Source organism: Megascapheus bottae, unplaced genomic scaffold, assembly GCF_031878675.1.
Source record: "Megascapheus bottae isolate mThoBot1 unplaced genomic scaffold, mThoBot2.hap1 HAP1_SCAFFOLD_40, whole genome shotgun sequence".
In the NCBI taxonomy this organism is placed as follows: Eukaryota; Metazoa; Chordata; class Mammalia; order Rodentia; family Geomyidae; genus Megascapheus; species Megascapheus bottae.
In genome coordinates this window covers 166,319-310,497 of record NW_028327715.1, presented here as the reverse complement: position 1 = coordinate 310,497, position 144,179 = coordinate 166,319, and the positions used below count along the sequence as shown (strand labels likewise).

Below are 144,179 nucleotides of genomic sequence, written 5' to 3'. Positions count from 1 at the left end.
TTCATGCTCATAAGTAGCTAGGGTTATAGCCATGCGCTGCTGGCCCCCAGCCTATCTTTTTATTTAGTTGTCTGTATCAACTGGTATTAATTATGAGCACTTAAAATACTTCATCTTTTTATTACTTTTATTATATACTGCTTACTCCAAAGAGAATTAAAAATGATTTAAAGCCTTATGACTCTATAGACATAATGTTTTATTACATAGATTAATATGTATCTATGACATAAAAACCCTCAGCCTAACTTTGATTATGTTCTAAAAACTAAGTGCCAGTGATTGTATACAGAGATTCCCTTCTTGAATACTTGTTTGTTAAACACGTCATTTGAAATATGATGTAAAAATCAATGTTAATAAATTCTTTAATAAAATATGATTTAAAGCATTTGTATTTGGTCCATGTCTATCTCCCTTTCTTTATTAGAAGTAATGTTTCTTTACATTCTATCCAGTGAGTTTATAATATTCCTGTACAGACTTTTCATTAACTCCTGAGGAAAACTCAAGTAAGAGGCTTGAAGCAGAATTTAAATAGACTTGGGGCACAAACCTGGAAGGAAGATTATACTGTAAACCTTTGGAATCAAAATACCTAATCATATGTGAAACTTTCCCCCATTTATCCCCCCAACTGTAAAAGAAGAAACTTTCTTTTAGTCAAATTCATCATGTAAATTGTTTCCAGACTTTTTTTTTTCAAGTCCGAGGCTTGAACTCAGGACCTGAGTCCTGTCCCTGAGTCTTTTATGCTCAGGACTCGTCACCATTTGAGCCATAGTGCCCTTTCTGTCTTTTTCTAAGTAGTTTATTGAAGATAAGAGTCTCAAAGCCTTTCCTAGTGAGCTGGCTTCACACCATGATCCTCAGCTCTAAACCTCATGAGTAGCTAGGATTACAGGCAGGACCCATGGGTGCCCAGATAACAAAAGTATTTTTAAAGAATAAAATAGCTGGGTACTAAAGGCTCAAACCTGTAATCCTAGCTATTTAGAAGGCTAAGGTCTGATGATCACTCTTAGAATCCAGCCTGGGCAAGAAAGTCTGTGAGACACTTCACTGCCATTAGCTACCAACAAAATAAAAGTAAGCTACAGAAAAATAACGGGGAAAAAAAGCCAAAAGTAAAGCTGTGCCTCAAATGGTAGAGCATCAACTTTGACAGGGCGAGACAGACAGAGACACACACATACAGAAAGAAGCCTACAGGGACAGCATCCAGGCCCCGAGTCCAAGTCCCAGAAAGTTGTGTGCACGCGCGCGCACACGCACACACACACACACACACACACACACACACAGAGGCATGCACGCACATGCATACACACCAAACTTTTGCAATAAATCATATTGTATTTTCCAATGTATTCTTACCTTTGATGACTTGAATTCTTGGCGTGGTACTACCAAAAAGTAAAAAGAAAACAAAAAAGGATTCTTGCTTGTAAGTATACATAAACATTTTGGTTTTGTTTGTAGCTTTATCTTGTAGGGGTGAAAGAAGATAAAAGGAATGGAATTTATCAGGCTACCCTGACTTAAAGTTCCCATGGAGAGAATCACATTGTAATTTCTGTGAGTTCTGGGACCTCTTTCACTCTTCCAGTAGCCAAGAAACACCTGGTTGGTTACAGAGTGCCTAGTGGAGCTTACTTTAGATGCAGAGTATGACATTGTTCCAATTCCCTAGAACAGTATTTGTAAATTCTAGACTGTTGACCTCTATACTTTCTTCTTTAAATGGGATCAGGTCAGTTTGGACAGAAAATAGTATATAATTTTAGGTCTTTCCTCCTCATCTGTATATAAATTCTTCTCCTACTTTTTTTTTTTGCCAGTCCTGTGCTAGCGCTCAGGGACTGAGCACTGTCCTTGGGCTTTCTCAAGGCTAGAGCTCTACCGCTTGTCCCTCAGCACCACTTCTGGCTTTTTTCTATGTATGTGGTACCAAAGAATTGAACCTGGGTCTTCGTGCATGCTAGGCAAGCACTCTACCACAAGGCCAGACTCCTGGCCCAGATTTTCCTACATTTAAAAACAACCCAGTAAAGACAATGTGAGCCTATGTAATTTTCCATGACACAAATCAGGGGCTTCTTTTTCTGTTCTTTTCTATTGTGTTCTGTTCCTTTGTCATGAACATTTTCATACCTATAATTTGAGGATAGAGGATAACAGACACATGTTTTGTGTACTGTCCACATTCAGAAAATATCAGAAGGGTTCATTTGAGACAGGTATGGGGGCTCATGCTTGTAATCTTAGCTACTTCAGAGGTGGAAAATGGGAGGATAATGATTCCTGGACAGTCTGGGCAAAAAAAAATATGATATCCCATCTCAGCCAGTAAAAAAGAGCTAGGTATGGTAGGAAATATCTGTCATCCCAACAACATGGAAAAACTGGGACCTAGGACAACCTGAGCTAAAAGCGGGACTCTTATAAAACAGCTAAAACAAAAAGGGTGGGAGCCACAGTTCAAGTGGAAGGGCCCATGGATTCAAACCCACACAAAAAAGTTAATGTAGAACTATCATTTTTGATTCATTTTACATTACTCATTTTCTTCAGTTTAAAGAGCGAGTTCACCACTAGATGGTGCTAATATTTAGGGATTGATTTTACTCAAGTCTACCAAACTGTAGAGAATCAGTTAAGTCATTGCTTGTCCTTACAGAGTTTATAAAGATACGCATATAAATATATACTTTAGAAGTATTGGATGAAAAAGAAAAGTCAAAAGGACAAACCAAAAATACACCTAATATAGTCCCACATTCCCACTTATAGATTTGAAAAGTAAGACTAGCTAATTAGACTTTAAGACTTCCTACCTTCTCCCTACCTTTTCTTTCAACATATTTCTCAAATACCACTGTCAATGACTTCCAGTAGTTCAAATTCTGAAATGACAGTGTTCGTTATGCTACTTAGGTGTTAGGGTGTTAAAAGCATTTTGAGACATCTGCATAGGTTATGCCAAGTTCAAACATTTTGCAGCAGTATTGTTTAATGTTGGCATTTAGTTGGGGGAGGCTCCGTGGATTTGTCAGTAGTAAATAGGTAGAAATCTAATGATCTTTCAAAATTGGCCTCTGTATTAGAAACAAATAGAAAATACTCCCATGATAATTACTACTTATAAAAAGTTCCCCCCTTTAAAACAATAAGTGATTTCTAGAATCCTCATGGTTCACTTGAAATAGACAAATCTGTAATCAATAAAGTAAGTAAGAACTTTTAGTTAAATCAGAATAACAACCAGTAAGATCCATGTCTTTTGTCCTACGATTCTTAACGATTCTGTAATGAATATTAGTGGATGCAAAGCGTTCTGTATTTTCAGTGCATTATCACAAGGATGCATCACATTCATTGGAGGTTGTCATTTATACATAAACTGGTTAGTAACTCTGCATCTGTAAAATTATTATATATCAATTTTATGTTAGAGATTTTAAAATAGTAATTTGACTGTAAAAATCTAGTTGTTTTATTGAGTTCACTAAAATGAATCTAAATTTTATTTCTCCACTGGCTAGGTAGCCATCTGCTTTTCATATTGTGTATGATTCCATAATTTTTGTTTTGACCTTGCTATCAGTTTTCTTGTATATTACACTTTAACATTATTTTTTATTTTCATTCTGTATTCATCTACCTAGTAAATGATCTTGAGAACTTTCTACTGATTTTAAATTTGACTCATCCTTTCTGGACTTGGTGCAATAAGAACACAAGATATCTTTCCTTTCTGTGATTGGGAAGTTACAGATTCTGAATGTTAGAGTGTCTCTCTACCTTTATATGAGTTACCATTTCAACTGGTTTTGAAGACGCCCAGGTAGTCCTGGTACCTATCGCTGTGCTTGCTTGGAGTTGTGTTTCTATTTCTCAATCCTTGCCTATTTGGTGCATTTATGTGGTAATGTTTATGGATGATTAACATTTAAATAGAAATATGCTTTTAAAGGAAAGGAGAATGAGATCAAATAGGGGACCCAACATTCTTCATGTAGAATTCCAGACTTTCCAGAAAAGTCCTTGCAGTTTCTCTACCCATTGCATTGAGAAAGAGATGACCGCTGTTATTGATGAAACTTGGAAAACATGAAATTTTAATAAAGTAGCTTTCTGTGGATTATAATTACACTTAATTAACATTATGAATATTTTAATATACGGAAAAATTCAGAGCACAACATAAGAAATTACTATTATCTATCATCACTTTTATTAAATACTGATATTTATCTACCAGTGCCCAGCTGTTTTGGTTGTTTTTTTAATATATAAGTGGATATAGTTGAAGCACTTTGCACTTTGAACCATTCTCCCTGAATCTTTTTTTCTTACTCTTTGATAAGATGTTCTGGTATAAATAATTATGTGTGAATATAGTCAAATATATAAGAGCTTTGTACTCCATGTTTATAGTGATAAATATTTCTATTACATATGAATATATAAAATATACTGTACATGTTATGCAACTGGATTCTCAGCAATTTTGCATTGTGATTTTGAACTATATTCATTTTAGCTCATATAATAAGTGAGATGATGTAGTTTTGTGCTAATTTGTTTTTACAGACAGTGTGGTAGTTGGTATTCTTGCAGGGATCTCCTTTTGTACATACCAGAGAATTGCTTGTAGGCCCTAGAGTCTGGGGTACATATACAGAAGTGCAGGATGAAGGGCACATTGGTCTTCAGCTTTATTAGTTAATATAAAACTGTTCTCTAAAGAAATTCTGTCAATTTATACTCCTAGCAGTGCTTTATGACATTTTCTTCTTTTTGCTCTGATCATTCTTGGTTTTATATGATTTACTTTTTTTCGCATATGATTGACATTATTTTATTTTATTTTATTTATAGTTTTGAATTAAGCAATTTTTTTGTTGGTCCTGGGACTTGAACTCTGGACCTGGGCATTGTCTTTAGCTCAAGGATACCACCTTACCCCTTGAGCCACAGTTCCACTTCTGGTTTTCTGGTGGGTCAATTGTAGATAAGGACTTTTTAGTGCCTGGGCTGGCTTTGAACCATTATCCTCAGATCTCAGCCTCCTGAATAGCTAGGATTACTGGCATGATCCACTGCGCCGAGCTGAAAGATGCATTTTTATATGGTCAGTTGTGGTCTGGAAACATTAATTGGAAAATTCCAGAAATACACTGTTCATATGTTTCAAATTAGTTTTTGTTATGGTATTTTATTTTAAATATTTCATCTTCTAATTACAAAGGTAACAATAGTTGCTCTGTTTAGAAGAGACAGTAAGGGAGAAAGCAGAGAGTCTATTTAGGAGGCATGTAAAATTCAGGCAGGAATAATGATGATGATGACCTTGATTGAGGAGAGTGAAGGGGGCAAGAAGTGGTTCAAAAGCAAAGTCAACATATTATGCTGTTATACTAGCTGTAGAATGTGAGAGAAAAAGTACAATGTTTGTTGTTGCTGTTTTTTTGACAGTCCTGGGGCTTGAACTCAGGGCCTGAGCACTGTCCGTGAACTTTCTCTAGGCTAGCGCTCTACCACTTGAGCCAAGCATCACTTCCATCTCTTCTTTGTATGTGGTATCGAGGAATCGAACCTGGGTCTTTGTGCATGCTAGGCAAGCACTCTACCACTAGGCCAAACTCTAACCCAAGGTTTTGTGGATTTTGTTTGTTGTTTTTGTTTTGTTTTGTTTTTGCCAGTCCTGGGGCTTGAACTCAGGGTCTGAACACTGTCCTTGGGCCTTTTCCTCTAGGCTAACACTCTTAACACTTTAACTGCTGCACCACATCCACCCCCTTCCCTTTTTTAAAAAAAATTTCCCTGTATGTCATGGGGCTTGAACTGAGGGCCTGAGACTTTTTTTTTTTTTTGCTCAACTACCACCTTTTTTTTTTGCACACTACCACTTTGAGCCACAGCTTTATTTTTAGCTTTCTAATGCTCAAATGGAGAGAAGTGTCTCATGGACTTTACTGTGCAGGCTGGCTTTGAACGATGATCCACAGATCTCAGCCTCCTGAGTAGCTTGGAATACAACCTTGAGCCACCGGTGTCCGGCAGGAGCTTTGAACAAGCAAATTCCAGGTTCCTATTCAGCAATAGGTTAGAGATGTTTATTAGATAGGTGCTAATATAACCTGAAAGGTCTAAACTAGATATATGCCAACCTAAGAAGTTTAAAGCCATGAGATGATGAAAAAGAATGAGTACAGAATTCCAAGTGAACCCTGGCCTCTCTTGTGATCAGAGGCCAGAAGGCTTACAAACAAGAGACAGAAAAGGATTGCTTGGTAAAGAAGAGAACTAAGAGGGAGTGGTAACCAGTGAGCCTAGTATAGGAATACTTTTAAAGGAGGATTAGCCACATGTTCTGATGGAGTTAAAAAAGAATACTGATTTGCATTTCTTTTGTGGCCAGAGATGTTGAGCATTTCTTCATGTGTCTATAGGCCATTTTTATTTCTTCTTCAGAAAAGACTCTATGTAAGTCTTTTAATGGGATGGTTGTTTCTTTGGAGATTAGTTTTGGAGTGATTCAATTTTTTGAGCTGTTGATATGTTTTAGATATGAGGCGTTTGTCCGTTGTATGGTTAGTGAAGATCTTCTCCCACTCTGTATGCTTTCTAGTTATTTTGCTAGCTAATTCCTTTGCCATACAGAAGCTCTGCATTTTTATGTAGTCCCACTTATCTGACTTTCTCTGATTTGTTGTGTTTCTTGGTACTTATTAAGAAAGTTTCGACCTGTGCCTAAGAGACCTAGTGTATCTCCTATTCTTTCTTGTAAAGTTTTCAGGGTACCTGCTTATTTTTGCCAGTCCTGGGCTTGAGCTCAGAGCCTGAGCACTGTCCTTGGACTTTCTCAAGGTTAGAGCTCTACCACTTGAGCCTCAGCACCACTTCCGGCTTTTTTCTATGTATGTGGTACCAAGGAATCGAACCGGGCCTTCGTGCATCTAGGCAAGCACTTTAACCACTAGGCCAAACTCCCGGCCCCTAGTGTACCTGTTTTTACCTCAAGGTCTTTGATCCATTTGGAATTAATCCTAAGATGTGGTATTTATACATAATGGAATTCTATGCTGCAGTCAGAAAGAATGACATTGCCCCATTTGTAAGGAAATGGAAAGACAGAAAAAATCATATTAAGTGAAATAAGCCAGACCCAAAGGAACATAGGCTCAATGGTTTCCCTCATTCGTCATAATCAGTAGAAACCTTGGGCTCTACTAGCAGAGATTTGCAATAGAGCAAAATCTTGATACATAAGGACATATAATGTGAAACTAATTAAAAGGACCTCCAGGATAGTGAAACAAAAGCCATATAATGAATGTTTGTTGTCCTTAATGTACTATGTTGTCTCTCATCTCCTTTGCTGTCCCTTGTTATCTCATATTGGTATAGTATCTCACTTTGTTATCTGATATATTGAGTTTATTTGTATTTGGATATTTGAAATTTGATAGGGAAGGGGGGAAAACCAAGACGGGTGGGGGGTGTGGGGGGGAGGGAAACGGGTACCAAGACATGTGAAAGGGTATCAATGTATGTGAATTAATGCACCTTCTATCTGGCAAATATCATGTAACCCTTTTACTAATTACAATAAAAAATAAAAAAAAATAAAACACGGAAATAAAAATAAAAAAAGAAGAACAAAAAGATGACTATGTGTATGTGTGTGTGTATCTGTGTGTGTGTGTGTGTGTATCAAAGTGTGTGTGTGTGTCTATGTGTATACGTACACACACATATACAAATCTCCTAATGGGATTTTGTTCAGTCATACAGAAGAATGAAATATGGTCTTTGAAAGAAAATGAATGAAACTACTGCTCATATTGTTAAGCAAAATAATCCAGACACAGAAAGACAGGTGCCTTATGTTTTCTATCATATGGGGACATGAAAAGAAAATTATCTAAAAGTAGAAAAATGATCATTAAGGAAGAAAGAGAAAAGGGATTGTGATGAGTGAGTCAAGAAAGGGTAGCAAGAACGGCAGTGGACTAAGTCAAAGTATGATGTGTGCGTGAGTAAAAGTATCTTTATGAAAAACCTATTCACTTGTAAAATTATTTTTATTTCTTTTTTGGGGGGTCATAGGACTTGAACTCTGGGCCTAGGTGCTCACTGAGCTCCTCACCTCAAGACTACCTACCTATCCCTGGGCCTGGGCATTGTACCTGAGTTCCTCAGCTGAAGGCTACCACCCTACCCCTTGAGTCATTTTCTAGAGGTTAATTGGAGATAAGATTCTCATGGTCTTTAGTGCTGTGTTGGCTTTGCACCATGATCCTCAGATCTCAGCCTCCTGAGTAGCTAGGATTACAGGCGTGAGCCCCAGAACCTAGCTGTAAAATTAATTTTTATAGTAAAAATTATGGGGAAGTTGACAATTTAGCTCAGTGAAAGAGTGCTTGCCTGGCATGTGGAAGGCCCTAAGTTCAGGCCTCAGCATTGAAAAAAATGTGGAAAACCATCCATGCATTTTAAAATAGCATAGAGGAACAGGAAGGATGTGCCCATGCTTTTGTTTTCAGAAGGTCAATCTGACTGTTGGGTTCAGGAACCCTGAAACAGAAGTCTAGAAATGGACAAAGTTCAACCATATGAAAAGAGGCAAAGATAATTCATTCACAGATTTAGATCGAAAATAATTCATCCAATACCATTTAAATTTTGACAGAGTGAAATGCAGGCAGGGGAATGGGAATGTATTCTGATGGAAAAAAGGTAAAGTGGCAGGTAGGTCTGCTTGGAGACTATTGGGCCAAAGTAGAGGGAGCAAACACACGCTCTGATTTGTTTCAGATGGTGCATTCAACTTTCTGGTGTTGGTTTTAAGTTGTAACTAGGGCCTAAATTGGCAATCTCCTTTAAAATAAGGAGGCTTCATTTTTAATCAAGTGCCAGATATTCCAGAGGTTGTTAATACCTTCCTAAATCTGTTACTACAAGTCTGAAAACTAGCTATCTGGCTTGCTTGATTGGTCACTTTATGGTTTCCTAGGCAGGCTGAATGAGTGAGACTTTTGTTTTTATACAGGATCTCGTCATCTTTTTGGTTTTGTTTGCTTTTTGTTTTTCTTTGATATTTAGTCGCTTAAGGGGGTAATGCATAAAACTTCTGTGTGTTTGGAGTCTATATAGAACCACACAAGAGTGGTAATGATACCAAAGTGAGTAAAACCTAAGTCATGACTAAGCCATGGACGTTAGATGGTATTTAACCTGCCCTGAAGATGAAAGAACAGATGACTTTACCTTTGGGGCTTACTAGCATTTTTTATGTTCTACCTTTTTTGAAAATTTATATCTTTTTTGAGCATCTCCCATTATTCATAGAAGAGCCCCCCTGGCTCCTGTTTATACTACTAGCTGGAATTCAGGCTTCTGAACTCTCCCTACTCTCTCTCTTGTTCTTATCCTGTAGTCCAGGAAAAAATTCATATAAGTGGGTAACTAGTCAAAAAGTTCATACTCACAGATATGGATGCATGAATGTGTCCACTTTTCAGCAATATACTGGACCCTTGTGTGAAAGTAGAACATGGTATGATAGTGGAGGAAGATTTGTGAATGCAGGTGTAGTGCTATGAGCTTCCATTCAGTCTGTATGAGTGGATGCTGTCTATTCTGCCTATGTTTAGGATGGCTTCACTGCTTCATGATTCACATAGGCCTCGTCATACTTCTAAGTTATACTTATGGGACTTCAAATTACACATTGTATTTCCAGGAATATACTGGAATGTTTGAGATTTCTAACTCCTTTATTCTCTGCTAGAGGAATCCATTTTTCTTCTTGCCTCACCTCTGTTATAAAGAATAAGCAAAAATATCAATATACCAAAATAGAAACCCAGAATTATATCTGTTGTAACAAATTAATAGCCCTCATTTTCATGTCTTCCCCTCCACCACACAGCACCCTCTTTGGTCATCATGGCAGGGGGATTTTCATTTGAGATTAATGACATTTATATACTTAATCTGATTTAGGAAAAGATCCAAATGGGTTAAAACAATAAGGTCAGCTGAAGACCTTTTCATTCTGTCTACTTAGCTTTTCTTTTCTTTTTTTCAAACATTTTTATTATAAAGGTGGTGTTCAGAGGAGTCACACTTGCATAAGTCATATAATGAGTATATTACTTTTTGAAGTATTTCCCTTTCCTCATTTCCTCCCTTTTCCTCTAAGTGGTATAGTTCATTTCCAACATTTATGTAGACTATCACTCCACTGCTGAATTGGTTCAGCCTTTCTCCCACTGTTTCTGTGTTTCCCATTCCCCTACCCAAATCAGATAAACACATGGACAAGATAAAGGGCATAGAAATCATAAACAGTGACAAAGGGAATAAACCAAAGAAAAATAAAAATAGAACCTCAAACAGTACAATTAAAACCTCTTGTTTAGAGCCAAGAGTGTGGCCTAGTGGTAGATTGCTTGCCTAGCATGCACGAAGACCTGGGTTTGCTTCCTTGGTACCACATACATAGAAAAAAGCCAGAAGTGGTGCTGAGGCTCAAGTGGTAGAGTTGAGCCTTGAGAAAGTCGATGGACAGTGTTCAAGCCCTGATCTCATGCCCAGGTTTGGCAAAAAAAAAAAACCTCTTGTTTGGGGACTGGCAGTTTGGCCTAGTGGTAGGGTGCTTGCCTAGCATGCACGAAGACCCGGGTTCAATTCCTATGTACCACATACATAGAAAAAAACCGGTAGTGGTGCTCAGGCTCAAGTGGTAGAGCTCTAGCCTTGAGAAAGTCCAAGAACAGTGCTCAGTCCCTGAGCCCAAGCCCAGGACTTGCAAAACAAAACAACAACAACCAAAAAAACCCTCTTGTTAGTGAAGACTCAGTATTTGCATACCCAATGCTATGGACATGGTATTGGAAATGTAAACACAACTACATAGACATAAAAATTTTTGACTCTATAAACATGTTTTATTACATAGATTAATATGTATCTGTGACATACAAACCCTCAGCCTAATTTTAATTATGTTCTAAAGTCTAAGTGCCAGTGATTGTATATAGAGATTCCCTTCTTGAATACTTGTTTGTTAAATACATCATTAGAAATATGATGTAAAAATCAATGTTAATAAATTCTTTAATAAAGTAATGAAATATAAAAAAATAAAATATATTAGTGAATAATTAATGAACCAGGGACTTGTAAATAGCTTCTGTTTTCTTTTCACCTCACAAAGCTTATGTGGTTTTCCAAGATTCAACACAAAACCCATCAGATTCAGGCATAATTTTCTGTGTTTTTTGAGAGCTTTTTGCATATCATCATCATTTTTCTCTTTAATTAGTACAATAATAATTATGCTAGAGAAAACATTTAATGGTTACTATGCATAAGGCACATAGTAACACATTATCACAGTCCATATCTTTTTGTCTGTAATTTTCATAGCAACTTGGGAAGTAGACAGAACATCACATTGTATAGATGAGAAAAATAGGGGCTCACCAGGTATAATTACATTATTAAAGTTACACAAGAGTGAAACTGAGAGTCAATCCCAATAGTCTACATTAAGGCCTATACTTATACTATTTTCTTCTTAGGGACCATTCTCTCATTACTTTGCTTTAGTGCATATTTTGTCTTCTTGATTATATCTTAAGTTTGAGTAACTCAGTCTGAGCAGAATCTTCATAGAGCTAGCCACAGTACAGATTAACATTTACATATCTTCTTAGCTAACATTCCTCCATTTGATTTTTGTTGTTAATAGTTACTATAGTTCAGGTTTATTAAAGAGTAATGTGCTTATCTAACAATGATGATAAAGTAATTCATGGTTCAATTATCCTTTCTGCGTCTCCTGTGGATTGACCTCAAGTTCTCCTGGATGCTCATACACATAAACTCTACCATTGATGGAATTTTGAGATGATGGAAAATATCACCTTATTTACACTGCATAGTAATAGCTTAAGTTAACATAGTTTCATCTTGTTTTAAAGGAATCTTCTAGTTTGTTATCATTTCACTGGCCAAGTGCAAATGCTGAAATCTTTTTTTTCCAAATTATGCTGCTTATTTATGCAGACAAACCACATCTAGTTGCTTTCTTTAAAAAGCACAAATTTACGCTGTTTTCCAAACAGTAGTAGTCTAGCACAACAAATGACATCATACACTTCAAATCTGTCAGTGTTTCTGTAATTGACTGGTAGCCCAAAATACTTGAACATCTTTTAAAATTGAAGAGCAATGCCAATCAGTTTGAAAATTTGTTGAATTCCTCATATTTGTGGTTTATGTGATTGATGATTTATTGCAATTCTTTTTTCTATGAGTATGTTTTATTCTCTTACTGTTAAGAATATCTGCCGCTGAAGCTATTATCTTCCCTTCAAATATACCCGTCTTTGTTTTCATTGAGAAGGCTCCAGAGCCACCCAACCTAAGATCACCTTATTCCCTTTGAAATGGCTATGAGTGCACAATGTGTTCCTATTTCTGCTCCCAAGCCCTCTCAAATGTCCGTCCTCATCTCCATTCCATTATTGCTGTAACAGACCTAGCATTCCTCTTTACCTTGGTCTCCAAGCTTGCCTCCCTGACTTCTATTAACTTCCTTTACATTTTCTACTTATTAAAACTTCATCGGAGCTATGGAACGCTACTTAATTCATGTGTTCCTGTATAAGAGTTCCTGATACTCGTTGGTTTGCCGTCTACCTATCCTCTACAATACTTCCCCTTACCATCCTCCATATCTAATCCCTGCTCCAGGCATGCAAATTGTACTTAGCCGTTCTTCATCGTTGCCATGTTGGTGAAGCCTCATTTTGCTGTTAATTAGGCCGCAATTGTCTAAAAAGAAGAAATCACCCTTACTTTATTCTACCTTTCTCTTTCCTGACACCATCACCAAAGATCACCAAAGGTGCCTTATTCTTGTCTGAATGGTTTTATCCCTCATTTCTGTCACCTATCAGGCTTCTATTCCATTCCACACTGTGCTGTTTTTTTTCTAGTAGAACATTTCTTGAAATGGGAGGAAACGGAACCTATGTCTCATTTGCAATTTTATTCAGTTATCCAAGTTAGATCCAGCTACGTGTAAAGTGTTTAATCAGTGGGTAGATGGGCTGACAGGTTCCTATCTGAAATAGGTGCACCCATTTTTTTCTATAAAATACTTTTTCTGTATCTGAATATTCTACAAAATAAATATCCTTAAATCAGTTTAAGCATTTCATATATGCAATAGTAATTCTCATTCTACTTAATGTTAAATATCTTTTAGGACACTTCTGAAGATGATCTTTTCTTTGTATTCTGCATAAAGAGCTCATAGTATTTTGTATTCATTTCCACATGGACGGATAATTTAAGCATGTCATCATTGTCTAATTGGCTTTATATGAAAGTATAAATTCAGTATCACTGGCTTTATATTATTTTCAATTAATTATAATTCAAAATGTGTTTGGTACAAGGTATAGAGGTGCATGCTTATATTCCCAGCACTTGGGAGGCTAAAGGAGGAAGATCCTGAGTTCAAGACCTTCCTGGGCTACATTAGGAGTCTGTTTCGAAATATCAAAACAAAGAAAATTGGTAATAGGAAATAACACAGATAAATTTAACCTTCTCAGCCACCTTTCCTCATTTATATTCTTCAAACAAAAGAAATCTGTTCTTCAAATTTCTTTCTTTATCTCCAACTATCACGCATTCATTCTTAAAACTTGAATTCTCTTAGTTTATCAAAATCCTGGAAAATATTTATGGATAGTAGATACTTCTATAAGTAAGACCTTATGATTCATGACATTGTATACACACTGCTAAAATAGCAAGGTTCTATTCCAACAATTAATTCTTTATTTTTGTGCTTAAAATGTACCATGTCAGTGCAATACTAAAGCCTTTCCCCAGAGCAGCAAGCTTTCCTATACAACAAATCTCACTCCAAGTTCTTACTATTGATAGCACATATTTAGTTACAAGATGTGCATGTAATAATAAAATATTGATTTGTGACTTGAGGCTTAGTAAATATTTAATAATTTGGTATAGCAAATATTTATCATCAGGAGAAAGAAATGATTAGAAAATAATAAACTTGAAAATATAAAATTAATCATGAGTAATATAAGGTAGCAATATTTGGCTTCACTTTAGGTATCAACCAGGGGAAATGATTTATGATTTTTCCATATAGAAAGCCAAATAGATTAAAAAGTAAAAGAATCTATTAAGTTCCTCCTACATTGTGCAGAATTTAAAGTGTTATTAATCTTCCATATTACTGTGGTTTCTATAGCAACCTGAAAAATCTTGTTAAAATAAATTCCCCAACAGTTGTTTGTATTGTCCCAGAAAAAAATAGATGAAAGAAAGTGCAGTGTATCTGAAGATTGTGGAAATCAGGTTTTTAAAGACATGTTTCATGGGCACATTTTGGTTTGCAGAAAAGTATGTTCAAAACAACCAAGATCTACAGATGAATGCTAAAAGTTGTAGGCAAAAGTTTTAGGAGGAAAAGTATATCTCCATTATCTTAACCCCCACATCTGGGACTTTAGCAACCACAGAGTGAAAACAGTTATTTTTACAGTAGAGAAATATAAGTTACCAAGGCAAAGAACAACACTAAAAAGACATACAAACATCAATGTCTCCAGAGGCATATTGCTCTGGGTAGGGAGGGCCACTTCTGGAATGTTTTTGCAAACATGTAATCTCAATCTCATCATGAGAAAACCTCATGTGAGAAACCCACATTGAAAGATAGCCTACATGGTTCCTCAAAAGACTAAACATAGAGCTCCCCTATGACCCAGCAATTCCACTACTTAGCATTTACCCAATCGTCCAAATACAAGGACATACTAAACTCACCAGCACAATGTTCATTGCAGCACTATTTCCCATAGCAAAGATATGGAACCAACCCAGATGCCCCTCAGTAGATGAATGAATCAAGAAGATGTGCTATTTATACACAATGGAACTCTATGCTACTGTCAGAAAGAATGACATTGCCCCATTTGTAAGGAAATGGAAAGACTTGGAAAAAATCATATTAAGTGAAGTAAGCCAGACCCAAAGGAATATAGGCTCAATGGTTTTCCTTATTTGTAATAATTAGTACATAACTTGGACTCTCCTAGCAGAGGATTATAATAGCTCAAAACCTAGATACATAAAACTATATAGGATGAGGCTAAATGAAAGGACCTCCAGCATATGGAAACAAGAGCTCTATAATGAGTGAATGTTTTTCTTAATGTACATTATTTCTCATCTCTTTTGTTATCCCTTGGTTATTCTCATATTGTAAAAGTATCTTATCTTGTTATCTGGTATATTGTACATATGTTCATTTATTTGAAAGAATAGGAAAGGGATAGGGAAAAACAAGATGAGGGGAGGGAGTGGAGGGAGGAAAATGGGGACAAAAACATGAGAAGGGGTATCAATGTGTGTGAAGTAATGTGCCTTCTATCTGACAAATATAACTGTAACCCTCTATCAATTACAATAATAAAAAAGAAAGCCTACAGAATAACTGATGAATATGGGTCCAAACTGTGTCTAGTACCCAAGTACTAAGAAAGACATCAGAAATAAATGTAATGTGGTATCCTAAAATGATTTAATTTCAGAATAATAGTATTAATGGAAAACTCTGGAGCCTACATCAAGTGTGTAGTTTGGCTCATAGTTTTAAACCATTGTTTCTGGGATAGTGAAAATGGAAGATTTTAACAGGAGAAGTAGAAGCAGAAGACACACCATAGCACACCCCACTATCTCCGTAAATTTTCTGTGAATCTAAAGTTGTTGAAGAAAACTTCTATTTGCACCATGTTTGGATTATATCATAAAGTCCATAACCAAGTATTGCTATAATTAATGAACATATCCATAGCATTAATGGTATGTCCTTTTTAATAATTAAGAAAACAATGATCAGTTTGTCAATATTTAAAGAGCAGTTTTTTTTTGTCTGAACCTACAGGAAGCTTTGGGACATTCTGCCATATTTCTAGGAGTTAGCACAGAGTGGAAAGGTAGAGACAACTCTTAGAAAATTGGTATGGTGAGCAAACACTTGTGTTTATTCTTCAGCTTGACAGCACTCGTTGGGAGATTACTGTTCTAACTTGAGTTCAGGTTGATTCTGTTGTTTTGTTTAGTTTTGGATTTTTTTGAGTAACTCTATACAGCCAATGTATTTTTGTCCAGAACCATTATTTGTATCTCAGCCTTTCCACCTATAGACTACTTTTGCTGTAATAATTTAGACTGACTGTACTTTAACATATGTAGATGGGTATGAAAATAAACTAATAAAAATTATTGGAAAAATGCACTCGATTATATTTTAATCAAGCAGCAGGTAAACAGCACTTAAACTATATCTAATTAAATTTTCTAATGTGGCATTGTTCAGCTTTATAGGCAATTAACATTTACATGATGTATGTGGTAGTTAGGGAAAGTTGGATTGGGTGTCTGTGTGTGATGAAGGTACCAGTATCAGGGCCTGAACTGCTTAAGGGTGATATTTGTATCTGTATACCAGTATTTCTCTCAAGGATAGCCTGCAGTAGTGACTTAATTTGTAAAATATAAATATTCAAACAAAAATTGTATAAATACTCTGTATTCACCTCTGTGAGCCGTTCTCTCAAACAGAATATTCTCAAGCACGGAGTACTTGAGTTAATAATTCTATTTGTATATTTAATTGTCCCAAGTATAAACAGTGATACTCTATGAAACAGAAATAGGATGAGATTTGACAGATCAAACTGTACTATTATCTGGATAACAGTACAGGAAGCCTTTTGTAGCAAGGAAAAGAGAAGGGATGGTAAATGCTCTGTGTACTCCTAGGACTGAATACCATCCAACATGCTACATAATTCCCATTGTTCCAAAGAGGCATTTTAATATTCCAGGGAAACCTAGTAGAAACCATGACTACAGGAGCACTTGGTTGAAGGCATCCTGCTACATTTTTAGCCGTTGTCTGAAACTAGACGACATGTTAGGCAAATGCAAATCATGACAAAGGTGGTATAGACATGGCACATGAGACACAACTAAATTAGATTGGGATTTACTAAATTCTGGGAAGTTTTGATGAAGTTGTAATATGTAAAAGACGTGAAGATGGATGAGTAGATAGCACTGTAAGACCTACTAGTAACATCAGAATATAGATGGTAAGGGAAGAAAGGAATACAAATAATTACCTAAACTGCAAGGCCTTGGGTTCAATCCCCAGAACTGCACACAAAAAGAATACAGAAAATCCTAAATGGAAACAATTGAGAAAGGTTTGCAGAGAAGCTAACAAAAAATAAACAAAGAATTAATTTGGAAGCTACATTGTGTCAGTGAATTTCCTTTGGTATTAAAATTATATGATATGTTATATCTTAATCTTTATAAGTTAGGAAAATAGCCTTTAATCCATTCATGTATTACTGCTTGCAGAATGTTATTTGTTTTACAGCAATTGATATAGTGAAAGAATCTAAGAGCATTTTCTGTATCTATGAACATGTTTAACCTGTGCTATGCCCTTTCAATACTTTGAAGACCTTTATTCATCAAATGCTTTGTAACACTTAAGTAAATGTTAATAGACATTATGTTACTTCTCTGAATATTGCAATCGTCAATTTCTTCCTGATGAATAGCAGACCATGCTGATAATGTAAAAACTCCAGTTTTTTTTGCCACAGGAGTCCCCTTAAGCAGGCACCAGGCACAAGTAGCCACAGCCCCCACCCCGCCCCGCCCCCGCCCCGCCCCCGCGGAGGGCGCAAGGGGCGTGGCCCGGGTAAGGGGCATAGTTTGGGAGTCGCGGGGTGGGGGAGCCCTGGAATTCCCTCCTCCTGAAGTCAGGCATCCCGGGCCGGCTCCGCAGTCCTCACCTCAGCCTGCAGCCCCGCGCCCCACGCCTCGGGCCCCCACGCCTAGAAGGTGGTCCGGGTGGAGGAGGGAGAGCAGGAGGGCCTCAGCGGGCTTCTGCTCCGCCCGCCGCCCCCTCTCCGTCCGGTCCAGAGCCGAGGCCACCAAAGCGACCCGTGGGAGCGCGGCTGGAGGGCAGGTAAGGACCCCAGCGCGGCCCCGCGGGGGGAGACTGCCGACCCCACTCCCGGCGGCGCTGGGCCCGGGCGCCCTGCTCCAGGAAGGCGACTCCGCGATCGCCGCTCTCCACCGGCCCGGAGTCGGGAAGTTGGGGAGAAACTTCTCCCCTCCCCCGGCCCGGCGGGCGTGTGTCTTCTGCCCGCGCTACCTGCTCGCTGTGGCCATGGTCCCCGCCCCACCCGGGCCGCTGGGCTCAGGGGGCCGCTGAGCCGGGCTGGGAGGACCTGGGCGCGGGGACTAGCGGGGGTGGGGGGGGAGCTCCGGGCGGCCCCGGGTTTGATAGAAAACCGCAACCTGTGTGAAGTTTTCCTTTGTTTTGCCTGGGGGTGGGGAGATCCACCCTTCCGCGGCCACTCGTGCGGCACCTGGCCGCTCTGCCGCCTCCCCTTGCGTTGCCTTAGGTTTCGGTCCACATGGGCTCAAGGAAATTTTGTTTTAAAAGTGTGTGTGTGTGTGGGTGTGGGTGTGTGTTTTCTTCTTGGTAATTGCTTCCAGCTTTTGCTTTATTGGGCAGAGTTGTTTTAAGGAGCTCCTGGAAAATCGTGTCTGGTTTGCAGGGATCGCTTTAGTTTTTGTTTTGTGAGTGGAGTGGGATGCGGCGCAGTTCAGCCTGGGTTATTTTCTGCAAAATTCATGGAACCAGTCATGGAATGACGTGCAGGCTGGTCACCTTGTAAGTTGCTCAGTGAAAAGTCTTCTAGTAGCACTGAAGCTAGCACATTCATGCCATTTAGTTTGTCTGCTGATGGGGGGAGGTTGTCATAGGTAATTTCAAGAATGTATGCCGTGGTCGTATAGACGTGCATGGTTGTGCTCAGAGTGTTTATACCATTCACTTCCTAAGAGTTAAATTACACACTTAGGAAAATACTGCTAAATGTGTGCATGTGACTGCATTTGCGAGAAAATATGTATTAAATCTAGGATATCAACCAACACAGTGCCTTGGCACACAGCAGACAGGAATCATTTTGAATGGAATAGGTAATAAAGGAATGTCTTGAATTAGAAGACAGGGTTCTTCTGTTCTTCACATATATTCGTACATTATACTTTGAGACAAAGTTACATTTCACCAAGGCCAATTGTTTTAAAAAAATTATGTGTGAACCCTGCCATATCAACATTTAGTTTTATCAGAATTTTTAGACACTAGCTGAACCTCAGTGAAAAATTGATATGTTTGTTGAGGACACAGAGGGTCCTAAATTTAGAAAAAAAAATAAAACCCTAACCAATTGCTTTTGGTCGCAATCTTAAACACAAGACTGTTCATATACATGTTTCAAGGATAAAAGATGAAAGGGCTCGTAAAATATGTACTTAGTTATAACTACCGTAATGTTATAATAGCTTTAATTTTCCAGTTAGTTTTGCTGCCTTCATAAACCACAAAATGGACTCCTTTCTGTTTGACCGAAAGTGGAATTACAGCTTTTGTCTTTCTTCCTGGGATAGGTGGAATTTGTCTTATGGTTAGAGTATATATAATATTAATACATTGTTGGGGGAAAATGTCTAGTTCAGGAATCCTGAAACTGAAAAAAAAATCATTGTTTATATAAATGAATTTGTATCCTATTATATGTAGTAGTAAAAGAATAAATATACTAAAAGAAAAGCAGTGACTGAATAAGATACTTATTACCAATCCAACTTGTTTATTCATGGTTCATTTTCGTGGATCTTAAGTTATACATACTTTTTATATGAGTAATTTTTTTCCTTAAAAATATAATTAGCTCTTACGTTGGGCACTGGTGGTGTAAGCCTTTGGTCCTAGCTAGTCAGAAGGATGAGACCTGAGGATCAGAGTTCAAAGCCAGCCAAGGCAGGAAATTCTGAGCAGACTCTTATCTCCAGTTAACCAGTAAAAGCAAGAAGTGAAGGCATGGTTCAAAAGGTAGAACACTAATCTTGAGTGAAAAAGCCAAGTGAGACCTTGCCCTGAATTCAAGCCCTAGCAAAAAAAAAAAAACCCACACAAATATATTTAGGTCTTAATCTAGTCAATCAGTTCCGTGGACATCCCTTATTAGTTCAATTAAGAAAGAAGCCTAGTAAAGCATTTTGAAAAGCATTGTTAAGATTTGCTGTCTAGGAATATACATCTGTCTGTTAAGAGATACAATTTCAATGAAATTATGCCTTTATAAGTTAAATATTTGCTGTCTTGGAATGCAAACTTGGGTGGCAAGACTACACTAAGAAAACAAATCTGCAGGAAACTTATTTCATGAAAAGATAGGTTAGGAAGGAGAAGGCTGTGATTGCTATCTTGTTTCTGAAGTGGCAGGGTGTTTTTGTTTTTCCACCGTTTGTTTTTTAACCTAGTTGTGGTGAAGTGAAGTTGGCATTTGTATAATGCATTAAGCCAAATACCTCTTATGTGTGCTTTTCTGTATCTGGGCTTTATTTTAGGTGGAAGTTTTCTTTAAAGAATGTGTGTAATGTATATAAGATACTTGGATTAAGAACTAAGTGTTCGGTGATTGGATTTAGAACTTTGGTGGGGCTTTACTTTGCCTTAGGGGTAGACTTAAAAAAAAATGGTTGGGGTGGGGTAATGTATTGAGGGGTTACAGTTACGCCCGGCAGGTAGTGGGTATATTACTTTTTGAATTTTGATACCTCTTCTCATGCTTTTCTCCCTCTTTTGCTCCCCAACCCCCTCCAAGTCATCTTGTTTTTCCCCCTTTCTTCCCTATTTCAAATAAATGCATACAGTAACAACAGGTAGGGTTAGGTTTATTTAATCTTAATTTTTATATACCATTTAGTGTGTATAATTGCCTTGAATATGCTATGTACTCACTTCCAAATGTATAATAATTAGAGAATTTCAGAAAAGATATTTGCAATAAACTTCTGGGTTCTTTTAGGATGATAATTCTTTGACTATTTTGAGAGTAGACACTAGGTTTACTTACTTTAAATGCAAGTGAAAAATAAAATAAATACTGTTGTGTTGTCAAACACCCTGTTTTTCAGAAAACTGGTCAATATAGCAACACGGCATTTTGGCATCACGGGAGTAATTTTTTTTTACTTTTGTCCATTTTTAGTTTTCTAGAGCAGAATGCTTTTAGACCAATAAATCCAGCCTTACATTTGACATTTGACATTGATTGTTAGGAAATTCTGTGAAAAATAAGTTGTCATTACTTAAATTTTATGAAAGTGTATATCAGCACAAGGAAGATATACATCTTCCTTCAAGGGATATGTTTCAGAAGGAAGGAAATGACTGGTGTTAGAGTTTCAGAAACGCAGATTGAAAGACTTAGAAAAAATCATATTAAGTGAAGTAAGCTAGACTCAAAGGAACTTAGGCTCAATGGTTTCCCTCATTGGTCATAATCAGTAGAAACCTTGGGCTCTCCTAGCAGAGATCTGCAATAGAGCAAAATCTTGATACATAAGGCCATATAGTGTGAAGCTAATTGAAAGGACCTCCAGGATATTGAAACAAAAGCCATATAATGAATGATTGTTGTCTTTTTCTTACTTTTTTCATATTTTTTTTACAATTAATAGAAGGGTTACATTATATTCACCAGATAGAAGGTGCATTACTTCACAGACATGGATACCCTTTCTCATGTCTTGGTCCCCATTTCACTCCACCCACCCCCATTCCTTCTTTTTTTAATGGTTGTTACTTTTGTGTTGCTTAAGAAGTTTGGGCCTACTGTCAGGCCACAAAGATGGTTTGAGTTTATTCAAAGAGCTTGATTATCTCACTACTTCATTCTGGTACTAGGGCTTAAACTCAGGGCTAGAGCTTTCATTTGGCTTTTAAACATTTTTTTTATTGTTATTAAGGTCATGTATAGAGGGATATCTCACGTGTCTGTGTGTGTGTGTGTGTGTGTGTGTGTGTGTGTGTGTGTGTGTGTGTGTGCACATGTATGCATACGCTGGTAGTGGAGCTTGAACTCAGGGTCTTGGCATGTCCACTAGCATTTTTGCCTAAGGCTGTGTAGGGAGCACAATAATGATACAGATAAGCTGAGATGCATAAAGGTGTTTATTTCTCCAGTGTTAGTTCCATAGTACCTTATTCCATTACCATCCAGTAGGCGGCGCACCTCACCCACCCAATGCAAGGCTACCCAGCCACCTCCTACTTGCCTGACCCAGCCAGGGCCACTCACTTGGTCCCACAGGTTGGCCTGCTACCATTTGTTCCACAGCTTCACTTCTGGGTTTTTGCTTGTTAACAGGAGATAAGAGTTTTAGGGACTTTTCTGCGTGGGCTGGCTTTGACCTTGAATCCTCAGATCTCAGGCTCCTGAGTAGTTTAGGATGAGAGGCAGGAGCCATTGGTGCCCAGCTCAGAATTGAATACTTTGGAGTAGTTTTAAGTTCACAGTAAAATTAAAAGAAAATGACAGATACTTCCTATGTCCCTACACAGGCCCAGTCTCCCCCACAACCAACATTCCCTACAGAGGGGTACACTGTGAGAATCAGTGACACACACCTCACACTGGCACCCATGTCTCCAGAGACTGCAGAGTGTGGCTTATTTGCCCTGTTGTGTCATATATGCATTGTGGTCCTGGGCCCAGGCACAATGTCATGTGCCAGTCGCGTTATGTTTCATCAGGAGTAATGCCAATGTTATACAATCCTTTTCTCCAATATAGATTTGGCCTAATGTCTCTAGATTTTGTTCTATTTTAAATCTCTGCTAGGAGAGCCCAAGGTTTCTACTGATTATGACAAATGAGGGAGACTATTGGGCCTATGTTCCTTGGTGTCTGGCTTACTTCACTTAATAGAATTTTTTCTAAGTCTTTCCATTTCCTTACCAATGGGGTGATGTCGTTCTTTCTGACAGCAGCATAGGATTCCATTGTGTATAAATACCACATCTTGTTGAGCCACTCATCAACTGAGGGATATCTGGGTTGGTTCCATAGCTTTGGTATGGTAAATACTGCTGCAATGAACATCATTGTGCTGTTGGATTTAGTATGCCCTTGTTTCTGGATGGTTGGGTAAATGCCAAGTAGTGGGATTGCTGGGTTATAGGGGAGCTCTATGTTTAGTCTTTTGAGGAACTGCCATAGTGCTTTCCACTCCCACCAACAGTGTAGTAGTGATCCCTCCTGGCCATATCCCCTCTAGCATCTGTTGTTATTAGTTTTCTTGATCCTGGCCATTCTAACTGGAGTGAGGTGGAATCTCAGAGATGTTTTGATTTGCATTTCTTTTATGATCAGAGATGTCGAGCATTTCTTCCTGTGTCTCTAGGCCATTTTGGTTTCTTCTTCAGAGAAGACTCTCTTTAAGTCTTTGGCCTATCTAATTGTTACAACTGAGGGAAACCATGGAGCTTATTTCACTTAATATGATTTTTTTCCAAGTCTTTCCATTTCCTTACAACTGGGATGATGTCATTCCTTGCTCACACTCTATGAATGAATGAATGAAGTAAACACTTTCCCCTAATGACCTACAATACATAGTCCCATGAAAGAGAGGTACATCAGAACATCCCTGTCATTCAGCTTACCTTTTTCTTAGAAACATTTCATAAAGATTTCCATGTAGTTGAGGGTTGATCCTTCTGCAATAATATTGCTGGCCTCTGCAGACCAAATCAAGGGTATTCTGGATGCTCTGCCACTGACTTGATACAGGTAGCCATGTTAACAAAAGGGTAGCTACTCCAACATGACTCACATTTCCTGTACCTGCCCATCTTGAATTCCCTTTGATAGTTCAAGCCTATTGACTGAGACGGGAACCTGTGGAGTGTGAGATGGTATGGTATGTGAGTGGTGGTGGGTGGAAGACTAGCGTGGGAGGAGCAGGAAATTGGAGACCCTGGGGATGAGATTGTAGCATTTTCAGTTGCAAAGCTGTGCAGCCAGGATAGCTTTGTGAGCTCTGTGGGTGAGCTCTATTATCTGGTTCTTCCTGGAAAATCCCTGTAGTTAAAGAGCTGGCAGAGCAGCTCTTCCACCATTATTAAAGAGGCCAGAATTAAATCTGTGTGTATGTGTGTGTGCTCCTCACATTAGTCACTGGTGAATGCTAATGGTCTATCCAGTCTCAGGCCTTCAGAGAGGGGGTACAAATGTGTTTCTTGATGACCCTTAGCAGTGTGGTAAACTAAGTGGTGGTGGGTCCTTTCTTGTCTCATGAGAATGTCCATCACTGGATGACTTGCAGTTGTTGGAAGCATCATTTTAATGATGATATATAAGGAATTATTACTATTTTGGGGTGTGTGTATGTGGCAATCTTGGGGCTTACTCAGGGTCAGAACAGTTTTCCTTAGTTTTTTTTTTCACCCAAAGGCTAGTGTCCTAACAACTAAGGCAGTACTCTTCTCCTGTTTTTTTTCCATATATTTTTATTGTAATTAATACAAGGGTTACATTATATTCTCCAGATAGAAGGTACATTACTTCACAAATATTGATACCCTTTCTCATGTCATGGTTCTCCTGGGTTTTTAATTGGAGCTAAGATTCTCATGAACTTTTCTGTCCAGACTGACTTTGAATCCTGCTTCTCAGATCTCAGACTCCTGAGGAGGTAGAATTCCAGGCATGAGCCACCAGTGTGCCTGGATTAAGATTGTTAATAACCACATTAGAAATGAGCTCCTCAGCCCTCTTCTCCAGGTGAGAATGAGTTATGGAACAGGAAGCTTTCAGAGGCTGCAGGGAATTATACCCTGGTTTGAGGTTGAGAGGTCACCAGAAAACAGGGCTATCAGAGGTAAAGGAAGGTGGATAACATTTCTCAGCAGAAATACAAATTTAGTTCCACCACATTCTTGACTTCAGTGTGTTTATATATACTGGACATTTAGAGTTTCAGTTAAAAACATTGATTTGGCATCTCCCATGGAACAGGAGAATGGGGTTGTAAAGGCTAATGAAGCTAGAGGACAACTGAGCAGTAGGCCACCTACCTCATCTAGATGATTCATTGCATTGCAGTAAGGTAAACAAGTACCTGTAAGTAAGTACTGAAGCTCCCGGGATTTCTGCACCTGGCTCTGCCTTCTGCTGGTTTGCAGCACAGTGACCTCTCACTGCCCTCACGTTAAGGGTTAGACTACACTGGGTCCTTGTAATTCAATGCTTGGAGCATCTGAGATCCTGATCAGAGGCCACTGGTGACCAATACCTGTTCTGCAAGGGATGAAGTGATTCCTGGCTTCATTTTACTATTTGTGGTTCTCCAGTAAAGTGGAACGGCTGAGAAGCAGGCCACGGGACAGCTGACCTGAGGTGTTGCCAGCACCAAATGACAGCTTTCTAGAGAGGATAGTGGTAATGCTGCATCTGAAAAGTTCTCAGCTGAATTTCAGCTGAACAGATGCCAAAGGCCAGCCAGTTTCTGGATGCCCTCTGGGGAAAGGGCAGCCAGTCAAATTATAAAGACGAGACAGGGCATGAATGAGCACAAACAAGAGTAAGCCATTTCCACGAAGTCAGAGGGATGCCAAGTGAATAGAAAAAATGGTGTTGGGGGCAGAAGGCATGAAACAGAGTCTCATAGGCTTTCCTTATCCTTGGCTGGCTTCGAACTGCAGTCCTCATATCACAGCTTCCTGCTTAGCAAGGATTACATGTGTGAGCCACTGGTGCCTGCCTTACTTTGTATTGTCTATTAAATGCTCTAAGTGGCTTTTCTCATGTCTTCATTTTTCCCAGTTCATGCATGTTTGGCTCTGTTTATCCTATATCCTCTACTAAGGTGTCATTGATATGTTGGTCAAAGGGAGTAATAAAGACAGATGAGAGGATTGTTTTAAACCAAACTTTCAGGCACCCAAGGGTTCTCATATTTCTTTTGACATTTGATCAATTTATATTCATATTAGTTGGAGCTCAAAATTAGGTCACAGCTACACTTAAGAGTAGGTTTTCTATTTTCTCCATTTCTAAACATCCAGTTTATTACTATCCATAGACTCTGTTTTTCTCTAATGACAGAAGAGCTCCATAGCGGGGGCAGGGACCTTTTAGAATGGACACGTATGTATTTTGACTAAGATACTCTTTCGTGGAGCAAGCATGGATCTTTAAAATTGTTTGCACAGCTATGTTGTAAAATGGTAGTAGACAGAGCTGTTTTCATTGCATATCAGATTTGACCTGATGTGTGTGTGTGTGTGTGTGTGTGTGTGTGTGTGTGTGTGTGTGTGTCCCTTGTGTGGAAATAAAATTTAAACATCCCTAATTCTTTTTTTTAAAGCATCATTAATTCTTCATTCTAGCATTAGAACTAGGTGGGCACATGGCTTCCCAGCCCGTGCCAATATTTCAGCCTCTCCTGAAGCTAGATGTGACCAGGTGACTATGTTTCCTCCAACAGAATGTCATCAAAACGTTCACAACCTCTGTGACAAGTCCTTGGAAGGAAATTGCTTGCCTTCCCTTTCTTTTTTTTGCTTCCTTTAGGCTCCAGTTAGGATATCTGTTGGCCAGCTTGTCTCAGGGTAGATGAGGAGCATATTTCAGGGAATGAAAGGGCCACGAGAGGGGTGGCCTCCCTTTGGGTTCTTTTTTTTTGCCAGTCCTGGGCTTGAGCTCAGGGCCTGAACACTGTCCTTGGACTTTCTCAAGGCTAGAGCTCTACCACTTGAGCCTCAGCACCACTTCTGGCTTCTTTCTATGTATGTGGTACTGAGGAATCGAACCCGGGTCTTCATGCATGCTAGGCAAGCACTTTAACCACTAGGCCAAACTCCCGGCACCTCCTTTGGGTTCTTATTTACCGTTCCTATTGGTGATCACCCTCGTCATCACGACCATCAGATCAGAATTACAGGCAGCCAGATAGGAAGATGGCAAAGGCCTTATCTATCCTGCCTGTTCTCTCTTAAATCTTTTTCCAGAATTTGTCACTAAATATTCCCACTTCATTGATCAGAGTTTAGCTATATCTAGTTATACAGTGACCCAGATAAAAGTAAGAATTGTTTTTAACTAAGGAAAAGAAAGAAGTGTTGAGTGGACTTCTACTTAGAAAACTCCTATCTAGGTCAACAGTAAAAAACAATGGCTTATAGACCAAATCTACCCACAACCTTGTTTTATTATTATTGTTGCAAATACATTGTTATTGGAGTTCAGCCATAAGCACTCATTATACATATCATCTCCAGCTAACTCCAGGCTAGCAGAGTTGAACAAGTATTCCAGAGAACAAAGGGACCATGGGCCTAACCTGCTTACCATGTGCCTAGAGTGTCCTGGAATCACAAACCTCTCCATCTTAGCCTTGTGTGCTAAGATGATAGGCAGAAGTCTCCATAGTAAGCTATGTATTAAAGAAGAGGTCTCATAAACCTACATACTCAGAATAGCTGCAAGCTACCATTCTCCCAAAGTCCACCTCCCAGGTAGCTAGCAATACAGTCATTATAATGCCTCAATTCAGCTGATTTTAACTTAACTGAGTAACTAGTGCCTCACTCCACACATGACCCTTGCATGGAGAGTCACTGCTTTTGCACCCTCTTATAGGAATGCTCTAATTGAGTTATTTGTGAACCAACACGGTTGCCATCCCTCCATATGTCTTCATCATTTGTCATTTCCCTATGCACAGGTGGCTTCTTTCTGCAAATTACTGTCACTCTTTGCCTGTGGACATTTTTTTACCTATATTAGCATGCTCAGCCTACATAAGGGGCAATCTGGAAGTCCCTTAGGCGTTAATGCTCCAGGACAGCCCTTAAACAATAATGAATATGAGCTATTACATAAAATATCCCAGTTTCCTTACTCCTCTAATGTGTCAACTCTGAGATATGTCCCAGAATAATTCTCTGTCTCTCTGTCTCTGTCTGTCTGTCTGTCTCTCTCTCTCTCTATCTCTCTCTCTCTTTCTCTCATTTCCTTCATTTCCTTCCCATTAGTGATTCTTGGAAGGACCTACTTTTAGTCCAGTTCTTACATCTGAATCTATTTCTCCATGGATAAAACTGAAGCAGGGATAGGAGTTTGGTCTAGTGGTAGAGTGCTTGCCTAAGCATGCACGAAGAACAGGGTTCGATTCCTCAGTACCACATACATAGAAAGAAGGTGGAAGTGGTGCTGTGACTCAAGTGGTAGAGCTCTAGCCTTGAGAAAGCCCAAGGACAGTGCCCAGGCCTGCCCCCCCTGACAAGAGAAATGAAGGCAGTAGCTTGTCACATTTTGTATCAAGGAAAACCGATATGACTGATGATTTGCATCTGTTTCAGGGAAATTGGATAAGCCTTTGTTCAGAGTCCATCTGCCTGAGTTAAATACTGAGCAGGATCTGGTGTTTTTCAGAACAAACCCCAAAGTAATAGATGGTAAATTGGTGAAGCAGTCTGATGTGTATTTAAGTTTTGGTATAAATATCTTCCATCCTGTCAAATGGAAGACTGTCTCTGTAACATAGAGATAAAAGAAGAAAAGCACAAGAACCAGAGCAGAGAAGAACAAGAACTTTAATTAAATGTGAACATTCAAATCTAACTTATCTTTCTAAAAAACCCCTCCAGTCCCATTAGTATTTTACTTTCTGGCATGTACACAAATATTCATTGTAAATAAACCATATACAGAGCAAGGGCCCATGCTTCTTGAAATTCCAATCTTCAGTGGTCTCCAATGTCTGTGGTACTGCTCTGTGAAATGGTGTTTGCATGACCTTGACGCGAATAATGGGCCAATGAGTCTGCATGTGTATGTAAGAATGAGTTCTGAGGCATTTTCCTCAACACCACAGCTCTGCAGTGTGTGGTTTCCATCACTTGGTGAGTCTCAATCAAGCCTCATGGCAGAGGCTTGGATTTTGGTGTAGCCTAACAAAGATTAGAAAGGCTGAGGGTGGGGAATTGTCCTTTGGTGAATCTTTGAAGAACAGAACTACGATTTTGGGAGTGGAAGAGCCAAGTGCACAAGTGGTGGTGACCTGTAGTAGATTCCAAAATGTCAGGTGATAGTGTGGTGGGTACAGTTGTCCTGTGATGGCACAGGGTGCCCGAGGCACTCAGGGAGTCCAAGGAGGGGAGGGGAGTTTGGCTAATGCAAGTAGCCTGGGCACAGCAGGGTGGTTCTGTAGGTGGAGTGTGGGTATCCTGGGCTGGAGTAAAAGAAGGTGCAGGGTGGCCAGGGCCACTCAAGACATGATGGTCAGCAGGACCCAGGGAGGCATGCGCACGTGGAGCTCTCCTTAAGCCTTGCTTCCCCTCCTCTTCCTGTGGAAGAGGCTGAAGCTGGATCTCTGCTTGGCAGGTGTCCTCCGGGGGAAGGTGTACTTCCGCAGCACCACATGGTAGACGTCCATAGTCTTCAAGGCATAGAAAACGTTGGCATCATCAGGAATCCTCAGCTCTGGTGGAAGAGGGACACAAAGCTCTTTAGCTGTCCAAACTGGGGCTGAGACCACTACCATTCCCATGCACTTAGAGATCAACTGTGGGTTAGGACCCCGAATGCCTCCAATCTCTGATTCCTGCATTTGAAAGAATTGCTGAAAACTCCTTTCTCAGAGGACAACTTTGGACTTCAGGTCCTGCCAGGTCAGGGTGAAGGAGGCACAAGCTAATCCCGTTCTGACCTCAGTGCTGCCTTATCAGCAGCACAGACACAACAGGCTTTACAATGTGCAAACCAGCTCTCCTAAGATTGTCTACAAACATGGACCCTCAGTACCACATAAATCAAGGCCCAACTTAGGCTTCTTGCAGTGAATTCCAGGGTCCTCTAAGACCATGTGCCCCAAGTAGACTGCAAGTCCTGCCTTTGGCCTTTAATTTCTTCCCAGTCTCCTGTATCCTGCACTCTTTGTGAGAGGAAAACCCTATGCTGTGAGAGGGAAAACCCCATGCTGCCAGCATAGTGGGAATGGTCACAAGGTAGGAAGGAATTCAGAACACATCCTGCATGGAACTTGTAATCTGTCATCAATGCTGGTCAACCTCACAAAGAACTGGACAGATTCTGCACCTCATTGCAAAGACAAGACATCAAAACCACTGTGGCTCATTATCATTTGAGTTCCATGAGTCTTGCATGAGTCTGACTCCTCTTACCATCTGTGAGTCTGTCTGTGTCTCTTTTTTTCTTGCCGGTCCTGGCCCTTGAACTCAGGGCCTGACCACTGTCCTTGGGCTTTCTCAAGGCTAGAGCTCTATCACTTGAGCCTCAGCACCATTTCTGGCTTTTTTCTATGTATATGTGGTACTGAGGAATCAAACCCAGGTCTTAGTGCATGCTAGACAAGGACTCCACCACTAAGCCAAATTCCCAGCCTGTCCCTGTCTCTTTGGCTACTTCAGTCTCTGTCCCTATCCCTGTCTCTCTGTCTGTCTCATCTACCTAAACTTTTGTCTACCTTTTCAACTTATATCTTTTATGAGTAAGTCAACTTTTGGCTCACTTATCTAACTCAGTGACTCGGTTCTCCCCCTGACCTGTTTGTTCAAGATAAGTGTTGTGCCACTGGCGCCATATGATTTTTCCTGCTTTTACTGTGGTTGATAGAAGAAAGAGAATCAGGCTGACCTCCAACCTAGAGCCTCAGGTGAACCTCCTAATGAACTGGGTTTGTAGGCTGAGTCCTAGGCACCTGGCTTCTAACTTATTTGGAAGAAAAACACATAGGTAGAGAATATTGGGAAGTTGCCCATGAGTTCTCAATAGCTCTTTCAGGGCTTGCATTAGTCCATAATATAGGGTGAGTAATGTTTGGAGGCATAGTTTTAATGGTGTGGGAACAATGCAAGGGTCTCAGGAATTCTCGGCACACACGTTACAACTGAGTGACACTCAAGTGTCAGGTGTTTTCTGAAGCCATGTGTTTACATTGGAGAATGACAAAGTCCGTTCTGGTGAGCAAGCCAGCCATTCTGTCCTATGAGCTGTATTGTCTCCAGTCCTCACGGATGGTCTCTGCACTGGCTACTTCCTCCTCAGACAGGGCAAGAACAAGCATGTCCATGAGGGCAATAGCTGTGCAGCAACCAGGGCTGGCTTGGGCCTGGTGTCTAAGGCTGCCCTTATGCTGCCATACCCTGATGGAGGGGTTGGTGGGTGAGGACACTCTCTCCTGCCAAACCTCTTCTTTTTTTGCTAGACCTTGGGGCTGAAGTCAGGGCCTGAGTACTGCCTTGGGGCTTTCTGAAGGCTAGAGTTCTAACAGCACCACTTCTGGCTTTTTTTCTTTTTTTTTTGTTTTGCCTATGCATATATTTCCAAGGAATCGAACTCTGGTGTTCTTGCATTCTAGATGGCTCTCTACCACCGGTCCAAACTCCTGGGCCCCTGCCAACTTACTTATTTGCCTGTCCTAGCTATTGTTTTAGGACTCACTTTGATCCTGTGTGATGATCTGCACCAGCTCTAAGTCTTCTGGCTTGTATCCACGCACCTGGAATTTCTTCATAGCTTTCACGATGACATCTCGGGTCTTCTCCTGGTTGGTCACCTGGGTTGGATCAGGAAACAGGCCCTGAGAACTGGGTCCCAGGGGTCCCTCCCTGAAGTCAGTATCCAGGACTTCGGTGGAACCATCTCAGTGTTAAACATGAGAAATGCCATGGGGTGTCATGGGTGTGTTTTAACCCTTCCTTCCTGAAGAGGAGTCCATGCATTGAAGTTGGTTATTTAGTATTCTTAGTAGAGTTTACCAGCTCTTCCTGGATCTGCTTTCAAATTTTGGGCCCCTGAGATTTAGTGGAATACACAATAAACTCCAGAAACCCCAGGCAAGGGAGGAGCCAGCCAAGTGCCCAGTGCCTGCTCCTAGCCAGGTCTGGGGTGAGTTGGAGGATGCAGTGATGAACGACACCCTGTGGAGCCTTCATAAACTCCACTAACACTGAGAGTCCAGGAGAGAGGAAGTCGTTGCCTCCCCAGATGACTGCTCATGACACCCATTCTCCTTCCTGTTGGTGAGAGGACTGAACCAGATGCAGACACCAGACCCAGCATGAGGAAGGAGGGGCTCTGAATGTCATCTGCCCAGTTGAGTAGCTAGAAGAGCAGACATCTGTCTCTCCTGTGAGGAGTTTACTTGGGAGCAGATCTTTTAGCTCCATCATCTGCAGCACCCTGCCTTAGACATGCCTCATCTTCCCAGAACATAGGATCCCTATGTCTCGCTGTCCTCCAACCCAGATGTGATTGTCAGAAGAGCCTGCTAAGTAATGTGCGAGGATTGTCTCTGAGACAGTAAACAGTCTCAACTGGCAATCGTGTTCATTCACTACTAATCTTGTGATCAAACACCAGCCTTCAGGTTGTTTTCTGGGGAAAGTGAAGTATCTAAACTATGCCCTCCAGAGCCTAGGATTTCCCCAATCTGTGTCCGCATTCTTCCTCTCGGGACTCCTCACTGACCCTGCCTGACAATCTATTCTTGCCTGGAGACTGGGCATAATTTTCCCTCCCTCTTTTTTAGGTCAGAAGAGCAGAAGGAAATGCAGCCGCCCACCTCACCTCAATGCTTCTGCATAGACGTCTGTTTTCCACAGGCAGCACCACCCTGATGACACATGAGTCTCCCAGCCTGAGATGGGGAGGCACGGATGAGCTGTCACTACTCTGCCCTGAGGTGCCGCTGTGAGTGTTGGCTGAATTGGTGTCCATTGTTCTGGTGTCTGTGGGTGAGGATTGGCTTGCAGAGGCCAAGCTGGTCATCCAAGTGGACCGGGAGGAGGATCCCTGGACCTGTGGATGACAGCAACATCAGGAGAAGTCCAGGTTTCCAACCAGGTCTAGGGCTTTCCTCTCAGGCAGTGGAAAGAGGACTATGGGCAAGACAGGAAGTCACCTTTTTTGGGTCTCCTGAGGATGTTTGTGAGATGCTCCTGATGAGCTCTGGGTAGGAGCTGGAGGAGGGAGCTGACTGCACATTGCTGTCTGACTGCACTGCAGTGGTGTTTGTGCTGCTCATCTCAGGGCCACTCTTGTCCTGGTCCATCCACTTCAACTGGGAGCTGCCACTGGTACTAATTGCAGCACTCTGGGTCTGGTGGCTTTAGAGAGGGGTCAGCTTACTTTAGGAACTTCTCTCAGGACACACACAAGACCCTCGACCTCAAACACTGGGGACCTGAATCTCCACTCCATGATCTGGGTCAGTTAACATTTTCCCATTCCCTTATGTGATGGATGAATCACAGAGACAGAACTCAGTGTAAGCAGAGGGGCAGACACCCCAGAGAACTGAGTGCCAGACCTGGCTTCTCAATGGAAATGTCTCATCCACAGCCTGTCTCATTCCCACACCCATCCCATCATCTTCCCTGGTTCTTGCCCATCAGTGGCCAGGTCCTTACTTCTTCCAGGCCTTCCAGATGCTGAAGCGCTTCTTGGTCGGAGGGCTTGCAGTGTCATTCTGTCCCGGAGGCTCCAGTGCACATGACAGGTCATAGCTAGGCAAGGGGTGTGAGGTGAGCTGACCAAATTGAAGCTTGGGACCTCCCAGATTCTGCTTCAGTTCTGAGCCTGCCACCCACCTGGTCACTGCCCCTAGGGAGTGTAAGTCCTCAAGTCCAGACATGTGACAGTCAGGATGGCACCACATCCCAGTGACAGGCGACTCTCCCTGTGCTAGTGCCTCCCAGCTCACCTGGCCTCCTCGCTGATCCTCTCCAGGTCTCTGAACCAGCCTAGAAACTTCTCATCTGGGGTGATGTGTTCATAGCTGCAGCTTGCCTGTAGCTGCTTGAGTTGCTCCATGATTGCATATTCCTGGCCAGGGAGAGCATGAGGTGAGTGGAGGGCTGTGCTGTGATGCCCAGGGGAAGAGCATTCACCAGGCTTTGCTCTGGGAAGCCTCAGTGCATCAGGGTGCTGTGGCTCTCACAACTGTGTCCACACTCATTCACAGGAAGCTCTCCTCTCCCACTTCACATCCCCACCCTGTCGTCAGGAAAGATCTGCACTCTGAACCAAATTTCCCTACCGGTCATGGTGACTGAAGCTGACTCTGCTGCTGGTCCCCAGCCAGCCAGGAGGGCACCTGAAACTCACCTTTATCAGTTTGTCAAAATGGATGACTCCCTCCTAGAAGGCAGAGAACAATGTGAGGAGAACCCCACCCTTCCTCCCTTCAGTCCTCCCTGTCAGGGGCTGGTCCTCTTCCATGGGACAGAGGGCATCTACATGTGCCTGTGAACCAAGTCCTAGATGGGACCTGGACACATCTCCAAAGAGGTTCTGGGATCATCTTGTCCAAACCTTTTGAGGACATGGGGTGACTGAGGGCTCAGCTGAGCTGGACTCACTGGTGCTTGCTTGGCCTGTCCTTTGTTTTCCACTGATCCCAACTGCCCACTGTGCCCAGAGGAACTTGAGTCCCAGTTGTGCTATGTGCCCTAGCTCCCTATCCCAGCAGCTCTGGATGTCCCTTCTTAAGATGGATGCAGTGTTATCTTAAGAAACTCTTCACTGTGCCATAACTCAGCACACAGCAGGAGAATTTCTATCCCAACCCCAGCAGCTCAGTGATGCCCAGACTACTCACATCCAGGAAGTCCCTAAAGGCCGTGTCAATCATTTGGAAGTCTCCCAGGAAAGTTTTCAGGTAGGGCACGGTGCCCTTGATGTGAACCTGTGGAATTGGATGGGTTGATGTGCCATGGCCTAGGACCCCATTGTAGGCCTCCCCAGACAGCCTCCATCCTCACAGGGCCTTTCTTATCAGAGTCACCTGTTCTGGCCAATCTGTTAGAGCCCCTTCTCTGCACTTGGGATAATAAACAGTATAAGGGTGGCATTGACACCTCCCCAAGTTAAGGAGCCTCTGAAGGCCACCTGCCACACAGGCTTTGCCATGCTCTGGCTTCTCCTCCTCCTTTGTCTCTGGCAGCCACTCAGGACAAGGGATTATAAGAATCAAATCCCATGTGTATGGAGTTATTTCAGGCAGGGGAACAAGAGGTAAGATGAGCAAGCAGACCTCTCTTCTCTTCTCTTACAGGCACTCTTGGTGCGTTCAGGACACAGTCACTCACCATGTCCTCAGCCTGCCTCTGGCCTCTCTTGGCCTTCTTCTCCTTGGGGGCAAAGTCACCAGGCTCCTGTCACAATGGAGAGCAGAACTCCTGAGACATGTGTCCACTCAACCTTTGTCCCTGACCTGAGCATGGATGGTGCCAAAGCTAGTGCCACCTGCTGCTTTGTTCTGGTTAATTCTCTGCCTCAGCAGATCTGAGGGATGCCATGCTCTGAACTGGCCTCTCTCTGCCTGCTTCGTCATCTGCAAACTCTGCAAATAAATGACGTTCCTCTGAGCGCTATGGGATCCACTGGTTTCTCCCAATGTTGGTGCTGCCCTGAGTCTCTGTGCCAATGCCTTCTCTGGACTCCTGGAAATTTCTTTCTCCTCATTGTCTCATCAATCATCCAAATTCCTCAGTCTTCATAGGTGACAGGAGGGGACCGAGGAATAGGAAGGGATGGTGGCCTGTCCACTTCACTGTAGGCAATCATAGAAGAGACACTCTAACTCTGTGATCAGGGTGCAGTCAGTGAGTGCTCCCATAATTGTCATGGGCCGGAGGGTAGAATAGTCCAGGAGGGAGAGGATTATGGACTTTCAGCTAACTTCCTAAAAAAAAAATTCTGGATTTCCTCACCTAGGGGAGGGGCTCTGAATCATGAGAAAGTTTCTTTCCCACAAAGCTCTTCCCTATGTGTCTGTGTCCTGGCAGAAATCTTTCTCTATGCATCTGGGTGGGGAGTTCCCCAGATATACTGTAGTGGACAAGCGGGTCAAGGCATTGAGGAGTCCAGTCTGCAGCCCTTCCCACTGAGGCTTCTGGAATCGTGTGTGAAGGAGCTCAGTATGTTGGAATGTAGAGGTAGATACATCTTTTCCTTTCTTGATTTGTGTGGGTGTCTCTATCGGAGCGACTAGTTCACTTGGGGGGTTTCATGGTTGAGTCTCAAGGTTAGGGCTCGCAGTCATGTCCAGGGCTGAGTGAGCAGTGCCTGGCCTCCCTTGTCAAGAAAACCCCCAGCCACCTTCAGTTCCCCTGTCTAGTCCTTCTCTGTGTTTGTATGGCGGTGAGCAGCACCTGCTCTAGGGAGAACAGAGAGACCCAGTTCCTTCAGGTAGACATCCTGGCTCTGAATGTTAAGATCCAAACCAAGTGTGTCCTATGTCTGTTTGGCTCTAAGGACAGCTCTGAAATATCCCATGGCAGAGCAACTCACTCCTGAGCAGTGCAGCTGACTTACATACCAGGTACTCAAGAGCCTGAGATCGGGGGATCCCAGTTCAATCCACAGCCACTGAGTCTGTGAATTACAATCAACTCCAAACGTGGAGTGGGCTTGGGACTGAAAATGAAGACCACTGAGTATTAAAAACTGTGGACAACAGCCATCCCCTGAGTTCAAGATCCAGAATGGAGAGAAAAAAAAAAAACGGGAAAGCATTTCTTTTTGGAACTGGATCCCACTTTTGCCTTCTTAGCCCTGTTCTTTCTGACCCCTTTCTCTCTACCTGAAAGAGTAGCACTTTGGTCCGGAAGTAAGAGCATGAAGGAGAAACGATCTCTGAGAGTTTCTCATAAATCTGCATGCTGTCTCTGTAGGAGGGACAGAGAGAAGTGAGAAATGGGAAAGTGAGAGAGAAGGGAGACAGGCTTGGTTTTCTTTTAGAGCCAGGCCTGCAAGTTGCCTGAACAGGAGGTTTTCAAATGATTGTATGAAGTTCCCAAGGACCCAGGAGCTGGAAGCAATTTCTTCTTCATGTCCCAGTGGAGTCCAGCCCAGTTGTATTAGACAACTGTGCTTGGATTTCCTTTGGACAGAAATGTAGAATTACCACAGAAATCCTGGACAGCTCCTCTGGGTCTCTGTCCAGCTTCAGTGAGACATTGCACTGAACATTTGCCGGTGCCTGAACAGGCATAATGCAGGCACTGTCCCTGTTTTCCTGGCTAGCAGCCCAGGTCATACAGGCTTGGCTCTGGGGCTGGTGGTGAAGCTGGCTAGTCCCTGTGTGTGCACAGCTTCTGTGGAGAGAAGGACCCACCTGGAGACCTCTTGCCATGTGCTGTCCAGGCGCTGGATGGCTCTGCTGTGCAGAGCAGAGAGGATGGCATGGAGGGAGGAGAAGTTCCTGAGGAGTCTGCATTCCTGCATGGGAAGGGTGTGTGAGCCTTGCATGCTACTGCTGCCACCTGATGCCTTGCTGGCTGGGCTAAGCCAGGGTCAGTACAAGGATTCTGGGGAGCTGCTTACAGGGCTTCAGAGGGGAGAGAGGGCTGACCAGGCCTGGGTGAAGTTGCCCCTGAGTCCTGAGTGTGAGGAAGGAGTGAGCACCATTGCATGTGTGGTATGTGGGAGTCCAGACAAGATGGCCTTGGGCAGGAGGCCCTGAAGTCCACACAGGGCTCTGAGCACATTGGAACACCTCAGAATATAAGACCCTGAAGGGAGAGTCTCTAGGCAGCAGTTGTGTCTTACCATGGCCACCGAGATCCAATGCTCTAGCACCCTAGCCCTGGAGCAGGGCTGCATGCTGTGGTCCCCTACGCAGGTGGTGAGCACGCAGGAGAACACCTGGTCAAACTGTGTGAAGGTGGCCCGGATGGTGGGGGCCAAGTTCTCCATGTCGTGTTTGTCCTTCTGGGAAATGGCAGAATGCAGGCAGTGGTGGGGCACCACCTTCAGGAACAGCTCCTGCCAAAGGAAGGAGTGTCTCATTGCCTGGCACACAGCACAGTGCCCAGCCCCAGATTGGGTCCCGTAGTTGGGCTGAGAACTCTGGCTGTGTAGGGGTGTCTGAGGCTTAGGCATGGGTTTGTAGGGATGTCATGCCGTTTCACAACCCTGGAGGGCACCTGAGTGTCCCTACCTCATGTCAGGGTCTGCTGTGCAATGTGACTCTTCCTCCTTGGCCTAGGCCGAATTTCTGCCCTCCCCAAGTCCCCCCAGGCCTGTCCTTTGGTTCATATCCACAGATGCTGCTTCTATAGCACTTTCTGTTTTCTGCACTAGGCTCTGGCACACACACCAGAATCCTCATAATTGCTTGAGCTCATGTGGTCCCTGCCAAGTGCCGAGGAGCTGCGCTTCTGGCTGCACCTCTCCACGCATAGCTCCTGGGACACAGAGGTGTCATATTCACTTTAGTGTCTGCATTTAAAGAGTGTTGCTAGGAAGCTTGAGCCAAGGTGAAGCTCAGGCTGGATGAAAGCTTGGACTCTAGGGGAAGGAGAAGGATGAGAAGGCAGCCATGCAGAGAAGGAAGCCCGGTCCACCCTGTGCTGCCCAGGGCCTCACCGAGTCCATCCTGGTGAGCTGCTCAGCCACCAACAGGGGAGGGAAATCTAAGACCTCATTCTTCTCCTTGTTCAGTCCCTCCCCTGTGCTCCCTGAAGAAGGACAGGAAGATCCTGTGAGGAAAGCATGCCGGGTCCTATTTCGATTCTCCATAAATTAAGGGATCCCACCCAAGCTGTGGACCAGGGGCCAGGTTGGTGGTTCCCAGGATATGGATTCCAGGGTCCTTTGGGAGTCTACCATGAGGCCAAGTTTCAAACTGGCTCCCAGTCAGCAAAGCAAAGGAGGCTGGTACTGCAGGTGACATAGCCTCAGAGTCCCGGGAAGACATGGCTGCCACCCACACCTGATGCTGCTGCTCCCATCTCGTGGTACAGTAGAGTCAAGGCTGACTTTGGGTGTTGGTCTAACCCTGGTAATGTTCCTGCAATTAGGCTGCACACCAGAGCTTGGAGCTCAATGCTGCCCTCTTAGACAAACACTGGGCTAATGATAGACCTGCAGGAGAAGACAAGGCCCTCTCCATGGAGGATTTGTCCTGAGTCTTTGAAAAGAGAATAAAGACCCTCTTCCCTTTGACTTCCCAACCTGGATCCCTCTACCCATCCTCATTTTCAACTTCTCTGCACAGTCTCTATGTTCCAGCGTGTTTATTCTTCCTGACACAATTCCTATATTAGAGCCTTCTCCACCCTCTGATGGCCCACATTCATCCCGCCTCTTTCCTCTGTCTTCCCACCCAGTTTCCACACCATCAGGCTGTGTCTGGCTGGGCTCTTGGGCCTCCATCTGATCCAGGAGCCGTTGTGCACGGCTCTCCACGTGTGTTCCAGTCATGTGCCTCTTCAGGTGAGCCAGCAACTGCTTGAGGCAGGCAAAGTGTGCAGGCTGGCAGAAGTCCTCCCAGTACTCGTCCAGCCACATGTCCAGGATAGAAGAGAGGGCACTAGGGGCAGATTGGGGGCAGCAGAGTCAGAAACCTGGCCAGCGGCTACCCCAGACACTCTCAGCACTCATTTGAAATATGGACATCAGTATCTCCCCAAGCCAAGCTTCTTTGGTGGTGGAGGTAGTGACAGTGCTCAGGAACCAAGGAAGGATTGAAGGGAATTCCAGGGAGCCAGCACCCAATCATGGGATGAGCAACTCTCCCCTCTCCAGGGAGCTCCCCATACTCCTGCAGCTCTCTAGTCCCTCCCCACTGCATGGAGTCTCCATGGGGTCTGTTGTATGCCTGGCATGAACTGGCTGCTGGTGCACATCCACTGGTGACTCTGCTGCCTCCGTTCCAAGAGCCACACGTGGGCTATCTCCCCACCTCACTGTTCTCTTGGTGACCCAGCCAGGCCTTCTACTCCTCCAGCCTTCCTAGGGTCAGCAGAAGTCCTAAAACATGACATCAATGCTCTAATCCTGTTTGCGAGGCCATGGTGAGGACAGGCAAGGCTGGGCATCAGGGGCTGTGGAGAGGATGGGTTGGCACAGGGCTCAGCTCTCCCAACAGCATTCCCGGTCATGGGTCAGCCTCCTCCTGCATACATATGCCACACTTCAACCCTGTGGTGAGGACGTCAAGATCTCTGGGATCCTGAGCTTGCCCACCATGCTACACTCAAACCTGGCTCCACTGTGCACACAGATGCCCTCCTTTGAGAGCAAAGTCCACTCACTTTCTGAGTTTGTCCTGTGGCATGCCATCCTGGCTGGAGAAAGGCAGGATTTCATCCTGTGTAGAGGAGTCCTTGAAGGCCTCACCTCTACTGAACCTGTGGAGGAATTGCACAGTTACTGGCTGTCTCTTCCTGTGTTTTATCCGGCTTGCAACAGTGCGGCTTATTTGTGCTTTCTCCCTACAAACATGTCCAGACCCGGAGGGGCTTCAACCTATGTGCAATGGAAAGGGACAAGCCTTTTCTCCCTTGAGAATCCTGTGGGCCGAGGGTCTCTCACTCTGCCTTCAGCTATCCCTGCTCTATGTGTAGTTGAGGAACCATTCTCCAAACAGGGAAAGTCTGCTTTGTCTGAGGGCTCAGAGCTTGGAGGCAGAAAGCTGTGTCCTGAGGAAGAAGGTCACAGGACTGAGCCTACACTACTGGGGAGCACACAAGGTATTTCCCATGGCCCTGGCATAACCTAAGATGCTTCTCTGCCCACCCCCACTCCACAGGATCAGAGTAGCCCTGAGAGTTGTGCAGGTCATTCCCAGGGTCCCGTGGAGAAAAAGAGTCCACTGCCCTTGCAGTTGGTACTCACGTTTGGAAGAGCAGGTCCAGGACCTGTTCGGTGCTGGTGAATTTTCGGTAAGTGGAGAGGAAGGTGGGGATGAAGAAGTGTTCCCCGGTGAGCTGGGCAGGCACCAAGTGTTCCACCAGCTGCTCCAGGGTGCCTGCCCTGCAGCCCTCGTCCTGGCTTGGCGCTTCATCCTGGAGTGGGACCAGGGGAATAGTTTAAGCTGAAACTAGGGAACCAAAGAGGACTCTGACATACAGTCCAGGGAATTACATTAAAATAAGTTCCTATTCTCTCTATGCATGTCTTGTTGTCTTTGTCTCTATCTCTCTCCCTGACTCTCTCGGTCTCTCTGTCTTACTCTCTTGTAACTCTCTGTCAGTCCTTCTGGCTCCATGTCTTTCTGTCTGTCTGTATGCCTCTCTCTGTGTCTGTGTCTGTCTTTCTGTCTGCCTCGCCCCCCCATCTCTCACATACACACACACACACACACACACAGACACACACACACACACACACACACACATACAAATGAGCTGGTAATGACTGGAGACTTAGATGTGGTGGGCTTTCCAGCCACTTACTGGCCTGGGCCTCCATGTCACCTGTGGGGTCCAATGACCCAGAAGTTTTCACTGCCAGGACTGGCCTTGTTTGCACACACGTGTGCCAGGCACCCTCTGCGCTCTTCCATGGGGCCTGAGACTCTCCCATTTGAGGAAAAACTGGCAAACATCTCCTGAACGTCTGCTAGCCACACAAGTGAGTTGTGGGGGGTTTGTGTTGACTGTGGGTGCTGGGATACCAAGGTTCTAAGTTCCATTGTGAAGGCAATGAGGTCATTTGTGGAGGTCCCTTCAATTGACCCCTTCCTTCTGACACACCCTCTCCAAAGGTCCCCTTCTCTATCCTTGTGCTGGCTCCGAGCAGGACATAGCTGTCCAGTGTTACCCCAGCACCTCAATTCTATGGTCCCAGGGTAGATCTGTGTGGAGTAGACACCACCATGGAGGAGACACAATTGGGTTCTTAGCCTCACGGGACCCAACCTTAAACCCCTTTTCTCTCAAGTCCCACTCTGCTCCTCACTTGTCTTCTAAGACACGAAAGGGAAACCTTAAGATGAAGATTCCTGAGAGATGCTATGGATTCCCCAGTGGTCAGGCTTCAGGGTCAAGTCTCACCAGTTGCCATGCTGCAAGTAGAAAATCACGGAGGCTCAGGCCAAGGTGCTCTGTCCCTGATACACAGTTGTTGTCTAGACAGGGCACAACCCCTTCCTTACTGGGACCGGAGGATTGACACCTGGGTAGAGCTTGGCTGAGTGTGGTCTCAAGGGAAGTGTGACTTCCTCGTTTTGTGGCAGTCAGCAGTGGGTTTGGGGAACACTGTATTTCAGTATGGACCTGTGCGGCCATTTCTTGGTCTGGGAAGTGTGTTGTGTCATGTCTCTCCAGCCACAGGGACCTCTTTTCTAACCTGCTCCTGGACACACGTGTGCTTCTGCTGTCTTCCTGGTGTCTTCATCGCTCCCCCCACATTCTCCCACTTATTCCTAGAGAGTTTGGCAGGGGCCTGAGAGGCTGAATGGACATCTGCCCTCAGGAGTGAGGTGGAGGACTGGACCCCTCCTTCCTCCAGCTTGCAGAGGACCCCATGCAGCCCGCAGGCTCTCCCAGCTGCGGTCACATAGCTTGGATCCCATGAGCACCTGGGTATTGTCAAGGTCTCCAACCTTGCCCTTCCTGTCTTTAGGAATTTGTACTCAGGACCTGGATCTTGTTCTAGAGCTCTTTTTGCCTAAAGCTAGAGTACTACAGCTTTAAGCCCCAGTGGCTATGTGTGAGGAACATTTCATGGGGACTTTTCTGCACAGGCACCGTGATCCTCTGATCTCAGCCTCCCACCAGCACCAACCAGGCTCTCACTGTGATTTTTATCCCTATGTAAAGAAGTTACATTATTTTCACAGATGCGTAGAATGGTTACAGTTACATAGGATATGTATTGAGTTCTTTTCCTTTGGTCCAGTGTCATTCCTTCCGCAAACTATCAGTTTCCTTCTTCTGCTTCTACATGTGACTTGTCTAGATTTCTTTCAGTACAATGTCTATTGAACATCAGTGATGAACATTTTCACACTTTTGTCCTGAGTTCTATGTTCCTACCCAAGATAGACATCAAAACAAGTGTACAGAAAGAAATAAGAAAACAGAATCAGCAAAACCCCACAAGAAAAAAATGTTTTTCTATACAGTGTCGTTCATAGAGATATGTTTCTGAGTACCTATATATACCTGTCTATTTATATTTATATTTATATATATGGCAAACAGATTAGTATATGGGGTAATTGTTTTGTCAGATGTTTCAGCCTGGTCTTCACAGATGATTTAGTTGGGTTAACATTTACTTTGCTGAGAGTAGATTGTTAACATCTGTTGTTGAACGGATCCATCGTCTTTGGGTAGCCTCAGGACACCGTTTTAAAGTATAATAGTTGATTCATTGGTTTGTGCATCAATATTTACCTCTTCTTGAGTGTTTCCCCCTTAGATCATTCCCTTCATTAATATGCAGTGTCCTTCATCATCTCTTTCTACTGATTTGAATCAGAAGTCTTATTTTATGGTGTAACCTCGTAGAAACCCCACATTCAGCCAGATATGAGGAATGATGTGCATGTTTGGTATTCTTTTAGGCTATTTGTGTATCCTAACAGTGGATCATTGTTGGAGAATGTTCTGTGTGCAGCTTCTTGAATGTGAGTTTCATGGTCATCTGGTGACATACTCCTTTGAGGCCTATTAGCCCCATTGGCATTATTTGAATTCAGAAATATGTTTGTCCATTTTCTGCAGTGAAATCACTTTTCTAGCAATTATTGGACTGCATAGAAGTCAGCATTACAGGACATCATCAGACATGGAACATCTGTCCAAGAATGAAGCTTCTTTAACAGTGGAAGACCTACACACTGAGGAGAGTCATTAGATCTAGGGATGCTGGAACTCTTGACTACATAGAGCAGCTGCTTTCTATCTCCACTATGTTACATCATACCCTTGAGTTTCTTGAGAACACACACACTCACACACACACACACACACACTTATATATACTTATATATTTGTGCATCTCTCTCTTCTATGGCTATATGTAAGTAATTGTCAGAAGCCTAGACTGAATTGCCAAATCTAATTTTGCTTTTCTTTTACCAGTCTGGATATCTTTAAATACATGCTTGGGAGCTGTCCTTAAACTTTACTTTTTCCTATGGCTAGAGCTCTAGCATTTGAGCCACAGGGTCACTGCCTGCTTTTTTGGAGTAGTTATTTGGGGTTTAGTGTTTCCTAGAGATTCTGGCCAAGGCTCTACCTCTTGTTTCTCAGCACCTCTTTGCAGGTTTTCCTGTTTCTGTTGTACTGTGGAGTTGAACCTAGGGATTTGTGCATGCCTGGCAAGCAGTCTACCCCTAGGCCACATTCCCCGCCCTGTGCATTTAAATGGAATACCATGTGTTGTAAGTCCAGTGTATGTTCTCTGCAATTCCAGTGACATTTTCTGAGAGGCTGCAGTCCTGTGTGGGTGGGTGACCACGGGTCTCTTGAACCTCATGCCTATGGGATGACCACCATTCATAAGGAGGATTGGAGCAAGGTACTTCTATCCCATTGAGTGTCCTCCATACTCAATCATGTACTAACGAGGAGTCCACTTATTGAAAAAAGAACAGTGATTAAGGTTTACAGGCTCATGGGGTTGTCTATCTTAAGAATAAGGTCTCGAATTCAATGCATAACAAAAACAAGCAAACTAACAATCCAAAAATCATCTGTCCTGCCTTGCTTTGATTCCTTCCTTTTCTAAGATGAAAGAAACACGCTCATATAATGAATGATTGTTGTCCTTAATGTACTCTGTTATCTCTCATCTCCTTTGCTGTCCCTTGGGTATCTCATATTGTTACAGTATCTCACTTTGTTTTCTGATATATTGAATTTATTTGTATTTGGTTATTTGAAATTTGATAGGGAAAGGGAGAAAACCAAGACGGGGGGGGGGGAGGGTAGTGGGTACCTAGACATGTGAAAGGGTATCAATGTATGTGAATTAATGCACCTTCTATCTGGCAAATATCTTGTAACCCTTTTATTAATTACAATAAAAATATAAAAATACGTACTTTGGGTGTCAGGATAAGTAAGTAAATGAATGAATGTATAATAAATAAATTAATTTAAAAAAAAAGAAAGTAACAGGCTCAGTGGTAGCGGCTTATTCCTGCACTCTAGCTACTCTGGAGTCTGAGATGTCAAGGAGATTCAAAGGCAGCCTATGGAGGAAATTCTGTGAGAGGTAAAGGTCCAAGTATCCACGTGGTACCATAGGAACGTGTGTCTCATGCGGTATAGTACTAACCTGAGACAGGAAAGCTGAGGGACTCTAGCAAAAAGAACTTAGCCCCTGGCAATGTTTGTGTTCCCTTAGGATGACTTTCACCTGGCCTTCCCTTTTGAGACCAAGCATACTCCTTATGTTTCATCCTGAGTAGTGTGTCATCACATGTTTACACGAGTGTGGATTAGCCAGAGAGTCAACGAATATGAGTACACATCTCTGATTTTTGTTTGTCATTCATTTAGTACGCATGCACATGACTATTGACAAAGCATACTTAACAGCTCTATGCTAAAAGAAAAAGGCATGTGGAATATGCGAACATAGGGTCAGGTGAATTACTTAAAGAATTATTAACCACACATACACACAAGCACAGACACACACACACACATAGGGAGAGGAGAGCCGTTAATGACCAGGAAATTTACATATGTTCAGCTACCCAGACTCTCACTGCCCTGAACCTCCCCATGTCACCTGTTGGGTCCAGTAACAGCATCTCCAGAAGTGTCCACGGCCAGGCCTGGCCTTGTTTGGACAGACGTGGGCCAGGCACCCTCTGTCCTCTTCCATGAGGCCCGAGCCTCTCCCATTTGAGAAAAATCTGGCAAACATCTCCTGAACGTCTGTTAGCCACACAAGTGAGCAGTTGGGAGCTTGTGTTGACTGTGGCTGCCGGGATACCAAGGTTCTAAGTTCCACTGTGAAGGAAGTGAGGTCATCTGTGCAGGGCCCTTCAGTTGAGCCCTTCCTTCTGACACACCCTCCCCAGATGACCCCTTTTCTCACCACTTGCTAGTCCTGAGCATGACCTCATCCATTCAGAGTTTCAGCCACTGTTCAATACTACTCTCCCCAGGTAGCCCTGGGTGCAGCAGCCACACCACCTTAGAGGAGATACAGATGGGCTCTGTGCCTCCTGGTGCCCAGTCCTGTATCCCTTTAACCACAATTTCCAATGTCCTAAGCTGGTGACTTCAAAGAGATAGAACAGGGCAATGGTAAGGAGAGGAGTCATGTAAGATTCTATGGGATGCCCGGTGGACAGGCCTCAGGGCTAAACTCCACCACGTCCCAAGCTGCAAACAGAAAAGCACTGAGGCTCAGCCCAGTATGTTCTGGCCACTGACAGAGTCTCTCAGTCTACAACCACAAGACCGTCCTCACAGGGCCCTGAGATGGAGGCCTGGCTGAATCCTGTCTGTCTGATGGAGTTAGGAAAATTTGATTTCGTCCAAGTGTGTGGCTATCAGCAGTGGGTTAGGGGACACTGTATTTCAGCTTGGAAAGGTGATGTCATTTCCAGGCCCTATGATATTCCTTGACACCTGTCCCTTCATGTTCCCTCATCCACACTGACCTCTGGACTGGGATGCTCCTATTTATGCCTCCAATGGAGCTTGGAAGACAGATATGAAGTGGTTAATGTTTGTGTTCTTTCCTGGTGCCAGTTGTGAGGCTTACATTCTGGTTTGGGGCAATGTCCTTGAGCTTCTTTGCTCCAGGCTGGTACTCTATCACTTCAGCCACTCTTCTACTTTTGACCTTTGAGTGTCAGGAACTTTTCTTCTGGAGACGGCTTGGAACCTCAGTCTCCACATCTCAGCCCCTGAGAAGCTATTAGTACAGTGGTTCCTCATTGGCGCCTGGTTTCTATCATGAATTTTCACTGTTGTGTATCACATCTCCTTTTCCTTTCAACTGCTGGACCCACTGTTGTTGTCGTGACCTTCCTGACAGGCCAATATCTGAAGGTCCTTTCGTGGACTCTATGTCATAGACCTTCGCGTGGCCTGCCGAGGAAAATGCAAGCAGTGATGATGCCATTCCACTCCCTAGGATTCTCCTCTCTGCTGCTTGTCATGAGCCTGGTCAGGTCTGGAATACTTTTCCTCTCTACGTCCATGACGGACCTGATATAGCCCATGAACACATGGCATCAAGTTTTTCCAGTGCTTTCTTAGATGTTTGAACTCAGGTCTATGTTCTTCCACTGGTCCTCAGTACTGGGGTAATTGAGGAGTGAGGGAAGAAATTAGGTCACTGTGAGTGTGTCCTTAAATGGGATATTGGGATGAGGGGGTCTTGTGTCTCTGTTTCTGTCTTTCTCTGTCTCTGTCTCTGTCTCTGTCTCTGTCTCTCTCTATCTGTCGCTCTCTCTGTCTCTCTCTCTCTCTTTGTCTGTCTGTCGCTCTCTCTCTCTCTCTCTCTCTCTCTCTCTCTCTCTCTCTCTCTCTCTCTCTCTCTCTCTCCTCCCTCCCTCTCTCCGTATCTCTTCCAGACCCTGTGAGGTACTTAGGCCTCCCCTTTTAATTGTATTCTAATGTCAGGGAGATGGATGGGGGATTACAGTTACATTCTTCACACATTGGGTACATAACTTCTTGAACACTGATTCCCCTTCCTATGTTGTTTTCTCATTTTTCTTTTCACAACCTCTACTCAATCATTTGTGTTTCCCCATTCCTTCTCTATTTCAATTAAACAAGTAAAGTATATAAAATATACCATAGGCCTCCTCTTCAACTACATGGTGCTATCTTGATGTACTGTGCACAAAGCAATATAGCCAACAGATACATTGACCCGAACCATGAGGCAATATAAACCGTTTTTCCTTTTCAGTGGGTGTTCTCAATTGTTTGGGGACAGGTATCTGACTCTCCAGGTGAAGTGAGTTTTCCATTGAGATGCCTACAGGAGGCCTTCAGGATCCCAATCAGACAAGATCAGAAAAAACAAAGACTAGATACTCTATATTTCAAGCACTGAACATACACACAAGGAATATGAAAATTACAAGAGACAAACTGAAAGAAACATGGGAACATCATTTCAGATTAATAAAGAAAATGATCTCTTAAGAAGTGTTAACAATTTTTACACATGTAGCTCTCATGTTGGTGCATCTAAACTAATGAAGCAAACAGCACTTCATTTGCTAGTGCAGATGGAGTCCAACCTAGTGTTAGTTGGGTGTGGTGATGCCTCAGTCTCCAACAGGCAGGATACCCAGACCACTCCTGGACTCAAAACATGAACCAAGAAACATCAGAATTGAATGGCACTATGAACCAAATGGACTTAATCGACAGATACAGGCTATTTTTTTATTTTTTATTGTGATTAATAGAAGGGTTACATTATATTCACCAGATAGACGGTACATAACTTCACAAACATGGATACCCTTCCTTATGACATGGTCCCCATTTCCCTCCCACTCTCCCCCCGCTTATCTTGACTTCCCTCCTTCCCTATCCAATTAAGCACATATAAAATATATCAAATAACAAGGTGAAATATTGTAACAATATGAGATAACCAAGGGATGGCAAAAGAGATGAGAGATAACATAGTACATTAAGGATAACAGTCACTCATTATATGGCTTTTGTTTCCTTCTCCTGGAGGTCCTTGCATTTAGTGTCATACTATTTGGTCTAATGTCTCTAGATTTTGTTCTATGGTAAATCTCTGCTAGGAGAGCCCAAGGTTTCTATTGATTATTACAAATGAGGGAGACTTGGTGTTCCATTGATATAGACTGACTTACTTCAGTGTTGTCCCACCATACCTTATATGATGTAGATTTTTATGCTTTGTTCTTTAGGAAAACGTATTTTTTATTTTATATTTATTTTTATTTCATTGTATAGAGGGGTTACAGTGATATTCGCCAGATGGAAGGTGCTTTACTTCTCACACACTGATATCCTTTCTTATGTTTTTGTCCCCATTTCCCTCCCACACCTCCTCACCTCATTTTTCCCCTCCTATTTCAAAGAAACGAGTAAACATCTTTATAATTCACCAGGTACCAAAGTGGGATAATGTAACAATAAGAGATTAACCAAAGGGCAATAGCAAGGCCACGCTGCGCACCTCCAGCTCCTCCTGCAGCCACTTGGTGCTCTTGCAGGGCATGGCTCCAGGGATGCCAGCTGCAGGCCCCGCGCCCGCGCTGGGCTCCGTGCCTGCCTGGCTGTCCCTGACCCCCATGCTCCCCAGAGCCGACATGGGCGCCGCCCTCCACGGGGGACGCGCAGCTGGGTTTTCATGGGAGGCGTGGGGGGGGGAGGCAGGGCCGGGGCCCGGGGCCGGGGAGGGGGTGGGGGGCTGCTGAGGACGGGGGACGACCCCGGTCCCTGGGTGCCCGACCCCGGTCCCCGGGTGCCCGACCCCGGGTGCCCGGGCCTCAGCGGACGCCCCACCCCGCCCCGCCCCACCCCGAGCCCTCCAGGGAAGAAGCCTGGCTCCAAGCCTGCAGAGCCCTCCCTGCCCCGGCCCCCAGGCCATCCCAACCGCCTGGCCCCTCAGGCCCTCCAAGCACGCCCTGTGGCCCTGTAGCCTGACAGCTTCTTTGTCTTCTTGTGTCCAAGTCAATGCTCTCTGAATGTTCTGTGTGGTGGTGCATCATGCATGAACCTTTGCTCAGGGTTGTCATTGGTGAAGTGGTTTCACACAGTAGTCAAAACTTGAGGTGCTGTTGAGTCACTACCATGCCCTGCAAGGGGGCAGAGTTGCAGCCTTTTTTTATATTGCCTGCCTAAATTTGAAGTATTAGAAGAAATTGTGCCATGGGACAAAAACTTATCGAGTTTTGAAAAGTAATACAAACAACAAAACTGCAACACTATTTTTAAAAAGATGACTGAGTTAAAATTATTGAACCATTATCTTACACCTCCTTAAAAAATATTTGAGAACAAGGTACATGCATTATGTGTCACATTACTGGGCAAACTGTTCAAATATTTTTTTAAACTTCCCTGTATAGAAAAAAAAATCATTAAGGATGTAAAAGCCATGCTTGCCTATTTGCTGTATACATGTAATGAAATTGTAGATAAAGTGTAGTGCATTGAAACAAATGAACAAAAGTAGATACTTTTACTATACAAGGGTGCTGGTGGAGAAAAAAAATATACGTATTTTTGGAAATGTAGCATTTTATACTTTCAAGTGTTATTAAAAAAAGAAAAAAGAACAAAGAAACCCTTTATTTCATTAACTAATTTTTTTGTCAAGAAACAAAAGACCAAAAGAGCCTTTTTGTCTTTCTTTTTTATTTTTTAAGTATTGGAATAAGTCTAAAGAAAAGAAAGTGCCTTATTTTCCTTCATGGTCATTTAGTCAAGTGTCTTGTTAGATCAGCTCCTCCCTCAGAGTAAAAGTGAATGCATGCTACTCAGTCGCCCAGTATGTGAACGAAGATAGGAGGGAAGGTGAGAGTTGATGCTTTGAATTCTACGATTTGTGCCACGTTACCTGGATGCAAATTTGCCAAATCTGATACTGTGAAAAAAATTCATACCTTTCCTTAGGTTTGACTAGTAAGTTTTAAAATGTCATTCTTTTAAAAATCGTAATTGAGTACTTTGGGTTATTATAGTCTGTACTATTAGCCCAGAGGATTCTAAGAGAAAAATTATGTGAGATCTGCACATCATTTTACAGGCAAAATTAGAGCTTTATTTTCTTCAGAGAAGAGGGGATATCTGGGATTCTTTTTTTTCCTCTTATTAATTGGAGATAATAGTCTACCTAGCAGACTTCGTCACAGAAATGATCCTTTGCCATTTTCATTCTGAAAATGTTTCTAAGTGATCCACATTTAATCAGTCTTTATCTCCTACCAGATAACTTGTCCATCACTTTGCTGGCTTTAGTAGTCACCGCTACACACACATTTTTGCCCTTCCCTGTTTTTTAAACTTTCAAAGAATGTGAAAAACTAGCATCATTGTGCATAGAAATACGGAACTGAATTTCAGTTTGAGCTTCCAGTTTCTTGTGAAGTTCAAACCATTTTGTAGTTGAAGTGATTTGTGTGCAAAGCCTTCATCTAAACACTTGAGTAAATAACCATGAACCGCTCAGTACCAGATGTGGCAAATCTCAAGTGACGGTGGACCCTTAGCTCATCAGCTCGACCCTCTTCTGTACCTTCTCAGCTCCACAGTCAAGGTCAGCAGGAAGCCTAGTGGGCACCTTCAAGGTGACCTCTATCATCTTGTCTCACTTGGAACCGTTTTCAGTTTATTTACTATGCGATAGACATTGCTTCGAACTCAGCTAGCTTTGGTTTAATGTGCCACGGCTTTGTCTTTCTGTTACACATATAGTTGTTTTGATTTATTTACAACATATGCTGTGCCATTTTGGTTTTTATTTTGTTTGGTTGGTTAAATAAATTTGCGACACTCAAACACTTGAGGTGATAGTAACAAAATAATACCAGTATTTGATTCAGTTTCACCTCAACTGTGTTATACCTGGACATTTTAGATGTTTATCAAAGGTCTTTTATGGGGAAGAAAGTAAATGTATGAAACAATAAATGTGTGACATTTATGAGTGATGTTGGCTCTGAACAAACTTTTGAAAACTTAGTTGACAAAATTTTGGATCAACTGAAAAAAAGCATGACTTTTGAAATCTCTGAATGCCTTGGTTCTCAGTATTATCATTCTTTATTGAATTTATTTCTTATTAAAGTATGTAGTTTTTAAGACTGTTTCTGACAGTATTATGTAATTTTTTTAGTGTGGGTAGATGGGAGTGTCGCTTGTATGTTACCGTATAGCTGACATGTATTTTTTGTCTATTTTTTATTATCTTAGTAATTTCATGCTATGTATGTACCATAACCAACCTATTGCCTAAGAGAAACATGTAAGATAATGTATTTATAGCCATTGTTACAAGTTTATAATGTATTTTTCTGTCTTGTTTTATATGTATGTTATATAACATTCAAAAAGAATTTTTTTCTTGATTGAGAAAAGGATACAAATGCAAAATCCACAATTTTGATAACTGAAAATTGCCAATTGTTTTGCGGTACTTTATTATATCGGGTGTCTTGTCTTTCTTGGGCTTTTAGTTAGCTAATGAATGAATACATGAGACACTTTTGGGTTTTAGTTGGGATTTTACATAGCTTGCATTTTAATTCTTTGGTTCTTTGCTGTTTCTATTAACCCATAGCATTATTTGAATAAATGTTATAATATCAACCTACTAAAAAAAAGAGTAAAAAGGAAAGAAAGAGCAGAAAACCAATAGCAACAACGTCCATCAATCCAGTAGAGAGCTGAAGTGGGACACCTTGATGATTTGAGGAGAGCCAGGAGATGGGGTACTGTACATGAGGCCTGGTTTAATGGCTGCTGGGCTGTCTGATCATGAATCAGGTTCAGGTCAGAGGACAAGGTCACAGGAACCTAGAGAGTCCCAAGTTGAAGACACAAGACTGACAGGTCCAGTAACCTACCATCCAGGTCCCTACCCCTGACTCTCAGACATCAGGGAGGCCCATCACCCGGGGGGTGATGCAGTCGGGATGTTGCTCAAGGCTATTGCTCAGCCACCTGAGCCAAAGCACCACTTCCGGCTTTTTGAAATGTATGTGGTAGTGAGGAATGGAACCCGTGTCTTCCTACATGCCAGACAAGCACTCTACCACTAAGCCAAACTCCCAGCCCTGCAAAGAGAATTTTTAATAGCCTAAGAAACCTATGTGTAGCACTGGCATGGGACTTGATGCTCTTTCTGCGCTCTTATCTGCTCATTGGCATGTTGCCTTGTATTTTCTGCGCAGCTCTCCATGTTTGCTTCAGGCCTTGCAGGGCATTGCTCTGTAGGGCAGATAAGATGGCACATACGGAGCTGATATTTTTGAGATGGTGGCATTTCTAGAGATGAGGAATGTGTGAGTTGAGCTGTGGAGCAGCCCCCGGGGTCCTGCTTTGATCTTACATCTCCACCTTGATTACTGGAATGAATGCTAGGGAGCCTGAGGAGATGACTCCGTACTAGTGGAAGCAGAGCAGGAGGGCACATGGCTGGAACCTGGGCCGAGCCTGAGGAGGGGTTTGTGGACTCAGGAAGCAGCTGTGAGTGAGCAGGCAGCCTGCTGGTCGGGATGGGAAAGGGAAGAAGGGTCCCAGGCCCCTCCTGCAGCATACCAAAGCCACCTCCATCCAGTGCTCCAAGACCTCTGCCCTGTCTGCTGCCTCAGCACTGTGGTCCAACAAGGACATTGTAATGCCACAGCTTGCGATTTGATGACAATGTTGTAAAATGGCCAGCATTGTAGGTGCCAGGAGCTCCTGACACTCCTTATCCAGGTTGGAATTCACGTAGCTCAAACAATGATAAAGTCTGAGCTCTTTCAAGAGCCTCTGGAAAGGGAAAACAAATGGTCAGTGGGACTCTGCCTGAGGCCTCCCGAGGCTCTGCCTGGGATGGGAGGCAGGGCTAGGCACTGGGTCTCAGGAAGCAGAGCTGCATGTCTAGGTGTATCTCCATGCTCCTTCCTGCACCTCTGAGAGCCCCTGGCCTATGTGTGTCCCTAAGAATAGCATGAGGGCCTAGAGAGGAGGGCAGGGCAGGACCAATTTCATTCTGCCAATCATGAGGTGCCTTGGCCTGCATGTCCCAGGTAGGGCACATTTGCCTTTCTCCACCAGCCCTCCTTTCTGTCTGCAGGCCACAGGCATTTGTTTCCACCCTGTGGCAGATGCTGAGTGCCATGGGATCTCAACAGCCACCAGGCCCCCAGTGAGGGTTAAGAATTCAAAGGCGAGTGGAGAGACCAAGGGAACTGGGCTTCTGTGTGCTTGTCCTTGTTACTCCCTGAGCCATCAGGATCCCTGGACACTCTGTGGTTGCAATTGTCCCTGAAGAAATCAAGATGGTTTGACTTGGTGAACCCAGACCTGGTCCTGGGTTTTGCACCCACAAGGCTGGGATGTGCAGTAGAAATGTTCTCTGCACAGGGAAATGGTGGGTGTGGGCAGTAGAGGGGAGAGGGAAAGACTGCATGCCCAGGGCTGCCAAGCTACTCACCACAGCCATGAGTGAGAACTGTTTGGCCTTCTGGTCAGGCAGCCACTCCAGCAAATGTGCTGTGCTCATGTCCTCATTTAACTTCAAGAAGGAAATCCGGGATGACACCCTGGAGGACACCTGAAAATCCCCCACTGCCAGGCACTCCCAGGGAGCTGGGTCTCTTTCAGGTGCCATGTCTGCCTCTCTAGCCCCCAGGGATTCAGCTGGCTCAAGCTCCACAGCACTCCAGTGGAGAACTGGAGTCCTCAGAGATTGACAGGTCATGGTCGTGATTTTTGCCTTCCTGAGACCTTTGCCGTCCATTTCCAGGGGTACAGATGGCCTGGGGGCTTCATCCTCAATGGGTGGCACAAGTTCCTGAACAGATCGCTCAGGCTCTTCCTCTGCAGCAAGGAGGCAAGCTGCCTCTTCCTCCAGCAAAGGACTCACATCTGATGCAAATCTTCCTTCTTCTGCAGCCTTTACCTCTGGCCCACAGGTCTCTGCCACATTGCTCATGGGAGCCTCTGCTTGATCTGCATCAGCTGCTGGTGTTGGGGCTGATGGGGGATTTGCTTCAGCCTTGCCTTGAGTAGCTGGGTTTCTTCAGTGGACACTGGAAATTCCTCATCATTTCTTGGTTCTAGAGTATTTGGTTTCAGTGGATTAGGTCCTCCAGGCTCAGAGATGGCTGCCAGTGCTCCTAAATCAGAGGGAACAGCTCAGTCTGGGACTACTACCTCCACACTAGTACTTGGGGCAGGTGGAAGGCAGGGAGTCATGAGCTTACCTGCACAAGGCTTCATCTCATCTAAGACAGCTGGTACAGCCAAGTACGAATATGCATCTCTCAGAGTCCTACTCTGGAGCTCGCCAGCAGAGCTTGGAGCTGAAGGGGACTCTGAGGCAGCTCTTAGATCCAGCTCTGGCCAAGAGGCTCGGATTCCTTCCTGGGTGGTGGTTGTCTCCAGGGCTTCATGCATGGCATGCAATACTGCAGAATCACCAAGGATTGGAGCTGCAGCCAATATTTTAGGACAAGATCCCCTACAGGATGTCTTCCCCTAAGTCTTCCCTAATGTCAGGAGACCGCTGCCTGCCTGAGAAGCCCCAGTGCTTTGACTCCGCCACAGGAAGTGTTCCAGACTGCTTTCCAAGGCCTCTGGTCTCCTTGGCCCCTTTGCCTATGGCTTCCTTCAATTGGAGATGGCTTAGAATCTCCCAGCTGTTGTCTCCTTCACATCTCCTGCTACTCACCGTCAAGTTCTGGCTGTTTGGAATTCATGAAGTCCAGCTGGGTGAGCAGAAGGCAGGCCTGGTGCTCCTCGATGGAGCTGGGCCTATTCAGGTGGAGGTATGCCACAAGTTGTTGCAGGCAGGACGAGTCCCGTGCTTCCAGGATATCCTCAGGGTTCTCCCTCATCCACCAACCAAGGATGAAGGCGAAGGCTCTGGGTGCAGAGGGAGAAGCAGCCGAGTCAGAGGCTGGGCCTCTCCTCCACTCAGATCCTCTCAAGCTCATGTGTGGAGCTGTGGTCATGAGACCGCTCATGTCCAAGTCCCTGGCAAGCCAGGTCACCTGGCTGGGCTGCAGGCAATATGTTCAGGAGGATGAGACTAGACTTAGATCACAATTGTGAACACCACCCTCCTCTTTCCACATGCCCCGCACCTACCTTCATTTGTCCCTGGAAGCCTCCCCAACCTATCCACTCTGGGATGGTCATCCTGTCCCTTGGTCCTTCTCGAGCCCTGCGTGTGCTCATTAAGATAGCCTCTACTCACCTCCATGTCCTTAAGCCCTTTGTGAAGTGTCTTTCCCTGATTTCAACCCACAGGGCACACCCTGATCCTTGAGCCCTCACGGAGTCCTCAGGAAGCCCACTGAATGTCCATGATTGGGAAGTATGGCCTACCCTAGTCTCCCTGGTCCTGATTTTCCCAGGGTAGGCAAAGGTGACTGGGCTGTCTTGGTCCCAGAGCTTCTCTCATCCTCCTCAGGAATAGAGGAACCCACCCCCAGCTCCCTGTGTGGACAGTTTCCTGCAGGTCTCAAGCTCTCCTTCAGAACTCTCAAGTCAGGTGGGTACCATTTCACTTTCCCGAGGCCTCCCGGAAAGCAGCTCCTAATGCCCCCGCTGTGAAAACAGAGTCCCTCCTCTTCCCCCACCACACTCGCTGTTGTAGTTGTCCTTTTGCTCCTGCCTTCTCCCCCTCAAGTTCTTGAAATGAGCGGTACCTAGGGAATAACATGAGGAAGTCACATGCACTGTCCCTGAGTGTGATGGGTGCAGTTCTTGGTGGCTTCTGAGCACAGGATGGAGCTTGGGATGACAAGAATCAGCCTGTTCTTTACACGAGTGGAACCTGATATACCTCTGGACAGAAGGTGAAAAGGCCTTTACCTGCCTCCTACATATCTGAATGGGCATGGGTTCTCTGTGTCCCTCTAGTGCTTCCTAGTGCGATTCAGATAAGTTCAGGACCCTAGAAAGAACGTCAATCACCTTGAGAATTTGGAAAAGGTTTTGCTTAAGGTCTCAGACAGTGAGGCCACAATGGAGAGAAGGGGGTGTTGATGAGAGGGGAGCTTCTCCAGGCCCCACTCACAATTCTGCACACCCAGCTGTTGAAGGCATGGACCAGGACAGGCATTTTCACAGCCCGTGCCTCTGGTCCAGCCTCAGGCAGTGTGGGTGTTGTCCCTAGCATGCTACTTCTCAGGATTCAAGCAGATTCATGTCGGGGCACCAACTTGGGCCAGAGCCTAGCCATTGGGTCCGGCTGCTTACCTGCTGACCAGCAGGGTCCGTATGTGCTGTGTGGTAGTGAAGGTGTGGAAGGTTCCCAGGACTATTGGGATGAAGGAGGCATCCCGGAAGAGCAGGGCAGGCACCAGGTGCTCTACCAGTTGCTCCACTTTGCCTCCCCGCAGGTATCCTGCCTTGCAGGGATCAGCAAGGCTTGGGGCTAAAATCTCCCCATACTGGGGTGAAGAAGGAGAAGCAATGGGAAAAGGCTCCTGGCCATACAACAGCTTGGGGCACAACCCCTTTCCCTCCCTCACACACACTCATGTACCCACATCCCACCCAGAATGCAGACACTCATGCCACACAGTAGTAGGTGTGTGGACTCCTGTCCTTCCTGCGCACATGATCCTCCATACACCTGTGGGATGCAGGGTGGGTTTCTGAGCAGGCCACCAGGCCAAGGCATGACCCATTGTCTCTCAATGAGATCAAACTCTCCAATTTGATTCTGTCTGTGGAATATGGGACAGCAGCAAGAAAACATCCTGGTGCTTCCAAAGTTTGCACACAAATGAGCTGGCTCAGCTGCAGCGCAATATATGAGCTGCTAAGCAGTGCCCCCATTGTTGCCTGGCCCCCCTTTTTTTTGTCCTGTCATCTCTTTAGGTGATGTCACCAACCATGCCCCCCAGAGCCTGAGCCTCACACCTGACCCCTCCAAATGTCCACTGGCTGCTCCCTGGGACCTCTTGCAGGTCAGGAGGAAAACTAGACACAGTCCCCTCCACATACCTTCCCACGGTCCTCTGTCCAGCAAATGTCCTGGTGTTGAGGACATACTTACTGGCTTCCGGCCTGCACAATCAATCATCTCAAATGTGTTTTACACTACTAGTGTTAGTGCTTTGCTTCAGTCCCCCAGTCAATCCACTTTGCAGGGATTCCACTTAGCACCTGCTTGTGAGGGTGAGGATGTCATCCACTGAATAATACCCTGTGTCCTTCCTAGGCTTGTGAACACTGAGAGCTGCTGTCAGCCTTTATACTGCCTCAAGTAGAGATGTGGTCTCTGCATATTCTGTCTTGACAGAGAATAAATTTCGTTCGTATGTGTTGTGACAAAAAGGAGATAGAGAAGCTACTCACATCCATGTCCTGAGACAGGACATGCCACAGGAATCACACACATTGTCCTTTGCCAGAGGCCAATGGCTCACACAATCCTAACTGCTCAGGAAACTGACCTCTGAAGAACATGTTTCTGAGTCAACCTAGACATGAAAGCCTATGAGAGTCTCATCTTCAATTAATCAGCAAGAAGTAGGAAATTTGATTCATGGCCAATGTGTTGGATTAGCAGGCTTGAGCATAAAGATTCAAGACCCATTGTCCTATTCAAGTGGCAGAACCAGCACAGCAAGAAGTACTACATGGGCATGTGTCTGTGATGTCTGCATCACTTCTTGCGCAAGGCAGATGAAGTTGACTCTAGGTAGAAGTGACAAACAGAAATGGAACTCTAAGAAAGATATAAGGTATCCACATGAATCCATTCACTGGTACACTCATAGACACACACACACACACACACACACACACACACACACACGCACGCACGCACACACACAGAACTTTGGTAAGGATAGAAGAATAATGAAAATGATGAGAAGGTAATGTTCCCTTCAAAGAGCGACACCTTTGCAATCCCTTCACCCAGAAGAAATGGCAATACAACTGGATGGACAGAATTAGTTGGATCTATAATGAAAAAAATGCCATCACCCCTCCCTGTATCTTAGCAATTTATATAAAAACCACTTCCTTATTCCACAAAATACAGATGACAATAGCATCTTGGTCTCCTTCTTATATATGGTAGCAAATACAAACAAAATTGGGTGGATTGTGTAGTGCTTCATTGTATCTGTTACCTTGGGATTCAGCCCTGAGTGGAAAAGCCCTGTTAAGAAAAGAAATAAGGCTACATAGTAGGAAGCTAATTGAAAAGACCTCCAGGATATTGAAACAAAAGCCATACAATGAATGACTGTTGTCCTTAATGTACTATGTTATCTCTCATCTCCTTTGCTGTCCCTTGGATATCTCATATTGTTACAGTATCTCACTTTGTTATCTGATATATTGGATTTATTTGTATTGGGTTATTTGAAATTGGATAGGGAAGGGGGGAAAACCAAGACGGGGGGTGGGCGGTGGAGGGGAGGGTCATGGTGACCAAGACATGTGAAAGGGTATCAATATATGTGAATTAATCCAACTTCTATCTGGCAAACATCATGTAACCCTTTTATTAATTACAATAAAAAATAAATATAAAATAGGGAACGGGGGAAAACAAGATGAGGGGTGGGAGAGGGGGAGGGGGGAAGGGAAATGGGGACCACGACATGTGAAAGGGTATCAATGTGTGGGAAATAAGGCACCATTTATCTGGCAAATACCATGTAACCCTTCTATTAATTACAATAAAAAATACAAATAAATAAATAAATATAATAAAAGAAAAGAAAAAGCAAATAGTAAGATGGTTGACATTTGTGAGGAACTTGAATCTGTAGGTAAATTTGTGGATGCTCTGCAGTTGTGAGAATACATATATGGCTTATGCCAATAGAAGATCTTGGGAGGGTCTTATACCACATTCGAATATTTCAGGAAAAAAAGAGTCATTTCATTATGTTTACAAATTTCTTTTTCTGAAGACACCTGTCTTTGTCAAGGGGCAAAGTGGGATGGGCAATGAGGGGCACAGGAGAGCCTTCCATACCCAACAGAGACAAGAAAGGAGGAGGGTGCCTCCGTGCTGGGAGGTCAGGGAAGTCCAGAAGAGGGAGAATCGTCCAGGAGATTAGGTAAGGATGAAGTGAGAAACTGAGGAGCAGGCAGAAAAAAACATCAGAAATAAACAGACTTGAGGTGGAATTATGACCCCAATGATCACAGTGTTCCAGGAACTAAAGTGCCATATCTGTAATGCTTTTTACCAAAAAGCCCTCCAAGTCCATCTAGAGGAACACACAGCATAGAGTGATACAAATCTCCTGACTGGTGAACTCAGGGAGATAGTAGGAATGTCAGCATTTGGTAAGTTCCTGTTGGGGAGAGGTCCCTGAGAAGCCCACTTGGGACTGGTGACACACTGAGACCAGCTTGTGCTGTCATAAGATGTGGGACCCTATGGAAACACTGGGTGAGGGCAGGCAACCAGCTGCTGGCTCTGGGTGGAAAGACCTGCTCCAACACAATCACTCAGGACTTCTTTAAACACATAGCCCAGAAGGATAAGGGTTCAATGGATGAGTGCATAGGTTGAGGGTAGGCCAAGAAGTTTTTTATGGAAATAGAGACTTAAGTACAGGGAGACAAGGAGTCTAAGAGAGAGCTAAAGGAGGGAGCAGGACACAGAACCAGCCCTGATGCACAGAGCACCAGTGCACACACAAGAGGCATGTGGTCATTGTTGTTGATTGGCAGCATTCCAGCACTACAGCAAGTAGCTGAGAGAAGCCAGGCCTATGGAAGAAAGGCTTGCAGGGCCTCACTGTTGTGGAACTTCTCCCCCAGGGTCAGTTGGGCCTTGTTTCCTGAGCCACCCTCAGCTCTGGAAGGTTCTTTCAGGATTAGCTGTCATGGAAAAGTCTGAGTCCACATGAAGCTGAATGGACACAGAGAAGAACCCAGAGGGTCCTCATTCTTCCTCCACTGCTCAGAGACATTGTACACTGGTAGATGACGCACGTTTTGACCTGGTTCTGCAGGGGGAAGGGAATCCCCGTCCTTAGGTAGAGAATTGATTGGCCTGGACCCTGGAGGACCCACCCCGGAAGTCCACTCTGCTCCTCCCGGATCTCCCTGCCCCTTCCGCTGAGGACCCAGAAATAACGGCTCCGCAGGTCCAGTGACTCAATGGCTGACAGCGCGGGTCCTCACCGCCCTGGACTCCCCTTCCTCCCTCTGGAGCCGTCAACGCGGGTCCTCCTGGGCTAGCATGGGGAATAGACTGGAGGGGAGGTGAGCCCTGTCCCGTCCTCCCCAACCCTCCTGCCTGTCCCCTCCATCCTCCTCCGCCGACCTAGTCACCTAACCTCCCACTGGGTTTCCCCTCTGAACAGTCCCACGACCTCTTCGTGGCACCAGGACCGGCCCCGAACCTCCACTTTGCACGTGGATGTGTGGAACATTAACTGAAACCACACCCTTGATAACTATGTCCATGGTTGAATAGGATGTAAAGCTCAGAATCATGTTGGCCTCCCACATCTAAGACATTGTGCTCTTTTACCACGTGTATTTATTTTTCTTTAAGAGATGAATACTTACAATGTATTCATAAGCAGGAGCTATTACAGTATGTATGGTTTTTCATCCCTCAGAAAATCAAATTCCAAAAATATATATTGCAATTATTTCTTACAAATAATCTCATGGAGTTTTAAAATTTTACACACTATTCAGTCTGCCAAGTTATACAGCAGTTATCTCCAACACAGAGGCAGATTAAGTCATCATATACAGTATACTATAGACATAGACATTTCAAATATACTATATTAGCCAACGTGAACATTTGCTAGTTAAGTAAGAATCCCTTTCTTTAAGTTACTTGTGGCATGGCTCTGCACTGGATACAAAACAATGAGGATTTAAAATTCAGCACTTGCAGCACTCGGAGTCTAAGTCGGTTAAACTGTAGGTTTGTTCATGGATTCTTCCGTTGTCATTTGAGCTTCTCTTCTCAACCAGCTGCTGTCCCTAGTGGAGACACTAGGAATTGCATCCTCTACACTGTCTTCTCTCTCTCTCCTCTTTCTCTCTCTCTCTCCTCCTGTAACACGTCAGACTCTTCAATGGCTTTGACAGCTATTTTCTTGGATGTTTCCTGAATTTCGCCACCTATTATAAACTCATCAAGGATAAAATATGCCTTTTCAAAATTAAAGATGATACCCAGCTGGCAGACCTTTTATAAACAAGTTTGAGCTCCTTCCAGTCAATGAAACTGCTTGTTCGATGACCTCGAGAGAGAATAATCTGAACAATTTCCCGGGTTATTTTTTTCCTCTCTTTGTCAGGGAGAGTGGTGTACCACTTCTGTAGCCGTAATTTCCCTTGTCGACTGAACAGCAAGATGAAATGTATCATGGTGACCCAGACCCGCCGCCACCTGCACCCCGAGATCCGCGAGCGCCCAAGCCCGCTCGGGTACCAGGTAAGGCGCCCGCCTCACCTGTAATATCTCCTGTTTGAGTATAAAGTAAACCTGATGCCTTTAATGCCTTTCCTAAATGTTTGGTTTGTAAAACTTGAAATATTATTAGCAGTTAAGAGTTCCTGTATATTGCTGAACTTTTAAAAATATTTACAGAGATCAGAGACAATGTATCTCGTATGAATGTCCTAAATTCATTTGTATGTTTGGAATTGGAAGAAAGAAGAATAACCAAAGATGGTAGAGGAGATAGATATTCAGTAGTTTTGATGTCTTAAAAGCTGCTAGCTAGGCTGGGATGGAAAAATTTTAAACCTTTGAATATAAAGACATTCTTATGGGGTTATATTTTCTATAAATTATTTACCCAGGTTTTCAGACATCAGAAATGATGTCTGTGACATCTCTTACTATAATACAATTCAGTGGTAGGGATTCATAACAATGGCAGCGATTATTATTGCTACCATTATTTAAAGACAATCTCTTCTATTCCAAGCAATCTTAGTTATAGTTACTTGAGAAAGTTTCACATGCTTTTGAATGTAAATCTAATATGTTTTGTTTCTTACTTTGGGCATTGATTACTTTGGCAGGAAGTACATGTTTCTTTTATCTTCCTGCCCTTCCTACCCCCAAAGACATTATTATTGCTGCTAGACATTATCATTGTGAATCTGTGTCACCTTTATACTGCAGATTATGCATTACCAGGTATTAATGTAATCAGAGATATTATGAGGAATTAGTCATGGTAGTTGTCCTGGTGCTTCATCATGTCTTTCCATGATTCTTGCACATGAGTTTCGAGGTATTGTGTCACTCGAGTGGCCTGGTCAGGGACGGGACCTTCTAGGGTTTCCTAGGACAAGTGCATGCGTGGCTTGGGGGCTCTGGGGAGAACTCATGTGGCAGACTCTTAGAGGATACAATGGAAAATGATAGCGTTGCTCCTACTCAGAAGATATTTAGGAGGAAAATGCTAAGCCAAGAGGAGAAATTGACCAATTCCAATTGATTTGAAGGAAATAATTCAGATAGTATATGAAGTAATCACTAGGCTTTGAATTTCTAATAGTTACTCAAATGAATGATTTAGAAGTATAATTATGGCCCCGGATAGAAATTTAATCAAATTTGTTTAGATGTTCTTCAGTTGTATATTTAACTTTTGTGTATGTGTGAGTGAGTGTATGAGAGTGAGTGTGTGTCTGTGTGTGTGTGTGTGTCTGTGTGTGTGTGTGTGATCTGAGGTTCGAACTGGAGGCCTCATACTTCCCAGGCAGATGTTCTACCACTAAGCCATGGCTCCAGTTCCTTTAACTTAAAAGACTTGGTAAAACTTACTTTTCATAAGAATTCATGTTGTGTAAGTTTTTATGATTCTATTTTTGGATAAAAGTATTTTCATACCTCATTAAATGCTTTACAAATATTCTTGATAATTCCTATTTGACACTTGGCTATGCACAGGGGTTCTGAGATGTGCTGGGAGTCACCTACAGAAGATGATCATCTTCACGTGGCACACTGGGGTAAATTCTGAGGGGCTTACGGATACACTTTATATGGGCTGTGGTGAAAGTAATTATCATGTTTCTTTATATTATATAATTATAAGAAGATTGCCAAGTGAAAAGATAATATTCAATTTGCATAAAATTTTCAAATAAAATATTTTTAAAATTCCAAAAAAAAAGAGATGAATACTTCCTTGAAACAAAATTTCTAAGGACAGTTTCATTTTCTTCATGTGTGTGTTTATTTGATTTACATTTCTCTTTCACAGCATAATGAAATTCTACTCTTGTACCAATTTGGAGAGGATGGTGGGGGATGAAATTAAGCAACTATTGGTAAGTATCTACAACGACGACTAGAGTTTACTTCACTGCAGTGTTTATTATAATTGAATGATGATAATTAATATCAATTTCATACAGACTAGTGAAGGAATGATTTCCTAACTCCTCATCATTGGGAATGCATTCCTGTGTAACTTATCTTTAGGTGATAGGTGGGTGATGTAAAAGGACTGCCCTGAGTATTGAGAATGACATAGATGCACGCACTCTCTATGATTTGGAAGGCAGGTGGCTTGCAGGTTTGCAAGTGTTGTGGTTAAAAATGTCCTGTGCTCTTCCCCTTCCACCGTCGGGTTTCTTGGGAGCATCGAGGGATACCCCTGGGTGGCTGGGTGGGTGAGGGCACTGACAGATACTATTTGTATTTCTAAAAGAGACTCACACTTCTTGCTTATTCTGATTATAGGCTTCACCTTGTTCTTCTTAGCCCTACAAAAAAAAGGAAATCAAATTAGGTTAAAGATAATGAAGCAGACTTTAAGGGACACATTTTGTACTTGCTTTTCCTAGGCTTGATAGGTATATTTATACTTTTATTTCTCATTAAATGAAAAATTTTGCTCTTGAGATAAAGAATTAATGTGTACAATCTGAATTTGACTTCAAATTGTGATAACTATAACTCGAATTACAAAAAAATGAAACATTTCTCTACTTTGTTTAATTGTTTGATCTTTATAAAATAAGTAGTGGCATGAACAAGTATACTTTTCATCCTTTATCATCTTGCTTTGATAAAACTTTGGAATAACATGATTTTATATAATCATTTATGTTTACATTTTACATTAGAGGTGAGTTTTTTAAAAAACCATATTTTCCTTCATGTTGCCCTAGATTTTCTGTACATGGTTAGAGAATATGTTCAAAATACAGTTGCAATATCTACCTATTATCTACTATGTATACAATATATGTGTGTATATGGATTCGAGTATGTAATTGTCGTGTGTGTGTGTAGTTCAAATTTAGGATCTTGGGAGCTATCCCTAAGCTTTTTGCTCAAAGCTAGCCCTCTCCCACAGCTCTATTTCTGGATTTTTGGTGGTTAATTGGAGATAAGAGACTCAAGGGCTTTCTTGTCCAGGCTAGCTTTGAATGGTGATACTCAGATCTCAGCCTCCTGGATAGCTAGATTGGGCTTGAGACACCAGTGCCCAGCTGAAATTGTCTTTTTCTGTTCATCAGCTGGTTAGAACTGACCCTCCCCCCTCTACTTTCTAAAAAGGCATAATTGTGCCAACGGATTTTGAAAATAAACTGCCCGGTACATTATGTGATTCATGTAAGTATACCACCAGATGGATCCAAAAGATTGAGTCATATTGCCTAGCCTTCTGAATAGGCATATTGATCACATTATCTGCCAGCATTTTTGTATCCTTGCAAATGTTCTGCATTGAATTACCTGGTTATGCTTCATGAGATTTAAAAGTGTGTTTACTAATTTTCATGCTTCTTAAAAGCTGTTCAAATTCTTGCCTCTCATCTCCAGTTGAATAGTCAGATCAACCAAAAAGGTGACCTTTTAATTACAATATACCTTTTAAATAAAGGTATATTTACCTTTGTTAAAAAGTAAATTGTTATTGTAAAGGTGGTATCCAGCTATATAAGCCAGGTCAAGAGTACATTTCTTCCTGGACAGAGTCACCCTGTCTCTTACAGTTTTTCCTTCCCATTCCCATCCATAAGGTGTATATTTTGCTTTCAACATAGTTGTAAAGTATTTTTTCCAGTTCTGGGCTTTGAACTCAGGGCTGTAATGTATTTTTTGCCAGTTCTGGGCCTTGAACTCAGGGCCTGAGCACTGTCCTTGGGTTTTCTCAAGGATAACGCTCTACCACTTGAGCCATAGCACCACTTCTGGCTTTTTTCTATGTATGTGATACTGAGGAATCAAACATTAGTCTTTGTCCATGCTAGGCAAGCACTCTACCACTAGGTCAAACTCCCAGCTGCAATATATATATATATATTTTTTTTTCTTTTATTTTAATCAAAGAAAGAATTCAAGTTGGGTGCCAGTGGCTCATGCCTGTAATCCTGGCTACTCATAAGGCTGAGATCAGAGAATAACCATTGAAATCCAGCCAGGGAATGAAAGTCCATAACACTATTATCTCTAACCCACAAAAAGCTGGAAATGGCTCGAATAATAGAATGCCAACCTTGAGCCTAAACGTCAAACTCTCAGCTGTAATATATATATATGTATATATATGCATAATTTAACACTATAATAGAATGCCAACCTTGAGCCTAAAACTCAGGGATAGCATCCAGGCTCCCCTGAGTTCAAGTCCCAGGACTGGCAAAAGAGTAATAATAATAATAATTCAGATCCTATGTAGAGGAGAAACACTTCATATAGGGGAATTTCTAATAGGAGGTATTTCTGGCGTCAATGCCTTTAGCTTTACCACAAAGTAGAATTTGAATAGTTCCCATTTGATTGACTTCTGTTGATCCACAGGTTACTGTAGTTAGTAGAGTTCCATTTCCATTTAAAACCAAAATCCAAATGTGTCTTATATTGTCTGTGAACTACAATTAAATAGGACAACCCAGGAAATGATATTGAATTTCCTGGCTTGAGATCTGTGGAAGTTGTTGATGAAAGCGACAGATAAGACTCATAATTTTGAAAATAATGGCTTCAACCTTCTATAAAAATGAATTATTGATAAGCAATTCCTCAGTCCAGATTTGACAGTTCATTGACTGTGTGAACACACAAAAAATCAACCTTGAGCTTTGTGACTTTGGAATCACTGGCTTGATTTTATCCAGGGGTGACATTTTTTCAGCTATAGTCTTTTCATAAATGTTTTTGTTCAATGGCAACTACTCTGTAAATCTACTTAAAGATAATGATGATGATGATGATGATGATAATAATAAAACAAAAGCATCCTGTCCTTTCCAGCAGCATCTTCATGACCACAACCTGTGGCTGGGGCAGGCCTCACATGCGGCCTGGCCTGCGGTGGATGCTGGGTAAATGCTCCAGTAACTCTGTGAAGTCTTTCCTCAGCAGTAGCTGAGGTTCAGTATTGCAGGGCAAAGGCAGAGAGAAAGAAGGACCCGCCGCCTACAATTCTTACACTAGGAGAGTCAGATTCATGATTCTTAGCTCTGGATTCCTGATTTTGATAGTTTCTTCCCAAGAGAAGATATCAACAAGTAGCCAGCTGGCCTAGTGTGACCAAAAACCATTCCATGTGTTATTTTCACTAACTTTGATATGAGTGCCTGTGGTTTCCTTCAGATACATTGTCTTTCCTGCCTTCTAATACATAGCTCCTCTATCAGTTATAGCTTCATTTTTAAAGTCTGTATAAAAACCTTCTGCTCTCCCTCTGTAGACCTGGCAAACTCCTGTGTTCTGTCCTTGGTCCCTTTGTTTCTGTGTGAATACCCTGTTTGTCTGCTCCTCACTAGGCAGTGGAGTTCTGTAGCCAGGGCAACAAATGTTGGGTCATTGTGGTTAAGAGAGGAGTGCTGTGGTCCAGTGTTTTGTGAGATTCTTGTTGGGTTTTTGCCTGTGATCTGTCTCGTAGGTAAACAATATTCACTGGTTAACAGGTTCTACTGGAGTTTTTGTTTCTCTGTCCAAGAAGTCTGGCTCCTTTTTCAAGTTACACTTGAACTGCAGAGTCTGGTTTTAAGTTTATTGGGGATGCTTTCTTTTACCCTTCTTCCTATCACCCTGATCTGATTAGTGTGTCCACTGTGACACTCCGAGGTGCTTCCTAGTAACTTTTTTTTCGATAATTAACTGACATGTTAATTTTTATTTTAGAAAGCTAGTATTTCCTGAAAGATCTAAATGCAGCTGTATTTCTTTGATTACTAGAGTTGACTTTGGTACAACATTAGGAAGGATTTTCCTGAATATAGAAACAAGACTGGACAGGAAAGACTGTTTCTGAGCCTGGGCCCTGTCCCTCTTGCTTGCCACTTAGTGCTCAAAAGTTAACAGATGTGCAAGATTGCCTCAGCTCCTGGCCTTTCCTCCCTCCTGTTAGAAACTCTGGGCAGGAGGGGAGCATGGTCTAGTGCTAGAGTGCTTGCCTAGCACGCACAAAGTTTGATTCCTTAGTACAACATACAAAGCCAAGAAGGTGGTGCTGTGTCTCAAATGGTAGAGTGCTAGCCTTGAGAAAGTCCAAGTTCAGTGCCCAAACCCGGGAGTTCAAGCCCCAGGACTGGCAAAAACAACAACAAAAAAAGCACAAATCTCCAGTGTCAGCAATGAATAGACACACAAGAGATACAAATTTTGTCAAGCAATTTACTTTTGCTCAAAAGGGTGCAATGCCTCACTCTACCCAGAGCTAAGCAGGCACACTGGGCAGAGCAGTTTAGTAGGTTTTTATCCCAGTCCAAACTGTCCCTTGTCAAGGAGTTAGGCTCACATTCTAAATATAACTGATTACCAACGTTAGATTGTTTTTTTAAAAGGTTTACAATTTTTTTTTCATCACAGCTGGCTGAAAGCAGAACTGGGAACAGAGTGGCTGACAGACACAGTGAGAGAGGTTGATGAAGTCAGCAGAAAGCTCCCATTTAAAAGGGGGAGGTCTGGGGCACATGGCTGACACCTGTAATCCTAGCTACTCTGGAGGCTGAGATCTGAGAATCAAGGTTCAAAGCCACCCCAGGCACAAAAGGACCTGAGACTCTTATTTCCAACTAACCTCTAGAAAACAAGTGGTGCTTGGTTCAAGGGTAGGATGGTAGCCTTGAGCTGAAGAGCTCAGGGACACCTCCCACACAGACCCAGGGGGAGGGTGGTAGCCTTGAGCTGAAAAGAGCTCAGGGACAGTTCCCAGGCACAGTTCAAGCCACGTGACCCACAGAAAAAAAGGGGAGGGTCATGTGTGTTTGGCCTAGTGATAGAGTGCTTGCCTAGCATGCACAAAGACCAGGGTTCAATTCCTCGGTACCACACACATAGAAAAAAGCTAGACGTGGTGCTGTGGCTCAAGTGGTAGAACTCTAGCCTTGAGAAAGTCCAAAAACAGGTTCAGGCCCTGAGCTCAAGCCCAGGACTGGCCATTGATAAAGATTTCTCTAACAAGCAACACACTTGGCAGTTGCAGTTTTATTCTTTGAATTCCTTCGATAAATATTTATCTCCCTAATTTGGCCAGTGGGTCACAGCAGCACAGCTGATAATTGCAATTTCACTCTTTCAACTCCTTCGGCACAAGATTTGCATTCCTCACATGGCTGCTGGTTATACACAGCACAGAAATAAGTCTTTAAAAAGCAAATAATAGAGGGGGGAAGGGAAATGGGGACCATGACATGTGAAAGGATTTCAATGTGTGGGAATTAATGCACCATTTATCTGGCAAATATCATGTAACCCTTCTATTAATTACAATAAAAATATATTTTAAAAAAGCAAATAATACCAAAAAATATCAATATACAATACAAAAGCATTTCAGTTTGACAGAAAAGACTACTTTTTCCTCACACTCCTCTCCCTCACCCTCAGAAAAGGCTGGTGTAGGTGCAGTGGCTCATGCCTGTAATCCTAGCTACTCAGGAGGCTGAGATCTGAGGATTAAGGTTCAAAGTCAGCCTGGGCACAAAAGAACCTGAGACACTTATCTCCAATTAACATCTAGAAAAATGGAAGTGAGGCTTGGCTCAAGGGTAGGGTGGTAGCTTTGAGCTGAAGAGCTCGGGGACAGTGCCCAGGCCAGATCAAGCCCCATGACCCACAAAAAAAAAGGGGGGGGGGGGCTGGAATCTTATCTCTCACCACCAGGTGGCAGTGCTGATCTCACCTCAGCTCCTGCAGCCCCTAAATAACCTGACCTATGGAAATCAGCTCTGAAAACAGGGATGCGGGCTCTGCCTTCATAAAAGTAGACAGTCAGTAGACTTCCTAGAGAGAAACAAGCAGACGTTTGGAAGGGAAGAAAACCCTGAATCATGGTTATGCAGTTGGGGAGTGGCAGGGGGAGACAGCAACACTTAACTACCTTGTGAAAATACAGTGGAGCATATGAAAAGTGAGGGTGAATTTTTTTCTCTATTTAATAAAGATGAGGAGAAAAGGCATGTAGCTGAAGGTAGATGGTGGTCAGGTATCTTTTTTGGTCCAAGAAGACAACTTAGCCAGGGTTATTAGAAAGGTAAGAGAGCAAATAAAACTATGGGAAATAGACATGGGCTCTACAGCTCACCTACCCCTCCTCCTCCTTGCTCTCAATTCTACATGTCTAGTACAAAAGAATCTTCTGTACCCAGACACCAATTCAAGGAGATCCTTTTCCTCCACAGCCAGGCAACAAAAAAAAGGACTAATTTCTGAGAAGCCAAAGAATTGAACCTGTGTCTTTCTGCATGCTAGGCAAGCACTCTACCACTAGGCCACACTCCGGCCCCTTCCTAGTAACTTTTTTTTTCATATCCTTTTATCCTGGTTTATTTTCTTAATTTGAGAATGGGCATCTAATTTTTAATCATCAAGGTACATGAAAAAATTTATTGTTGTGGTAATGTATAGAGGGGTTACGGTTACATTCGTCAGGTAGTGGGTGCAAGTAGCCAGCTGGCCTAGTGTGACCAAAAACCATTCCATGTGTTATTTTCACTAACCTTGATATGAGTGCCTGTGGTTTCCTTCAGATAAATTGTCTTTCCTGCCTTCTAATACATAGCTCCTCTATCAGTTATAGCTTCATTTTTAAAGTCTGTATAAAAACCTTCTGCTCTCCCTCTGTAGACCTGGCAAACTCCTGTGTTCTGTCCTTGGTCCCTTTGTTTGTGTGTGAATACCCTGTTTGTCTGCTCCTCACTAGGCAGTGGAGTTCTGTAGCCAGGGCAACAAATGTTGGGTCATTGTGGTTAAGAGAGGAGTGCTGTGGTCCAGTGTTTTGTGAGGTTCTTATTGGGTTTTTGCCTGTGATCTGTCTCGTAGGTAAACAATATTCACTGGTTAACAGGTTCTACTGGAGTTTTTGTTTCTCTGTCTAAGAAGTCTGGCTCCTTTTTCAAGTTACACTTGAACTGCAGAGTCTGGCTTTAAGTTTATTGGGGATGCTTTCTTTTACCCTTCTTCCTATCACCCTGATCTGATTAGTGTGTCCACTGTGACACTCGAGTATGCTTCCTAGTAACTTTTTTATTTTTGTTTTTTTTGGCCAGTGCTCTGGGTCTAAGCACTGTCCTTGGACTTTCTCAAGGCTCGAGCCACTTGAGCCTCAGCACCACTTCTGGCTTTATTCTATGTATGTGGTAGCAAGGAATTGAACCTGTGTCTTCCTGCATGCTAGGCAAGCACTCTACCACTAGGCCACACTCCGGCCCCTTCCTAGTAATTTTTTTTCATATTCTCTTATCCTGGTTTATTTTCTTAACTTGAGAATGGGCATCTAATTTTTAATCATCAAGGTACATTTTAAAAACATTTATTGTTGGGGTAATGTATAGAGGGGTTACAGTTACATTCGTCAGGTCGTGGGTGCATTTCTTCTCACACATTGATACTCCTTCTTATGTTTTTGGCCCTGTTTCCTACTCCCCTCTCATGAAGGTACATATTAAAAGAGAAAAACTTTAGATCATTGGTGAAGATAATTCTCTAGCAAAGGATTTTTTTCCCTCTCATATGAGACAATGGACTTGTCAGAGTGGTTTGGTTTCTTGTAACAGTTTTCAACTTCATTCCCTTTTGCTCAAAGTTTTCTGCAATGGCAGTCTGGTAATTTTATATTTCATTGTGTATTATTGGATTTACTTTTAGCCTCCCTCAACATATACAATAACTTGAGAGTAAACTTCTGGGCTGAGTTGCATGTTGGGATGAATGTCAATCAATATGCCATTCTGGAATGAGCATGTGGATTTAATCATGTAATTCTGAAAATTAGGACGGGGAAGAGCGAGCCCGGACGGTGCCTCTCGGCCGAGCGTAGGCGCAACCAGGATGACAACGTCAGGCACCCTGTTCCCGAGCCTGGTGCCAGGCTCGCGCAGGTCCTCCAGCAAGGACCTCGTGGAGTTCTGGGCAGGGAAGATGACGCTGAAGGGGACCACGGTAACCCCGGACAAGCGGTCAGGGCTCCTGTCCATCCAGCAGACAGACGACTCGCTCCTCCACCTCTGCTGGAAGGACAGGATGTCGGGGACCATGGAGGACGACCTGGTCATCTTCCCTGAGGACTGCGAGTTCAAGCGGGTGGCCCAGTGCCCCAGTGGGAGGGTCTACGTGCTCAGGTTCAAAGATGGGTCCAAAAGGCTCTTGTTCTGGAGGCAGGAGCCCAAGACTGACCAGGACGAGGAGCACTGCCGGAAAGTCAATGAGTATCTGAATAACCCCCGATCCTGGGGCACTGGGGGCCAGCGGGAGCGGTGGCCACGAGCTCTCGGCCCTGGGTGGTGAGGGTGGCCTGCAGAGCCTGCTGGAAACATGAGTCACCGCCAACTCCTGCAGCGCATCCGACCGGCTAGCCTTGGAGGACTGGGTGGGCTCAGGGCCCTCACAGGGCCGGGCCTGGCCAGTCTTGTAGGTAGCGGCGGGCCTCCAGCGAGCAGTTCTTCCTCCAGCTCAGGAGCCAGTCAGCAGCTGTCACCGCATCCTCCACCACCTCCTCTGCCCATGCCACCCCAGCCCCTTCTGCCCCAGCCGCCGCCTTGGCCACCCGCCCGAGCCCCCGCGCCCAGTTCAAGTAATGGAATGGGTATGGCAGCCAGCCTGACCCAGCCCATCCAGCTGAGCGACCTGCAGAGCATTTTGGCTACCACGAACGTGCCGGCTGGGCCAGCTGGCGGCCAGCAAGTGGACCTGGCCAGCGTGCTGACCCCAGAGATCATGGCCCCCATTCTGGCCAACGCCGATGTCCAGGAGCGCCTCCTGCCCTACTTACCCTCGGGTGAGTCGCTGCCCCAGACCGCGGACGAGATCCAGAACACGCTGACCTCGCCCCAGTTCCAGTAGGCCCTGGGAACGTTCAGTGCAGCCTTGGCCTCGGGGCAGCTGGGCCCCCTCATGGGCCAGTTTGGCCTGCCCCCAGAGGCCGTGAAGGCCGCCAACAAGGGCTATGTGGAAGCATTTGCCAAAGCTATGCAGAACAATGCCAAATCTGAGCAGAAGGAGGGCGACGCAAAAGACAAGAAAGATGAAGAGGAAGATATGAGTCTAGATTAAGTTATTTACTGTCTTTTAAGGAATTTGAATTCTTAGTCACGTGACTCTTGTAGTGGCATTTGTGATGTATTGCATACCTTTTCCTGTTCCAACTCACCAATAAAAGTCCTTTCTTTTACCTGAAAAAAAAAGAAAATTAGGACAAATACAGAGAATGTAAATTGTTATATCTTAACTGAATAGAAATAGAACTAACAAAAATCAGGATGTGGACAAGAGAAATAACCTCCTATGTTAAAGTAAAAGAGAGACTTTATATGATACCAGGTTGAAATGATCTAGTTAATAAACTCCAAGAGGTACCAACTTTTATTAGATTTTAGAATTCCTTTCATTAACCTTATAGGAATGTATTAAAAATCCTACCTTGTAAAATCCTTTAGGTAATGATTAGCAATCTCTTTCATTTCTGCTTGATGTTTTAATGAAAACTAAACACAGAATCACGTGTATTTGTTTTTTTTACTGTGTCATGTATTTATTTATTGCTTATTTTCTCATCAGTCATGGGTCTTGAATTCAAGGTCTGTGGTACCGTCCCTTGGCTTCCTTTGCTCAAGGCTCCTAGTCTACCACTTGAGCCACAGTGCCATTTTTGGCCTTTTCTGAGTATTTGATTGGAGGTCAGAGTCCCCTGAACTTTCCTGCCTGGGATGGCTGTAAACCGAAACCTCAGACTGGACTAGCTGGTGTTACAGGCATGAGACACCAGCACCAGGCTGTGTCTTTTTTTTTTTTTGGCCAGTCCAGGGATTGAACTCATGACCTGATCATTGTCCTTGGGACTTTCTCAAGGCTAGGGCTCTACCACATGAGCCTCAGCACCAATTCTGGCTTTTTTCTACGTATGTGGTACTGAGGTCTTCGTGCATGCTAGGCAAGGCACTCTACCACTAGGCCAAACTCTTGGCCCCCTTTACTGTGTCTTTTAATCTGTGATCATCAGGCATACCACATTCTTCTTTCATTTTTTGTTCACTGAACATGACCAGGAAGATGCTTAATGAATGTGAAGAACCAATGCAATATTTCCACTGAGAAAAAGAAGTCTTTTCATTATTAACTTGGCCATAAGTGGTTCATAGATACGTAGTAAACAATGTAAAAAAGGACTTAAGGCTATAGTGCTTTGTGAAGTCATTTATTGATTTGTCTTGTGTGAGTGTTGGGGCTTAAATTCAGGGCCTGGGTGCTGTCCTTGGGCTTTCCTCAAGGCCAGCACTCTACCACTTGAATCATAGTACCACTTTGGTCTTTTCTATGCATGTGGTAGTGAGGAATCACACCCAGAGATTCGTGCATGCTAGGCATGCACTCTACCACAAGGCCATGCTCCTGGCCCAGTTTTTAAAGCAAGGTGCAACTGAGTGGTAGATTGTCTTTCAATACATATGTACACCACATATGTACACACACATACATGTATATATAAATAAGTTGGCTGTACTAGACTTTGAACTTAAAGTTTAATTGCCTACCAGGCATGCTTTCTATTACTGAGCCACTTCCCCAGGCATTTGTTTCACTAGTCATTTTTTTTTAAATCTGGGTCAGACCATGACTACCTGTTTTAGTTATTCCATTGTAACTGGGATAAGAATCTCAGGCCAGTGGCCTACCTGACCTTTCTGTTGATTTTAGGGAATTTTTGTGCCTAGAGTGTCCTAGAGAATCACCAATCTCTCCATCTTAGCCTCGTGTGCTAAGATGATAGGCAGAAGTCTCCATAGTCAGCTATGTATTAAAGAAGAGGTCTCATAAACCTACATACTCAGAATAGCTGCAAGCTACCATTCTCCAAAGTCCACCTCCCAGGTAGCTAGCAATACAGTCATTATAATGCCTCAATCCAGCTGATTTTAACTTAACTGAGTAACTAGTGCTTCACTCCACACATGACCCTTGCATGGAGAGTCACTGCTCTTGCACCCTCTTACAGGAATGCTCTAATTTGAGTCATTTGTGAATCAACACGGTTGCCCTCCTCCACATGTCTTCATCATGTCATTTCCCTATGCACAGATGGCTTCTTTCTGCAAATTACTGTCACTTTTTGCCTGTGGACATTTTTTTTTACCTATAGTAGCATGCTCAGCCTATGTAAGGGGCAATCTGGAAGTCCCTTAGGCATTAATGCTCCAGGACAGCCCTTAAATAATAATGAATATGAGCTAGTGCATAAAATATCCCAGCTTCCTTACTCCTCTAATGGATCAACTTTGAGATATGTCCCAGAACCTTCTAGCACTGGTCCCTGGAGGAAGAGCATTTCTCCCTCTCTCTCTCTCTCTCTCTCTCTCTCTCTCTCTCTCTCTCTCTCGTCTCTCTCTCTCTCTCCTCTCTCTCTCTCTCTCTCTCTCTGTCTCTCTCTGTCTCTCTCTCTCTCTCTCCTCGTCTCTCTTCTCTCTCTCTCTCTCTCTCTCTCTCTTCTCTCTCTCTCTCTCTTATTTCCTTCATTTACCTCCCATTCTTGGAAGGACCTATTTTAGTCCAGTTCTTACATCTGAATCTATTTCTCCATGGATAAAACTGAAGGCAGGGCTAGGAGTTTGGCCTACTGGTAGAGTGCTTGCCTAAGCATGCAGGAAGACCAGGGTTCGATTCCTTAGTACCTCATACCTACAGAAAAGCAGGAAGTGGTGCTGTGTCTCAAGTGGTAGAGCTGTAGCCTTGAGAAAGCCCAAGGACAGTGCCCAGGCCTGCCGAACAACCAAGAGAAGTGAAGGCAGTAGCTTGTCACATTTTGTGTCAAGGAAAACTGATATGACTGCATCTGTTTCAGGGAAATTGGATAAGCTTTTGTTCAGAGTCCATCTGCCTGAGTTAAATACTGAGCAGGAGCTGGTGTTTTTCACAGTAAACCCAAAGTGATAGATGGAAAATTGTTTAAGCAGTCTTATGTGTATTTAAATTTTGTTATAAATATCTTTAATAACTTGAGATTATTTTATTTTGGTTCTGTTGTTCTAAGCTGTCTAATTTATAGCCACTGGTTTCACATAAACATCAAATAGACACTGGAGGCTGTTATAGGAAAAGAAAAAGGCAGGGAGACTGCCACTGGGCCTTATAACATAGGAATCTAAAGAACTGCAGTTTTAATGTATAGGAAACAACGTGTGTGTGTGTGTGTGTGTGTGTGTGTGTGTGTGTGTGTGTGTGTGTGTGTGTTTGTGTGTGTGTGTTTGTGTGTGTCTTGGTCCTGGGTTGACCTCAAGGTCTAGGTGCTTTCTTGAGCTTTTAATTTTCTTCTCAAGGCTAATGCTTTAGAACTAGCCACACCTTGAGCCATATCTGGCTCCACTTCTGGCTTTTTGGTATTTAATTGCAGATAAGCGTTTCATGGACTGCCAGGTGCTACTGGCTCAGGATGCTGAGATCTGAGGCTCACAGTTCAAAGCCAGTTAGGGCAGAAATGTCTATGCCACTCTTCTCTCCAATACAATATTCAAAAGAAGCCAGAAGTGGTGCTGTGGTTCAAATGGTAGAGTGTTAGCTTTGAGCAAAAGAAGCTCAGATACAGAGAGTAGGCCATGAGTTCAAGCCCCTGGACTAGCACAAAAACTAAAAACAAGTCTCATTTACTTGCTTGCAGAGACTAATTTCAAACTGCAATCCTCAGATCTCAGTTCAAGCCCCAGGCCTGGCAAAAAAAAAAGAAAAAGAAAAGAAAAAGTCTTCTAAATGATAGAAAAAAGAATTCAAGTCAGCTGTAGATTTTCAGGTGTCTAGTACAGTAGGCCATGTGACTAAGTTCACTTTTCAGTACCATAAGCTTCAGTAAAAATCGACCAGAAAAGGCATACAGTTCAAGCAGAGTATGTGGCTCAAGGTTTAAGAAATTAAGGTTTTGCAAAAGCCACATAATGAATGATTGTTGTCCTTAATGTACTATGTTGTCTCTCATCTCCTTTGCTGTCCCTTGGTTATCTCATATTGGTATAGTATCTCACTTTGTTATCTGATATATTGAATTTATTTGTATTTGGATATTTGAAATTTGGTAGGGAAGGGGGGGAAAACCAAGATGGGTGGGGGGTGTGGGGGGGGGGAGGGAAACGGGGTACCAAGACATGTGAAAGGGTATCAATGTATGTAAATTAATGCACCTTCTATCTGGCAAATATCATGTAACCCTTTTACTAATTACAATAAAAAAAAAGAAAAAAAAAAGAAATTAAGGTTTTGGGTTCCCAAATGAAAGCTTCATTTCACCAACAATCTACTTCTCATCATCCAAGCTCCCACTTTGCTACTTGTCCAAATATGCCACCCAAACCATCCACAGACAGACTGCCCCCGCCACCTCAAGTAATGCCACCACTATTACCTACGGGTACGAGCAACTGGGCCTGATTTCCTGTCACAATGCATCACAACCCAGCTTGTAGAGATCAAGGGGCCTCTGCTGGATCTTAGCCCCATCTGCTTCATGCTTCCTGGTTGGCCCATCTGCAGTTTCTACATCCACACACCACAGTATTTCTTCTCAACCGAAGATAGCAATGTAATGACGTGGAAAGACTCTTCAGTGATCTGGTAGAGGAAGATCTGTTTTGAAGGATAAAATATCACTGGGTAGCTTCAATGATTAGAACAGAAGTGTTGCATCTGTCTTTCTCATCCCACCTTTCCAGACGAACAGAGCACAATTAAGACAATTACTGAGCTTATAGGACACCCAGTCCCTTCCAAATGTGGTACAAGTATACAAGGAATTCGATTGGGGGGATTCAGGGAGGCTTTGAATCATTAAGGACAGGTCAGTGAGCCCTTCCTGTGGGCAGAGTCCATACTCCTTCAGCTGCATGTGGTATATAGTTTAGACATCTACCTTACAGGTAGAGCCTCCCTCAACCTACCCTAGAAGCAAGTTTTCCTGTGTGTGTGTGTGTGTGTGTGTGTGTGTGTGTGTGTGTGTGTCTGTGTCTGTGTATGTGTATGTGTTTTGTGTCTCGTTGTGGGGCTTGAACTCAGGGTCTGGGCACTGTCCTGAGCTCTTTTGCTCAAGGCTTGTGCTCTATCACTTTGAACCACAGTTCCAACTCCAGTTTTCTACTGGTTAATTGGAGATAAGGGTCTTATGGACTTTCTCATGTGGGTTGGCTTTGAACCATGATCCTCAGATCTCAGCCTCAGGAGAAATTGATGGCTGGTGACGTATTCCCTATATTAATTTCAATATGATGATAGATTTGCTTCTCCTTCAAACTTAAGATTCAGAGAGAGAGACAAAGTTTAGCCAGAACTTTCTTATAAAGAAGAGCAACACTTTAGAAGAAGAAAAAATGGTGGTATTACAGATCGTGTTTTAAATTGTGACAATGAATTTGCCTATTCTCATAAAATTCCCCTGTAGTTATACAAGAGAGAGTGATTTTTAATAGTCTAGTTCTGAGCGGGGTATGGTGGTACATTTTAGTTGTCCCAGAAACCTTGGAAACCTGAGATGGGAATATCAGTTGAGCCTAGCTGTTTCAAACAGTCTGGACAACACAGCCAGAGTGTAAAATACATGCACATACACACAACTGAGCCAGCAAGTGAGATATAGAGAGAGAGGGAGGAGATGGGGGAGAGAAAATATCATAATTCTTACTGTATTTGTGGGCTGTCTTTTTGAGTTGTTCAAAGTCAACTATAGTCTAACAATAGTAATAAAAACTCCAGAAAATTCATAAATTTTATTTCTTTAATTATTTCTTTTTGTATGGTGCTGAGGATCAATTGTGGAGCCTGTAGATGCAAGGTGAATGCTCTCATGCTGAGTTATACGTAATTTAAAGCTCCCATATTTTTTTTCTATTTTTTGGCAGTCCAGGAGGTTAGGACTTGAGCCCTGACCTTGGACTTTTCTCAAGGCTAGAGCTCTACCACTTGAGCCTCAGCACCTCTTCCAGCTTTTTTCTATGTGTGTGGTACTGAGGAATCAAACACCGGTCTTCCTTCATGCTAGGCAAGCACTCTACCCCTGGCCCAATTCCCAGCCCTCCCACAAATTTTTAGTTACTCACTACTCTGAGTAGGATGAGGATGAAATCTAACACCTGCCTTTCACCTTGCCTATGTCCAGCTGTGGGCCTCACCAACCACTGACTGCCTCTTAGAGATAAATTCCATACTTGTTCATTTTCAAGACCAACCGTTGGATTCTGAGTGAAAATTTCCTAGCAGCTTGCTTACATTCGGACTTTTGGATGTGAAAAAATTCATGCATTGGAAAACCCATAGATAAACAGGAGTGTGATTAGCTTAGGGAAGAACAGATTTCAATAAAATGAGGAAATAGATGAAATGGGATGTGTCAGAAGGCAAAGGATCCTTCCTGCTACAAAGGAAAAGGGGGAGGGGATGTGGAGGCTGCCCAAAGCCCCTGGCTGACATTCAACTTCAAGAGGGGCATGCATTTGAATTGCTCAATAAAACTGAATGTAAGGGACCTGGAGCATGGCCTAATGGTAGAGTGCTTGCCTCCCATGCACAAACTCATGTGTTCTATTCCTCAGCACCACATACACAGAAAAAGATGGAAGTGGTATTGTGGCTCAAGGGTAGGCCTTGAGAAAGCCCAAGGATAGTGCCCAGGCCCTGAGTTCAAGCCCAGGACTGGCAAAAAAAAGGAATGTAAATTAGGCAGCATCCAAGAGAGAATGGGAACTCTATATGTCTTGGCTCAGTGATGGAGTAGGGAGAGATGTCCATGTGTGAAGTGCCCCTGTGGCTCACGTGGCAGATCACTAGCCTTGAGCAAAATGTGTCCAAGGAGGCACCCAGGCTAGAGCTCTACCACTCTCTAGCTCTACTCCTGGGTCTTCGTGCATGCTAGGCAAGCACTCCACCACTAGGCCACAATTCTAACTCACCAAATAATGGATTTTATTATGATATTTCCACCCGTGCACAAGAGAACTGTGTTCTTATTCACATTCTCATCCTGGTTCCTATACACCTTCCTATCCTTCCCTCTGCTTAGGCCTTTTTTATTTGGATGTTTGATTACTTGTACATATGGGTCTAGACTCCAAATGTAAGAGAAAACATGTGGTGGTCACAAGTCTGACACATTTTCCTTGGCTTTTCTGATGTCCACTTTCTCTCATTTTCTTGGAACTAACACACTTTTATTCTCATAGATGACTGAACAATACTCCATTGTGTGTGTGTGTGTGTGTGTGTGTGTGTGTGTGTGTGTGTGTGTGTGTGTATTTTTTCCTCCCTCTGTTCATCTGTTGGCAGAAAATTGAGTGGCCACATAAATCTTTACTGTTATAATAGTGCCACAGTAAACATGAGTGTCCAGTTCTCAACAATACTGAATTTATACTGTCTGTGACGTGTTTCACTAATTAGGTAGGAAATTTGAACAGGTTCACCATACCTCTCTCATTTGGGAAGCTCCAACATTACGTTGTTGGAAGAGACATGTTGATTTCTCAGGAACCGTTCCGAATCCCAAACTGCTCCTCATAGGAGGAAATGGAATGAATCTCCTGCCCTCCAGTTTAGGCTTTTAAATATTAATTTTTTCCACTTTTTAAAACTTACAAAATAGTTCCTGTTGCTTCCTCCCTTCCTCCCTCCCTCCCTTCCTCCCTTCCTTCCTTCCTTCCTTCCTTCCTTCCTTCCTTCCTTCCTTCCTTCTTTCCTTCCTTCCTTCTGCCCTACTTCCCTCCCTCCCTCTCTCTTCTCTCCCTCCTCTCTTTTTCTCGCTCTTACTCTCTGACTCCTCCCTTTCTCTTTTGCTGTCAGTACTGGGACTTGAACTCACCGCTACTGGCTCTTACTTATGTCAGAGTTGGCCCTTCTCACTTGAGTTGTGTGTCTACTTCCGACTTGTTGGTGGTTACATTTAGACTTTCCTGCCTGGGCTGTCTTGAGCCATGATCCTGAGGTATCAGCCTCCTCAGTAGCTAGGATTTCCCTTGTAAGCCTCCAGCGATTGTTGATACCAGTGTGAGGGCCTGACAGTGGTATGTACTTTCACCAGCCCTCCTCACCTCCCATTTCACTTTGTGCTTTCTCTGCCTTCCTGTGAGTTCACTTGGACCATGTGAGAAAGTCCAGTTCTCCTCTTAGGTTGGGTTACTGTGGCTGAGATTGACGGTGTGGCAAGCTGGCCTAGAGGTGTCCTGTGCTGTTCTTCATCATTGCACTGAATGGTGTCGGGTCATCTGCTTGAGCACTGATATCTGTAGTTTCCCAAACCCCAATCCCACCGAGGTATGATATTGCTCTCCTATTAAAAGCAATCACTCATAACCCTAGCCACTGATGATGGTGTGAACGGAACCTGAATGTCAATTTAGACTGGAAAGTTTGAGGGTCCATCTCCAATTCATCAGCAAAATGCTGGACTGGAGTCATAATTTAAGTGGGAGAGTACCTGCTGTGAGCACAGAACTCTCTCTCTCTCTCTCTCTCTCTCTCTCTCTCTCTCTCTCTCTCTCTCTCTCTCTCTCTCACACACACACACACACACACACACACACACACACTCACTCACTCACGCAAACAAAAGAGGGAAGAAGGAAAGGTCTGGTGTGGTGGACTCCTCTGTGAGAGGCCTGTAGACATTCTGGTCAGCTTTCTCTGGGGATGAAGCACTGGAGATGACTGGTATCCCATGATGCCATCTTGCCTTCTCCATGCTGGGATCACTTGCTTAGCCCTCTCAGAAAGCACCATGTGATCTCCAAGTACACTGCTCATCTGTCTCTGACCACAACTCCTGGAGCTCACAGCATAGGTTTGATTTTCCTGAAAGGCCAGATCCATGATCCTTCCCCTGGGACTCAGAGAAGACATTTAATTATTTGCGAACCTCAAGTTTCTTCTATAAAATGAAGCTAATCATATCTCATACATTATAGAGATGATCTGAGAGATGAGATGAAATCAAACATTCTAAGCATGTAGCTAGGTCCTAGATCTTGTATGCTCTGCCTCCCAAGTGCTGGTATAACAGACCTGTACAATCACACTTGCAACTAAGTTTTTCCTTTGCTTTCTTCACCTTCCAGGTACTGAACTCAGGACCTTGGGCATGTTCCTCTACCAATCCTCAGTACTGGGGTATTTTAGGAGGAAGGGAGGAAATTAGGTCACTGTGAGCATGCCCTTAAATGGCATAGTGGGGATGATAGTCTCTGTGTGCCCTCTCTCCCTCTCCCCCCCCCTCTCTCTGTCTCTCTCTGTCTCTCTCCCCACCCCCCAGCCACTGAGTTACACAGGCCTCCTCTTCTATCACATGTTCCAGTTGATATACATTGCTCAAAACAATATAGCCAAGAGATATGTTTGGATGAGGCAATGTAAACCTTTTCTTCTTTTCAGTGGATTGTCTCAACTATTTTGTAACAGACAGCTGACTCTCCAGGTGAAGTGAGATTTTCTTTGTATTGTGTAACCCAGGTACACAGTGATGAGAAACCCAAAGGAAAAACTCTGACTGTAAATCTGTCACATTTTCTGTTGATGCCATAGTTTTAGATGTTTAAATATTCATGTGTTTGGCAAATACATTAGAACCAGAGTGATAAATGGAACTGTATAGAAGGTTACCTGTGATGTTAAAAGGGTCCTCAGTGATTAACAACTGTGCATTAGTAATTCTGACGATGACATGCCGTTAAGTTTCATACTGTTTCTCTCTTCCCTCTTGTTCGACTATAACAGTAGGTCCATGGCATTAAAAAGAGCAGAGGAGAATGCAGATCAATAATGATTGGCTTACAGGGAATTGGAAGTCCAGAAACTATATATCTTTAACATTTGATTTTTCTTTTAGCAGGAAATGGGTTTATTATTTTAACTGTGTGGTAGCAGCTAAGATTTTCTAGTTTTTTTTTTTGCCAATCCTAGGTCTTGAACTCAGGGCCTGAGCACTGCCCTTGGGTTTTTTCCTCAAGACTAGCATTCAACCACTTGAGCCACAGCACCACTTCTGGCTTTTTCTTATGTATGTGGTACAAGAGGAATCGAATCCGGGTCTTCATGCATGTTAAGCAAGCACTCTACCACTAAGCCAAACACCCAGCCGAGTTTATAGTTTTTAAAAACACATATATAGCCAGGTGCTGGTGGCTGCTGCTCCAATCCTAGCTACTCAGGAGGCTGGAGCTTGAACTCAGGGCCTGTGTACTGTCCTTGGGTTTTCTTAAGGCTAGAGGTCTACCACTTGAACCACAACACCAGTTAGAGATTTTCTTTCTCTCTCTCTCTCTCTCTCTCTCTCTCTCTCTCTCTCTCTCTCTCTCTCTCTCTCTCTCTTTCCTTCCTTCTTTCTTTCCTTCTTTTGTGGTGTGTCATTAGACTTGAAGTCTGGGCCTGGGCATTGCCCCTGAGCTCTTTTTCAGCTCAAGGCTATCACCCTACCGCTTGAGCCTCAGCACCATTTCTGATTTTCTAGTTGTTAACTGGAGATAAGAGTCTCACGGACTTTACTGCCCCGGCTGGCTTTTATGTGCAATCCTTAGATCTCAGCCTCCCGAGTGGATGGTATTACAGCTGTGAGCCACTGTGCTGGGCTATTATGACTTTCTGTGTAGGTGGTACAAGGAATCAAAACTGGGGCCTTCGTGCGTGCTAGGCAAGTACTCTACTAATAGTCCACATTTCTGGCCACACAAATCATTTTTATAGGGAAATCTTGGTTTTTGAATAGAAAGAAAAGATGTTATAGGATTTTCTAATCCAATGTTTCATTTATCATTGTTTGATGGATTTTTCCCAGTAGAATATTTCACTTGGGATGTTTTTCTGAACTTCATTGTGTTGATATAGTATGGCTTATTTTCTGTCTTCTTTCACCCATCAGGATGCCATAAGCACTCAATGCATATGATAGTATTAATAACCCTATTAACGGCTAATATTTGTCAAGTGTTTCCTCTCTATGGATCAGGCAGTATTTAACTAGTCACATAATATGCTATAGCTTACAACAGCCAATGAGGTAAATCTATTACAAGTGCCATATATCACACAATAATGGAAAGAAAAGTTTCAAGAACTTACCAAGTACTAGACAGAAGTGAGTAACAAAGCAGGGATTTGCACCCAGGCAACTTAAACCCAGACTCTAAGCCTCATAGTTGCTGTAAATCCTGCTCAGCCCAATTATTCCTAAGCCATGCAGCTTCATAGAAGCCATGCAGTTCTCATAGAAGGCACTGAGGATTTTGGGGAATAGAATATTGTCCTATTAATCTTTACATATCCATAACTTAGTGAAATGTACAGCTCATATCAAGAATTTAGTACGTATTTTTCAAAAGTGAATTAATTTCTGATTTGGGCATAAAACATTGGGAAAACATCACAGAATGCTGTACTGACTCAATAAAATTTAAGTGGCGTCCACAGTATTTTCTACGATTTTTCTCACTCTACTAGTAACTTGCATTCCCCATCAAATAGTGGAATTAGGAAGTCCCATGCTGTGGTTCATGTGATAATCTACTAAGCAGGAGGCTGGGATATGGAGGATGAGAGATTCAAGGTCAGGCAGAAAGTTCTGTGAGTTTGTCTCCAAAGTGGCCAGCCAAAACTGGGATATATGGCTCAAGTATTAGAGTGTCAGCCAAGCAAGCAAGTCAAGAGAGCATGAGGTCCTGAGTTCAAACATTAATGAAATAGCCAGCAAAATTAGGATATATGGCTCAAGTATTAGAGTGTCAGCAAAGCAAGCAGGTCAAGAGAGCATGAGGTCCTGAGTTCAAACATTAATGAAATAGCCAGCAAAAATTAGGATATATGGCTCAAGTATTAGAGTGTCAGCAAAGCAAGCAGGTCAAGAGAGCATGAGGTCCTGAGTTCAAACATTAATGAAATACCCAGCAAAAATTAGGATATAGAGTGGCCGTGAGGCCGCGCTGCTCCCGGCCTGGTGACAGCGGCCGCCGGAAGCGGACATGGCGGCGCTGGTGAGCGACGAGCTGGAGGCTTTGGCGGCGATTTTCTGCGGGCCCCACGAGTGGGAGGTGTTGAGCCGCTCAGGTGAAGACCCCGGGCCATCAGCCTCAGGTGTTCTCCCCGTGGCCCGGCCGGGGGCCCCGCCCCGCGCCCCTCCCCCCTGGCCCTGGCGCTCCGAGACCCAGGCTCCTTCCCTGAGGCCTTGAAACAGAATCCACACCAAGGCTGAAGGACTTGAGATGTGGATATACCCTGAGAGTCAGTATTCCAGTTACCTGTCACCTACCACTTGTGCCTGCCCAGGATCTCAGTTAACTCTGAACTCCTGACCAGGGCCCAGTGGGAGACTGGGAAGGACATGCTACTCGAGCAAGCAGAGACCCTCCTGTCAGAACCTATGGTTCAGGAGCGGGTCCTCTGGTGTCAGCAGAATCTCCGGCATATCCTCAACCAGCCAGAACCCAGAAAGGGCAGCAGCCAGGATGCTTTTGCAGTCAGCCCGACCATGGATGATGGATTGTGGCTGGCTCTTTTGCATCTAGATCCTATGAGAGCAAAGACTAAATACGTCAGAACTGTGCAGAAATGGGCTTCTGATTTAAGGCTCACAGGAAGACGGATGTTCATGGGTAAAATAATACTGATTTTACTGCAAGGACACAGAAGCAACATCAAGGAGTACCTGATGCTGCAGAAAACCTCCAAAGTCGATGTGGACTCAAGTGGAAAGAAATGCAAAGAGAAAATGATTAGTGTACTATTGGAAACAAAAGTACAGACAGAACACACAAGGTTTCTGGCATTGGAAGTCAAAGAGTATTTAGTGTGGGATGACTTACAAAAGGAATTTGAAGCTGCAGGACTTCAGAAGGTTTTCCCCGAATTCGTGCTTGGGCTGGTGAAATAAAATGAATGACAGGAGTCTGGATCAAACAGCAGGGTTTTGTTGATGTTGTTGCCCTGGCTTGGTGGAGGGGCTATTGAAAGAATTATAAGGAGGCAATGTTAAGGTTTCTCTCAAGTACAGTCTTTCTCATTCTGGGACAAAAGCTGTGTTTCATAGAATATATGCAGGAAAATGCCTTCCATGTCCTAATTTTTGCCAGGGAAAACTGGGCTTAACAGATGGAACTTTATTTAAAAGATAAAGAGATGAAAGCAAAAAAGCCTTTGTTTTTTTTCATATATTTTTATTCTAATTAATAAAAGGGTTACATTATATTCGCCAGATAGAAGGTGCATTAATTCACATACATTGATACCCTTTCTTATGTCTTGGTCCCCATTTCCCTCCTCCCCCACCCCCACCCCTCATCTTGTTTTTCCCCCTTCCCTATCCAGTTTCAAATAACCAAATACAAATGTATCCAATATAGCTGCTTTTGCGCAGCAGCGGAAATTTCACCGCTCCAGGGCTCCTGGGGAAGAAATTAAAGTCAGTGTCTCCCTCTCCCCCCCCTCTCTCTCCTGCTCTCTCTCCCCCTCCCCTCCCCTCTGCCCATCCCCTCCCTGAGCCTTCCATGGGCACCGTGCAGGCCGGCAGCTGCCGCGTGGCGGGCGCGATGCCAGGATGGGCCTGATCTGGCTCCTGCTGCTCAGCCTGCTGGAGCCTGGCTGGCCCTCGGCGGCCCCGGGGGCGCGGCTGTGGCGCGATGCGGGCAGGCTCGGCGGCGGTGTGTACCAGCGCCTAGGCTGGGCGCCCCGGCGCCGCCAGCTCTACTGTACCACCCGGTACCACCTGCAGCTGCACCCGAGTGGCCGCGTGGACGGCAGCCTGGAGCACAGCGCCTCCAGTTTCCTGGAGATCACGGCGGTGGAGGTGGGGTCGTGGCCATCAAGGGGCTCTTCTCTGGACGGTACCTGGCCATGAACCAGAGAGGGCGGCTCCACGCTTCGGAGCACTGCAATGCAGAATGTGAGTTCCTGGAACGAATCCACAAGCTGGGCTACAACACCTACGCCTCCCGCCTGTACCGCTCGGTGCCCGGCGGGCCCGGGCCTGGCGCCACCCCAGTGCCCACAGGCTGTGGTATGTGGCCGTGAATGGCAAGGGCCGGCCACGCCGGGGCTTCCGGGCCCGCCGCACGCAGAAGTCCTCCCTCTTCCTGCCCCGTGTGCTGGACCTCAAGGACCACGAGAGGATGCGGCTACTCCACGGCGGCCCGCCACGGCGGCCACGGCGGCAGAGGCAGAGCCGGGGGTCACCGGGCCCACGCCAGGCAGTGCACCCCAGCCCGAGCCACCGCGGGCACCACACCTCGCACCTGGCCCTGACTGACTCTCCCGGCCACAGGCTTCCTCCTGCCCTCTGCAACCAGGCTGGATGGGACTCGAGGGGCCTCAGTTTCCCCACGTCCAGCGGTCGGTGTCGGCTGGCCGGAGGCTTTGTGTAACTGGGACATTAAAGTATTTTAGTATAAAGAAAAGAAAAACAAATACATAAACTAAAACAACTATAAAGATCACCAGAGAAATATATCTCCTCCAAAATCAACTGTTTCCATAAGAGATTTTAAAGACAGTGAAATGGGTGATATTTGAAAGAACTTGCTCAGAAATCTAAATAAACGCTACGAAGACAACAGCTGAACAAAATGAAGTAATGAAGCCAACATAGCATAAAACAATAAAAATCCAAGGAGGAAACAGATATTTTGAAGAGTCAAAATTTTAGAAAGGAAAATTTCAATAATCCAATTAATTCAATTAAACATATTGTGAACAGAATTAAAAGAAAGTGAGGATGGAGTATTAGAGATCAAAGATAAAGTAGCGCAATTAGATCAATCAGACAAACAACAAAAATAAGAAAATATAAACGTAACATGTAAAACTTGCCAGGTATGGTGGCTCACGTTTATAATCCTAGCTACTCAAGAGTTTGACGTTTGAGGATCGTGGTTCAAAGACAGCAGGTAGGAAACTCCATGAATCTCTTATCACTAGTTAACCATCAAAAAGTAGACATGGAGGTGTGACACAAATGGTAGAGCAGAACAGCTCAAGGACAGCACCCAGGCCCTGAGTTCAAGCCCTAACACTGGTGCAAACAAACAAACAAACAGACAGACAAATAAACAACAAAAGGAAACCCATGAATCATGGGTCTGGAAAAAAAGTACAAACTAAAAACACAGGAAACGAACTCCATAAAAAAGACAGTAGTGAACGCGTTAAGTCTGGATGACCTGAGTCATCCAGGTCCACTCGGAGGCCTTCAGGATACCAACAGGCAAGATCAGCAAAAGGACTAGACTATATTTGAAGCACTGGATATGCAAAAAAGAGACTATGAAAACTGTAAGAGAAAAATGGAGAGAAGCAAGGGAAGGCCACTTCATATTCATAAAAAGAAAGATCTCTTAATAAGAGATAACAATTTTAACATATATGCCTCTCATGTTGATGCATCCAAACTTAGGAAGCAAACAGTACTGCATTTGCCAGTGCAGATGGACTCCAACATAATGTGAGTGGGGTGCTGTGAGACCTCAAACTCCAATAGGCAGGATATCCAGACCATTATTGGACCTCAAAACCATGAACCAAGAAACATCAGAATGGAATGGCACTGTCGACCAAATGGACTTAAGAAACCATTGCACACTACTTTATCATCCGCATGATACAGTCATCCCGGAAATCCATGGAACTTTTTTCAAAGTAGATAGTGTTTTAGGATAGTAAGCAAATACTAATAAATAGATGAGAACAGAAATAATTTACTTTCTTCTTCCTGATAACAATGCAATAAAACTTGAAGTCAAAAAAAGCTACAGAAAATATTCAAGTGCATGGAGACTGAGCACATATGATTCAATGGCCAGAAGAATTAGGAAGGAAATCAAGAAATCTTTAGAATCTAATGAACATGAAAGCATAACTCACAAGAGCCTCTGGTATAATTCAAAGGAAGTGCGAGGGGAAATGTTTCTAGCTATGATGCTAGAATCATTAAGACATACATAAAGGTGACTATGTAAATAAAGGGTGATTTCAAGGAAAGAACTTAATGATACACCTGAACATGGCAGGAAAATTAGGAGGCAGAAAGCAATGATGATTGGGGAGACATGAACGAAAGCAGGATAGACTAAAAATAGAAAGAATTAACGGAATAAAACTTGTAATGAAAAGATAACTAATATCGACAAAGCCCTAGATAAAAACTAACCAAAATAAGGAAGAAAAAGACCCCAAATGGAAAAAATTGCAAGTAAAAATGGAGATGTCACAGTGAATACCAGTGTACTTTGAAGACTATGTTCTAATAAATTGAAAAATAGAGAAAAATTTGATAAATTTCTAGATGCTGTTGACTCTCCAAGGCTAAACCAACTAGATGGAGAACCATTTAAACAGAGCGAGAGCAATAAAGTTGAAATCGTAATACTCTTCAACATATAAAGTCACAGGATTAGATCCACTCAGTACTATTTTCAATATTGAATACTGGCATAGTCTTTGAACTCTTGCTGGCACAATAAGTTGGCTATGTCCTGGAGAACCTTCAGAATTCAGTCCTCAAGCTGACTATCTGAAACATCAACAATTTTTCTTATACTTCACAGTTTGGTGCCAAGTCAGACAACTCTTTTTTTTTTTTTTGCAGTGGCGGGGGAGAATTCATGGAGGTCACTTGATGGTGGTTAGGAGGTTTTGTTGGAACATGGGCTGATCTGGACAATCCAAGACAACTTCACTTGTATATGAATCCTCCTTTGGTCTCACTGAGTCTTGTATTCTACTCCATTCATCTTTGGGTCTAGTTTTGTGCCAATACAAGCTGTTTTTTTTCTTCTTATTATAGCTCTGTAATAGAGGTTGAGGTCTGGGATTATAAACCCACAAGCACTGCTTTTTTGCTTAGAGTTTCTTTGGCTATTTCACATCTTTTTTGTTCCATATGAAGGTTTGGATTGTCTTCTTTATCATTTTAGGTGCCTTGAGACAATAAAGGTAAGAGGCAGTGCCCAGTTCCTGAGTTCAAGTCTCAAGAAGAGCAAGAAAGAACTTAGCCACTGTTAATGGGTATTACACTTCCTGGTGGCTTTCACCTGGATTCCCCTGAGGAGATCTAGCCCATTCTTTATGGTGGACAGCATCGTGCTTATGTTTAGCTAGTGCCCTTCATCCAAAACTAAATCAATCAGTAATGGCCTCAAGAGCTTGGTCCTCCATAATGTCTCCTACTGTGCTGAGTCCAGTGATTGTTACCCACAGACCTATGACAGTGAGTCCACATCTGTCCTTCAGTGTGCCATTCCATCTATGAGCATGCACTTGACCTTCTAAAAAGCATAATTCTTGACAGTATGGTGAAATGAAAGCCACATGGAATATAAGAATATCCTTGAATAGTGTGTGAACTGAAATTCCCCAGTGTGCAACTTTGCAGTGCACATGTTGTTTAGGGAGACAGTCACATTTCAGAGTATTAGAATACAGCTTCATGTATTAGAAAAATGGAGGAGAATGGAAACAGAATAGGCTGGACTCAATCATCAACAGAACGGGGCATGAATTGTAGAATAGCAAGGGGCAGAGATCTACCCACAGGACTAGAGGTTGAGCAAGGGACTGGGTTTGGGGTAGGCCTTTATAGGGCTTAAAAAGGGAGCAAACATTAAAAGAGGGGTAATGGTCTGTTGGAGGTACAGGGTGATGTGCTTGTCCAGGCCCCCAGTGGAATTTTCCACCTGTAGTGTGGGGGACATTATCCCCTGGGGACCTAGGTCAGAATCACCTGCCTGCAGACAAGCACCTGAGCATGTGCCTGGTGCCTTGCTTGACCAGGAGGAATTGAGCAGCACTCAATCCTTCACCAAGCTCTGTGAGATCACCTCAACCTCCAGTCCCATTTTTTTGTGCCAGACCTGGGCCTTGAACTCAGGGCCTGGGCACTGTCCTTGGGCTTTCTCAGGGCTAGAGCTCTACCACTTAAACCACTGCACTATTTCTGACTTTTTGCTATGTATGTGATACCAAGGAATCAAACCCCGGTCTTCGTGCATGCTAGGCAAGCATTCTACCAGTAGGCCAAACTGCCAGCCCCCTCCAGACCCACTTTCTGGTAGAGATGTTAGTGCAACCTCAATGTAGTGAAACTAAATTGAACCCTTGCTTAGTGGAAGAGGACAGGCCCTTCCTTCATTAGAGTACAGAAGGTTGGCAGCCTTTGCCGTGCATACATAAAATCCACTGAGCATCCTGCCAGCTTCCCAGGTCAAAACACATGAAAGAGCACTGTCTTTGTAACAGTAGAGATGAAAGAAGAAAATCATGACCAGAGTATGGAACAAGAATTTTAATAGAGTGTGAAAATTCAAACCTTACAGTTCCTTTCGAAACATCTCTCCAGGATAATTCGTGAGCACTGTCCGTTTTGGCATGTGTCCACATATTCACTCAAGAACTGGGACACACATCAGGGCCCACACTCCTGAAATTCCAATCTTCAATGGTCTGCAGTGTTTGGAGTGCTGCTCTATGAAACAGTGATGGGATTGGCTTGACCTTGACACCATTAATGGGGCAATGAGTTTTCTCTACATGTGGGTAAGAATGAGATCTAGCAGCGGCATTTTGCTCAACACCAGAGCTCTGCAGTGTGTGGTTTCCATCACGTGGTGAATCTGATTCCAGCCTGATGTCAGAGGCTTGGATTTTGGTGTAGCCTAACTACGAGTGGAAAGGCTGAGGGTAGGGAATTGTCCTTTGATGAAATTTTGAAGGCCATGGAGGATGAGTAAGAGAAAGAGTATTAAGTCCATATATTTTAGTTATGTTTAAAATTATTTTAATGTTTTATAAAAATTAACTCTGCTTGTGGTAGTTATAATAATTGTATAAACAAGTGTAGATAGACCAATTGAGGTTAAGTATTGTTTGTGGGGTAGGTAGGTGTTTACTTCAAGGAATAGTTTAAGTAGAACTCCAGCTTTGGGAGTTGGCGGTAGGATGAAAAAGTCTTTTCCTTGAGTTCGCTCTAAGGGGATTTTATACCTCTTTGTAGGTTTACAAGACCTAAGTATTGGAATTATACTATTAGAGCGATCTTCATTTGAGTAATTTATTTTCAATTAAGCCTGCTAGTGGTATAAGAATTCAAATAATGATGAAATATATGATTGAGGCTGTTTGACCAATAATAATAAATGGGGGCTCAACGGGTTGCCCTCCAATCCATGTGAGTAAAAATAGGTCTGCCACTAGGGTTCAGAATAGGAATTGGCTTAGTGGGCGGAATAGAAGGCTTCGTTGGTTTGATGTATGAAGGTAGGGAAGAAGGGCTAGGACTAAAATTGATAAGACTAGGGCTACAACACCTCCTAGTTTATTGGGAATAGATCGTAGGATAGCGTAGGCAAATAAGAAGTATCATTCAGGTTTGATATGTGGTGGGGTGTTGAGAGGATTAGCGGGTATATAGTTGTCTGGGTCTCCTAGTTTGTCTGGGAGGTACAACACTAAGGTCATGAAAAATATAATCAGTAATAGTGCTCCTAAGAAGTCTTTGGTTGAGTAGTAGGAGTGGAATGGGATTTTGGCACAGTCTGATGGGATGCCTAGTGGATTATTTGATCCTGTTTCATGAAGAAATAGGAGGTGGACTGTGGCTAGGGCTGCAATGATAAAAGGGAGGATAAAGTGAAATGCAAAGAATCGTGTAAGGGTTGCTTTATCTACTGAAAACCCACCTCAAATCCATTCTACTAGGTCTTGACCGATATAAGGGATTGCTGATAGGAGGTTGGTAATAACGGTGGCTCCTCAAAATGATATTTGTCCTCATGGTAAGACGTAGCCAACAAATGCGGTGGCTATAGATAAGAATAGGAGCAAGATGCCAACATTTCATGTTTCCTTATAAAGGTAGGAGCCGTAGTAAATGCCACGTCCAATATGGATGTATAGGCAGATAAAAAATAGTGAAGCTCCATTTGCATGTATATATCGGATTAGTCAACCATAACTTACATCTCGGCAGATATGGGTTACTGATGAAAAAGCTGTTAGAGCATCTGATGTATAGTGTATGGCTAGGAATAGGCCAGCTGAGATTTGTAGGATTAAGCATATGCCTAACAGAGAGCCGAAGTTTCATCAGCCTGAGATATTAGGTGGGGTGGGTAGGTCAATGAAAGCGTGATTTACGATTTTAAATAATGGGTGAGACTTGCGTATAATTGTCATTAGTTTCTATAGTTGAATAACAACGGTGATTTTTCATGTCACTAGTCTTGGCTAATATCCATGTGGAAATTATGAATTACTTGAGTAATTTTCTTTTAATAGTTATAGTTCTTGGAATTGTTGTGGTGGCAGCTAAGCCATCACCAATTTATGCAGGGCTTGGTTTGATTGTTAGTGGGGGTGCTGGGTGTGGTGTGGTTTTATATTATGGTTGTTCTTATATAGGTTTAATAGTATTTCTTATTTATCTAGGTGGAATACTTGTAGTCTTTGGATACACTACTGCTTTGGCTACAGAGGAATATCCTGAGATATGAAGTTCTAATTCTTGAATGTGGTTTTTGTTATTTTCTGGTATTGTTCTAGAAATTATTTTGATTGTGCTTTTTATAGAATCTGATGGGTTGAAATATTTGTCTTCTTTTGTAGTAGGGTTAGATTTGCTGGGTGTTGAAGGTGAGGAGATTCTGGTTGTTCGTGAGGATTCTATTGGGGTTGGGAGTATGTATAATCTGGGAAATTGACTCTTAATTATTTCAGGTTGATCTTTACTTGTAGGGGTTTTTATTATTATTGAGATTACTCGTGGAGTTAGATGATAACTAACATTAAGATAATTATAGATAGTATAAAGGATAAAAAGTATAGTTTATTTAGTCCATTTATGTTTGAGGTAGCTGATGATATTGAGGTTTGTGTTGATTCGATATTTTTAGGTAAAATTTTTTCGAGTCACATAAGATCTAGTAATGATGTTGCAATTTTTTGGTTGAATTTTAGAATAATTGTAGTCATATATCGGTGAATGATTAGTGGAAAATATCCTAGTATAATTGAAAAATTAAATTTATAGTTGTTAGGATATATTTTTATACAAAGAGTTATTAGGTTTAGTTCTATGGCTACTATAACACCTATTACTGTGATTAGAATAGCTGTTAATTTAATTGTCAGTGGTATTGTTATATTTTGAGTGTTTATTGGTTGGATATAACCAGATAAAATAAACCCTGCGAAGATACTTCCTAATAATAGACGTTGGATTGGAAAAGTAAGTTTTTTGTTATTTTCATTTATGTACATGATTGTTGTAGACCGTGGTTGATTTGATAGAACGTAGTAGATTAGTCGTGTGCTATAGGCTGCTGTTAGGGATGTGGCTACCAAAGTTGTAATTATTGCTCATGAGTTAGTATAGGAGGTATTTATTGACTCAATGATTAAGTCTTTTGAATAAAATCCGGATAAAAATGGTACTCCTGTGAGGGCTAAATTTCCAATTACAATGGCTGATGATGTGATTGGTATAGATTTTGAAATTCCTCCTATCTTACGAATACCTTGTTCATCGTTTAGGTTGTGAATGATAGATCCAGCGCATATAAATAATATTGCTTTAAAGAAAGCGTGGGTGCAGATGTGGAAAAATGCTAGGTTGGGTTGATTAATTCCTCATGTAACTATTATTAGACCTAATTGGCTTGAAGTTGAGAAAGCGATAATTTTTTTGATATCATTTTGTGTGAGTGCACAAATGGCTGTAAATAGTGTTGTTATTGCTCCAGTGCACAGAATAATCGATAGTATTGTAGCGTTGTTTGATAGTAGTGGATGAAATCGGATAAGTAAGAATACCCCTGCTACAACTATGGTGCTTGAGTGTAGTAATGCTGATACTGGGGAAGGCCCTTCTATAGCGGCAGGTAGTCAGGGATGTAGGCCGAATTGAGCTGACTTTCCGATTGCGGCAATGATTAGTCCTAGTAGAGGTAGATTAGATGTTAGTTTTATAGAAAGGATTTGTTGAAAATCTCAGGAGTTGAAGTTTTTGTAAAATCATGCTATGGCAATAACTAGTCCAATATCTCCAATACGGTTATAAATAATAGCTTGTATAGCTGATGTATTGGCGTCTGTTCGTCCGTATCATCACCCAATAAGCAGAAAAGACATGATTCCTACTCCTTCTCATCCGATAAATAATTGGAATATATTGTTTGCGGTAACTAGGATCAGTATGGTGATTAAGAATATACTTAGATAGTCTATAAATCGATCAAGATACGGGTCATGTTTTATATATCAATGTGAGAATTCTATAATTGACCATGTTACATATAATGCTACAGGTATAAATATGATTGAGTAAAAGTCCATTTTGAAGCTTATGTTGATGCTGATAGTGTGGATGGTAATTCATTGTCAGTTTAAGATAATAATTTCTTTGTTAAGGTTGAGATAGATTGTTAATGGAATTAGACTTAGGATAAATGCTCATTTTACAGTTAATATGTTGCTTGTATTTGGTTTATTGAGTGCTAGTAGGTTAAATATGAATGGTTTTAGAAGAATAATAAAGATAAATATATAGGAGAAAATTATTATATTTATTACTTTTGTTTGGAGTTGCACCAATTTTTTGGTTCCTAAGACCAACGGATTACTGTTATCCTAAAAAAGTAAAAAAGCCATATTTTTATATATGGGGCTAAAGAATTAGCAGTTCTTAGCTATTATTTTTCGGTAGTTAAAAGGGTTTATCTGTAGATTCACAATCTATTGTTTTTATAAACTATAATTACAAAATGTTGGACCTAGGATTAGTTCTGGTTTTAGTATAAGTATAACTATGGGAAGCAGGTGAAAAGCAATTAAGGAGTGTTCTCGGGTATGGGTAGGTTTTAGGTTCATAAGGTGATCAGGTAGTTTTCCTCGTTGAGTCGAGATGAGTATATACAATGTATAGGCTGCTGTGATTAGTATATTCAGTCCCGTTAATATAATGGTTGTTGTGGCTCATTTGAAAGTTGAGATAATAATAAATAATTCTCCAATTAAATTGATAGTGGGTGGTAGGGCTAGGTTTGTTAGTGAGATTAAAAATCATCACATAGCTATTAACGGTAGGATAGATTGTAAACCTCGAACTAATAGCATAGTTCGGCTATGTACGCGTTCATAATTAGTGTTGGCTAGGCAGAATAGGGCTGATGATGTTAATCCGTGGGCAATTATTATAGCGGTAGCTCCTATGTAGCTTCAAGGGGTTTGGATTATAATGGCTAAGATAACCAGGGCTATGTGGCTGACAGATGAGTAAGCAATCAGTGATTTTAGGTCCATTTGTCGTAAACAAACTGAACTAGTTATCAATATACCTCATAATGATAAGAGGATAAATGGAAAAATTATTTTTTCTGAGTTTGGACTGATAAAGAGTGATAAGCGTATTATGCCATAGCTGCCTAATTTTAGGAGGATTGCTGCAAGTACTATGGAGCCTGCAATTGGTGCTTCAACATGGGCTTTTGGAAGTCATAGGTGTAACCCATAAAGTGGTATTTTTACTATGAAAGCTATTATACATGCTAGTCATAGCAAGTTGTTTGTTCATTCAGGAACATTAGTTTTAACAATATACTGTAGAGAGCATAAATTTAAGGTACCTTCTATTTTGTATAAGCAGATTAGGGCAATCAATAGGGGAATGGAACCTAGTAGTGTATAAAATAAGAAATATGAGCCCGCTTTTAGTCGTTCAGTTTGATTACCTCATCGTGTAATGATAATCACTGTGGGAATAAGGGTGGCCTCAAATAAGATATAGAATATGATTAATTCCGTAGCTGAGAAGGTTATAATTAGGAGGGCTTGTAAAATAATTAATAAGGTGATATAAGTTTTTTTCCATAGGGGTGATTCTTTGGATAAATGATTTTGGCTGGCTATAAGTATTAATGGAGTTAGTCAGTAGGTGAGAATTATTAAAGGTATAGATAGTATATCTGAGAAGAATATTAGAGAGAAATATATGGTTGGATACGGGGAGATAAGGTTAATAATAGCCCCTATTGTGATAATTAGGCTGTATGATGTTGAGTAGATTCAGATTATTTTATTGTTAGATAATCAGATTATTGGGATAATTATTAGTAATGGGATGATGATTTTTAGCATTGTAGGAGATTTAGATTTTGTACATAATCTGAGCCATAATTTATAGATACTTTGACTGGTAAAGACAATCCGATAGCTGCCTCACATGCTCCTAAGACTAGTAAAATGATTGGGAATACAAATGAGTAAGTGTAGTGATTTAATGTTGTTTCTACACATATTAATATACATAAGGTTAACATTATTCCCTCTAGGCACAAGAGAGAAGATATTAAGTGTGATCGAAAAATTATTATTCCAGTTATTGAAATAGAGAATATTAGGTAAAGATTTAATATTGTTGGTGGCATATGATGGTTATGAGCTTAATCATAATCTAATGAGTCGAAATCAGTTATTTTATTTAAACTAACCATCATATTCATCTCATTCTAGGCCTTTATTGCTTCATTCATATGCTAGACCTAGTGCTAGAATAGTAATTAAAGTTAATGCTAGCATTATTATTGACTGTGTGTCTTGATATTGGAAGGCTCATGGAATGGGTAATAATAGAGCAATTTCTAGGTCAAAAAGTAGGAAAGTAATAGCCACTAGGAAAAATTTTATGGAGAAAGGGAGATGTGCGGAGTTTATAGGATCAAACCCACATTCACAGGGATGTACTTTTTCTGAATAAATATTCATTTGAGGCACTCAAAAAGCTACTAAGACTAGAATTAGTGAAATGGTGAAATTTAGTGTTAGTGATAAAATTAGGTTAATTACTTTTTCTTGGAATATAACCAAATCCTTTTGATTGGAAGTCAAATGTACTGATATACTAAAAAAGTAAGATCCTCATCAATAAACTGATACATAAAGGAATAATCACACTACATCTACAAAATGTCAATATCAAGCAGCGGCTTCAAATCCGAAGTGATGAGTAGATGTAAAATGATATTGGATTTGACGCAATAAGCACACTAATAAGATGTTATTCCAATTATAACATGAAGGCCGTGGAAGCCTGTAGCCATGAAAAAGGTAGATCCGTACACTCCGTCGGCAATAGTAAAAGGAGTTTCTAGGTATTCAGATCCTTGGAGTGCAGTGAAATAAGTGCCTAATAAAATTGTGATTGTTAGCGCTTGGATTATGTTACCTCGGTTGCCTTCTATAAGGCTGTGATGGGCTCATGTAATAGATACCCCTGATGCTAGTAATACAGATGTGTTCAGGAGTGGTACATCTAGAGGATTTAGTGGTAGGATTCTGGTAGGGGGTCAGCATCCCCCTAGTTCGGGTGTTGGTGCCAGACTAGAGTGATAAAATGCTCAAAAGAATCCTGCAAAAAAGAAGATTTCTGAGATAATAAACAGAACTATGCCGTAGCGTAAGCCTTTTTGAACAACTGGGGTGTGGTGGCCTTGAAATGTCCCTTCTCGGATAATATCTCGTCATCATTGATATATAGTTAAAGTATTGGTAAGTAATCCGATAGCTAGTAAGATATAGGAGTTGTAGTGGAATCACATAATTAGGCCTGACGTAAGTACAAGGGCAGACAGGGCTCCTGTTAATGGTCAAGGACTTGGGTTTACTATATGGAAAGCATGGGATTGGTGTGTCATTAAGTATTGTCTTGTAGATAAAGACTTACTAGCAGAGTGAATACATATGCTTGAATTAGAGCTACAGCAAATTCAAGGACTGTTAATAAAACCAAAATAATAAAGGTTAGTATTGAACCAACTGGAGAGATAGAGAAAACTACTATTGAGGCACCCCAATGAGGTGAATTAACAAATGTCCTGCCGTGATATTAGCTGTTAATCGAATTGCCAGGGCTATTGGTTGAATAAATAGACTAATAGTTTCAATAATAATTAATATTGGGATTAGGGGGATAGGGATACCTTGTGGTAGAAAATGGGCTACGGATGATTTAGTTTTATATTGAAAGCCTAAAATTACAGTGCCGGTTCATAATGGAATTGCTATAGATAGATTTATTGATAGTTGAGTTGTTGGAGTAAAGGAATGAGGGAGTAAGCCTAGTAGGTTTGTTGATGCAATAAATATAATCAGGGTAATTAACATCAGGGTCCAATTTTGACCTTTGGGATTATGTGTCATTATTATTTGTTTAAAAATATTATTTATCAACCCATGCTTGAATAGTAGATAATCGGTTGGAGATCAGTCGATTTGTTGAAGGGGAGAATAATATTGGTAATATGATAATTAGGATTACTAGTGGTAATCCTATTAATGAAGGGGTAGTGAAAGAGGCGAATAAATTTTCGTTCATTTTGTTTCTCAAGAGGGTTTAAATATAGTTGACTCTATTTTTTTAGAGGTGGGATTATTAAAGAAGATGTTATTTTTAATTTTTATTTGAAAGATAATAAAGAGGGAAATTATTGTCCCTAGAATGGTTATGAATCATGGGGATGTGTCCAGCTGAGGCATGTCACTACGGGATATATCATATCCAGTCTTTAACTTAAAAGGTTAATGCTGAGTTTAGCTTCGTAGTGGTGACTATGACATACTTGATGTTCATGCCTCAAAATATTTTAGGGGTAACATTTCTAGAACGATAGGCATGAAGCTATGATTTGAGCCACAAATTTCTGAACATTGTCCATAAAATAACCCAGGTCGTGATGAGGTTAAAGTGGCTTGATTTAGTCGCCCAGGGATAGCATCAGTTTTTAGGCCTAGTGAAGGTACTGCTCATGAATGAAGTACATCTTCTGATGAGATTAATATACGAATAGGTAGTTCAATTGGTAGAACTACTCGATTGTCTGCTTCTAGTAATCGCAGCTCTCCTGGCTTTAAATCTGAAGTAGCAATTATATATGAATCAAATATCAAATCTTCATAATCAGTGTATTCATAACTTCAATATCATTGATGACCTATAGTTTTCACGGTTAAGTAGGGATCATTAATTTCATCCATTATATATAAAATTCGTAATGAAGGCAATGCAATTATGATGAGGATGATGGCGGGTAATACGGTTCAGATTGTCTCTACTTCTTGAGCATCCATTGTACTAGTATGTGTTAACTTAGTAGTTAATATTAGTGAAATAATATATAAAACTAGTGTACTAATAAGGAATACGATTATTAGAGTATGATCATGGAAGTCAGTTAACTCCTCTATGATAGGGGAAGTAGCATCTTGAAGTCCTAGTTGTATTGGGTACGCCATTAAGATACATGGGAAATTAACCTGTAATTTAACTTTGACAAAGTTATGTTATTATTTAACTGGTATCTAATAGAGAAAGACATATAGGTATATGGGACTGGCTTGAAACTAGTTTTAGGGGGTTCAATTCCTTCCTTTCTTATATTAGGAGGATTTAATAAACACTGGCTCCTCAAATGTGTGGAAAGGTGGAGGACACCCATGGATTCATTCTAAATTAGTAGCTACTATTTCTACTGACTTAACTTCTCGTTTGGAAGCTAGTGCTTCTCAGATTATAAAGATTATTAAGATGACCGCTGTTAATGAGATGAATGAGCCTGTTGAAGATACAGTATTTCATGTAGTGTAGGCATCTGGGTAATCTGAATATCGCCGTGGTATACCCGCGAGTCCAAGAAAATGTTGAGGGAAGAATGTTAGGTTTACTCCAACAAATATTACTGTAAAATGGATTTTTGCTCATGTGTCACTTAGAGTATATCCTGTAAATAATGGGAATCAGTGGACAAATCCTCCTATGATAGCAAAAACAGCTCCCATAGAAAGAACATAATGGAAATGGGCTACTACATAGTACGTGTCATGTAGTACAATGTCTAGTGAAGAATTAGATAGGACAATTCCTGTTAAGCCTCCAACTGTGAAGAGAAAAATAAAGCCTAAAGCTCATAGTATAGCTGGTGATCATTTAATATTTCCTCCATGAAGAGTAGCCAATCAGCTAAAAACCTTTACACCAGTAGGGATAGCAATGATTATAGTGGCGGATGTGAAGTAGGCTCGAGTATCTACATCTATTCCGACTGTAAATAGATGATGAGCCCATACAATAAAGCCTAGGAAACCAATTGATATTATGGCTCAAACCATTCCTATATATCCAAAAGGTTCTTTTTTTCCTGAGTAGTAGGTTACGATATGGGAAATTATACCAAAGCCTGGGAGAATTAAAATATAAACCTCAGGGTGTCCAAAAAATCAGAAAAGATGTTGATAAAGAATAGGGTCTCCACCGCCAGCAGGATCAAAAAAGGTTGTATTTAGATTTCGGTCAGTTAATAGTATAGTAATGCCTGCAGCTAATACTGGTAAGGATAGAAGTAACAGGACTGCAGTAATTAATACTGATCATACGAAGAGTGGTGTTTGATATTGTGTAATTGCCGGCGGTTTTATATTAATGATAGTGGTAATGAAATTAATGGCCCCTAAGATGGAAGATACCCCTTCCAGGTGAAGTGAGAAGATAGTTAGATCAACGGAGGCACCTGCGTGTGCTAAATTTCCACCTAAAGGTGGATATACTGTTCATCCAGTACCAGCCCCTGCTTCTACCATGGATGAGGCTAGTAAAAGTAAAAAGGAAGGTGGTAGTAGCCAAAAACTTATATTATTTATCCGCGGGAACGCTATATCAGGGGCTCCAATTATTAATGGCACTAATCAGTTACCAAACCCTCCAATTATAATTGGTATCACTATAAAGAAAATTATAACAAAAGCATGGGCTGTAACAACGACATTATAAATTTGATCATCTCCTAGTAACGTTCCGGGTTGACCAAGTTCTGCTCGAATTAAGATACTTAGGCCTGTACCTACTATGCCAGCTCAAGCACCGAAGATCATGTATAAGGTTCCGATGTCTTTATGGTTAGTGGAGAATAATCAACGATTAATGAACATAGGTAAGATGGCTGAGCAAGCATTAGACTGTAAATCTAATCACAGAGGTGCAAGCCCTCTTTTTACCAGTAGCCCTGAGGTGATGAAATCACATTGAATTGCAAATTCAAAGGAGCAGCTCAATCCTGCCTGGGGCTTCTCCCGCCTTTTCTTTTTTTTTTTTTAGGCGGGAGAAGTAGATTGAAGCCAGTTGATTAAGGCAGTTAGCTGTTAACTAATTCGTTGTAGGTTTGATTCCTATCAATCTAGGAAAGACTTAGCTTAGTTAAAGTGACTGATTTGCACTCAGTAGATATAGGTATTATGGCCTGTAGTCTTTAGTTTGATCAGGGATTAGACTTGAATTATCTTCTTAGGGCTTTGAAGGCTCTTGGTCTTGTATAACCTAAATCCCTATAGGATTGAGTAAATTAGGGGGGCTAAAGGTAATGAAAAAGAGGAAATTATTAGGAGAGTTGGGACTATGGTTAACTGTTTTTGGGTTTTAACAGATCATTTTAGTTTATTTGTATTTGTTATGGGAAATATAGTTATTGATGTTGAGTAAATTAGTCGAACATAGAAAAATAAGTTTAGTAGAGCTATTATGGCTATTAATAAGGCTGAGAATGTCATATTATTAAATACTATTTCTTGAATAATATATCATTTAGGTAAGAATCCTGTTAATGGTGGTAATCCTCCTAGTGACAGAAGAGAAATTATTAGTGTTAGTGTAGTAAGTGGGTGAGTGTTTCATGTGGATGTTAGTGATGCTGTTGTCAGTGCTAATAAATACTTCAGTGAGACGAATACTGTGATTGTTAATATGATGTAAATAAGTAGGTTAAATAACATAGCTGATGGGTTGTAGACGGTTGCTGCTAGTATTCAGCCTATATGGGCGATTGAAGAATAAGCTATGATTTTTCGTAATTGGGTTTGGTTGAGTCCTCCTCAGCCTCCAATTAGAATAGATGATAATGCTATAATTGTTATTAAATTTACGCGGAAATATGGAGATAATTGATAGACAATTGCTATAGGAGCTAATTTTTGTCATGTTAATATGATTAGTCCTGGTAGTAGTGGAATGCCTTGTGTGACTTCTGGAACTCATAGGTGGAAGGGGACTAGTCCCAGTTTTATGGCTAGTGATACTAGCATAATATGGTTTGTAATATTGTTCTGTATATTAAGTGCGTTTCATTGGCCTGATGTGTTCAGGTTGTTGAGGATGGCTAATATAAATAATATAGATGCTGTTGATTGGACTAGAAAATATTTTGTAGCTGCTTCGGTAGATCGATAGCTTATGTTATAGTTTATTAATGGAATTATTGCTAGTATATTTAGTTCTAATCCTATTCACATAAGGATTCAATTAGAGCTTGTAATAGTAATTAGGGTTCCTATAACTAGGGTAATTGAGATTAGGATAAGTGATCGTGGTTTTATTAGTAAGGGAAGGGTTAATTTACCAACATATTTGGGGTATGGGCCCAATAGCTTTATTAGCTTACCTTACTAGAATTTAGTGTAATTGGTAGCACTAAGAAATTTGAATTCTTAAGTCAGGTTCAATTCCTGTAATTCTAGAAATAAGAGGAGTTAAACCTCTATTATTTACTCTATCAAAGTAACTCTTTTATCAGACATATTTCTATAGTATAGGTGGAATGCTTGCTGTAATGATTGGAACTGATACATGTCATATACATAGAGATAGTGTCAGGGGTAGAAAATTTTTTCATAGTAGGTGTATAAGTTGATCGTACCGGAATCGTGGGTATGATGCGCGGATCCATAGGAAAGTAAGTGTTAATAGTATGGTTTTTATGATGAATGTACTGGTGATGATTTCTGGTTCTGTTGGGTAGTATATTGGACCTAGAAATAACATTGTAGTAATAACATTCATAAGGATAATGTTTATATACTCGGCTATAAAGAATAATGCAAATGGTCCAGCTGCATATTCTACATTGAAGCCTGATACTAGTTCTGATTCACCTTCAGTGAGATCAAATGGGGCTCGATTGGTTTCAGCTAATGTTGAGATAAATCATATTATGGCTAAAGGTCATGCTGGTATAATTATTCATATGTTTTCTTGGGCTGAAGATAATGAAATTATTGAAAATGAGCCGCTTATTAGTATAACTGATAGTAGAATGATAGCTAAGCTTACCTCATATGAGATGGTCTGGGCTACAGCACGTAGGGCACCTATTAGGGCGTATTTTGAGTTTGATGCTCAACCTGACCATAGGATTGAATAGACTGCTATACTTGATATGGCTAAGATAAATAAGAGTCCTATGTTTATGTTTACAAGTGGCTGTGGTATAGGAAGTGGGATTCATAGTGTTAATGCTAGAGATAGTGCTAAGATAGGGGCTATTATGTAAAGTAGTAGGGATGATGTGGCTGGTCGAGATGGTTCTTTGATAAATAATTTTATAGCATCAGCAAATGGTTGTAAGATTCCGTATGGTCCAACTACATTTGGTCCTTTTCGTAGTTGTATATAACCTAATAGTTTACGCTCTACTAGTGTTAGAAATGCTATGGCTAGGAGGATCGGTAGAATTAGGCTTAGAAAGTTAATTAAAAACACATATTAGGGAGAGGATTTGAACCTCTGGTAGTAAGGTCTTAAATCTTATACATTTACCGGACTCTGCCACCCTAACTGTAACCTTTTCTTGGTTAATATTTGGCTTTGTATTCCATATTGATAGAATATCATATGTATTTTATTAAGGCACTTATGGCTAAGTAGGCCTTGTTTTTCTGGTCCTTTCGTACTGGGAAAAAACGTTTAAATAGATAGAAACCGACCTGGATTTCTCCGGTCTGAACTCAGATCACGTAGGACTTTAATCGTTGAGCAAACGAACCCTTAATAGCTTCTGCACCATTAGGATGTCCTGATCCAACATCGAGGTCGTAAACCTTATTATCGATATGGACTCTCCAATAAGATTGCGCTGTTATCCCTAGGGTAACTTGGTCCATCGATCAGTTTTCTGGATCAAATAAGACTTGTGTGTATTGTTGACTTGTAAGTCTAGAAAATAGTCTTTCGGAGGTTTTTTTGCGCTCCGAGGTCACCCCAACCAAAATTTTTTACTCTGTTATTTGTTATTTATTGTCTCATGTTTGATTTATTTATTAACTGTAAAGAGTTATAAATTTAAGCTCCATAGGGTCTTCTCGTCTTATTTTTAGATTTTCGCCTCTTCACGAAAAGGTCAATTTCATTGATTAGATGGGAGAGACAGTTAAACCCTCCTCACGCCATTCGTACAAGTCCCTAATTAAAGAACAAGTGATTATGCTACCTTTGCACGGTCAGAATACCGCGGCCGTTTAACTCATGTCACTGGGCAGGCAGTGCCTCTAATACTTTTTATGCTAGAGGTGATGTTTTTGGTAAACAGGCGGGGTTTTTGTTTGCCGAGTTCCTTTTTCATCTTTTAATCTTTCCTTAGTGGCACTCCAGTGTAGGGTTAACACTTTATATAATAATAAGTTTATAGTTGTGGATTGTGTAATATTCTGTGTTAACTATCAGTGATATATTCGTTCTGATATAAGCTTGTGCCAGGAGACTTGTCAGTCTTATTACTCATATTAACAGTATCACATCTAGGTTTTGCTAGATTAGCCCAATTATTATTTTTGGGAGATTCTATGTTTTTTACTTAATATTGAATAGTTTAAGTGGTTGAGCTTCAATGCTCTCTTAATTGATGGCTGCCTTTAAGCCTACTATGGTAATATTAGATGTATTCTCTCCAAATAAGGTTGTACCCTTTATTTAAAAAGCTGTACCTTTTTAAATTAACGTTAAAACTTACATTAGGTTTATTTATACGGGTGGTATGTTTTAAGCAGAACTAAAATTCATTAATGGGCAACCAGCTATCACCAGGCTCGATAGGTCTTTCACCACGACCTACAAATCTTCTCACTATTTTGCTACATAGATGAGTTGGCTCTATAATTGCTGTTCATAGGTAGCTCGTCTGGTTTCGGGGTTAGTGGCTATAACTCTTTTTGTCACTTAGTTTCTGGTTAACTCATTATGCAAAAGTTACAAGGTTTAATCTTTGCTTTTCTATACTTTTTTAAATCTTTCATTTTTCCCTTGCGGTACTTTCTCTATGGCTCCTATTGTCAGTTATTTTCTATCGCCTATACTAATAATTTCAGCTCCTAAATGTTTTAGATTAGGTAAGTAAGTATTGATATAATATATGATATATAGGGCTATAAATATAGTTCAAAGCATTCATAGGTCTGAATTCTTCTGAGTGTAAGTCAGGTGCTTTAATATAAGCTAGGCTTTGATTATTCCAAGCGCACTTTCCAGTACGCTTCCCTTGTTACGACTTGTCTCCTCTAGTCTCATACTTGCTTATAATTAATTATTAGTGAGCTGTACGTGATATTGAGGAGGGTGACGGGCGGTGTGTACGTGCTTCATTGCTCTATTCAATTGAACACTCTATTTTCAATTTACTACTAAATCCTCCTTCATTCCCTATGTTTCAGAGGGAATTCCGTGATGTTCTGTTTCCAGAAAATGTAGCCCATTACTCTCCACTTCATTGGCTACCCCTTGACCTAACTTTTTTATTAATCTATAATGATTATGCCTACTAATATTCCTTTTCAGGGTTAGCTGAGGATGGCGGTATATTGGCTGAATTAGCAAGAAGTGGTAAGGTGGATCGGGGTTTATCGATTACGGAACAGGCTCCTCTAGGTGGATATAAAGCACCGCCAAGTCCTTTGAGTTTCTAGCAGTTGCTTGTAGTCCTCAGGCGAATAAATTTGTTATTGACTTATTTATGTTTATGGCTATACATAGTGGGGTATCTAATCCCAGTTTGTTTTATAGCTTTAGTGCTGCAATTTGATAAGATTACTTTCGTTATTGACTTTCGCTTTAATTAATGCTTTTTACAGCTGAATTAGACTTTAATCTTATTTAGGTAATAGTTTTAGCACTCTTTACGCCATTATACATTAACTCGGGTCAATCGTATGACCGCGGTGGCTGGCACGAAATTTACCAACCCTAAATCAGTATTACTTAGTCAAACTTTCGTTCATTGCTTAATTTTTATCACTGCTGTATCCCGTGGGGGTGTGGTTAGACGTGGTGTTTTTAGCTACTAGTTATTAGTCTACTTGATCCCTGCTCCTTTCTCTCTTAAACGCAGAAAATTTTGGGCATAACTCACCGGATTACGGATATTCGCATGTGTAAGTATACTGACAGCTAACATAAAGGCCAGGACCAAACCTTTTATATGTCTATGGAATAGATACTATTCTTCTAGGCATTTTCAGTGCCTTGCTTTACCTATAAGCTACATAAACTATTGGTAAATATACCTAGGTAAGCTTAAGTTTAGTATGAATTCTGGCAACAGAGATTCTCATATATTCATATTTTTTCTAAGGTTTTAAAAATTTATTAGGACGAGTCAGTCAAGTTATGGACTGACCTCCTAAGGTGCGTATCAATTCGTCTTGTTTTTGGGATTTGGCAAGAAAATGATAAGATATGCGGGGGGGGTAGGGGGGGTTTGTTGTATAGAAAGCTTTTTTTAAATTTTTATAATATTTAGGTAAAATTTTATAATAAATTTATAATGAATAATTAAAATAAAAATTTATAATAAATAATTACTATGTCTTTCAAGCATGAATGAAAATACACCTGTTGGTTAATATGCGAGCGCGTAATATTAGTTAAAAAGTCCAGCTACAATTGAGTTGCAGGATACCAAGCCTTTGACGGCTTAGCTGAGTGATTGCATCCCCAAAATTAAAAAAATACCAAAGGCATGACAGATCAGTTATGTTGATCATGGGCTGATTAGACATTAATCCATCGAGATGTCTTATTTAAGAGGAACGAGGGGACTGCTTAGTTTCCATGGCCCTGAGGTAAGAACCAGATGTCTGATAAAGTTCTCTATTAGCGACCCCCAAGTTAATATGGGCCCGGAGCGAGAAGAGGGATCCGTATTGGGCGGGTTGATGGTTTCACGGAGGTAGGTAGATCAAGAGACCACAGGCATATGAAGGATAGTCATTTGGTCGAGGATTGATTTGACTTGGATGTGGTATGTACGTATCACGGTTATTTATGTGGATAAGCATTAATATATTAATGGAGTTGAATATTCATGTGGGTTTGAATTTACTTTGGATTATATACTCTTATGTATTATATGGAGTATGTACGATTATGCATAATATGTATAATTATACATATAATATGTACGATTATACATGATCTGTATAATTATACATATAATATGTACGATTATACATGATCTGTATAATTATACATATAATATGTACGATTATACATGATCTGTATAATTATACATATAATATGTACGATTATACATGATCTGTATAATTATACATATAATATGTACGATTATACATGATCTGTATAATTATACATATAATATGTACGATTATACATGATCTGTATAATTATACATATAATATGTACAATTATCCATGATATGTATAATTATACATACAGCATGTACGATTATACACAGTGTGCATAGTTGTTCATGTAACGTGTACGATTGTGCTTATATTATAAGTTGCGAGTGATATAAATTATGAGCATGCATATATTGTTAGTGTGATTAGGTTTAGTGATGTGAGTTAAAATATTGTTTAAGGTGCTATTGTATAATAGATTTTTGCTAGTTGTAATGAGTTAATGGAGGATGAGTAAGAGAAAGAGTATTAAGTCCATATATTTTAATTATGTTTAAAATTATTTTAATGTTTTATAAAAATTAACTCTGCTTGTGGTAGTTATAATAATTGTATAAACAAGTGTAGATAGACCAATTGAGGTTAAGTATTGTTTGTGGGGTAGGTAGGTGTTTACTTCAAGGAATAGTTTAAGTAGAACTCCAGCTTTGGGAGTTGGCGGTAGGATGAAAACGTCTTTTCCTTGAGTTCGCTCTAAGGGGATTTTATACCTCTTTGTAGGTTTACAAGACCTAAGTATTGGAATTATACTATTAGAGCGATCTTCATTTGAGTAATTTATTTTCAATTAAGCCTGCTAGTGGTATAAGAATTCAAATAATGATGAAATATATGATTGAGGCTGTTTGACCAATAATAATAAATGGGGGCTCAACGGGTTGCCCTCCAATCCATGTGAGTAAAAATAGGTCTGCCATTAGGGTTCAGAATAGGAATTGGCTTAGTGGGCGGAATGGAAGGCTTCGTTGGTTTGATGTATGAAGGTAGGGAAGAAGGGCTAGGACTAAAATTGATAAGACTAGGGCTACAACACCTCCTAGTTTATTGGGAATAGATCATAGGATAGCGTAGGCAAATAAGAAGTATCATTCAGGTTTGATATGTGGTGGGGTGTTGAGAGGATTAGCGGGTATATAGTTGTCTGGGTCTCCTAGTTTGTCTGGGAGGTACAACACTAAGGTCATGAAAAATATAATCAGTAATAGTGCTCCTAAGAAGTCTTTGGTTGAGTAGTAGGGGTGGAATGGGATTTTGGCACAGTCTGATGGGATGCCTAGTGGATTATTTGATCCTGTTTCATGAAGAAATAGGAGGTGGACTGTGGCTAGGGCTGCAATGATAAAAGGGAGGATAAAGTGAAATGCAAAGAATCGTGTAAGGGTTGCTTTATCTACTGAAAACCCACCTCAAATCCATTCTACTAGGTCTTGACCGATATAAGGGATTGCTGATAGGAGGTTGGTAATAACGGTGGCTCCTCAAAATGATATTTGTCCTCATGGTAAGACGTAGCCAACAAATGCGGTGGCTATAGATAAGAATAGGAGCAAGATGCCAACATTTCATGTTTCCTTATAAAGGTAGGAGCCGTAGTAAATGCCACGTCCAATATGGATGTATAGGCAGATAAAAAATAGTGAAGCTCCATTTGCATGTATATATCGGATTAGTCAACCATAACTTACATCTCGGCAGATATGGGTTACTGATGAAAAAGCTGTTAGAGCATCTGATGTATAGTGTATGGCTAGGAATAGGCCAGCTGAGATTTGTAGGATTAAGCATATGCCTAACAGAGAGCCGAAGTTTCATCAGCCTGAGATATTAGGTGGGGTGGGTAGGTCAATGAAAGCGTGATTTACGATTTTAAATAATGGGTGAGACTTGCGTATAATTGTCATTAGTTTCTATAGTTGAATAACAACGGTGATTTTTCATGTCACTAGTCTTGGCTAATATCCATGTGGAAATTATGAATTACTTGAGTAATTTTCTTTTAATAGTTATAGTTCTTGGAATTGTTGTGGTGGCAGCTAAGCCATCACCAATTTATGCAGGGCTTGGTTTGATTGTTAGTGGGGGTGCTGGGTGTGGTGTGGTTTTATATTATGGTTGTTCTTATATAGGTTTAATAGTATTTCTTATTTATCTAGGTGGAATACTTGTAGTCTTTGGATACACTACTGCTTTGGCTACAGAGGAATATCCTGAGATATGAAGTTCTAATTCTTGAATGTGGTTTTTGTTATTTTCTGGTATTGTTCTAGAAATTATTTTGATTGTGCTTTTTATAGAATCTGATGGGTTGAAATATTTGTCTTCTTTTGTAGTAGGGTTAGATTTGCTGGGTGTTGAAGGTGAGGAGATTCTGGTTGTTCGTGAGGATTCTATTGGGGTTGGGAGTATGTATAATCTGGGAAATTGACTCTTAATTATTTCAGGTTGATCTTTACTTGTAGGGGTTTTTATTATTATTGAGATTACTCGTGGAGTTAGATGATAACTAACATTAAGATAATTATAGATAGTATAAAGGATAAAAAGTATAGTTTATTTAGTCCATTTATGTTTGAGGTAGCTGATGATATTGAGGTTTGTGTTGATTCGATATTTTTAGGTAAAATTTTTTCGAGTCACATAAGATCTAGTAATGATGTTGCAATTTTTTGGTTGAATTTTAGAATAATTGTAGTCATATATCGGTGAATGATTAGTGGAAAATATCCTAGTATAACTGAAAAATTAAATTTATAGTTGTTAGGATATATTTTTATATAACGAGTTATTAGGTTTAGTTCTATGGCTACTATAACACCTATTACTGTGATTAGAATAGCTGTTAATTTAATTGTCAGTGGTATTGTTATATTTTGAGTGTTTATTGGTTGGATATAACCAGATAAAATAAACCCTGCGAAGATACTTCCTAATAATAGACGTTGGATTGGAAAAGTAAGTTTTTTGTTATTTTCATTTATGTACATGATTGTTGTAGACCGTGGTTGATTTGATAGAACGTAGTAGATTAGTCGTGTGCTATAGGCTGCTGTTAGGGATGTGGCTACCAAAGTTGTAATTATTGCTCATGAGTTAGTATAGGAGGTATTTATTGACTCAATGATTAAGTCTTTTGAATAAAATCCGGATAAAAATGGTACTCCTGTGAGGGCTAAATTTCCAATTACAATGGCTGATGATGTGATTGGTATAGATTTTGAAATTCCTCCTATCTTACGAATATCTTGTTCATCGTTTAGGTTGTGAATGATAGATCCAGCGCATATAAATAATATTGCTTTAAAGAAAGCGTGGGTGCAGATGTGGAAAAATGCTAGGTTGGGTTGATTAATTCCTAATGTAACTATTATTAGACCTAATTGGCTTGAAGTTGAGAAAGCGATAATTTTTTTGATATCATTTTGTGTGAGTGCACAAATGGCTGTGAATAGTGTTGTTATTGCTCCAGTGCACAGAATAATCGATAGTATTGTAGCGTTGTTTGATAGTAGTGGATGAAATCGGATAAGTAAGAATACCCCTGCTACAACTATGGTGCTTGACTGTAGTAATGCTGATACTGGGGTAGGCCCTTCTATAGCGGCAGGTAGTCAGGGATGTAGGCCGAATTGAGCTGACTTTCCGATTGCGGCAATGATTAGTTCTAGTAGAGGTAGATTAGATGTTAGTTTTATAGAAAGGATTTGTTGAAAATCTCAGGAGTTGAAGTTTTTGTAAAATCATGCTATGGCAGTAACTAGTCCAATATCTCCAATACGGTTATAAATAATAGCTTGTATAGCTGATGTATTGGCGTCTGTTCGTCCATATCATCACCCAATAAGCAGAAAAGACATGATTCCTACTTCTTCTCATCCGATAAATAATTGGAATACATTGTTTGCGGTAACTAGGATCAGTATGGTGATTAAGAATATACTTAGATAGTCTATAAATCGATCAAGATACGGGTCATGTTTTATATATCAATGTGAGAATTCTATAATTGACCATGTTACATATAATGCTACAGGTATAAATATGATTGAGTAAAAGTCCATTTTGAAGCTTATGTTGATGCTGATAGTGTGGATGGTAATTCATTGTCAGTTTAAGATAATAATTTCTTTGTTAAGGTTGAGATAGATTGTTAATGGAATTAGACTTAGGATAAATGCTCATTTTACAGTTAATATGTTGCTTGTATTTGGTTTATTGAGTGCTAGTAGGTTAAATATGAATGGTTTTAGAAGAATAATAAAGATAAATATATAGGAGAAAATTATTATATTTATTACTTTTGTTTGGAGTTGCACCAATTTTTTGGTTCCTAAGACCAACGGATTACTGTTATCCTAAAAAAGTAAAAAAGCCATATTTTTATATATGGGGCTAAAGAATTAGCAGTTCTTAGCTATTATTTTTCGGTAGTTAAAAGGGTTTATCTGTAGATTCACAATCTATTGTTTTTATAAACTATAATTACAAAATGTTGGACCTAGGATTAGTTCTGGTTTTAGTATAAGTATAACTATGGGAAGCAGGTGAAAAGCAATTAAGGAGTGTTCTCGGGTATGGGTAGGTTTTAGGTTCATAAGGTGATCAGGTAGTTTTCCTCGTTGAGTCGAGATGAGTATATACAATGTATAGGCTGCTGTGATTAGTATATTCAGTCCCGTTAATATAATGGTTGTTGTGGCTCATTTGAAAGTTGAGATAATAATAAATAATTCTCCAATTAAATTGATAGTGGGTGGTAGGGCTAGGTTTGTTAGTGAGATTAAAAATCATCACATAGCTATTAACGGTAGGATAGATTGTAAACCTCGAACTAATAGCATAGTTCGGCTATGTACGCGTTCATAATTAGTGTTGGCTAGGCAGAATAGGGCTGATGATGTTAATCCGTGGGCAATTATTATAGCGGTAGCTCCTATGTAGCTTCAAGGGGTTTGGATTATAATGGCTAAGATAACCAGGGCTATGTGGCTGACAGATGAGTAAGCAATCAGTGATTTTAGGTCCATTTGTCGTAAACAAACTGAACTAGTTATCAATATACCTCATAATGATAAGAGAATAAATGGAAAAATTATTTTTTCTGAGTTTGGACTGATAAAGAGTGATAAGCGTATTATGCCATAGCTGCCTAATTTTAGGAGGATTGCTGCAAGTACTATGGAGCCTGCAATTGGTGCTTCAACATGGGCTTTTGGAAGTCATAGGTGTAACCCATAAAGTGGTATTTTTACTATGAAAGCTATTATACATGCTAGTCATAGCAAGTTGTTTGTTCATTCAGGAACATTAGTTTTAATAATATACTGTAGAGAGCATAAATTTAAGGTACCTTCTATTTTGTATAAGCAGATCAGGGCAATCAATAGGGGAATGGAACCTAGTAGTGTATAAAATAAGAAATATGAGCCCGCTTTTAGTCATTCACTTTGATTACCTCATCGTGTAATGATAATCACTGTGGGAATAAGGGTGGCCTCAAATAAGATATAGAATATGATTAATTCCGTAGCTGAGTTGTAGTGGAATCACATAATTAGGCCTGACGTAAGTAAAAGGGCAGACAGGGCTCCTGTTAATGGTCAAGGACTTGGGTTTACTATATGGAAAGCATGGGATTGGTGTGTCATTAAGTATTGTCTTGTAGATAAAGACTTACTAGCAGAGTGAATACATATGCTTGAATTAGAGCTACAGCAAATTCAAGGACTGTTAATAAAACCAAAATAATAAAGGTTAGTATTGAACCAACTGGAGAGATAGAGAAAACTACTATTGAGGCACCCCAATGAGGTGAATTAACAAATGTCCTGCCGTGATATTAGCTGTTAATCGAATTGCCAGGGCTATTGGTTGAATAAATAGACTAATAGTTTCAATAATAATTAATATTGGGATTAGGGGGATAGGGATACCTTGTGGTAGAAAATGGGCTAGGGATGATTTAGTTTTATATCGAAAGCCTAAAATTACAGTGCCGGTTCATAATGGAATTGCTATAGATAGATTTATTGATAGTTGAGTTGTTGGAGTAAAGGAATGAGGGAGTAAGCCTAGTAGGTTTGTTGATGCAATAAATATAATCAGGGTAATTAACATCAGGGTCCAATTTTGACCTTTGGGATTATGTGTCATTATTATTTGTTTAAAAATATTATTTATCAACCCATGCTTGAATAGTAGATAATCGGTTGGAGATCAGTCGATTTGTTGAAGGGGAGAATAATATTGGTAATATGATAATTAGGATTACTAGTGGTAATCGTATTAATGAAGGGGTAGTGAAAGAGGCAAATAAATTTTCGTTCATTTTGTTTCTCAAGAGGGTTTAAATATAGTTGACTCTATTTTTTTAGAGGTGGGATTATTAAAGAAGATGTTATTTTTAATTTTTATTTGAAAGATAATAAAGAGGGAAATTATTGTCCCTAGAATGGTTATGAATCATGGGGATGTGTCCAGCTGAGGCATGTCACTACGGGATATATCATATCCAGTCTTTAACTTAAAAGGTTAATGCTGAGTTTAGCTTCGTAGTGGTGACTATGACATACTTGATGTTCATACCTCAAAATATTTTAGGGGTACCATTTCTAGAACGATAGGCATGAAGCTCTGATTTGAGCCACAAATTTCTGAACATTGTCCATAAAATAACCCAGGTCGTGATGAGGTTAAAGTGGCTTGATTTAGTCGCCCAGGGATAGCATCAGTTTTTAGGCCTAGTGAAGGTACTGCTCATGAATGAAGTACATCTTCTGATGAGATTAATATACGAATAGGTAGTTCAATTGGTAGAACTACTCGATTGTCTGCTTCTAGTAATCGCAGCTCTCCTGGCTTTAAATCTGAAGTAGCAATTATATATGAATCAAATATCAAATCTTCATAATCAGTGTATTCATAACTTCAATATCATTGATGACCTATAGTTTTCACGGTTAAGTAGGGATCATTAATTTCATCCATTATATATAAAATTCGTAATGAAGGCAATGCAATTATGATGAGGATGATGGCGGGTAATACGGTTCAGATCGTCTCTACTTCTTGAGCATCCATTGTACTAGTATGTGTTAACTTAGTAGTTAATATTAGTGAAATAATATATAAAACTAGTGTACTAATAAGGAATACGATTATTAGAGTATGATCATGAAAGTCAGTTAACTCCTCTATGATAGGGGAAGTAGCATCTTGAAGTCCTAGTTGTATTGGGTACGCCATTAAGATACACGGGAAATTAACCTGTAATTTAACTTTGACAAAGTTATGTTATTATTTAACTAGTATCTAATAGAGAAAGACATATAGGTATATGGGACTGGCTTGAAACTAGTTTTAGGGGGTTCAATTCCTTCCTTTCTTATATTAGGAGGATTTAATAAACACTGGCTCCTCAAATGTGTGGAAAGGTGGAGGACACCCATGGATTCATTCTAAATTAGTAGCTACTATTTCTACTGACTTAACTTCTCGTTTGGAAGCTAGTGCTTCTCAGATTATAAAGATTATTAAGATGACCGCTGTTAATGAGATGAATGAGCCTGTTGAAGATACAGTATTTCATGTAGTGTAGGCATCTGGGTAATCTGAATATCGCCGTGGTATACCCGCGAGTCCAAGAAAATGTTGAGGGAAGAATGTTAGGTTTACTCCAACAAATATTACTGTAAAATGGATTTTTGCTCATGTGTCACTTAGAGTATATCCTGTAAATAATGGGAATCAGTGGACAAATCCTCCTATGATAGCAAAAACAGCTCCCATAGAAAGAACATAATGGAAATGGGCTACTACATAGTACGTGTCATGTAGTACAATGTCTAGTGAAGAATTAGATAGGACAATTCCTGTTAAGCCTCCAACTGTGAAGAGAAAAATAAAGCCTAAACCTCATAGTATAGCTGGTGATCATTTAATATTTCCTCCATGAAGAGTAGCCAATCAGCTAAAAACCTTTACACCAGTAGGGATAGCAATGATTATAGTGGCGGATGTGAAGTAGGCTCGAGTATCTACATCTATTCCGACTGTAAATAGATGATGAGCCCATACAATAAAGCCTAGGAAACCAATTGATATTATGGCTCAAACCATTCCTATATATCCAAAAGGTTCTTTTTTTTCCTGAGTAGTAGGTTACGATATGGGAAATTATACCAAAGCCTGGGAGAATTAAAATATAAACCTCAGGGTGTCCAAAAAATCAGAAAAGATGTTGATAAAGAATAGGGTCTCCACCGCCAGCAGGATCAAAAAAGGTTGTATTTAGATTTCGGTCAGTTAATAGTATAGTAATGCCTGCAGCTAATACTGGTAAGGATAGAAGTAACAGGACTGCAGTAATTAATACTGATCATACGAAGAGTGGTGTTTGATATTGTGTAATTGCCGGCGGTTTTATATTAATGATAGTGGTAATGAAATTAATGGCCCCTAAGATGGAAGATACCCCTGCCAGGTGAAGGGAGAAGATAGTTAGATCAACGGAGGCACCTGCGTGTGCTAAATTTCCAGCTAAAGGTGGATATACTGTTCATCCAGTACCAGCCCCTGCTTCTACCATGGATGAGGCTAGTAAAAGTAAAAAGGAAGGTGGTAGTAGCCAAAACTTATATTATTTATCCGCGGGAATGCTATATCAGGGGCTCCAATTATTAATGGCACTAATCAGTTACCAAACCCTCCAATTATAATTGGTATCACTATAAAGAAAATTATAACAAAAGCATGGGCTGTAACAACGACATTATAAATTTGATCATCTCCTAGTAACGTTCCGGGTTGACCAAGTTCTGCTCGAATTAAGATACTTAGGCCTGTACCTACTATGCCAGCTCAAGCACCGAAGATCATGTATAAGGTTCCGATGTCTTTATGGTTAGTGGAGAATAATCAACGATTAATGAACATAGGTAAGATGGCTGAGTAAGCATTAGACTGTAAATCTAATCACAGAGGTGCAAGCCCTCTTTTTACCAGTAGCCCTGAGGTGATGAAATCACATTGAATTGCACATTCAAAGGAGCAGCTCAATCCTGCCTGGGGCTTCTCCCGCCTTTTCTTTTTTTTTTTTAGGCGGGAGAAGTAGATTGAAGCCAGTTGATTAAGGCAGTTAGCTGTTAACTAATTAGTTGTAGGTTTGATTCCTATCAATCTAGGAAAGACTTAGCTTAGTTAAAGTGACTGATTTGCACTCAGTAGATATAGGTATTATGGCCTGTAGTCTTTAGTTTGATCAGGGATTAGACTTGAATTATCTTCTTAGGGCTTTGAAGGCTCTTGGTCTTGTATAACCTAAATCCCTATAGGATTGAGTAAATTAGGGGGGCTAAAGGTAATGAAAAAGAGGAAATTATTAGGAGAGTTGGGACTATGGTTAACTTATTTTGGGTTTTAACAGATCATTTTAGTTTATTTGTATTTGTTATGGGAAATATAGTTATTGATGTTGAGTAAATTAGTCGAACATAGAAAAATAAGTTTAGTAGAGCTATTATGGCTATTAATAAGGCTGAGAATGTCATATTATTAAATACTATTTCTTGAATAATATATCATTTAGGTAAGAATCCTGTTAATGGTGGTAATCCTCCTAGTGACAGAAGAGAAATTAATAGTGTTAGTGTAGTAAGTGGGTGAGTGTTTCATGTGGATGTTAGTGAGGCTGTTGTCAGTGCTAATAAATACTTTAGTTAGATGAATACTGTGATTGTTAATATGATGTAAATAAGTAGGTTAAATAACATAGCTGATGGGTTGTAGACAGTTGCTGCTAGTATTCAGCCTATATGGGCGATTGAAGAATAAGCTATGATTTTTCGTAATTGGGTTTGGTTGAGTTCTCCTCAGCCTCCAATTAGAATAGATGATAATGCTATAATTATTATTAAATTTACGCTGAAATATGGAGATAATTGATAGACAATTGCTATAGGAGCTAATTTTTGTCATGTTAATATGATTAGTCCTGGTAGTAGTGGAATGCCTTGTGTGACTTCTGGAACTCATAGGTGGAAGGGGACTAGTCCCAGTTTTATGGCTAGTGATACTAGCATAATATGGTTTGTAATATTGTTCTGTATATTAAGTGCGTTTCATTGGCCTGATGTGTTCAGGTTGTTGAGGATGGCTAATATAAATAATATAGATGCTGTTGATTGGACTAGAAAATATTTTGTAGCTGCTTCGGTAGATCGATAGCTTATGTTATAGTTTATTAATGGAATTATTGCTAGTATATTTAGTTCTAATCCTATTCACATAAGGATTCAATTAGAGCTTGTAATAGTAATTAGGGTTCCTATAACTAGGGTAATTGAGATTAGGATAAGTGATCGTGGTTTTATTAGTAAGGGAAGGGTTAATTTACCAACATATTTGGGGTATGGGCCCAATAGCTTTATTAGCTTACCTTACTAGAATTTAGTGTAATTGGTAGCACTAAGAAATTTGAATTCTTAAGTCAGGTTCAATTCCTGTAATTCTAGAAATAAGAGGAGTTAAACCTCTATTATTTACTCTATCAAAGTAACTCTTTTATCAGACATATTTCTATAGTATAGGTGGAATGCTTGCTGTAATGATTGGAACTGATACATGTCATATACATAGAGATAGTGTCAGGGGTAGAAAATTTTTTCATAGTAGGTGTATAAGTTGATCGTACCGGAATCGTGGGTATGATGCGCGGATCCATAGGAAAGTAAGTGTTAATAGTATGGTTTTTATGATGAATGTACTGGTGATGATTTCTGGTTCTGTTGGGTAGTATATTGGACCTAGAAATAACATTGTAGTAATAACATTCATAAGGATAATGTTTATATACTCGGCTATAAAGAATAATGCAAATGGTCCAGCTGCATATTCTACATTGAAGCCTGATACTAGTTCTGATTCACCTTCAGTGAGATCAAATGGGGCTCGATTGGTTTCAGCTAATGTTGAGATAAATCATATTATGGCTAAAGGTCATGCTGGTATAATTATTCATATGTTTTCTTGGGCTGAAGATAATGAAATTATTGAAAATGAGCCGCTTATTAGTATAACTGATAGTAGAATGATAGCTAAGCTTACCTCATATGAGATGGTCTGGGCTACAGCACGTAGGGCACCTATTAGGGCGTATTTTGAGTTTGATGCTCAACCTGACCATAGGATTGAATAGACTGCTATACTTGATATGGCTAAGATAAATAAGAGTCCTATGTTTATGTTTACAAGTGGCTGTGGTATAGGAAGTGGGATTCATAGTGTTAATGCTAGAGATAGTGCTAAGATAGGGGCTATTATGTAAAGTAGTAGGGATGATGTGGCTGGTCGAGACGGTTCTTTGATAAATAATTTTATAGCATCAGCAAATGGTTGTAAGATTCCGTATGGTCCAACTACATTTGGTCCTTTTCGTAGTTGTATATAACCTAATAGTTTACGCTCTACTAGTGTTAGAAATGCTATGGCTAGGAGGATCGGTAGAATTAGGCTTAGAAAGTTAATTAAAAACACATATTAGGGAGAGGATTTGAACCTCTGGTAGTAAGGTCTTAAATCTTATACATTTACCGGACACTGCCACCCTAACTGTAACCTTTTCTTGGTTAATATTTGGCTTTGTATTCCATATTGATAGAATATCATATGTATTTTATTAAGGCACTTATGGCTAAGTAGGCCTTGTTTTTCTGGTCCTTTCGTACTGGGAAAAACGTTTAAATAGATAGAAACCGACCTGGATTTCTCCGGTCTGAACTCAGATCACGTAGGACTTTAATCGTTGAGCAAACGAACCCTTAATAGCTTCTGCACCATTAGGATGTCCTGATCCAACATCGAGGTCGTAAACCTTATTATCGATATGGACTCTCCAATAAGATTGCGCTGTTATCCCTAGGGTAACTTGGTCCATCGATCAGTTTTCTGGATCAAATAAGACTTGTGTGTATTGTTGACTTGTAAGTCTAGAAAATAGTCTTTCGGAGGTTTTTTTGCGCTCCGAGGTCACCCTGTAAGACCCCCGACTCAGCGGGACGTCTTCCAGAAGGAGACCCTTCCCAAGGAGCAACGAGACCACGCAGACGGATGCAAACAGCAAGAGGTTTATTTGGGTACACGGGCGTCCGGGGCGACAAAGTCTCCTAGAAGACTTGCGCGCTGAGGCTGGGGAGAGGGGAGTATTTATGGGTAGCTGAAGCATGGTTACAGAAGCAGAAGCATGGTTACAGTGTAGGGATTGGTTAATTCAAATAAGGCTGGGGGTTTATTCTGGGCAGTAGTGGAATTTTCCTTTTTGGCTAGAGAAGGGCTTACGTGTCCTTCTTCTGGTCATAACATGTTATTCACATACTCCTTATCTTACTCCTTATCCTGTCTATACAATTTCAGTTCTCGGTCACTCTGACCGTGAGCATCTTGCTGGTTATTTTTCAATTTCTTTTTATGACTAAACTGCAGGTGCTACACAAGATGGAGTCATTTCTGCTATCCTGGGAATTACAGTTAAGGCTATACATTTCTCATTCCCCCATTTTCTTCTGGTTCCTTGAATGGAATCTTTCATTCAATGAAGACTGTCTCTTTATTTTTTACTTGCTGATATTGCTGGGTAAGTATTAAGGTTTGAACCACTGATAACCGGTCCTTTACAAACTGGACTAATTTATTAAGAATACAAGGGCCAAAGGTGAGAATCAAAATGAATATAATGAGTGGACCTGCTATGGTGGACAAGAGGGTTGCAAACCAAGGGGACTTATTGAACCAGCTTTCAAACCATCCTTGTTGGGAATGGAATTCCTTCTCTCTTTCTGCTAGTCTTTCCCTAAGTTTACTCATAGTTTCCCGTACAATTCCTGTCTGGTCTGCGTAAAAACAGCATTCCTCTTTTAAAACAGCACACAAACCACCATCCTCCTTCATTAATTCCAGCAACCAATTGACAAAAATCAGGGGTAAGGCTGGGCCACCAAGTGCCAGGAGTGTGGGTCCCAGTAGTTAACCATACAATTTCTCCCATTTGGGACCTGATTTGCCAGGTCATGTTTCTGGGGGTATATGGACTATTAGAGGCCATCAGTAAGGGAAGTAAACAAGAGAAAATTACAACCGAGAAAGTCTTATCTTTAAGGGGTTGGGGGTGCGCTGCAGATTTCCATTCTGGGGTCTGGTTGACGGAATTGTCCTGATCCTGACGAGCCGCTTTCACATGGGAGGCGTGGACCCAGGCAGCGATCTCGTCTACTTTGAGAGTGGTGGGAGTTGTCAGCAGGACTGTGTTGGTTTGGTGTCGTCGCACCCACACGGAGTCTCCAATTTGGAAGGGATGCGGGACGACAGGCCTGTCCTGCTGCTCCCGATATGCCGCCGCCAGGGGTTTCCAGATTTCCTTCTGGACTATCTGAAGAGCCTGTAAATGGGCCTGGAAAGAGGGGCTATTAGCATAATCAGAAACATAAGGATGAGGGAAGTTTACAAGAGGTGGGGGTGCTCCATACATAATTTCAAAGGGAGTTAGTCCATGAGGGCCCGGTGTGTTCCGGGTCCTATATGAGGCTAAGGGGAGTAGGGACACCCAATCCTTTATGCCAGTTGCTATGGCTAATTTAATTAAAGTCTCCTTTATGGTTCTATTCATTCTTTCTACCTGTCCTGAACTCTGGGGTCTGTAAGCACAATGCAACTTCCAATCAATCCCCAATAACTTGGCCACCAACTGACTTACCTTGGAGACAAATGCTGGCCCATTGTCTGTTCCTAGTACTTGGGGCATGCCATACCTGGGAAAAATGTCTTCCAGTAGTTTCTTAGTCACTACTCGGGCTGTTTCATGCTTGGTGGGGTAGGCTTCTACCCACCCAGAAAAAGTATCTATGAATACTAAGAGATATTTATAGCCATACTGTCCGGGTTTGATTTCTGTAAAGTCAATTTCCCAATGAACACCTGGGCGGTGTCCTCTCACTCTGACTCCAAGTCCAATTTTGGCCCGCCCTGCGTTGACCCGAGCGCATGCAGAACACTGATCAGATACTCGCTGCAGGGCTTCATCTTTTCCCAAGAAATGGCCGAAGTTTTCTTGCCGGTCTATGAGGGTCTTCATTTTATTCTTGCTTAAGTGGGTTAAGGTGTGGAGATTAGAAATAAATTCAAAAGTCCACTTTTTAGGCCAAACTGTTTTCCCATCGAAAGTCCATTGTCCTTGTTTGGGGTCATAGGCCGCCCCCATTTTCTTAAGACACTCAATATCCTCTGGAGTGTATGGGAGTGGAGGAAGGTTGCAGAGGGACTTTTCTGTCATTGGGAGGACTCGCACTTGTGGAGTTCTCTGACCCTGGAGTGCAGCTTCCCGGGCCGCTTTGTCTGCTAGGCGGTTGCCTCTAGCCTCCATTGATTCCCCCTTCTGGTGGCCCGGGCAATGCATAATGCTCAGTCTTTTGGGCAAGAATAGTGCAGTCAACAGGGCTATAATTTCGGCTTTGTTCTTAATGTCCTTTCCCTCTGAGGTCAGTAAGCCCCTTCTTCTATAAATTTCTCCATGTATGTGAGCCGTAGCAAATGCATATCGGCTATCCGTGTAGATGTTGAGTCTCTTACCTTCAGCCATTTGAAGGGCCTTGGTCATGGCAATGAGTTCGGCTTTCTGAGCTGATGTCCCAGGAGGTAGCCCTTCGGCCCAAATCACCTCAGTCTCAGTGGTGACAGCCGCTCCCGCCCTCCGCTCTCCGTTCTCCAAAAAACTGCTGCTGTCTGTGAACCAGGTGAAGTCTGCGTCTCGGAGGGGAAGGTCTGTTAAGTTGGGCCGGGCCCCGTCTGTCTCCTCCCTGTCTATCCTGTCGCTGTCCTGTCACTACTGTGGCCAGTAACTTACTCATCTCCTTACTTCTTTTCCGGTCCCTAACATTCTCTCTCTCTTCTGCCTCCCTTCTTAGCCTCTCTTCTCTCTCTTCTCTGTCTCTGTCCCTCTGCTAACTCTCTCTCTCTCTCTCCACTACTTCCTGCTTCCCTTCTTCACTTGCTCTGTCCCTCTTCCCTACTTACTGCTTCCCTTCTTCACTTGCTTAACCTGAGCCAAATTGGTGGGGCGCCTGAAGGCCCCATGGAGACCCGTGATAAGCAACCGGCGATAAAGAATTAGATGGTTCCTACCTTCAGAAGTAGTGAAATCCCAATTAGGATGCTCTAGAGGAAAAGCAGCGTTTATCTCATTGGGCAACTGGGTGGGGCGCCTATTGTCACCCGGTACATCTTTCCGGGCTTCCAGGAACACGCGTTGTCTCTCTTCAGATGTCAGCAACGCCTGCAATAACTGTTGGCAATCATCCCAGGTCCACTAAAATCTATTCATCTGGGGGTAGGACCTTGGGCTGTTTCTCAGGTTTCCTTTTTGGAGAGGCATTTTTTTTTTCCTGCAGTTTAGGTTACTGCCTAAAACTCCAGCAACAGTTTAAACTCAAATAAGTTTTTTCCTTAATGCAAGAACTACAAACATCATCCGTGTACAGAAAGTCCAGACTTAATTTCCTTCTTTTGAAAAATATATCCAATTCCAAAGTAGCATGAAACCAAATCATAAGGAGATAAACCTTTAAACATTCCTTTTAAAACCCTTTTTCCTGATTTAATACATTTTAGGGGGCAGTTTAAGAAATATTAATCACATCATCCACATTTTACCATCAGATTTTCAGTGTCAGTCTGCAAAGAAAAAGGACAAAGATGGTCCACGCAGTCCATCTGACCAGGTTTAGATAAACAGCCTTCGTGCCAGCTTACTTTTTTTCACCATGCGTGGACCCTCCCTTAGGGCCTTTTCCACCATGGGAACCCAGAGCTGCACCTTTGCCAGTTCACCTCTCACCCCCCAAGATGGTCACACAGGACTATCCTAAGTTTTCCCATCCTTTCTCTTAGGTAAAGTCTCTGACATTAATAAATAAATTTACATTTTAATTCCTAATATTTATCTCCAAATTTTAACTTAAGGAAATAGATTCCAAATTCCCTAATACCTCTGGGCTAAACAGGACACAATGTTTACAATGTAAACAGCTCTATGCATTTCAATATTAAATTATTTTTTAATGCAAATTTCATTTAGAAAATACTTTTTACCAGTTTCTCTTTAAAACAATGCAATAACCCTTTGAGACATTGTAAAACATTTTAACCTAATAATTTTCTTGAAGTTTAGACTTAGATTTACCCAATTGCCTTTTTTTTATTTCAAGTATAAATTTTTCCATTGTTTTATACAGCATGCTGATAATTTAACCTTGAACATGTTCACTCACTCATTCACACACACTCATCAAAAGTTGGCCACTCAGAAGAACAGAAAATCATCCATCTGTTTTTGCGGACTTCCACTGACAGATTGCTGGCCACGGTCCGCACATCCTTCCAATGCTGTAAAGTCAAACTTAGAGGGGTTGTCACAGTCTGTCCCATGTTAGTAGTCAGTTTCAGTCCCGTCACAATTAAAACAAGAAACAAAAATACACAACAGACAAAAAAACTTCACAATGCGGCTTCGTTCCAAAACCGAAAGTAAACTGGTGTTTGGAAGAAACCCAGATGTTTCCCTTATCAGCTGGACTGAAGAGTCCTCAGACTGAGGCGAAGCCCCAAAAAGAGAAACCAGACGGGTCAGAAATCTGACCCCAGATGCCTCAGGGACGTCTCCCAGGGGCTGCGGTCGGGAGTACGAGCTCGTCAGCTCCTCCACGGGTCCGCCAGAATACAGATTGACACGGCCGAGTCACAGATTCCAGAAATACTCTTAACATAAGACAAGACATACAAAAGACAACAGAAATTTGCTGGCCAGCTTACCTCCCGGAGGTGGGTCGGTGGTCCCTGGGTGGGGGTCTCCAATCTCGCTGGGGCCTCCAAATGTAAGACCCCCGACTCAGCGGGACGTCTTCCAGAAGGAGACCCTTCCCAAGGAGCAACGAGACCACGCAGACGGATGCAAACAGCAAGAGGTTTATTTGGGTACACGGGCGTCCGGGGCGACAAAGTCTCCTAGAAGACTTGCGCGCCGAGGCTGGGGAGAGGGGAGTATTTATGGGTAGCTGAAGCATGGTTACAGAAGCAGAAGCATGGTTACAGTGTAGGGATTGGTTAATTCAAATAAGGCTGGGGGTTTATTCTGGGCAGTAGTGGAATTTTCCTTTTTGGCTAGAGAAGGGCTTACGTGTCCTTCTTCTGGTCATAACATGTTATTCACATACTCCTTATCTTACTCCTTATCCTGTCTATACAATTTCAGTTCTCGGTCACTCTGACCGTGAGCATCTTGCTGGTTATTTTTCAATTTCTTTTTATGACTAAACTGCAGCTGCTACACAAGATGGAGTCATTTCTGCTATCCTGGGAATTACAGTTAAGGCTATACATTTCTCAACCCCAACCAAAATTTTTTACTCTGTTATTTGTTATTTATTGTCTCATGTTTGATTTATTTATTAACTGTAAAGAGTTATAAATTTAAGCTCCATAGGGTCTTCTCGTCTTATTTTTAGATTTTTGCCTCTTCACGAAAAGGTCAATTTCATTGATTAGATGGGAGAGACAGTTAAACCCTCCTCACGCCATTCATACAAGTCCCTAATTAAAGTACAAGTGATTATGCTACCTTTGCACGGTCAGAATACCGCGGCCGTTTAACTCATGTCACTGGGCAGGCAGTGCCTCTAATACTTTTTATGCTAGAGGTGATGTTTTTGGTAAACAGGCGGGGTTTTTGTTTGCCGAGTTCCTTTCTCATCTTTTAATCTTTCTTTAGTGGCACTCCAGTGTAGGGTTAACACTTTATATGATAATAAGTTTATAGTTGTGGATTGCATAATATTCTGTGTTAACTATCAGTGATATATTCGTTCTGATACAAGCTTGTGCCAGGAGACTTGTCAGTCTTATTACTCATATTAACAGTATCACATCTAGGTTTTGCTAGATTAGCCCAATTATTATTTTTGGGAGATTCTATATTATTTACTTAATATTGAATAGTTTAAGTGGTTGAGCTTCAACGCTCTCTTAATTGATGGCTGCCTTTAAGCCTACTATTGTAATATTAGATGTATTCTCTCCAAATAAGGTTGTACCCTTTATTTAAAAAGCTGTACCTTTTTAAATTAACGTTAAAACTTACATTAGGTTTATTTATACGGGTGGTATGTTTTAAGCAGAACTAAAATTCATTAATGGGCAACCAGCTATCACCAGGCTCGATAGGTCTTTCACCACGACCTACAAATCTTCTCACTATTTTGCTACATAGATGAGTTGGCTCTATAATTGCTGTTCATAGGTAGCTCGTCTGGTTTCGGGGTTAGTGGCTATAACTCTTTTTGTCACTTAGTTTCTGGTTAACTCATTATGCAAAAGTTACAAGGTTTAATCTTTGCTTTTCTATACTTTTTTAAATCTTTCATTTTTCCCTTGCGGTACTTTCTCTATGGCTCCTATTGTCAGTTATTTTCTATCGCCTATACTAATAATTTCAGCTCCTAAATGTTTTAGATTAGGTAAGTAAGTATTGATATAATATATGATATATAGGGCTATAAATATAGTTCAAAGCATTCATAGGTCTGAATTCTTCTGAGTGTAAGTCAGGTGCTTTAATATAAGCTAGGCTTTGATTATTCCAAGCGCACTTTCCAGTACGCTTCCCTTGTTACGACTTGTCTCCTCTAGTCTCATACTTGCTTATAATTAATTATTAGTGAGCTGTACGTGATATTGAGGAGGGTGACGGGCGGTGTGTACGTGCTTCATTGCTCTATTCAATTGAACACTCTATTTTCAATTTACTACTAAATCCTCCTTCATTCCCTATGTTTCAGAGGGAATTCCGTGATGTTCTGTTTCCAGAAAATGTAGCCCATTACTCTCCACTTCATTGGCTACCCCTTGACCTAACTTTTTTATTAATCTATAATGATTATGCCTACTAATATTCCTTTTCAGGGTTAGCTGAGGATGGCGGTATATTGGCTGAATTAGCAAGAAGTGGTAAGGTGGATCGGGGTTTATCGATTACGGAACAGGCTCCTCTAGGTGGATATAAAGCACCGCCAAGTCCTTTGAGTTTCTAGCAGTTGCTTGTAGTCCTCAGGCGAATAAATTTGTTATTGACTTATTTATGTTTATGGCTATACATAGTGGGGTATCTAATCCCAGTTTGTTTTATAGCTTTAGTGCTGCAATTTGATAAGATTACTTTCGTTATTGACTTTCGCTTTAATTAATGCTTTTTACAGCTGAATTAGACTTTAATCTTATTTAGGTAATAGTTTTAGCACTCTTTACGCCATTATACATTAACTCGGGTCAATCGTATGACCGCGGTGGCTGGCACGAAATTTACCAACCCTAAATCAGTATTACTTAGTCAAACTTTCGTTCATTGCTTAATTTTTATCACTGCTGTATCCCGTGGGGGTGTGGTTAGACGTGGTGTTTTTAGCTACTAGTTATTAGTCTACTTGATCCCTGCTCCTTTCTCTCTTAAACGCAGAAAATTTTGGGCATAACTCACCGGATTACGGATATTCGCATGTGTAAGTATACTGACAGCTAACATAAAGGCCAGGACCAAACCTTTTATATGTCTATGGAATAGATACTATTCTTCTAGGCATTTTCAGTGCCTTGCTTTACCTATAAGCTACATAAACTATTGGTACATATACCTAGGTAAGCTTAAGTTTAGTATGAATTCTGGCAACAGAGATTCTCATATATTCATATTTTTTCTAAGGTTTTAAAAATTTATTAGGATGAGTCAGTCAAGTTATGGACTGACCTCCTAAGGTGCGTATCAAGTCGTCTTGTTTTTGGGGTTTGGCAAGAAAATGATAAGATATGCGGGGGGGGCATAGGGGGGATTGTTGTATAGAAAGCTTTATAAAAAATTTTTATAATATTTAGGTAAAATTTTATAATAAATTTATAATGAATAATTAAAATAAAAATTTATAATAAATAATTAAAATAAAAATTTATGATAAATAATTAAAATAAAAATTTATAATAAATAATTACTATGTCTTTCAAGCATGAATGAAAATACACCTGTTGATTAATATGCGAGCGCGTAATATTAGTTAAAAAGTCCAGCTACAATTGAGTTGCAGGATACCAAGCCTTTGACGGCTTAGCTGAGTGATTGCATCCCCAAAATTAAAAAAATACCAAAGGCATGACAGATCAGTTATGTTGATCATGGGCTGATTAGGCATTAATCCATCGAGATGTCTTATTTAAGAGGAACGAGTGGACTGCTTAGTTTCCATGGCCCTGAGGTAAGAACCAGATGTCTGATAAAGTTCTCTATTAGCGACCCCCAAGTTAATATGGGCCCGGAGCGAGAAGAGGGATCCGTATTGGGCGGGTTGATGGTTTCACGGAGGTAGGTAGATCAAGAGACCACAGGCATATGAAGGATAGTCATTTGGTTGAGGATTGATTTGACTTGGATGTGGTATGTACGTATCACGGTTATTTATGTGGATAAGCATTAATATATTAATGGAGTTGAATATTCATGTGGGTTTGAATTTACTTTGGATTATATAATCTTATGTATTATATGGAGTATGTACGATTATGCATAATATGTATAATTATACATATAATATGTACGATTATACATGATCTGTATAATTATACATATAATATGTACGATTATACATGATCTGTATAATTATACATATAATATGTACGATTATACATGATCTGTATAATTATACATATAATATGTACAATTATACATGATATGTATAATTATACATAAAGCATGTACGATTATACACAGTGTGCATAGTTGTACATGTAACGTGTACGATTGTGCTTATATTATGTAAGTTGCGAGTGATATAAATTATGAGCATGCGTATATTGTTAGTGTGATTAGGTTTAGTGATGTGAGTTAAAATATTGTTTAAGGTGCTATTATATAATAGATTTTTGCTAGTTGTAATGAGTTAATGGAGGATGAGTAAGAGAAAGAGTATTAAGTCCATATATTTTAATTATGTTTAAAATTATTTTAATGTTTTATAAAAATTAACTCTGCTTGTGGTAGTTATAATAATTGTATAAACAAGTGTAGATAGACCAATTGAGGTTAAGTATTGTTTGTGGGGTAGGTAGGTGTTTACTTCAAGGAATAGTTTAAGTAGAACTCCAGCTTTGGGAGTTGGCGGTAGGATGAAAAAGTCTTTTCCTTGAGTTCGCTCTAAGGGGATTTTATACCTCTTTGTAGGTTTACAAGACCTAAGTATTGGAATTATACTATTAGAGCGATCTTCATTTGAGTAATTTATTTTCAATTAAGCCTGCTAGTGGTATAAGAATTCAAATAATGATGAAATATATGATTGAGGCTGTTTGACCAATAATAATAAATGGGGGCTCAACGGGTTGCCCTCCAATCCATGTGAGTAAAAATAGGTCTGCCACTAGGGTTCAGAATAGGAATTGGCTTAGTGGGCGGAATGGAAGGCTTCGTTGGTTTGATGTATGAAGGTAGGGAAGAAGGGCTAGGACTAAAATTGATAAGACTAGGGCTACAACACCTCCTAGTTTATTGGGAATAGATCGTAGGATAGCGTAGGCAAATAAGAAGTATCATTCAGGTTTGATATGTGGTGGGGTGTTGAGAGGATTAGCGGGTATATAGTTGTCTGGGTCTCCTAGTTTGTCTGGGAGGTACAACACTAAGGTCATGAAAAATATAATCAGTAATAGTGCTCCTAAGAAGTCTTTGGTTGAGTAGTAGGGGTGGAATGGGATTTTGGCACAGTCTGATGGGATGCCTAGTGGATTATTTGATCCTGTTTCATGAAGAAATAGGAGGTGGACTGTGGCTAGGGCTGCAATGATAAAAGGGAGGATAAAGTGAAATGCAAAGAATCGTGTAAGGGTTGCTTTATCTACTGAAAACCCACCTCAAATCCATTCTACTAGGTCTTGACCGATATAAGGGATTGCTGATAGGAGGTTGGTAATAACGGTGGCTCCTCAAAATGATATTTGTCCTCATGGTAAGACGTAGCCAACAAATGCGGTGGCTATAGATAAGAATAGGAGCAAGATGCCAACATTTCATGTTTCCTTATAAAGGTAGGAGCCGTAGTAAATGCCACGTCCAATATGGATGTATAGGCAGATAAAAAATAGTGAAGCTCCATTTGCATGTATATATCGGATTAGTCAACCATAACTTACATCTCGGCAGATATGGGTTACTGATGAAAAAGCTGTTAGAGCATCTGATGTATAGTGTATGGCTAGGAATAGGCCACTTGAGATTTGTAGGATTAAGCATATGCCTAACAGAGAGCCGAAGTTTCATCAGCCTGAGATATTAGGTGGGGTGGGTAGGTCAATGAAAGCGTGATTTACGATTTTAAATAATGGGTGAGACTTGCGTATAATTGTCATTAGTTTCTATAGTTGAATAACAACGGTGATTTTTCATGTCACTAGTCTTGGCTAATATCCATGTGGAAATTATGAATTACTTGAGTAATTTTCTTTTAATAGTTATAGTTCTTGGAATTGTTGTGGTGGCAGCTAAGCCATCACCAATTTATGCAGGGCTTGGTTTGATTGTTAGTGGGGGTGCTGGGTGTGGTGTGGTTTTATATTATGGTTGTTCTTATATAGGTTTAATAGTATTTCTTATTTGTCTAGGTGGAATACTTGTAGTCTTTGGATACACTACTGCTTTGGCTACAGAGGAATATCCTGAGATATGAAGTTCTAATTCTTGAATGTGGTTTTTGTTATTTTCTGGTATTGTTCTAGAAATTATTTTGATTGTGCTTTTTATAGAATCTGATGGGTTGAAATATTTGTCTTCTTTTGTAGTAGGGTTAGATTTGCTGGGTGTTGAAGGTGAGGAGATTCTGGTTGTTCGTGAGGATTCTATTGGGGTTGGGAGTATGTATAATCTGGGAAATTGACTCTTAATTATTTCAGGTTGATCTTTACTTGTAGGGGTTTTTATTATTATTGAGATTACTCGTGGAGTTAGATGATAACTAACATTAAGATAATTATAGATAGTATAAAGGATAAAAAGTATAGTTTAATTAGTCCATTTATGTTTGAGGTAGCTGATGATATTGAGGTTTGTGTTGATTCGATATTTTTAGGTAAAATTTTTTCGAGTCACATAAGATCTAGTAATGATGTTGCAATTTTTTGGTTGAATTTTAGAATAATTGTAGTCATATATCGGTGAATGATTAGTGGAAAATATCCTAGTATAATTGAAAAATTAAATTTATAGTTGTTAGGATATATTTTTATATAACGAGTTATTAGGTTTAGTTCTATGGCTACTATAACACCTATTACTGTGATTAGAATAGCTGTTAATTTAATTGTCAGTGGTATTGTTATATTTTGAGTGTTTATTGGTTGGATATAACCAGATAAAATAAACCCTGCGAAGATACTTCCTAATAATAGACGTTGGATTGGAAAAGTAAGTTTTTTGTTATTTTCATTTATGTACATGATTGTTGTAGACCGTGGTTGATTTGATAGAACGTAGTAGATTAGTCGTGTGCTATAGGCTGCTGTTAGGGATGTGGCTACCAAAGTTGTAATTATTGCTCATGAGTTAGTATAGGAGGTATTTATTGACTCAATGATTAAGTCTTTTGAATAAAATCCGGATAAAAATGGTACTCCTGTGAGGGCTAAATTTCCAATTACAATGGCTGATGATGTGATTGGTATAGATTTTGAAATTCCTCCTATCTTACGAATACCTTGTTCATCGTTTAGGTTGTGAATGATAGATCCAGCGCATATAAATAATATTGCTTTAAAGAAAGCGTGGGTGCAGATGTGGAAAAATGCTAGGTTGGGTTGATTAATTCCTCATGTAACTATTATTAGACCTAATTGGCTTGAAGTTGAGAAAGCGATAATTTTTTTGATATCATTTTGTGTGAGTGCACAAATGGCTGTAAATAGTGTTGTTATTGCTCCAGTGCACAGAATAATCGATAGTATTGTAGCGTTGTTTGATAGTAGTGGATGAAATCGGATAAGTAAGAATACCCCTGCTACAACTATGGTGCTTGAGTGTAGTAATGCTGATACTGGGGAAGGCCCTTCTATAGCGGCAGGTAGTCAGGGATGTAGGCCGAATTGAGCTGACTTTCCGATTGCGGCAATGATTAGTCCTAGTAGAGGTAGATTAGATGTTAGTTTTATAGAAAGGATTTGTTGAAAATCTCAGGAGTTGAAGTTTTTGTAAAATCATGCTATGGCAATAACTAGTCCAATATCTCCAATACGGTTATAAATAATAGCTTGTATAGCTGATGTATTGGCGTCTGTTCGTCCGTATCATCACCCAATAAGCAGAAAAGACATGATTCCTACTCCTTCTCATCCGATAAATAATTGGAATATATTGTTTGCGGTAACTAGGATCAGTATGGTGATTAAGAATATACTTAGATAGTCTATAAACGATCAAGATACGGGTCATGTTTTATATATCAATGTGAGAATTCTATAATTGACCATGTTACATATAATGCTACAGGTATAAATATGATTGAGTAAAAGTCCATTTTGAAGCTTATGTTGATGCTGATAGTGTGGATGGTAATTCATTGTCAGTTTAAGATAATAATTTCTTTGTTAAGGTTGAGATAGATTGTTAATGGAATTAGACTTAGGATAAATGCTCATTTTACAGTTAATATGTTGCTTGTATTTGGTTTATTGAGTGCTAGTAGGTTAAATATGAATGGTTTTAGAAGAATAATAAAGATAAATATATAGGAGAAAATTATTATATTTATTACTTTTGTTTGGAGTTGCACCAATTTTTTGGTTCCTAAGACCAACGGATTACTGTTATCCTAAAAAAGTAAAAAAGCCATATTTTTATATATGGGGCTAAAGAATTAGCAGTTCTTAGCTATTACTTTTTCGGTAATTAAAAGGGTTTAATCTTTATCTGTAGATTCACAATCTAGTGTTTTTATAAACTATAATTACAAAATGTTGGACCTAGGATTAGTTCTGGTTTTAGTATAAGTATAACTATGGGAAGCAGGTGAAAAGCAATTAAGGAGTGTTCTCGGGTATGGGTAGGTTTTAGGTTCATAAGGTGATCAGGTAGTTTTCCTCGTTGAGTCGAGATGAGTATATACAATGTATAGGCTGCTGTGATTAGTATATTCAGTCCCGTTAATATAATGGTTGTTGTGGCTCATTTGAAAGTTGAGATAATAATAAATAATTCTCCAATTAAATTGATAGTGGGTGGTAGGGCTAGGTTTGTTAGTGAGATTAAAAATCATCACATAGCTATTAACGGTAGGATAGATTGTAAACCTCGAACTAATAGCATAGTTCGGCTATGTACGCGTTCATAATTTGTGTTGGCTAGGCAGAATAGGGCTGATGATGTTAATCCGTGGGCAATTATTATAGCGGTAGCTCCTATGTAGCTCCAAGGGGTTTGGATTATAATGGCTAAGATAACCAGGGCTATGTGGCTGACAGATGAGTAAGCAATCAGTGATTTTAGGTCCGTTTGTCGTAAACAAACTGAACTAGTTATCAATATACCTCATAATGATAAGAGGATAAATGGAAAAATTATTTTTTCTGAGTTTGGACTGATAAAGAGTGATAAGCGTATTATGCCATAGCTGCCTAATTTTAGGAGGATTGCTGCAAGTACTATGGAGCCTGCAATTGGTGCTTCAACATGGGCTTTTGGAAGTCATAGGTGTAACCCATAAAGTGGTATTTTTACTATGAAAGCTATTATACATGCTAGTCATAGCAAGTTGTTTGTTCATTCAGGAACATTAGTTTTAACAATATACTGTAGAGAGCATAAATTTAAGGTACCTTCTATTTTGTATAAGCAGATTAGGGCAATCAATAGGGGAATGGAACCTAGTAGTGTATAAAATAAGAAATATGAGCCCGCTTTTAGTCGTTCAGTTTGATTACCTCATCGTGTAATGATAATCACTGTGGGAATAAGGGTGGCCTCAAATAAGATATAGAATATGATTAATTCCGTAGCTGAGAAGGTTATAATTAGGAGGGCTTGTAAAATAATTAATAAGGTGATATAAGTTTTTTTCCATAGGGGTGATTCTTTGGATAAATGATTTTGGCTGGCTATAAGTATTAATGGAGTTAGTCAGTAGGTGAGAATTATTAAAGGTATAGATAGTATATCTGAGAAGAATATTAGAGAGAAATATATGGTTGGATACGGGGAGATAAGGTTAATAATAGCCCCTATTGTGATAATTAGGCTGTATGATGTTGAGTAGATTCAGATTATTTTATTGTTAGATAATCAGATTATTGGGATAATTATTAGTAATGGGATGATGATTTTTAGCATTGTAGGAGATTTAGATTTTGTACATAATCTGAGCCATAATTTATAGATACTTTGACTGGTAAAGACAATCCGATAGCTGCCTCACATGCTCCTAAGACTAGTAAAATGATTGGGAATACAAATGAGTAAGTGTAGTGATTTAATGTTGTTTCTACACATATTAATATACATAAGGTTAACATTATTCCCTCTAGGCACAAGAGAGAAGATATTAAGTGTGATCGAAAAATTATTATTCCAGTTATTGAAATAGAGAATATTAGGTAAAGATTTAATATTGTTGGTGGCATATGATGGTTATGAGCTTAATCATAATCTAATGAGTCGAAATCAGTTATTTTATTTAAACTAACCATCATATTCATCTCATTCTAGGCCTTTATTGCTTCATTCATATGCTAGACCTAGTGCTAGAATAGTAATTAAAGTTAATGCTAGCATTATTATTGACTGTGTGTCTTGATATTGGAAGGCTCATGGAATGGGTAATAATAGAGCAATTTCTAGGTCAAAAAGTAGGAAAGTAATAGCCACTAGGAAAAATTTTATGGAGAAAGGGAGATGTGCGGAGTTTATAGGATCAAACCCACATTCACAGGGATGTACTTTTTCTGAATAAATATTCATTTGAGGCACTCAAAAAGCTACTAAGACTAGAATTAGTGAAATGGTGAAATTTAGTGTTAGTGATAAAATTAGGTTAATTACTTTTTCTTGGAATATAACCAAATCCTTTTGATTGGAAGTCAAATGTACTGATATACTAAAAAAGTAAGATCCTCATCAATAAACTGATACATAAAGGAATAATCACACTACATCTACAAAATGTCAATATCAAGCAGCGGCTTCAAATCCGAAGTGATGAGTAGATGTAAAATGATATTGGATTTGACGCAATAAGCACACTAATAAGAATGTTATTCCAATTATAACATGAAGGCCGTGGAAGCCTGTAGCCATGAAAAAGGTAGATCCGTACACTCCGTCGGCAATAGTAAAAGGAGTTTCTAGGTATTCAGACCCTTGGAGTGCAGTGAAATAAGTGCCTAATAAAATTGTGATTGTTAGCGCTTGGATTATGTTACCTCGGTTGCCTTCTATAAGGCTGTGATGGGCTCATGTAATAGATACCCCTGATGCTAGTAATACAGATGTGTTCAGGAGTGGTACATCTAGAGGATTTAGTGGTAGGATTCCGGTAGGGGGTCAGCATCCCCCTAGTTCGGGTGTTGGTGCCAGACTAGAGTGATAAAATGCTCAAAAGAATCCTGCAAAAAAGAAGATTTCTGAGATAATAAACAGAACTATATCGTAGCGTAAGCCTTTTTGAACAACTGGGGTGTGGTGGCCTTGAAATGTCCCTTCTCGGATAATATCTCGTCATCATTGATATATAGTTAAAGTATTGGTAAGTAATCCGATAGCTAGTAAGATATAGGAGTTGTAGTGGAATCACATAATTAGGCCTGATGTAAGTAAAAGGGCAGACAGGGCTCCTGTTAATGGTCAAGGACTTGGGTTTACTATATGGAAAGCATGGGATTGGTGTGTCATTAAGTATTGTCTTGTAGATAAAGACTTACTAGCAGAGTGAATACATATGCTTGAATTAGAGCTACAGCAAATTCAAGGACTGTTAATAAAACCAAAATAATAAAGGTTAGTATTGAACCAACTGGAGAGATAGAGAAAACTACTATTGAGGCACCCCAATGAGGTGAATTAACAAATGTCCTGCCGTGATATTAGCTGTTAATCGAATTGCCAGGGCTATTGGTTGAATAAATAGACTAATAGTTTCAATAATAATTAATATTGGGATTAGGGGGATAGGGGTACCTTGTGGTAGAAAATGGGCTAGGGATGATTTAGTTTTATATCGAAAGCCTAAAAGTACAGTGCCGGTTCATAATGGAATTGCTATAGATAGATTTATTGATAGTTGAGTTGTTGGAGTAAAGGAATGAGGGAGTAAGCCTAGTAGGTTTGTTGATGCAATAAATATAATCAGGGTAATTAACATCAGGGTCCAATTTTGACCTTTGGGATTATGTGTCATTATTATTTGTTTAATAATATTATTTATCAACCATGCTTGAATAGTAGATAATCGGTTGGAGAACAGTCGATTTGTTGAAGGGTAGAATAATATTGGTAATATGATAATTAGGATTACTGGTGGTAATCCTATTAATGAAGGGGTAGTGAAAGAGGCGAATAAATTTTCGTTCATTTTGTTTCTCAAGAGGGTTTAAATATAGTTGACTCTATTTTTTTAGAGGTGGGATTATTAAAGAAGATGTTATTTTTAATTTTTATTTGAAAGGTAATAAAGAGGGAAATTATAGTCCCTAGAATGGTTATGAATCATGGGGATGTGTCCAGCTGAGGCATGTCACTACGGGATATATCATATCCAGTCTTTAACTTAAAAGGTTAATGCTGAGTTTAGCTTCGTAGTGGTGACTATGACATACTTGATGTTCATGCCTCAAAATATTTTAGGGGTACCATTTCTAGAACGATAGGCATGAAGCTATGATTTGAGCCACAAATTTCTGAACATTGTCCATAAAATAACCCAGGTCGTGATGAGGTTAAAGTGGCTTGATTTAGTCGCCCAGGGATAGCATCAGTTTTTAGGCCTAGTGAAGGTACTGCTCATGAATGAAGTACATCTTCTGATGAGATTAATATACGAATAGGTAGTTCAATTGGTAGAACTACTCGATTGTCTACTTCTAGTAATCGCAGCTCTCCTGGCTTTAAATCTGAAGTAGCAATTATATATGAATCAAATATCAAATCTTCATAATCAGTGTATTCATAACTTCAATATCATTGATGACCTATAGTTTTCACGGTTAAGTAGGGATCATCGGGGAAGGGGCGTGGTCTGGGAGTCGCGGGGTGGGGGAGCCCAGGAATTCCCTCCTCCCGAAGTCAGGCGGCCAGGGCCGGCTCTGCAGTCGTCCCTGCAGCCTGCCGCCCCGCGCCCCACGCCTCGTGCCCCCAGGCCTAGGAGGCAGTCCGGGTGGAGGAGGAAGAGCGGGAGGGCCTTGGCGGGCGTCTGCTCCGCCCGCTGCTCCCTCTCGGTCCGGGCCGGAGCCATGGCCACAGCGACCCGTGCGAGCGCGGCAGGAGGGCAGGTAAGGACCCCAGCGCGGCCCCGCGGGCGGGGACAGCCGACCCCGCTCCAGGCGGCGCTAGGCCCGGGCGCCCTACTCCGGGAAGGCGACTCCGCGATCGCAGCTCTCCACCGGCCCGGAGTCGGGAAGGTGGGGAGAAACTTCTCCCCTCCCCGGCATGTGTCTTCTGCCCGCGCTCCCTGCTGGCCTCGGCCGCGGTCCCCGCCCCACCGCCCCACCCCGTGCTTCCAGGTCCCGGCCAGCGTCCTCCAGGGCATCGTGTGCCCACCCCGCCCCTGAGGAGGTGTGCGTGTGGGTGGGGAGGGAGGTTGGGTGGGCAATGTGTGGTGTGAGTGGGGGGCGTTGAACCTTCATTCGGATCCCTGAGCCCGATCAGGGGTCGCGGGGAGCGGCTCCTTTCTGCCCTGGAGAGTGGACGGAGGGGCCTCCGGGCTCAGGGGCCTCGGAGCCGGGCTGGGAGGACCTGGGCGGGGGGACGAGGGTGGGGGGAGCTCGAGCGGCCCGGGTTTGATAGAAAACCGCCACCTGTGTCAAGTGTTCCTTTGTTTTTCCTGGGGGTGGGGAGATCCGCCCTTCCGCGGCCACTCGAGCAGCACCAGGCAGCTCCGCCGCCTTCCCTTGCGTTCGGTGTCGTCCACATGGGTCAAGGAAATTTTGTGTTAAAAGTGTGTGTGTGTGTTTTCTTCTTGGTAATCGCTTCCAGCTTTTGCTTTATTGGGCAGAGGTGTTGTAAGGAGCTCCTGGAAAATCGTGTCTGGTGTGGAGGGATTGCTGTAGTGTGTGTGTTGTGAGTGGAGTGGATGCGGCAGTTCAGCCTGGGTTATTTTCTCAAAATCCATGGAACCAGTCATGGAATGACGTGCAGGCTGGTCACCTTGTAAGTGGCTCAGTGAAAAGTCTTCTGGTAGCACTGAAGCTAGCACATGCATGCCTTTTAGTTCGTCTGCTGATGAGGAGGTTGTCATAGGTAATTTCAAGAATGTAGGCCGTGGTCGTATAGACGTGCATGGTGGTGCTCCAAGTGTTTATACCATTCACTTCCTAAGAGTTAAATTACACACTTAGGAAAATACTGCTCAATGTGGGCATGTGACTGCATTTGCGAGAAAATACGTATTAAATCTAGGATATCAACCAACACAGTGCCTTGGCACACAGCAGACAGGAAACATTTTGAATGGAATAGGTAATAAAGGAATGTCTTGAACTAGAAGCCAGGGTTCTTCTGTTCTTCACATATATTCGTACATTATACTTTGAGACAAAGTTACATCTCACCAAGGCCAAGTTTTTAAAAAAAAATTATGTGCGAACCCTGCCATATCAACATTTAGTTTTATCAGAATTTTTACACACTAGCTGAACCTCAGTGAAAAATTGATATGCTTGTTGAGGACACACAGAGGGTCCTAAATTTAGAAAAAAAATAAAACCCCAACCAATTGCTTTTGGTCGCAATCTTACACACAAGACTGTTCATATACATGTTTCCAGGATAAAAGATGAAAGGGCTCCTAAAATATGTACTTAGTTATAACTACCGTAATGTTATAATAGCTTTAATTTTCCAGTTAGTTTTGCTGCCTTCATAAACCACAAAATGGACTCCTTTCTGTTTGACCGAAAGTGAAATTACAGCTTTTATCTGTCTTCCTGGGATAGGTGGAATTTGTCTTATGGTTAGAGTATATATAATATTAATACATTGTTGGGGGAAAATGTCTAGTTCAGGAATCCTGTAACTGAAAAAAAAATCAGTGTTTATATAAATGAATTTGTATCTTGTTATATGTAGTAGTAAAAGAATAAATATACTAAAAGAAAAGCAGTGACTGAATAAGATACTTATTACCAATCCAACTTGTTTATTCATGGTTCATTTTCGTGGATCTTAAGTTATACATACTTTTTATATGAGTAATTTTTTTCCTTAAAAATATAATTAGCTCTTACGTTGGGCACTGGTGGTGTAAGCCTTTGGTCCTAGCTAGTCAGAAGGATGAGACCTGAGGATCAGAGTTCAAAGCCAGCCAAGGCAGGAAATTCTGAGCAGACTCTTATCTCCAGTTAACCAGTAAAAGCAAGAAGTGGAGGTATGGTTCAAAAGGTAGAACACTAGTCTTGAGTGAAAAAGCCAAGTGAGACCTTGCCCTGAATTCAAGCCCTAGCAAAAAAAAAACCCACACAAATATATTTAGGTCTTAATCTAGTCAGTCAGTTCCGTGGACATCCCTTATTAGTCCAATTAAGAAAGAAGCCGGGGCCGGGAGTTTGGCCTAGTGGTTAAAGTGCTTACCTAGCACGCATGAAGACCCAGGTTCAAGTCCTTGGTACCACATACATAGAAAAAAGCCGGAAGTGGTGCTGAGGCTCAAGGGGTAGAGCTCTAGCCTTGAGAAAGTCCAAGGACAGTGCTCAGGCCCTGAGCTCAAGCCCAGGACTGGCAAAAAAAAAAAGAAGCCTAGTAAAACATTTTGAAAAGCATTGTTAAGATTTGCTGTCTAGGAATATACATCTGTCTGTTAAGAGATACAATTTCAATGAAATTATGCCTTTATAAGTTAAATATTTGCTGTCTTGGAATGCAAACTTGGGTGGCAAGACTACATTAAGAAAAAAAATCTGCAGGAAACTTATTTCATTAAAAGATAGGTTAGGAAGGAGAAGGCTGTGATTGCTATCTTGTTTCTGAAGTGGCAGGGTGTTTTTGTTTTTCCACCGTTTGTTTTTTAACCTAGTTGTGCTGCAGTGGAGTTGGCCTTTGTGTAATGCATTAAGCCGAATACCTCTTATGTGTGCTTTTGTGTATCTGGGCTTTATTTTAGGTGGAAGTTTTCTTTAAAGAATGTGTGTAATGTATATAAGATACTTGGATTAAGAACTAAGTGTTTGGTGATTGGATTTAGAACTTTGGTGGGGCTTTACTTTGCCTTAGGGGTAGACTTAAAAAAAATGGTTGGGGTGGGGTAATGTATTGAGGGGTTACAGTTACGCCCGGCAGGTAGTGGGTATATTACTTTTTGAATTTTGATACCTCTTCTCATGCTTTTCTCCCTCTTTTGCTCCCCAACCCCCTCCAAGTCATCTTGTTTTTCCCCCTTTCTTCCCTATTTCAAATAAATGCATACAGTAACAACAGGTAGGGTTATGTTTATTTAATGTTAATTTTTATATACCATTTAGTGTGTATAATTGCCTTGAAAATGCTATGTACTCACTGCCAAATGTATAATAATTAGAGAATTTCAGACAAGATATTTGCAATAAAGTTCTGGGTTCTTTTAGGATGATAATTATTTGACTATTTTGAGAGTAGACACTAGGTTTACTTACTTTAAATGTAAGTGAAAAATAAAATAAATACTGTTGTGTTGTCAAATACCCTGTTTTTCAGAAAACTGGTCAATATATCAACACGGCATTTTGCATCACGGGAGAAATTTTTTTTTACTTTGGTCCACTTTTAGTTTTCTAGAGCAGAATGCTTTTAGACCAATAAATCCAGCCTTCCATTTGACATTTGACATTGATTGTTAGGAAATTCTGTGAAAAATAAGTTGTCATTACTTAAATTTTATGAAAGTGTATATCAGCGCAAGGAAGATATACATCTTCCTTCAAGGGATATGTTTCAGAAGGAAGCAAATGACTGTATGGTGTTAGAGTTTCAGAAATGCAGATGGAAAGACTTAGAAAAAATCATATTAAGTGAAGTAAGCTAGACTCAAAGGAACTTAGGCTCAGTGATTTTCCTCATTCGTCATAATCAGTAGAAACCTTGGGCTCTCCTAGCAGAGATCTGCAATAGAGCAAAATCTTGATACATAAGGCCATATAATGTGAAGCTAATTGAAAGGACCTCCAGGATATTGAAACAAAAGCCATATAATGAATGATTGTTGTCTTTTTCTTTCTTTTTTCATATTTTTATTACACTTAATAGAAGGGTTACATTATATTCACCAGATAGAAGGTGCATTACTTCACAGACATGGATACCCTTTCTCATGTCTTGGTCCCCATTTCACTCCCCCCACCCCCATTCCTTCTTTTTTTTAATGGTTGTTACTTTTGTGTTGCTTAAGAAGTTTGGGCCTACTGTCAGGCCACAAAGATGGTTTGAGTTTATTCAAAGAGCTTGATTATCTTACTACTTCATTCTGGTACTAGGGCTTAAACTCAGGGCTAGAGCTTTCATTTGGCTTTTAAACATTTTTTTTATTGTTATTATTAAGGTCATGTACAGAGGGATATCTCACGTGTGTGTGTGTGTGTGTGTGTGTGTGTGCACATGCATGCGTACGCTGGTAGTGGAGCTTGAACTCAGGGTCTTGGCATGTCCACTAGCATTTTTGCTTAAGGCTGTGTAGGGAGCACAATAATGATACAGATAAGCTGAGATGCATAAAGGTGTTTATTTCTCCAGTGCTAGTTCCATAGTACCTTATTCCATTACCATCCAGTAGGCGGCGCACCTCACCCACCCAATGCAAGGCTACCCAGCCTCCTCCTACCTGCCTGTCCCAGCCAGGGCCACTCACTTGGTCACACAGGTTGGCCTGCTACCACTTGATCCACAGCTTCACTTCTGGGTTTTTGCTTGTTAACAGGAGATAAGAGTTTTAGGGACTTTTCTGCGTGGGTTGGCTTTGACCTTGAATCCTCAGATCTCAGGCTCCTGAGTAGTTTAGGATGAGAGGCAGGAGCCATTGGTGCCCAGCTCCGAATTGAATAATTTGGAGTAGTTTTAAGTTCACAGTAAAATTAAAAGAAAATGACAGATACTTCTTATGTCCCTACACAGGCCCAGTCTCCCCCACAACCAGCATTCCCTACAGAGGGGTACACTGTGAGAATCAGTGACACACACCTCATACTGGCACCCATCTCTCCAGAGACTGCAGAGTGTGGCTTATTTGCCCTGTTGTGTCATATGTGCACTGTGGTCCTGGGCCCAGGCACAATGTCATGTGCCAGTCCTGTTACGTTTCATCAGGAGTAATGCCAATGTTATACAGTCCTTTTCTCCAATATAGATTTGGCCTAATGTCTCTACATTTTGTTCTATTTTAAATCTCTGCTAGGAGAGCCCAAGGTTTCTACTGATTATGACGAATGAGGGAGACTATTGGGCCTATGTTCCTTGGTGTCTGGCTTACTTCACTTAATAGGATTTTTTCTAAGTCTTTCCATTTCCTTACAAATGGGGTGATGTCGTTCTTTCTGACAGCAGCATAGAATTCCATTGTGCATAAATACCACATCTTGTTGAGCTACTCATCAACTGAGGGATATCTGGGTTAGTTCCATATCTTTGCTACAGTAAATACTGCTGCAATGAACATCATTGTGCTATTGGATTTAGTATGCCCTTGTTTCTGGATGGTTGGGTAAATGTGAAGTAGTGGGATTGCTGGGTATAGGGGAGCTCTATGTTTAGTCTTTTGAGGAACTGCCATACTGCTTTCCACTCCCACCAACAGTGTAGTAGTGATCCCTCCTGGCCATATGCCCTCCAGCATCTGTTGTTATTAGTTTTCTTGATCCTGGCCATTCTAACTGTAGTGAGGTGGAATCTTAGAGATGTTTTGATTTGCATTTCTTTTATGATCAGAGATGTCGAGCATTTCTTCATGTGTCTCTAGGCCATTTTTGTTTCTTCTTCAGAGAAGACTCTGTTTATGTCTTTGGCCTATCTAATTGTTACAACTTAAGGAAACCATGGAGCTTATTTTTCTTTGGGTCTGGGTTACTTCACTTAATATGATTTTTTTCCAAGTCTTTCCATTTCCTTACAGATGGAATGATGCCATTCTTTGCTCACACTTTATGAATGAATGAATGAAGGAAACACTTTCCCCTAATGACCTACAATACATAGTACCATGAAAGAGAGGTGCATCAGAACATCCCTGTCATTCAGCTCACCTTTTTCTTAGAAACATTTCAGAAAGATTTCCATGTAATATTGCTGGCCTCTGCAGACCAAATCAAGGGTATTCTGGATGCTCTGCCACTGACTTGATACAGGTACCCATGTTAACAATAGGGTATCACTCCAACATGACTCAAATTTCCTGTACCTGCCCATCTTGAATTCCCTTTGAGAGTTCAAGCCTATTTACTGAGACTGGACCCTGTGGAGTGTGAGATGGTATGGTATGTGAGTGGTGGTGGGTGGAAGACTAGCGTGGGAGGAGCAGGAAATTGGAGACCCTGGGGATGAGATTGTAGCATTTTCAGTTGCAAAGCTGTGCAGCCAGGATAGCTTTGTGAGCTCTGTGGGTGAACTCTATTTTCTGGTTCTTCCTGGAAAATCCTTGTAGTTGTAGTTACAGAGCTGGCAGAGCAGCTCTTCCACCATTATTAAAGAGGCCAGAATTAAATCTGTGTGTATGTGTGTGTGTTCCTCACATTAGTCACTGGTGAATGCTAATGGTCTTTCCAGTC

General features: G+C 41.3%; 3 protein-coding genes and 4 pseudogenes across 3 annotated transcripts; 3 read left to right on the top strand and 4 right to left on the bottom strand.

Moving 5' to 3' along the window:
- Positions 1-28,603: 28,603 nt before the first annotated feature.
- On the bottom strand, positions 28,604-32,771 carry LOC150039269 (ral guanine nucleotide dissociation stimulator-like). Its single transcript, XM_090327815.1, has 3 exons — positions 32,622-32,771; positions 31,494-31,608; positions 28,604-29,513 (listed from the first exon to the last, which is right to left on the bottom strand). Exons 1-3 carry the CDS (start codon positions 32,769-32,771, stop codon positions 29,353-29,355), a joined length of 426 nt encoding a protein of 141 aa, XP_090183941.1. The 3' UTR covers positions 28,604-29,352.
- A 19,853-nt stretch (positions 32,772-52,624) lies between these two features.
- Positions 52,625-57,194, bottom strand: LOC150039268 (ral guanine nucleotide dissociation stimulator-like). Its single transcript, XM_090327807.1, has 8 exons — positions 57,069-57,194; positions 56,690-56,883; positions 56,077-56,136; positions 55,155-55,348; positions 54,688-54,915; positions 53,916-54,442; positions 53,033-53,248; positions 52,625-52,759 (listed from the first exon to the last, which is right to left on the bottom strand). The coding sequence occupies exons 1-8, from the start codon at positions 57,192-57,194 to the stop codon at positions 52,625-52,627; spliced, it is 1,680 nt and encodes a 559-aa protein (XP_090183933.1).
- A 4,159-nt stretch (positions 57,195-61,353) lies between these two features.
- LOC150039267 (AP-1 complex subunit sigma-3-like) lies at positions 61,354-61,850 on the bottom strand (annotated as a pseudogene).
- Positions 61,851-71,699: 9,849 nt separating this feature from the next.
- Positions 71,700-73,013, top strand: LOC150039266 (proteasomal ubiquitin receptor ADRM1 pseudogene; annotated as a pseudogene).
- An 11,819-nt stretch (positions 73,014-84,832) lies between these two features.
- LOC150039265 (RWD domain-containing protein 3-like) lies at positions 84,833-85,854 on the top strand (annotated as a pseudogene).
- A 549-nt stretch (positions 85,855-86,403) lies between these two features.
- LOC150039264 (fibroblast growth factor 3 pseudogene) lies at positions 86,404-87,226 on the top strand (annotated as a pseudogene).
- Positions 87,227-88,006: 780 nt separating this feature from the next.
- Positions 88,007-127,749, bottom strand: LOC150039263 (uncharacterized). The gene is made up of 3 exons (XM_090327814.1): positions 127,705-127,749; positions 121,261-122,997; positions 88,007-88,102 (listed from the first exon to the last, which is right to left on the bottom strand). Exons 1-3 carry the CDS (start codon positions 127,747-127,749, stop codon positions 88,007-88,009), a joined length of 1,878 nt encoding a protein of 625 aa, XP_090183940.1.
- Between the last annotated feature and the right edge of the window lie 16,430 nt (positions 127,750-144,179).

What these genes read in the sequence shown, in the direction of transcription:
- LOC150039268 (XM_090327807.1), bottom strand. Translation starts at nt 57,194, where the DNA reads ATGTTTTCTTGCTGCTGTCCCATATTCCACAGACAGAATCAAATTGGA. An exon ending in ACCCACCCTGCATCCCACAG is followed by an intron (nt 56,884 to 57,068) that starts GTGTATGGAGGA and finishes TCTTCACCCCAG; the next exon opens with TATGGGGAGATTTTAGCCCC. An exon ending in CGGACCCTGCTGGTCAGCAG is followed by an intron (nt 56,137 to 56,689) that starts GTAAGCAGCCGG and finishes GTTATTCCCTAG; the next exon opens with GTACCGCTCATTTCAAGAAC.
- LOC150039263 (XM_090327814.1), bottom strand. Translation starts at nt 127,749, where the DNA reads ATGTTAGCTGTCAGTATACTTACACATGCGAATATCCGTAATCCG. An exon ending in ATGCGAATATCCGTAATCCG is followed by an intron (nt 122,998 to 127,704) that starts GTGAGTTATGCC and finishes CAGTAGTGACAG; the next exon opens with GACAGCGACAGGATAGACAG. An exon ending in AAGATAAGACTTTCTCGGTT is followed by an intron (nt 88,103 to 121,260) that starts GTAATTTTCTCT and finishes TTGCATATCCAG; the next exon opens with TGCTTCAAATATAGTCTAGT.
- LOC150039269 (XM_090327815.1), bottom strand. Translation starts at nt 32,771, where the DNA reads ATGGACACCAATTCAGCCAACACTCACAGCGGCACCTCAGGGCAGAGT. An exon ending in GTCTATGCAGAAGCATTGAG is followed by an intron (nt 31,609 to 32,621) that starts GTGAGGTGGGCG and finishes GATCCAACCCAG; the next exon opens with GTGACCAACCAGGAGAAGAC. An exon ending in GATCATCACACAGGATCAAA is followed by an intron (nt 29,514 to 31,493) that starts GTGAGTCCTAAA and finishes CTCTTCCACCAG; the next exon opens with AGCTGAGGATTCCTGATGAT.